The sequence below is a fragment of the Eschrichtius robustus genome, chromosome 7 (assembly GCF_028021215.1).
Source record: "Eschrichtius robustus isolate mEscRob2 chromosome 7, mEscRob2.pri, whole genome shotgun sequence".
In the NCBI taxonomy this organism is placed as follows: domain Eukaryota; kingdom Metazoa; phylum Chordata; class Mammalia; order Artiodactyla; family Eschrichtiidae; genus Eschrichtius; species Eschrichtius robustus.
The window spans coordinates 131,547,961-131,692,139 of NC_090830.1; the positions used below are offsets into that span (position 1 = coordinate 131,547,961).

At 49.5% G+C, this 144,179-nt stretch overlaps 1 protein-coding gene across 5 annotated transcripts; it reads right to left on the reverse strand.

Annotated features, from left to right (window-relative positions):
• Nucleotides 1-1,127: 1,127 nt before the first annotated feature.
• Nucleotides 1,128-84,960, reverse strand: CHST15 (carbohydrate sulfotransferase 15). Of its 5 annotated transcripts, none has more exons than XM_068548718.1 (8): nucleotides 84,854-84,960; nucleotides 33,747-34,795; nucleotides 32,699-33,038; nucleotides 30,644-30,790; nucleotides 27,343-27,499; nucleotides 11,052-11,208; nucleotides 5,285-5,432; nucleotides 1,128-3,553 (listed from the first exon to the last, which is right to left on the reverse strand). In XM_068548718.1, exons 2-8 carry the CDS (start codon nucleotides 34,290-34,292, stop codon nucleotides 3,363-3,365), a joined length of 1,686 nt encoding a protein of 561 aa, XP_068404819.1. In that variant the 5' UTR covers nucleotides 34,293-34,795; nucleotides 84,854-84,960; the 3' UTR covers nucleotides 1,128-3,362. The 5 variants fall into 5 exon arrangements, with proteins under 5 accessions (XP_068404819.1, XP_068404820.1, XP_068404823.1 ...); XM_068548719.1 differs by lacking the exon at nucleotides 84,854-84,960 and adding an exon at nucleotides 84,601-84,682; XM_068548722.1 differs by lacking the exon at nucleotides 84,854-84,960 and adding an exon at nucleotides 84,133-84,192.
• Nucleotides 84,961-144,179: the final 59,219 nt, after the last annotated feature.

Here is a 144,179-nt window from a genome sequence, read left to right on the forward strand (position 1 = left end):
TGCAGCTGCCGCGGGACCCTAACATCGCTCCCCGGGCTGCTCTGCAGGCAGCCCTGCCAGGTGAAGCTCTGGGAAAGTGATGTCTTCCTAGAATCTCAACAGGATCTGCCCACAGGGTGAGGGTTCTGGAGCAACAGAAAAATACCCGCCCCCACATGAGGCCTCTCACTGCTGGACGAGGCCCAAGTTCCTCCCCCCGCCCCATGGCCTTTGCTTCAATTCCCAAACGGAGTCACGTGGGGAGAGGTCATTCCGAGGGGAGGTTTACACGAACACGGAGATGATCGTCAGAATGTTCCCTGAGAGCTGGTTCCCGAGTCGGGGCGGGAAGTGGTCCCGCAGCAGACAGGGTTTTGGACAGGCCCCAGGGGAGGGAGTTGTGCCATCAGCCCTCCAGACTCACCCGTCGGTCCCGACCCCCATCTCCCACCGGCCGCTTCTCCTCACGGGCACAGCATCTTCCTTGCTGAGTGAAGCCGTCCCTGGCTTTGCCATCAAGAGCTGGGGTCCTCCTCCTTTCCAGGCCTGGACTCGCCAGCCCCTCTTCCCCCAGCACACAACCGTTGGGGGGCAGTGCTAGGGAGACGCTCGCCCAGGGTGAGTCTTTCCAGAATTCGGGGACCAATCCAGGCTCCCCGCTGCCCCCAGGATGGCCCAGGCTTCCAGAGCCCCGAACTTGAGAGGACCTCCTCTCTCAGGCTTGCCCTGGCTGCACATGGGGGCCTTGAGTGTCCAGTGACAATGCCACGCACCCAGTGACACCAGGGGTCTCAAACTCGCAGCCCCCAGGGGCCAGGCAGGCCCCGGGAATGAGGGAAGCAGCCTGCTGGGGGCAGCAGGACCTGCGGTCACCCAACCATCAAATCTAAATGTCTGAAGATGATGTTAGGCCCGTCTGTGGGTAGGGCTGGCCCTCGCCGCCCTGACTCACACCCCTGGCTGGCCTCACGTGGGAGTCCCTGGTAACGTCTGACCTGCCTGCTCTTCTCTCTCGCATCGTCACCACGTGCGGCAGGTCCCGTGCATACCGGGTGCACATCACACGCAGGTGAGACACAGAACTACCCCCGTGGTTCATTCACGCACAGTGGACACGGTGGAAAACCTCCCACAAGAGCTCTGACGGCTTATGAGGAAGGGCATGCGCCCCCAGGTCCCAGTCACAGGGGTCCACATTTAATTATGTTCAATATTAATAAAAGTACAGCATAACAGTGGTTCATTAACATACCTTACGCGACTAAGGGAGTACAATTTAATACAACCCGACGCACAGCTTTGGGGACACAAAGGAACTTCCAGACCGGGTCGTGAGAAATCCTCCATTTCGCTTTGGTTTGGGATGACAGGCTCGAGGACCACGGCTCAAAAGGGCAGCTGTGCTGTCACCAAGAGTGGGGCCTCGAGTGAGAGAGAGCAGAGGAAAGCAAAGGAACAGACAGACAGCCCTTTGGAGAAAGGCCCCTGGAGACACCGGGTCTGCACGGCGCTGATCGACACCGAGGGATCACCTATAAAAAGATTTGTATAATAAACCAAATAATATTGGAAATAAGACGTTCAGTAATACTTCTGTAAGAAGCAGAATTACGCTACATGTCGTTCACATGCACAGGGGTGCGTAAGAAAAGTCCTTGTAATTACAGTTGGGGCCGAAGAGCAAAAATACGGGCTGAAAGTGACAAGCGAACTGAAAGAAATCCACGAAGGGGTGTGTCCAGAGCGGAGAAAGCTGATCAGCAACAGAACTGAAGGGAACCCACTCAGAGACGCACACACACACCCCCACGCACACCGCACCTGCACTGCAAATAAATACACACGCACGTGCAAGCGACATCCCCTACGGCACCTTGTGCTCAGGCCAGGTTTGCCTGCTGGCTGCTGCTCCGAGTGCCACCAGGACAGAAACGGGGGCCTGTCCCCGAAAGCGGGTGTTCAGGCCCATGGAGCCTTCACAGCAGAAACCGCCCGGCCGTGCCATTCAGAGCCCTCCACACGCCTTCAAATGGGCCGAGCATCCCATCTCCAATGGCACTAGGGCTGGACAGCTCAGCAAATCCTCACTCCCAAGAGTGGCGGCTGGGTGTGTAGGCATTTGCACTCTCTCACTGGTGTGCATCCGGCACCTCGACTTGGAGAGCTCTGATTCGCAGAAGCTTCCCTTGACAACCACGTGCAAAGCCTGGCTGGGGTCCCGCCTGGGGCTGTGTGCAACGACTATGTTCGATCTTTCCCGTCACCTCCAAGTAACAGCAAGACCTTCAGCCCATCCAACAGTAAACCAGGCTGCCAAGTGGCCCAGAAAGTTCTGTCAAGGACACAGCTCCCAGCATTCTCGTTCCAAATCCCAGCACAGCATGTCCGGCCCAGGCATAGCTCATGTGCTGGGCTTCTGAATCAGAAAAGAGCATCCTGCAGTTCGTTGAGTGAGGAAGGACCTCTGGCCACACATGGCGGAGAATGTGATAACAAGTTCACTTGGGAGGAAGGCAGAGCAACGGAGCCTGTCGCACCCGGTACTAAAAACCTCAAACGGCTGCAGTTCTCTGAGGACCTCAGATGCACGGCGAGGGCCAAGATGCCCAGATTTTCCATCAGTTCCTTCGAGGTGCTCAGTCTGGCATTAACAGCAAAAATTTCCCTTCCGATTTCAAACTGAAGTTATATTCCAATTAGAAACTGAAAAAACCCTTGAGAAAACATCTAAAGGGGCAGAAAAGAAAGCTCCAGCCAGTGAAATGTAGAAAGTGGTTAGTTTTAAATGCGCCCGTTTTCTGTTAAACATAAGTGAAGTCCACAAGGACAGAAGGGGAGGAGGTCCGAGACACGAAAGTGCTACCAAAAATCGACTTGTGTCTTTTTTCTCGTCAACAGTGAAGTTAACAGGGTTTAAGTCTGAAGAGACGGAAGGGCTGACTTTGGGGTAAAAGGGAAAAAAAAAATGAGAGCCTCCATTCTCCGTCAACATGAGGTTAGTGATCTAAACAGAGGGTTTCGAAGCTGAATGTGTAGTGTACGTCTGGCCAGCCCCGGGGCAGGACCTCCACCCAGAACTGTCAAAGCCCAGACTCCACGCTTCCCTCCCGGCACCCAGCCCAGCGCCCGCCGGCCTCATCCCGGACCCCAGCCACTCTCGGAGCAGAAGGGGACCCTTTTCCAAGTGGAATTTCCAACAGCCTCCATCCGAGGCTCGGTGAAGGGTCCATCGCCGGGCTGTTTAACATCACAAAGGAAATTCTGAACTGGCTTCCATAAACGTGGGCCTGGGGAGGGGTTTTCTCCAGGCTCTGAGCGAAAGGGTTCCCCACCAAGAGAGATTTTCAAAGCATGGAAATCATGGCGGCAGCGGGAACCCGGCCTCACGTCTTCTTCCACAGGAAGGCCTCGTCGGCGAGGACCTGCGCCAGCCGGGCGTTGAAAGGCCCGTAGAAGTCCCGCAGGAGCCTCTGTGTGACCGGCCACATGGGCCCCAGGTTCCGGTCCTCGGGACGCCGCGCGTTGGAGGCGGGGCTCTTGGTCATCAAGGCCTCTTGTTTCTCACTTAGGGGCCCTGGAACACAAAGGAAAGAGCCTATGAGGCAGGAGGCAAAAGAAACTTTGAGAAAATCCCAGCCGTGCTTCCTGTTGAGACAGGAGTTTCCCGTAAGAATGTGTTTGGAGGTTCAAATTCTTTGGCTGGATCCATTTCTGAGTTGCTGAGGGTGGAAGGTGGAAATTCCAGTGTGAAAGAGCAGAGATTCTGTGGTCCGGTGTGTCACCCCACCCTTGGAAGCAAGGCTGGGACTCTGGGGCGCAGTTTCATTTCCAACTGCCCGTAAACGGGAGCCAGCCTGCCCTTGGGTAACTGTGTGACCCGCCACACACAGTCCCTGCATGTAGCCTCTCCCGCTCACCAGCCACTGGAAGTCTGCCCCCGCTGCTTCTACTTCAGGCCGATGCAAAGGGCCTCGTGATGGGGCCACATTTCACCCTGTGTGTCGTGCTGTGAAGTGGCCATGGGGGGAGGGTAGAGGCCACCTGTGCCCAAAAAACCCCCACTGGCTGAACCTCCACCTGCAGCAGGCATATCCATGGGGAGAGGCCGGGAACGGGCCAGCTGGTGCTGCCCCCTGAGGCTGCCACCTCCACCCTCAGCCCTCGGGACCGCAAGCCTCTCACTGGCTTAACCCCCAGGACCACTGCTCAGGCCTCTGTGCCCCGGGCTCTCGGGATCAGCCTGAAGTCATGAGCCCATGCAGAGAAAAACTACATCCCAGTGTCCTCGGGTTACGTGACAGGGAAGGAACAGAACTGGCCTTACTGTCCATCTCAGGGATTAAAGACAAGCTCATGAATGTGACAGAGTCTACAGGTGGCCAAATCAAAGAAAAATGGTTCTAGGCCTTAAAAGGAAAAAGTAATCACACTCCATCACATTACAAGCTCTCCAAGAAAAGGAAAAAGAAAATCAAATGACAAAAGGGGCCCGAGTCCCAGTGGCGGGCAAACAGATTTCAGGAAAAGTTCAATTAACAAAATTCCCAGGCAAGCTCATGAGACAGGGCCGCGGGGGGCATCTGGGGAGGAATGTGCCGTATGCTCCAGCCTCTCCAGCGGTCCTGGGTGCCGTCCACGGGGAAGCACTCTGCACCCGTGTACCCGCCTCTACCAGGCGTCACCGTGGCCAGCGACTTGGCCTGCTGCCGCAAAGTGCCACTCGGGACTCTGGGGGACGGTCTCCTCTGGCTGGGGGCAGGCTCCCCTCCCCAGAGGCCCAGGAGCCCAAACCCAGCCACATGGCTCTGCCTCCGGGGGTTCCCAGCAAAGCTGAGACAAGCATGGACCTGTCCATCCCCTCCTCCAGGCCCTGAGGCCTCTGCAAGACGGTCCCAGACGCCCAGAAACCCTGTCCATCCTCAAGGCGCAGCTCACACCCTCCCTTCCAGGATCGCTTCAGCGGCTGGGACCCCAAGTCACGTGTACGGACCCAGCGTGAGATCGCTAACCTCCCCCACGTCACTCTACCAGTGACTCGGTTATTCGAGCCTCGGCTTCCCCCTCTCCCTCCAGTGAGGGAGCTCCCAGACGGGAGCCCACCTCTTCCTCCCCAGAGACGGCTCCCCACGCCACGCGCAAGGCCCCGCGTGCACGTGGTGCTTGACAAACAGGTACTAACTGGCCTCCCGGCTCAGCCCACCCTGCTCGGCTCAGGGGTCTGCGTGGGACGCGGGGAGCGCCTCACAGAGCCGGTGTCCTCGGAGCTCGCGCCCTGCTCCGTGGGCCTCCAGTGCGACATTCATACCGAGGCTGAGAAACTGGAAGACCCTGTGCATGGTGTACTTGACGTTAGAGGCGTGGTCTTCCAGGCGGAGAATGAGGAACTGTTCTTTATTAAAGACCGTGAGCCAGTCCAGAAGGTACACGGCGTACAGCCCGACCTGCAGCCTCACCTAGGACCGAAGAAGGCAGGCGTTAGTTCAGGGGTAATTCCTCCGACGCCGAAGGCGCTTTTCCAAACGCATTACACACGTCATTATAAACCAACAGTGAAGAGTCGTCCCAGCGAACAACCGCCTTCAGAAATTGGATTTTAAACGCCACGGGTTCCTGCTTCTCCATGCTGGGTTTGGTGCTCCCCGCACAAAGGATTCCCACCCTCAGGGTCCCATGTCATCCTCAGGTCAACCCTGTAGGTAGCTCCACACCACTTCATAGTGAGGAGTGGGGAGAAGGGAGAGGCCAAGGTCACACCCACCGATGGCGCGAATGTTCTTTGCACATATCCCGGCTGCCTCAGCTCCTACGCCCAGCGCACCACAGCCGTCAGAAACAGTGGCAAATGCTCCAGCGACAAGCCCCGAGAGGGAACAGCTAAGTACCCGGCGCCACATGGACGCCCACGACCTTGAGTGTGTGAGCACACCCCAGTATAAGCAGAGCCGTACGAAGCCATCCCTTCCCACCTACACGTCGGGGTCCTCGTCCTCCTCCTGTGCCTACTCTCATGCCAAACTGCAAGCATGTGCGGTGAGGCACTAACCTGACCACAGAGAGGTCTGGCCTTTGTCCTCGGCTCCTGGAAGGTGATCTCTAGGCCACCTGGAATGTCCTGCCTGGTAAGAGTATCTTGCTTGCCTGGGGGGGGTCTGGCCACTGGACAGTCTAACAGTGTGGGTTATGATGGGGGCTTTGGGCCACACAGTACCGGCCTGACCTCCAGGAGGGGCTGGACAGCAGTAAAGGTCGGTCAGGCAGGGCGTACGTGAGGGAGCCTCAAGAAGTGCTTGGGACACCAAAGGCTTGGGCGGGCTTCCCTGGTTGGCCACATTCTGCGTGTGTCATCACATGTGCTTCCTCCCTTGGCGGATGTTAGTCTGTGTCGCTTCCCTGTTGTAAACCGCAACCATGAGTGTAACAAACATCAGCGTGTCCTGTGATTCCTTCTAGTGAATTACTGAACCCGACAGTGGTTTGGGGGACTCCACCCAACTTGCACATGGCGTCAGACGGAAGAGCGGTCTTGGGGACTGCCCCCTCTAACTTCAAAGTGGGCTCTAAACTCTTGGCGAGGCTCCAAAAAAGAAGAGGCCCTTCCCCTTGTGCTCTGAGGCCCCCCTTCTCCAGCCCTCCCACCCCTGCCCCTACCCACCGCGTCCTCTGGGACCCCACTCCGTGTCCTGCCTCTGGCTCTGCCTCGCTGTGGTCTTCCCAATTGCTTCTCATTTGCCCCCGTCTCGTCTCTGTTCAGGCCACATCAGCGCCTGCCTGGCACTGTCACAGCCCCCTGACTGGCGCTCCCACCTCTAGCCTCTGAGCGTGAGCTTCCCACGCCACTGCCTGGCCTCGCCTGGCTCTCCGCATGGGGCAAGTCCTTGGTCTGACTGGACTCCCGGCCCACCCCTCCCAGCACCCAGTCTCAGTTCCTGCAGCCAACACTTTCACATCCTACTTCCTCTCCTTCCCAGCTCGACCTTGAGCTCCTCCAGGGCGGGGACCAGGCTCTTCCATCACCCCAGCCGCAAGTGGCCTGCGCCCAGGCACTCACACTGAACGCGGTGGCAACAATAAGACGGTGAAACGCCTGACAAAATAGGTACAGACACTAGTTTCATCTCTCGCTACTCTCTCTCCATTTCATTGTTTTTCTAATTGTGTGGGAGGCGGTGGAGGAAGAAAAGCAATTAGAGGGGAGAAGCTGCCTCCAAAATTCATTAGCTGCCTACAGCCCTCAGGTTGTCACTACCTTAGACTCCAGCTCAGGAAAAGACGTCAAGCTGAACCAGAGCTAAAGAGAAAATGAGCACGTGCCAGCCTCAGAAATAAATACACGAGTCGCCTCCAACACAGACAACCCGCTATGAGAACGTCTCCTTGTTAAGTCATCGAGAGCTTTTCGGTTCTTTGTCAGGCTCCCAGGCCGGCCCCTCCCAGGGAGGACCAGCCTGATGAGCTTTATATCTTCCAGGGAACCCGCCTTTGCTACTCAGAACCTTCTAGAAGGAAAGGAGCTGGCAGTTTGCGGCAGGATGAGGGTGATTTAAGTAGCTGCAGCAGTCCCTGCACCTGTCCACGGGTGACAGTATTTCCCTGAAACGTGTCTGTGTCTTCGTGGGGAGAGCCCCCTCCACTGGCCCAGGCCTCCAGCATCTGAGTCTTCCTTCCCAGGACGGCTGGTCCGGCAGCGGAGGGGCCGTTGGGGGCAGGCAGGGAACAACCCTGGGGGCTCTGCAGGGGAAGAGAGGGGGGGAAGCCTCCCCTGGCCCCCTGAACACTCCATCTTCTGGCTCACTCCAACCCCCAGCCCCCTTACCAGTTAAGGGAAGCGCCGCTCACCTCGAGTGACAGTTTCCTGTGGGCACAGCATCTCTACTAACAAACCTAAGACAGGCCCGCTCAACACCTTTTCCGCACCCTTCCCCAGTATCGGCCAGAGAATCAAAATGGAATGAACATAAAAAGGTTATTTAGGGGAAGTGCCTGATACATTTAAAATTTTAAAACACCAGAGCGGAGAGAAGCCTTTGAGGTTAACCTGCTTCAGCTGGCTCTTGATGGAAAAACCAACCGAGGCCCAGGGAGTGCGGGGTCCTGCCTGCCCAGGGTCAGCGGAGAAGACCCTCCAGAGCCTGGTCCTGAAGCCAGGTACTTGCGCCTGGGGCCTGTCCCCCCCATGCTGGGAAACAGCTGAGGAGCCAGTGCAGGGTCTCCCCTGGCAGGCACATGCCGAACCTCTTTAGTCCCCATTAGGGATTTGGTTGGAACTCTCTACCCAGCCTCTCCACTAGTTTCACAAACTCCCCATTCATTCATTCATTCATTCATTCTGCAAATAATCTAGTGCATCCTGCACGCCAGGTACCCTGCTAAGCAATGGAGAAACATTGCTATATAACAGACGTGGCCCCTGGCCACGTGGCGCTTGTCATCTAGTGGAGACAGAGCTAAAATGGTGAAGAAACAATTATCTATAATCGCCAGTTGTGACACATGCTGTGGGGAAACGAATAGTGTGGAGAGAGAGAGAACAGAAGGTCAGATTAAAGCAAGACCTGAAGGATGAGGAGTCCTGCGAAAACCAGGAGAAGCACGTGCCAGGGAGGGGAGTGTGGAAGGCTCTGGAACCAGGCTTCTCCTAGCCAAGCGCACAACACACCCACCTGGAGGGCTGTTAAACAGACTGCACTGATGGGCCCACCCCCAAAGTTCCTGATTCTGGGGTCTGAGGCTCGACCTGAGAGTTTGCATTTCTGACAAGTTCTCAGGGGGGCTGATTTTCTTGGTCCAGGGAGCACACCTTGCAAAGCCCTGCTCTGAGGCGAGAGGACCTAGCAGGAGACAGCGTGGCCGGAGAGCAGCAGTGGACAGGGAGGTGGGGGAGGGGGCCTGGGGAAGGGGGACAGGGGGGCGGGGCGGGCTCGTGCGCTCGGGGGCCACAGGAAGGCAGGGAAGGTCTCAAGCGGGGTAGCGCCACGCTCCACGTACGTTTGAAAAAGATGGGCCTCCCTGCACTGTGGTTGAGCTGGGATTCACAGCTGGAGGGAAATTCGCTTCTCTCATCCCAGAAATGAAGATTCACCCTGAAGAGGAGGGTTTCCGACCGCTCTTGCCTGCCTGGCCCTTCCCACTGTGCAGGAGCTCTCCAGGGACCAAAGGGTCACGGTGATCCGCATTACATCACGGCCCCACCATCCTGTCACTGATCCTGCCCTGGGGTCTCATTCTGACCAGAGATGACTCGTCATCCTCAGCAAAACATGGAATTGAATTAAAAAGCACATGCCTCCTGCCGGTTGAAACCCTCCTTTTTAGGAGCCAGCTAGGGAAGGTGGAAATGCCATGAGTCTCATCAAAGGCCATGGGACCTGGGATTAAACCCTGAGCCTGCCCATCACAAGTTACGTGACTCTGGGTGGGAGAGTTAACCTCTGTGAGCCTCTGTGTCCTCATCTGTAACATGGGCTTGGATTTCAGGGAAACGGAGAGGATTGAACAAGATGATGCCCTGCAAGGTGCCCCTCGTCCTCTCTCTAGCAGGAAGGACAGAAGTTAATCACTGGGGACAACTCTAGACCCTGATCAGCCTGGAGACAGCACCAAAGGAGTCCACATGACAGACCTTGCTAAAACTAGCCCTTATTGACCACTGGCTCCCACATACATCTGCCTTCCCACAATTTGCCACCCTAGAAAGTCAAAGTCCTTTTCCTTTGTCTTGTCGCTTCTCTACAAATTTATGGTTCTCTTGTTAAGACGCTATATAAGCCCGAGTTCTAACCACCCATCCGAGTTACTCATCACCGGGGCTCCCGTGTATATATGTGCATGTGTGCATACGCACGTGTTAATAAACTTCTGTTTACTTTTCTCTTGTTTATCTTCCGTCAGTCTAATTTACAGGGCCCCGGTCAACGAACCTGAGATGGGTAGAGGGAAAGGATTATCTTCTCGCCCCCTACACGCGAATGAACTACCACTCTCTAACCCTTACCACAGCCTAGTAAAGCAGCGCTATTACCCCATTTTATGATGAAGCAACTGAGTCTCAGAGAAGCTAAGACAACTGCCCAGCGTCAGCTGCCCGAGTGGGAACTGAACCCACGCCACCCTCTGGCTCCAAAGGCCACTCCTTCTACCCGACACCCCCAGCCAGATTCTGTGTTGATCCTTTGTGTGTATCCTACCTGCCAAACTATAAATTCCAGCGGGACAGCCTGGAATCCCACCTACTGCCTCCGTGCATGCTGCCGGATAAGATGGCCTAGATAACGAGGAAGAGGGGGTGAAGCCTCTTGACTTTGAACCCCACCGCACCTGGGGGGTCCCAAGCCTCCACCTCAAGCAGATCTCACCACATGGTACGCTCAGCAGAGCAAGGCTGTGAACCACCCTCCGGGGCAGGTGACATATTAGCTTCACTGAAGAAGGCCTACCCACTGCGGCAAACCTGCTGAAAAGGCACTTAGGACAACCCCGGGTGCTGTGCAGCAGAAAACCATCCCTTAGCTAAACCATACTGAATTCACCATTAACAGCTGCTTTGGCATTTAAAAAAAAAAAAAAAAAAAACAGGCAAGAAACGTACAGCTATATTCCTGAAGGCGAACAAGAACAAAGAGAAAAGGGATCAATGGAAAATATCTTTCCATTAAGACCTTGGAGAAGCACTGAAAGTCACTGGTGGGTAATTTTTTAAACCAACAAAACAATCCAGCATCGGAGAGAACGCTCTTAAGACAATCAGAGAGTTGGTCTGCCAATCCTAATTGCAGGGTGTGCTTTCGGAGCCTCACTAAATAGTAATCTTCCTAAATGCGCCCTCATTCTTTCGCAGAGGGAGGAGAGAGCATTGAAACTGGGAGATCGGCGCGGGAGAAAGCAGGGAGCCAGCTGAAAGGGTCCATCAGCTTTTACAGTTTTTACATCCATGAATATTTGTTTTGCATTAGCCACCGCTCAAAGGCACGGGGAGAGGCATTTGCACATTAAAATGCTTCTCTGTTTATATGCTAAAATCCCGATGCACGATGCCCTCGCATAATAACCGCCGAGCAGCCCCTCCGCGTACGCACAGGCATGGCGTTGTTGAGAGTGTTGTTGTAGACACAGGCGCGCAGTGAATAACCCAGCACGCAAGTTTCAAACAGCTGCAGCGCTTCTGTCACTTTTTCATGGAAGTCATCTGCAGATTTATTCGAACTTGCAAAGTAGAGATAGTCTGAGTACAACCTGTGAATAAAACAAATGGGTATCTTTTACCATCGGGAATGTGAAATCTCGCCATTTGAGTGATAATGGAAATCTACAAGCGATTATATGACCTCATTTGGTTCATTAAAACACAACCATTCCTCTCGCCACCCCCCGACCCCCCCCCCCACCGGCAGAGAGCCACTTCCTACCACCCTGGACACCCTCACTCTTCCCAGAGCCACCCGCTCTCCTGGCCCCAGACAAGGCTACACTGGCCCCAGACAAGCCACCCATAGTTTCTTTTTTTGGTTCTTTCTAGGCGCCTCAGGCCGCGGTTGTTTTCACAGTAACAGTGAGCTTCGAAACACCAGATTACAAAGATCGTACAACAGCAGAGAGAGGCCGTGAAAATTTTACGTCCCCTCCGGTTCCTCTCTCATCTGCCGGCGGCAGTAATAACGGCACAGCTGTCGCTCTCCCTGTATCACAATTCCGCATGAAATTCCCAGCCCTTACCACAGACTCTGAAGGTTAAAACAAAAATTACGAAACGTATCTTTCTAGGTTGATAGGGACCTATTTTTTAACACAGTGTAAAAATACCCCCATGTACGCAGGCAGAGGCCTGTAGGCCTACACGTGTGTCCACACACACGGATCTGTTCACACAAACCCCGCCACACGTATGTAACAGTGCTTTCACGCAGGAGCAGACAGTGTCTCTCTTCGACCAAACTGTTCTCAGGTTCCTTTGAACCTTCTTCCCAACTTGGCCTTGAGTCTTAGACTTCCTTGTGGGTCTCTGTATCGCCCAATTTCAACAAGAATCCTGCTCGGTCGGTTTAGCCAAAACCCCCCTTTACCCCTGCTGTTTCTTCATAGTAACTTCCCATCCACCGACCCACATCCTCCTTGGCTATAAATTCCCACTCTTCCCATCCTCCTTGGCTATAAATTCCCACTCTTCCTTGTATTTGGAGTTGACCACAATCTCGTTCCCCTACTGCAAGACCCGACCACAGTGGTCCCTATACCTATTGCTACAGCCCTGAATAAAGTCTGCCTTACCATTCTTTAACACGAGTCAGAGTAATTTTCTTTCTTTCTTTCTTTTCCACAAATCTTCTGAAAATATATTTTACTGGACTTTCAACATTACAGATAGATACTTTCTTTCACCATGGGATAATTCTTTTCTTATATCAAATAAACAAAAAGTAAAACAAAACAAGTTACAACACTGTAATGAGCACAGCTTTGTTTTAAAGTTTTTGGCCCCAATTTCCCCTGTGGTCTCAACTTTTGATCCCCAGGCCCGCTCTCTCTCCCGTACTCTAAGTCATAGGGGGGAGGCGGTGTCTAGCACTAAATTCGTCTGTAAAACAGGAATACTAATTGTGCTTTCCTCGTGACGTATAAACAAGATAATCCATATAAATCCCAGGGGTGACCCTCGTTATCAGTTTCTTATATATCCTTCCAGAAATTTTCAGTGCACACTCAAATATATATCTGCATATTTTGTATTTTTTAAAAACATAGATGTATCAGGTCATATTGGATGGGATCAGTTAATATATCTATTATTACGGCACTCCCCTAATTATTTAATTTGGGGGAATTTTGAACATCCGTAAAAGTAGATAAGACAGTACATACACAGCAGCCCAATATAAACCTTATTGCATTGTCACCCAGTAATTTTTTCTCTTTTTTTCTTTTTTTTGGGGGGCCACGCCACATGGCCTGCGGGATGTCAGTTCCCTGACCAGGGATTGAACCCGGGCCACGGCAGTGAAAGCACCGAATCCTAACCACTAGACCACCGGGGAACTCCCCAGTCATTTTTTACATTAACAGAACTTCTGAGTTCTGTTGTGAGTTTCCTATGCCTTTTTCTCCTGTTTCTGCAGGCAGAGAGGGTAAGTCTTTATCTTTTTTTGCTTTTCAAAAATCACCCCTTTGTTTCTGTCTTATGCCTTTTTCAATGCATACCCCCTAGGGCCCCCCACTGCTCTGCCTGACACCCTATACTCACACTCAACCCCCAGCTGCCCAGAAACCAGGCTGATTCAGACTGGCTCCCTGCTCTGTGGTGTCACGTTTCTCTCTTTCTCAGCTCCATACTTTCTATTCCCCCAACTTCTCCAACCCAGCTTCCCTCTTTCCAGTGAAGGAAATTCAGCAAATTGTATTAGGTACCCACAGGTCTGGGGATTGTAGATGTGCACCGCTGATTGCACCCAGGGCTTCCGTCCGTGGCACTCAGCCAACCTCACCCTTGAAGAGACGGCAGTGCCTCTGGAGCACAGGTCAGCCGCAAACACTCCTTCTCCAGCACCCCTCACCTCTCGCTACAGCTGTAGGCGTTTCCAAAGATCTCCTAACAAGAGCAGCGCTTCTCAGGGACCAGATTGTCTTCCCCTCTGGCGTTTGGCACAGTGCCTTCTACGCGGCCCTTTAGAAATCATCCACTGCCAGTGTCCACAGAGGACACCTCTGAGAGGTCTTGAGATGTTTGGGATCTGCCCACAGATTGCCTAGAATCCGAACACACACTGGAAAGTGTTCGTACATCTCAGCCTGGTCAGCCAAACCTCCAAAAGGACTTGCTTCAAGACTAGTCGTTAGAGATGCTCAGGTGAGTAGATCCTCCCCCAGATCCATGTTCACCCAAATACAGGACCCAGATGACACTACATTTGTCCCCCCATTACAAGTGTCTCCCCACATTGGCTGTGCTGTTTTCCCCCTTCAAAAACAGGACCTCCATCAAGACTGAAACACGGCACCTGTCACTGCAGGGTCGGTCACAGTATAATCTAAAAGCTGATGGATAAACGCCAAAACCAGATTTGCATGGACCTCAAAGTGCAGTTGAGCTGTACGCAACTGGGCACCTTGTGGCAATGGGTCTGATGGGGGTTTCTTCTGGCTCACACATTTCCTATGAGTGCTGTCGATATTACGACTTTGCCCAAGAAAGACGCCTCTCAAACTGTCATCAAAATCTGTACCTAATAGGAAGTCCAAGTCCAGAGTTCTTACCAAGGACTCCCACACAGCTATCCAAAATCGTTGGTAGAATTGTAATTCTATCACGTAAACTGCCACTTAAAAACCCAACCCTCGGCTCAAGCTTTCCATGCTGAGTTTATTTTGTGGTAATAACATTTCTTGTAGGCGTGTGGCTCATAAATAAAACAAGAGCCTCTAAACCTGGCTGAATTTTAAACACATAGTAACTTCATGAAGAATAGTAACTTCATGAAGAATCTTTCCATACAATTCTTTAGAGATCAAGAAGTAATTCCAGGGGACAAACTGGGACGTGTTCAATGGTCCAACCAGGCCAGCCCAGGCCCACCGGGGTGAGAATACTGATTGTCATCTGTCTAGGGTACAGTGAAATAAACTCAGGACCCCACCTTTTGTGAATCAGGTTCATGGCCAGGCCCACCTCCTCGGGAGGGTGAGGGGAGATTTCCCCTGCCCCTCAGTCCCCCGGGGACCCTGGATCTGCCCAAAGGGTGGGTGGTGGGCTTCCTAGAGCCCACACACATGCTGAGATGCATGTCTGTAACAAGCCCTTCATGCCCTATTTGAGCAGGGACCTCTCCCCTCCCCCTCTCCCATTTGGATTCTATAGATTTCCCAAAAGATATGCCCAAGTCCTAACCTCCAGTACCAGCAAATGGGATCTTACTTGGAAATAGGGTCTTTGCAGACCTAATTATGTTGAAGACCTCCAGATGAGATCATCCTGGATTTACGGTGGGCCCTAAATCCAAGCACTGGTGTCCCTATAAGAAGAGGCTTGGACAGGGACACATGGGGCGAAGGCATGTGAAGACAGAGGCAGAGACTGAAGTGTTACCTACGAGCCAAGGGATGCCAGGATTGCGGAAGCCACAGGAAGCTGGGGACCCATGGAATAGATTCTCCCTCAGAGCTTCCAGGAGGGACTAACCTTGCCAGTACCTTGATTTTGACCTCTGCCCTCCAGAACCGTGAGAGAATAAGTTCCTTTTGTTTTAAGACACTAAATTTGTGATAATTTGTTACAAGATCTCCTAGGAAACTAGTCCAGATTCTAAACCCAGATTCCTGAGGAGTCATTTTTGCCAGCCCTCTCTCCCACCCTGAGACCCTAGAAGAATGACCTGTGTGTACAGGAGGACGATGGCCATGTGGCCAGCTCTTCCACAGGGAAATATGAAGGAGGAAAAGCAGAACAGGACCCTTACTTTCCCGGAGGGCACTATTGGGTCCTCCCGAAGAATCAGGCTGGTGCTTCGTAAGAATGTCTTCAATAAACAACACTATGATTTCCCCACAACTAGAGAAAAAGAGTCCGATAATGACCTTGGATTAGTGCAAGCCACTTGGATGGGTTAAAACCATTCAGAAAACGTTGAGAAGGACAGCAAATATATCATGAATAAGTATCCAAACGGACCTCGAAACGCTAGAGTAGGCGTGAAACGGAGGGGCACCCCATGGTCCTTGCCCCCTGTGCCCTCCGCCTGCCTTTTGTCGGCGGAAAAACTGTAGCCAAAGAATAAGTTTAATCAGAGAAGTGAGAAAATGCAGAAACAAAGGAAAACAGTCCAACAGACTAAATAATACCAGTTTAGTCATAAAGCAAAGTCAAGGACCTTTAGTTCCTCCTCGAGGGCTATAGATCATATTCTGAGCCGTATCCTGCGAGCTGTCTTATAGATACTGAAACCCTCACCAGGTGGAGGAAGTGAACTACATGATGACAAGACTGTAGCCACGACAGAAGCTGCCACAATTCCGAGAACTGGCCTCGGGAAAATGGGAACAAACCGACCCTGGAACTGAAGATTAACTGTACTTAAAACAATCAAGATGACGCTGGTCAGACCACCGATGACCAATTTCAAGATGACTGTCAGAGCTGGCTGTGCTGTTTCTGCATGCAGCCCCCTCCCTCTGTCTATAAAAGCTCTTGTCCCCTGATTGTCGGGGGAGAGGGAGTCGGCCTTTAGACAGGCGTCCGCCCTCCCCCACCCCACTGGTTGCCGGCATCCAAAATAAAGCAAACTTTCCCTTCCACCAACCTGGCCTCTTTATTGGCTTTTGAGCGGCGAGCAGCCAGACCCCCACTTTCGGTTACAGGCACACTCATGTGACAAGTGGAAATGTAAAGAAATAAGCCTAAACGTCCACATTTGAGTCTTTAAAACCAACTGTACAACGATGAAGTAGGGGAAAGAGGACAACCTGGAAAATACACAAGGGGTTTGGTTGACATAAGTATATAATGAATCCTCACAAAACTGCAGGGGCACTGATGCAACTTCGGGATACGTTAATAAAGGTACGGCATTGAGAATGTGGGGGGGGGGGGCTGTTGCTCTCCTCCACCCTGGCAGGTCCCAGCCCCAAAGGACACTTGCCTTCAGTGCTGGCTGACAAACAGTAAGGGGGAAGGGGCCGTTCCATCTGGAGAAGCAGGACTCAGCAAGAAGGGTGCCAGCTTCAACAGCTAAAAGGGTATTCAGAGCTGGGAGAAGACATGTCCCAGACTCCTGAAGGACTGACCCTAGGTAGAAGGGTCAGGAAGAAAGGCTGGTTTGATCCCGTCCAGCATGACGGGAGCGGCCCCGGCGGCAAAAGTCAAGGCTGGAGGGGGTGAGAGCTCCCTGGCTGGGTGAGGGCCAGCTGACCCTGATCCCCGCCCCCAGCCCTGAGCTTTGGTGCTGCCAACCCCCGTCCTGCGGAACCACCTCATTTTCTGACTCTCAAACCCTCCCAAACAGATGGGTGTTATATGTGGCCAGAACTGTTTCCGACAGCAATTCCAAATATAAGTCCAAAGACATTCCAGGCTCTGTGCTGCGGTTATTCTGAAGGCCGCCGGGGTGGCCCTGGGACGGTAGGCCTGCTTGTGGGGGTGAGGCGCCTTTTCTGTACAGGGCAGAGGTCCAGGGACCCCGGCACTGCTGGGAAGGGGAGTGGATGTGGCAGGGGCTCCCTCCACCTGCTGCCTCTGGAAGGAATCGCGTCTCATCCCAAGGGAACAGAGGAGTGGCCATCAGTGAGCTCGCAGGTCTCAACATGTAAAATCTTGGTGGTTACCCCAAGGTCACAGCTGAATTCACCCAACAGCGACAGGGCACTGCTCTGAGCCCAGGTGAGCAGAGACGGGTGTATGGAAAATCCAGAAAACAGGGGCAACCGCTGCTCCGTGGGCCCCTCCTCCAGCCAGGCTCACTCGAGTGCTGTACAGGTTCAGCTCCCAGAATCCTCTTGGTGTCCACCCGCCGCATGCCTGCTCGTGGCTACCGAGGGCTGCCCTCCCCCGGCCCTGTGCTCGGCACTGCGTGTGTATTCTCCTTCCCTGTTCATGACCAGCCTTTGAGATGTGCACTGCCGTTACCAGTCTTACAGAGCTTCCTAAGGTCATGCGGCCCAGGAAGCCTCAGGGCTGGCCCCAAACCAACCCAGGCCTGCCTGACCCCAAAGCCCACTGACCCAACAGGACCTGGCCCAGCCTCATAGTTTAGGGATGTAGCCAAATCAGCAGCTGACTTGAGTGGGGCACTAGCCAGCTGATGCTCTGGGGGTTTTGTTTGTTTTTAAGATTTTATTGTTTTAGGTGCAGAGTGATTTGGAAGCAAGAGTCAGTTCTGTTACGGAACTACTCAGTAAGTTACAGGAGACTGAAAAGCAGTTACACGTGTAATAGAGCAGCAAACGTTCAGGATGAACAGGAGAAGCTGCACTTGCGCGACCGGGAAAAGCAAATGCGTTCACGGAGCACCGCACTGGGCATCTAGAAATCACAGCAACAACGAACAGAGGTTCAGGTACCTGTCACAATTTCCGTCCTCACTTCCTGATCTTTCATCACTTGGATAAGCTACTATTCATTGGTCACTGCAAATAGCTCATTCGATTTTACCCGTTTGGCTCTGAGAGGACAAGGTACATATTTTTTTTTTTTAATTTATTTATTTATTTATTTATGGCTGTGTTGGGTCTTTGTTTCTGTGCGAGGGCTTTCTCTAGTTGTGGCGAGCGGGGGCCACTCTTCATCGCTGTGCGCGGGCCTCTCACTGTCACGGCCTCTCCCGTTGCGGAGCACAGGCTCCAGACACGCAGGCTCAGTAGTTGTGGCTCACGGGCCCAGCTGCTCCTCGGCATGTGGGATCTTCCCAGACCAGGGCTCGAACCCGTGTCCCCTGCATTGGCAGGCGGATTCTCAACCACTGCACCACCAGGGAAGCCCCAAGGTACATATTGATCGGCCTTCCCTCAAGGTGGGGCCCCTGCAGGTTCCAGCTCGTGCGTTACTTGTTCAGTGAGACCACCCCCTGCGGCGGGTTTCTCCTGCTTTTGTGATATTTTTGTTCATACCACGTTTAAATTGAGAGAGAATCCACACACTGTAAAATTCACCCTTTTAAAGTGAACGATGTAGTAGTTTTTAGTAAATGCACAAACTTGTGCAAACACCAGCATCACCTAATTCCAGAACATTTTCATCACCCCAAAGGGACTGATGGCTTTCACCTGTCAGTCCCCAGAGGGTCTGGGTCAGAAGTCGCTCGGATCCCCCAGCCCAAGAGGCCCACAGAAGCTCGAGCCTCAGGGTCAGGTCCGCCCAGCCAAGTGCAGGCCGTCAGAGGCCTGGAGCTTTGCCATCTCTCCTGGCTTCCGCTCACCCCTCGGCCGCCTCAGGGAGCCGTGCTTGGAGGGAAGACCCGGGGCAGATGCTGAAGCTGTGGACGGCTGGGGGCGGCCACGGCTGCTGGATGGGCTCACCCCAGGCCACGCTCGCCCCGGCCTCCCCGTGCTCCCGGAGCACCTGCCGGCCAGCCACATACGTGTGAAAGGTCACATTTCATCACCAGCAGCCCCGCAGCGTGGGCTCACTCACATCTTCTAATCCACCCCCCCGTGAGAGCACAGGATTCCGCGGCTGTGGAGGGTCACATACACGTGGTTACCAAAGTGATAGCCGGAGCAGCCCGACATTACTCTCCATTTGCTGGCATCCATATCCAAATCACTGATTGATCACTTCCCGACCTCCGATACGGTGTCACCAATAATGATTACATTTATTTATCCTACAGGAAAAAGTACCCTTTAATATAGCTGGGAAGGAGGCCCTTTCGTCCAGTGAATCACACACCGTGAACATACCTCATCACGAGGAACAATGAAGCAGGACTGGCCAGAGCAGCTTATTTGGAGGAAATGTCTAGAGTCACCCAGGCTGTGCCTGGGGGTGACACTCATGAAGCTCATTTTCTGCCAGAGAAGAACATACAGGTTTGGGCCTAAAGAGGTCCAAAGGGATGCAAAGCTTCCGGTTCATGGGGGCTGCCTGGGCCAGGTCTTCTGCTCCCCTTGAGCACGACAGGGGTTCTGGGTCCCCCCCCCCATTTCTCCCTGAACATCCAGTCACGGGGCCTTGGTGAACATCCACAGATGGAGGCAATGCCAACATCCTCCCTACCTACGAGCCCGGTATGGCTCACAAAGCACTTTCACTTGATGCGCCCATGACCCCGATACCAGGTGTCTCTACAGGTGAGGAAAGGCAGGCGCACAGAGGATGGGTGGGGTACCCCCGGGGTAAGGCAGCAGCGAAGCCAGACCTAGATCCCCAGGTGGCGGACCTCATTGCAGAGCGATGGCCACCACTCCCCGGGCTGGCCGGGCCGTGACATGGGCCGCCTTCACTCATCAGCCCCGCACTCTGGGTAGCAGAGGTCCCTGAACTCCACCTGGCGGCCCAGAGTCAGCGCTCCGTGCCCGCATCACCTTCCAATCTCTGCAGACTGAGGACAGCGGGCTCTTCTTCCCAGTGCTCCCCAGCACACAGAACCTCCCTCTGCAAACCATCCATGTGGGAATACCCAGGTCTGCCAATGACTTTGTAAACACTTCCCCAAAAAACAAACAGCGTTCCACACACAGGAGTTTTCAGCACAATGGTTTTTCTCCCACCAACAGCAAGATGTGGTCCCTCCCCAGGCGGTCACTCCTGAACGGCTTTCAGAGAACAGGGTGAGTGGCCCCAGCCCGGGCCCGGCCAGCTCCCCCTCCCTGCCCTGGGCGGCTCACAGCGCAGCTCTATCAAAGTGACCTCACACCACTTTTAGGGCCCATACAAAGGTGTGTCAGTGACACCCAGACAGGCAGCTTCTGAGAAGCAAAATGCCTGAATTCACCAGGAAATTAACAAGCAGCTTAGGATGCTCCGCAACAGTCTTCCTCAAGACGGCTACTTAGGATCCCTAATCCTCCAAGGTCTTAAAGCGGGAAAAGGGAAGAGAGCAGGACCTGGGTGGGGTGGGGGGGGGCCCGGAAATTGATCTGTGGCTGTTTTCACGACCTTTATACTCCAACGCCCCTACACCCCGCAACTCCATCTCTTGCCCACAGGGGAGCTCTCCTAATCTCCCTCTGAGATAGTTTACATTAAAAATCAGTCTGTCGGTGCTAAGGAACAGCCTGCCTTTTAATCCTCGTGCAAATCTGTTATAGAGAAAACATCTCACGGCCTTGGAGTGCCAGAGCTCCTCTTCTGCCTGAGAACTTGTCTCTGGCACTAAATCGGTGCTTCCAGAGACCTGGAGAAGTCGGGCTGTTTGGAGAAGGTTTTCGGCACCTGCTGAGTCACAACAGAGATTCTCGTCCGGAGTCAGAGGTCCACAGCAATTCAGAAGCTTCAATCCGGCTCAGCTCCCTCCTACGAGACCTGGTTATTGCCCTGGGTCAGCATCCTGATGTCACTGATATGGAGATAAGTGAATGAGCGGAGTCCAGGCTTAGGTACCTACACAGCCTGGCATCCTTACTGCTCACAGAACTTTGCAAAAGTGGGGAGCCATCCTGCTCATGGCTCGCAGTTCAGTCCCTTCACTGAAAAACCCTGCCCCACCCGAGGTTAAACCTCCCCAGGTCAGACACAGCCAATGGCTGGTGGGTGGGAGATGCCTCACGGAAGGGCCATCTCAGCTGCACAGCTCCCCATGGGGTTGGCTGAGACCTCTGTTGTGACCCCTCCCTCTGCCAGTCCTGCCCTGTCGCCCCTCACAGGGGTTGTCCCGAAAGCACTCATAAACCTCCTGCACACAAAATGCTGTCTCAGAGTCTGCATCCCACTAACTGACCTACGATGGAGGTGGAAAGCTTGGATCCTCGGTCATACTGACATGGGATTGAATCCCAGTCTGGCCACTTATTAACCAGGTGACGGTGGATAGGTGACTTAACCCCACTGAGCCCACACACCTCACCTGCGACGCATCATGACAGCACTCTCACCTGCTTGCAAAGTTCAAAGGAGGCGATGCCCGAAAAGGGCTTAGCACAGAGCCAGGGTGGAGTAAGTGATCAATTAATGCTAGGGTCCCACCCCTCCACTGAAGACTCCAGAAGGGCAGACAGGAAGGCCTTTGCTCTCCAATCTATGCAGTGCATCTAGCATACCAAGGGTGCTCAATAAATGTCTCATGAGTACATAAGTGCTCAATTTGGTTATTGTTATTATTTGCCACTAATGTGGCCTAACAATAATAGCTAATAATTATATAATATTTACCATTTGCCCAGCACTGTTTAAACATGCTACACATATTGTCATTTAATTCTCACAACTCTAGAGGTAGGACTATTTTCCCCCATTTCACCGATGAGGAAATGAGGCACAGAGAGGTTGAGTAACTTGCCCAAGGTCACACAGCCAGTGAGGGGCAGAGCTGGGGTTCAAATACAGACCATCTGGTCCCTGAGGCTGTCTCTCTACCACAATGATCCTTGGTCCTTGTTCACCACCCACACATCCCACTAGCCACTCTGGAGATGGAGTGAAATTCATGAAAGGTTCAAGGTTCTAGTCCAAAGGTGCATCCCCACTCATTACTCTCTGTTTGAATGACCAACGGTACATAAATGGATGCATTTCATTTAGAGCCTCATTCCTTCCATTCCTAGTTTATCACCATAAGTAGAATAATTATTTAACCAGCCCAGTGAGTTGTTAAAAGAAATCAGTTTATAAAAGCAGAGGAAGAAAAAAACTCCTTAGGTTCCAAGGCTCAAAACATTTGGGTCAAAATCAAGTTCTACTCTTAATGGAGCTGAGTTCTCCTTCCCTTCTGACTTACCTTCATTAACCATGAAAACCAAAGGCTCCTGAGGTGGTCATTTCCGTGCATTGTGGTAAGACTACACCCAGAATTAAGACCAAGATACAGAGACGGTGAAGTCCATGACCGATGGTGCAGGACCACTCTCCAAACGCCTTTTGAATGAACTACATTGGAGATAACCACCTCTGCATTAAGAGTCAACCTCTATCAACCGTCTCACAAATGAAGAGACAGGAGGCCAGTGTGAGCACTGTTGAAAAGAAGTCTTTTCCACTTAAGCACTGAACTAAATGAAGGAAAATCCTGCTTGTAATTGGTGGCTTCTTTTCAATTAACTGGGCCGATTTAGCCTAGTTAATTAAAATTAATTAACTTGAATTTTAAAGTGTCGTTATCTCTAACATAGAGAAACTTGCAACAGGAATTCTTGGCTGGCCCTTTTGGCCCTAAGAACCATCCCATCCGCTTTCCACTATTCTCTCTTCCCCTCCAGAAAAATAAATGGACTTGCTGTTTACAACCTCCTCTGGAAACTTTAAAGTGATTGATTTGATTTTGCTTACAATTCCAACATTTTCAAACCCTCTGCCTTTGATCAATTATAGAAATAAAGGCTAAATGTCAATCTAAAACTAGAAGTAAAGGTTTCTCCACACTCCTCTCCGAGCCTATCTGTAGAAGGAAAGAACAATTTGGTCCAATCCCACTGGCAGCAAGCAACTCAGGGAATCTCCCACTTGCAGAAGTGCAAGGTCACAGAATGGCTGAAGTGGCTAACGGCACAGGACCCAGTTAGACTAATAGGAACTTGGGTCCCAAGTATTTGTTTCTTCAAGAGTGACCTAACCACCCAGAATTTATCATCCTTTCTGGTTGGGATGGGAAATAAGCCAGTCACTTCAGACAGGCCATGAGTCACGGGGTTCAAAAAAGAAGAAATTCCTATTGTTACATACTTTTATAAATGTTTAAAAAGCAATAGAACAGCTGCTACTGTCGGTAACCCACACAGAAAATACACACATGCGCACAAACTCCCCTATGTGTGTGCGGGCCCTGCCACTACACATGGTGCTACACTGGTACTTGCTCTTCTTCCGGCTGTAAGGGTGTGCCTTCCTGGAGGAACAGAGAGCAGCATGGGCAAAGGAGGTGTGCGAGGTAACTTCCTTTTTAAAAAAAAAATTCTATTTATTTATTTGGCTGCGCCAGGTCTCAGTTGCGGCATGCAGGATCTTTTAGTTGCGGCATGGGGGATCTTTTAGTTGCGGCACGTGGGATCTAATTCCCTGACCAGGGATCGAATCCGGGCCCCTTGCATTGGGATTGTGGAGTCTTAGCCACTGGACCGCCAGGGAAGTCCCGGGAGGTAACTTCTAAGATGGTCCCCAAGAGCCTCACTTCTTGGTATTCACTTCCTGTAATCTCCTCCCCTTGACTATGGCCTGGACATCGTGACTTGCTTCTCATCAAGAGAACGTGGCAAAGGTGATGGGCTGTCACTCTCGTGCTCAGATTACCAAAGATGAAGGCTTCCAACTTGGTAGCAGCTCTCTCCTTTGCTGGCTCTGATGGAGCAAGCAACCTCTGATGTTGGTGAGGCCCAGTGGCAAGGTACTGAGGGCAGCCTCTAGCCGACAGCCAGTAAAGAACGGTGGCCCTCCTTCCAACAGCTCTTGAGGAAATGAAATCTGCTAACAACCACACGAGCTTGAAAGCAGATCCTTACCCAGTCAAGCCTTCAGATGAGGCCCTGCCCTGGTGACACACTGACTGCAACCTTGGGAGAGACCCTGAAGTAGAGGACCCAGGAAAGCTGTGCCAGGTTCTGACCCACAGAAGATAGTGTGAGATAGTAAGTGTGTCGTTTTAAGCAGCCAGGTTTCTGGGTGATTTGTTACGCAGCAGTAGATGACAAATCCAGTAGGCAACCCCACGACTGGGTCAGCTTCCTGATGAGGCTGTCACCATGGCAACCTGCCCTTCTCCTTGGTACCATCACATGCATCATGAGAGTCAATGTCTCGCTTTCCTGACAAAGTGCAGCTCCTGGAGGACAGGCACCTACACATGTCTGCTCAGCACCAAGCACGGTGCCCAGCATGTGATTGGGAATCGATGAACATTTTAACTGATGAACTCTTTCTGTTAAGTGAGCACCAGGAAGGTAAGAACCTTCAGTTTCTGGTATAAATAGAGTATTTGTTCCTTAAAAAAAAAAAAAAAAAAAAAAAAACGGAAACAAGAGTACGCCATCTTGGGCCCGAGAGCCTTCTAAAAGGGGGACTTTGGTCTGGGGTCTGAGAGGAGAGTCAGGCAGGTCCAGCTCCCCACTCATTGTCTGAACCCAGGCAGCATGACGACCCTACCTATTAAAAGCTTGCCTTTATGGTGCGTGTGTCCTCAGAGGTGGAATCAGGACTCCGGGGAGAAAGGGACACACTCAGGGAAGCTGGCCCCGCTCTCCAAGAGAACACGCGGTCCTTCCCTTTGTGCTCTCCGTTCTCCCTACTCAGAACGCTCCTTCCCCTTGACCGACCACCTTGCTACTCTGTTCACTTGGCAAACTCTTACTCAGCCCTCAAAACCCCGCCTGGCCTCAGCTCCTCCAGAACGGCCTTTCTGGACCCCCGACTAGGAGCTCCTTTCCTCTTCAGTGCCACACTTCGCCCTCCCTCCCCACCCAGGCTGAACCGCAGACGGTAACGACCACAGCCACGCCTGTGAGCGCCCCATCCCCAAGGCTCCCACCTCTGTGCCCAGGGAGTGACAGAGGCTGAAGTTTCACCCTCTTGGCCCTCTGGAGTCAAGGCAGTGTGACCTCCCACAGAAGGAGGAACCGGGAGATGTGACAGGAAGACACTGGGCGAGCAGCAAGCACCCCTGAGAAAGAATGTTCTGGCCTCGTGAACTGCAGCAGGGGCAGCCCGGGGGCGGGGGGGGGGGCATGGCAGAGCAGCTGTGAAAACACCTCAGTGGGCAGCGTGGGGTCACTTAGTCACCAGGCCTTTCAAGGCTGACGGTTATGTAATCATGTCCACACAAGAGCATGGCTGGTTTGTGTCAAGTGTTCTCAAGCCGAGGGGGACCAGCCCACGCCCTGAGCAGAAGGGCCAAATTCCTGCCTCCCGAGGTATGGGAACTAGCAGGTAGGACGTGGCGAGCTGCTCCGAGGTCAGGGCTGCCTCATCAGCAGAGCGGATGGATTCCCCGAGGCTGGAGGAGATGCAGAGGGCAGAGAGGAACCGCGTGCAGCATCGACAGGCCCCACGGTGCGACACGGGAGGGCTGCAGGGGTGGAGACGGAGCAAGGGCCATCCAGCTCTCTGGCCAGATGACTGTGGTGCCCGGGGGCCATTCGGAGACGCCACGAGGGGGACAAGGAGGTAAATCGACAATTCGAAATGAAAGAAGCAAGATGTAAGACTGCATATTCACACTGCACACCACACACTCGCGCGCGCATACACACACACACACACACACACACACACACACACTACACTTATCTACAAAGATAAGTACTTTGGAAGAAACTAAGCAAAATAAAAATAATGACTATCTGGGTGGGAGATTACAGGTGTTTTTAAAATTGTCATCATCAGCAAGGCTACGAGGCCAGGAATGTATGCCATCCAAGGAAGGAACTGGCGGGTATTAGTGTCCTAGGGCTGCTGTAACACTACCACAAACTTGTGGCTTATTACAGCAGGAATTTATTCTCTCACAGTTCTGAAAGCCAGAAGTCTGAAATCCAGGTGTCAGCAGGGCCGGTTCGCTCTGGGGCTTCTGAGGAGAACCTGTTCTGGGCCTGTGTCCCACTGCTGGGGCTGCCGGCCTCCCCGGGCAGCCTCGGCTTCTGGCAGAATCACTCCAACCTCTGCCTGCGTCCTCACACGTGTTCTCCCTGTGTCTGCAGGTCTCGGTGTCCAAATGTTCTCTTCTCATCAGGACACAGCTCTTGGATTAGGGCCCACCCTCATCCAGTGTGACCTCATCTTAACCTGAGTCCGTCAGCAAAGACCCTATTTCCAAACAAGGTCACATTCACATACATCTTTGTGGGCGAGGGTGTAATTAATTAACTAAACCCGTAACAAGAGGCATTTAGCTCAAAGGAAAATAAGACACAGGGCCGTGGCCACCGTCTTCAATATCTGGCAGGCTCTCCCATTTAGAAGGATTAGACATGGTCTGCGTAGGGAAGAAATGGGTCTGAAGTGTCGATGCTCCCAAAAGACAGACTTGGGCTCAAAACAGGAAGGATGCTCTCTCAGAGCTGTCTGAGCGGGACTGGCCATCCTGGGTGGGGAACTCCTGGACCATACTGGAGCCTCTTATCTCTGGTGTAGGGGTACTGGTCGGGGCGGGGGCGGGGGGGGGGAGGGGAGGGGCGGACTAAATGATTTTAAGGTCCTGGCAGCCGTAAGACTCTGCCATCCACACAGGCGTCGTCAGTGACCTCAGCATCACCCAGTGCCGGCCTGGCCACCCTCAGACAGCCCTCGGTTCAATACCGTGCTGGCCTGGCCTCCTTCACACCGGGCAGCTCCTGTTCTCCACAACAAAGCAGCTCTTGTCTGTCGTCTTCTGCCTTTTGGAGTCTCAAGGAAAGGTGGAGCTTGCACATTCAGAGCCAACAGGATAAAGGCATCAATCAGGTCGGGAGACAAGGAATTCTAGGAGTTAAACCCTGCAGAGAACCTCGATATCCCCGAAACTAAGGGCATTTTTCATGGCTGGACATCACCCAAGGGGCATGTCCCGAGGTCAGACCGGCCGAGGCTGAAGGCCCAGAGACCAGGGTCAAAATGGCTAAGAAAAAAATGCTCGGTTTGTTTAGATGCAGTGAAGATTGCCCCAAGAATAATGTTTACATAAGAAATAGCAGTGACATTGCAAGTTAAGCTTGTTTATTTTTAAAAAAAAGAAGCAGCAGCAGCAGCAAAATCTTGTTTGTGATGAGAAGGAAGACTGTTCTTCAGAACTGCCTTTTCTTTTCCCAACACGAAAAATCTACACTGCTCACCTCTCCACGGGGTCCCTGAGCATGACGATCAGCTTTGCGTCTGGCTGAAAGGCGTGGATGAAGTCCTGGGTCAGAAAGGGGGGCTCACCATCCGTGCTGTTGTCGTAGAAGAACGTCCAGGCATTGTTATCCCACATGGTGGAGGCGCTGGCCTCCCCTGGAAACAGAAAACGAGTGAGCAGTGCTGAGTTACGGGCTCCCACAGAGCAGCCTGAATCAGGGGCCAGACCTGGCTGTGATGCCTTCTTAAATAGGTGCGAGCGTGTGAGCTGGTCTGCCACGCTGGCAGACGGGGCTCCGGGAAAAGCAGGCTGATGGCCACCCTCTGCCGCCGTGTCACCCCCTCCCCTCCAGGACCTCCTTCTGGAGACCAAGGTGATCCACCCTCTTCCTCCCAGCTCCTCTCTCCACGATGTGCCAAGAAACCTCTACTAGCATCTGGCCTCCCAATTTCACGATGTTTAACTTTGCTAACGGTGCGTAGCTCTGTGGCCTTCTAAGGGCCCGCTGAGATTGTCCTAGATGGTTCCCTTCAGAAAGTGTCAGGGATGAAAGAGAAGTTCGGGGATCCGAACTTCTGGATTAATAATTTTGCTCCTTGAAATTGCTGTGGTGGCCTTTTTCGCTGATCATTTACCTTTCTCCCTCTCAATGACAGTTATTGCTTCCGGCATTGTTTTTATCCTCATTTTTCATTAGGAAACTGCGTGCAATCTGCATCAATCTTCCCTTGAAATCACAAGGGTCAGTCCCAGTACACACGCTAAGACCAAACGAGAGGAAGGCTTTGCGGGAAGGCTCATGCGACCTCGGTCCTGCGTGCCCACCCACCCCGTCACCCTGCACACAGATGGCATTCACTCAGTGTTGACTGCGTGAACAGGAAGCTGGTTCTAGCCCCTGTTTGATCACAGTCTGTGTGAATGAAGCATGATAACGTTAAACACACATTCTAGGACAGGGGAGAGGCCAAGACACAGACATTTCAACATTTCTATCTCAGATAACTGAACCAATTCCCTGACTTTTTTTTTTTCAGGACAGTCTTCAGAGATTTAGAAAGAAAAACAAATCAATTAATTATACATTCGATTTCCCAACATGGTACATGGGACTATATGATACATCTCCAAGTCACTTATTCAGTGAAAATCTGAGCCAAAAGAGTAAGTCTCTTTGATCACTGGTGAGCACATCACAGTAATGCAGAGTGTTAGCAGGGCCCTATTTATTCTGTTGGATGTGCAATCGTGTCCAGGTAAGCGTTACTATTCTGATCTTTCTTTCTATTTTTTTTAAGAGATAATACCATAGAATACAGAAAAAACAAGTCAATCAGAAGTCCTTTGAAAATTCTACTGACAATGAATAAGGGAATATTAGGACAAGGGAAGTATCTAAAACTAAGTTGGCACAAATTTTGTCAGTCCCATAAATGAACTGGTTCTATGCTTGTCCATCCACCTGTCCATCTATCCATCCTTCCTTCATTCATCCTTCATCCATCCAGGCAGAAAGCTCTGATTTGGTGTCTAATATGTGCCCGGCACTATGCTTGGCATTGGGGATAGATGCCGGAAACAAGACAGACAATCCCCTTCCCTCTCAAACCTTACAATCTAGGGGAAGATCAATAATTCAATAAACAATCAGAGCCCCATGTGAGCACTCTGACAGGGCAGAGCCGGGTGGCCATGAGAGCAGAGGCAGGGGCCTTTCTCTGCGCTGGGGAAAGGTTCTCTGGCCTTTCCCCAGCCCAGAGAACCCAGCCACTTGAGTCCTTCATGACTCCAGCCATTAAGCCCAGACCATTAAGAAAAGGCCCTCTCTGACCCATCAGCCAAGATGAAAAAAGACCAGTATGCTTCTACCAAGGATCTAACGAAAGAAGCTGAAGCAGAGTTAAATCACATTTCAGGGCTGGGAGGAGCCCAGAACTGATCTGGTCCAACAAGCCCATTTTACAGATGAGCAGACTGAGTTCACGAACACAAAGACCGACTTGTCACATGGCACAGAGCTGCCTGGTGGCACGATCAGAGCTGGACGCCAGCTTTCCATCTACCGTAAAACTCAATAAACTCTGCTTCAGGTAAACATCAGAGCAGTAGATATATTCCTTAGTTTTCATTTCTAAATCCAGAAGTAAATAAAATTAGGAAACCAAACTAAAGCCTTCCTTTTTCATTCATTATCTTAGGCTCTATTTCCTGACCCTAGGATGCATATTTTTAGCTCTTTCCTAAGAACATGAGATTTTCCCAGAGGCATATGGTATGGGAGTCACAGTCAAATATTAATTAAGATTTGTAATTTGGGGTGTTAGAATTCAAGGCTGCAAGAAAATAGCTAGTAGCCAGTTCACACTGGGTGAGAGGGTGTGATCTCATCCAGCTCCTTGGACTTGATTTCTTTGAGTTCAAAATAAATAAATAAATTGGGGCTTAGGCATGTAAGCCTGTCCCCCTGGATATGGGAGTTAAGTAAAGATCCATCTTTCAAATGGTTGATTACAATTCCTTTTAGTCACTAATATAGTCACCGAATTTGGAGAATCAAAATATAACAGATTTAGGAGAATAAAAAAATAGATCACTGCCTCAGGTAATCAATTTAAGCAAAATATGTGATCCGATTTCTCCCTTTCGGAGGTGTAAGTGGATAAATGTCTTCTCCTAAGCTGAATCCAATAGAGAGAGTGAATAGATATGTTTTCTATAAAACACTCTTGTAAATTTTTAAAAAATGACTATTAATCAAACCACCTCATTTTGAATGTCTAAAGGCATTAGCTTGACAAGGCCTAAGCTTTTTCAACAGCAATTAGTCACCCACGATGCAATAGGGCGGCGTCTATTTCAGGAGAGGCCACCTCCGTCTTTGCAGGGTCCCAGCGGCCAGGGAGTACAAAAGCCACAAGAATTAAACTGACGACTCACTGGTTCATTTTACGTTCATGATCCCCCAACCAAACTTACTCAGGTGGGCGTATCATGAAAAGAAATCAAGCATGCAAGCTTAATTCAAGTGAAAGCAAAGAAATGGCAACTTTTTCAAAAAGCCAGTTCAGGTATGCTTGAGTCTCCACAGAACTAGACAGTCTACTAAACATTTGTGCTTTATTGAAGTTGCACGAGCACTATGAACATCTTACATGGGGGTGAGAGTGATGGCTAGCGGGGAAGCGCATGCTCAGCAGCTGCCGGCAGGCATCATGCAAATGCTCGCAGGTGCAGTGAAGCCCGGCCTGGCCCAGGGCAGAAGCAGGGGGGCCCTCGCGGGAGTTACACGGAAGCCATACCGATAATGATGCTATTCGTCTTGCTCTGTTCCTTCGCAGAGCTGGCCTGCAGTCCTTGATGAATCTGGTGTGCAGCCAGGTCAAAGAGGTCCAGATAATCTTCCACGGGATAGCGGTCCCGCAGACCATCTCTCAGGCGGACGATTCCTACAAGAACCAGGAAGCAGGAGTTAGGACAAAGCTGCCACGGCTGGGCTGATGGCTGCCGGGGAGTGACCACGGGGGGGTGTGGAAAAGTCCAAGGGCCCAGCTGCAGCAGCCAAGGCTCAGCCCAAGGAGCTGCAAGAGAGGGAGGGGCGTCTGTGAATGGGCCGTGATCTTTTAACCCACGTGCACTTCGAGGGGTGGAATGCACCACCATTAAGCTGCAAGGTAGCCACTGAAAGGCTGGCATGCCTGTTCAAGAACTATAATCGAGTCTACTTGGAGGGACAGAGAGTTTGGGGCTGGTTAACATGTGCACCAGGTGAGGCCCCCCAGGGGCGGGGCAGCAATGGTGTCAGGATCCACACACTGGATCAAAAGAAAAGGCAGCCCATCGGAGGGCCAGCATCCTTGGAAGCTCAGATGAGTCTTCTTCACCAGGTCCGACCAGCACCTTCCTGAGGTTCTATTCCATCAAGCAGTCTGTCCATCTGTCCAAACGATAAGGGGAATCGATGGTCCCCGGACGGACACCTGGGTTATTCTGGCATCAGCCACATGCAGCCTAAATTTTGCCCTTGCCTCAGAAGTGGGTACATTTCACTTGAAAATGTACTGACAACACACTGCCCTAAACCACAGCCACCAAGGTTAATGGAAAGTGGAGAGAGAGCATCCGGGGCAAAACAGCAAGAGGTTCAAGGTGACACTGGAGCTCAGAATCCAGAGGCCCACATGCCCCTGTGCCTCTCTCTCCTCTGCCAGTGGGAACCTGGTTTTCACGGGGGAAAATGGTGAGCTGTGTAGGGGAGGCCGCTCTTCAGACGAGTAGAGAAACCCTGGCTCCCACAGCTGCCCTTGCCAAGCACAAAAGACACATTTACGCTTCTGTTCACTCCAGGAGGAACATCAAAGGGATTAAGTCAAATGTTTGTCGGGAAACACATTAAGAGTTGGTCTCAACTTAGGCTGTACTAAGAAAAACTTTCAAAATTCCCTTCCAAGCAACCTAGGTCCTTTGCACAGAAACCACCCTCGAGGGCTTCCCGAACTTTGGCATTTGTCATCCCTTAGCTCCAGTGACCAAACGTCTCCTGGCAGAAGGGAAAAGGTTAAGGAGAGGAAACAGTGACCCAAGGGCAGACGGGTGGCTCCAGCAGAAAGCAGCCTGCATGCCAACCCCGTGGGAAAGGGGTGGGGTGCTGCGAGCAGGGTCTCCCAGAATTATCTCCCTGGGGCTTTCATTCTGACCCTGCGAAGCCGAAGGGTCAGGTCAGAGAAAAGAAGTCCGAAGCAGCTCAATGACAGGCTCAGGGCCCTGGGATGAACCAGCAGGAAGCGGAAACCCCGCTCATGCAGCCGTCTTTCTTTCTCCTGCCACCTCCGGGGGTGGGCGTGTGGGTGCCGGGCTCTATCAGGAACAGCACGGAGCTGGGAGCTGGATGGACAGCCCCCGACAGACGTCCACCCGGCCAGCACTCACCACTCCCGGGTGCTGCGTGTGCCCTTCCGAACAAGAAGAGCTGCTGATACTGCCCCCTTTCCCTCGCCCTACACACCGCCGGCGCTCCGTACATGCTCACCGGGTGGTCGGGAGCTGGGTGCTCGGTCCTGCTGGATGTCTCCCTGGGGATCCCTAAACCAGAGAATTGTCTGATCTCCGCATCTCGGCGTGTTTTCTCATCTCCCCGCCCTGCATCCCTCCTGCGGCCTCGCACAGCCCTGCTCGGGTCAGTCTCAGGGCTCCCACGCCAACCCTGACCGTGACCCCGAACCTGACGGTGACCCCTGATCCCGACCCCGACGTGCGCGTACGGAGCGACTGGATGAAGGCGGCAGATGCACCGGGCTTGGTGAGAGACCCCCACGTGCACCCTCGCCGCGGGGACCGGGGCCCGCGCTGGCACGCACCGAAGCGCTTCCGGGTCCACCAGTGCGGCTCCTTGATGGCGGAGAACTTCACTTCCGGGTGCAGCCGCAGGCGGTCGTAGAGGTCGGTGGTGCCGCACTTGGGCTGCCCGATGATGTAGAAGCGCGGCAGGCAGCGGAGGCGGAAGTGCTTGCCGTGCGCGTGCGACAGGTGGCCCCAGAAGGCCCTGCGCAGGGCGTCGAAGGTGGCGCGGAAGCGCTTGGAGTAGAGCACGTAGGAGTTGGTCAGGTAGGGGTCGGTGGTGTTCCTCCCCGTGAACTCCTCGTACCAACAGGGGCTCTTACTGTTGGGGAGGAATTTGTGCGGGATGACTGAAAACATCTGCAGTCAAAAAGACAAAAAGGGGGAGAGACGCACCGAGGGGAAAACATTAGCACAAGCACATTCTGTCCACAGTATGATCCTGTCCTGAGACTTATTACAGCGTTCACGTTGGAAGTATTATTGGATGATGACTAAATACTAAAACAAAGCAAAACTTGGTAAACAGCCAATGACATGCTTTTCCTTAACCCCAAATAAAAATAAAATTTGGAGAGAATGAAAATAAAAGTTCAATCAAAATCCATTCTACCATGATTTATCTTGCACACACACACACACACGCACACACACACACAGCAATCTAACTAAATTAAAGAGTTGGAACTTTTGACTATGTAGTTGGATATTTAAATGGCCGTTAGAGGCAAACACCGTGATTAGGACAGACTAGAAACAAGATGACGGTGATCTACAAAAGCAACTTTAACTGCCAGGGCCACATTTCAAGCAAAAAGTCCCGGAAAGGAATTTTTAGGAGGGGCGTCCTTCAACATTGCTTGCTGCGCCATTCAGTACAGAGTTCCCTTCTCTGGGCTAACAGCGTGGACACAGACCTCCCAGTGAACTCTCATCCATGAGGCTGTCAGATTATCATTGCTACACTTGAGAAATTTTTGGTCATCTTCTTCCCAAAGGTGGTGACAGGAAAGGAAGCAGCGATTTTTTTAAGAATCGGTCCACAGAGATAAGCACCAGGCTACTCACGTGCAATTCCTGCTTCTTGAGATCTTCCACGTCTGGGAGCTGTCTGGTTGTGAACTCAATCCTGGCTGCGATGCTGTCGATAATTAACTTAATGCTTGGATAGTCCTTCACGTACGAAATATTATTTACAGAGGGCTGGTGGCGATGCTCTTTTGTGTCACTCGGATTTTCACCGTCCATCAAGCTGGGATTGCTGGGGAGGGCTCCGTAATGGAAAGGCGATGAGATCAGAAGCTCTTGGTGGACCCCAGAAAGGATGTAAGAAGCCATCACCAGCGTCATTATTATCAATCCAAAAACGAGGCTGCATTGCTTCCCCTTCTTGAAGCGCAAAAACCCACTCCAGCTCTCATTCCCTTCAGCCCTCCCTTCGAGAACGGCAAGCAAGTTCATCTGCTTACCGTCCACGCGAAACACAATTTTGTTTTCTCCTTTGCACACGGGGCACTCCTGGCGACTGTGATGGGGGCCTCCTCGGCAGCTGACCTGCTGTGTGTGTGCTTCGTCGGGCAACAGCTGGATGCAGCAATTAATGCAGTGCCTCATCGTAATGCCCTTGGACTGCTGGCCCGCCGAGCCATGGGCGAGCCCCCAAGGAGTCCGGATGCCTGCAAGTCGTGCTGGAAAACTTCAAGGACGTCTCGTGATCACATAAGATGGTGGAAAGGCACGAGCAGCAGAAACAAATATAAAAATGGTCAGGCGCTAAAACACCAGAGAATGAGGAAGCGCGTTCTTTGGTTCGACTCCGAAAGACAACACGAATGATCTCCAATTGTCATGGTCTGTAAGAGCCACTGCAATCCTGGAAAAAGCCACAAGGTCGGGAGCAATTCTTCCTGTCCTTCAGGTTTTTCCCATGGCACCAAATGAAGTGGAGGAGTTCTCACTGGAGAACATGGGAACACCCAAGGGATTAGAAGAGCTCATGGCCTCAGTGACGGATGGATTGGCGCACCATCCACACAGAGTCCATGAAGATTTCTTCTTTTACAGCCTGTGTTCCTTTGAAATGTTTCCTCTTCAAAATCTTTAAGATGTCAGATTACCTAAACAACAAAGAAAAGAGGTTTTATTACATTATGTGATGACAGCAATAACCCTGGGACCATCTTCCAAGGAGAGACGTTCACGCTTCTTTTCCACTTCTCAATTTTAGCCAAGCCAGCTGGGTCACAAGCAAGTTACAGAAAACCATATAGGATAAAGGGAGAGGTTTCGGGTCTTTGGTGCTTGGCTTTGGAGTTCAGTCTCTGCCTCCAAATGTGGCCCCAACACCAGCGCCACCAGCAACATATTAAACACCTCCTACTTTGCACAGCCCACATATTCTGTAATGCCTTTGCCTTGACACATCTAAGTGACTGGATCCCCCTATCCCAGGACTTGCAGTCATTCTCAGATTCATGCATAGTCAGTGACTATGAATTTGAGGGATGAATTGAAATATCAGTGCTGTTAAGTCAACAAAAAATCCAAGAAGGAGGATGTTTAGGGTGGGAGCAGGCAGAGAAAATGGTTTTCACTCTCCCAGTAGCACCAATAGTCTCTTAACCTAGAGCTAACATTTATTACTAGTTTAGGATGCAAAAGGTAATGAAAATTTAGAAACACTGAAATGATTCTCTCCTTCAGTAGAATGTATCCTATTAAAAAAATTTTTTGACTTTAAGCAATTAAATCCAACGTGCAGTATTCCCCTGAGCAACAGAACACTTTAGACCCTAAAACAATTTTTCACTTTCATCATCCTGGGGAAAACATGATTCTTCAAAATCCATTCATAGACTCCTGCAGTTATAAAATGTATTGTTGCCCAAATGACACTTCTTTGTGGATGTTGTAAAAAGAGCAAAAAAGGAGACCTACTTAGTTTCCAGCAGTGGTAGAACAATGCTAACTAGCTAGCTATGTGACTTTGAGCCAGCCATGTAACCTCTCTGAGCTCTGGTTTCCTCACCCGTCAAATTTAGATAAAAAGTACCTCCCTTTCAAGTGTGTAACAAGTACTATATCAGCTAAGGCATGTGAAGACTTTGCATAATGCCTACACATACTTAGCACCCCATAAAAGGTAGATAACATGAATAATAATAGCATCATCAATGACTATTACTCTTATGTTTTTAATTGTCAATGAATGCCAAGAACATCTGAAGTGGAATCAAGGATGGGTGATCCCATCCCATTATTTTTCCTTAGCACCTGAGAATTACCCAAGGGTGGCAGACTCACCTCCAATTCTGCATACACACACCCCTCCAACAATCCTAGAGGAGGTGATATTAACTAACCCTGCGTTAAGCCCCCTCTCATATTGGCTGAAAGGCTGAACAATCAGAACTCACCAGCAGAAATATTCCCTTCCCTTGGACCGAAAGGCCCATGTTTTGTCAAAACACAATGACCAAGAAGTAGCCAAGCAGTTTCCTAAAATGTCTTCCACAAAATGTCCTGCGTGTTGTCCATAGGTCTTCAGTGCTTAAATTACCTGGAGAAAAGGTGAGATGGACCGAACTACACAGACTTCTTTAGAGTAGGACTTTTCACAGGAGAAGAATATAATACACAACGTTTCCAAAACATAATTGGCCAAAGAACTCTCACTACTGTCTCAAGTAAGCAGTTTGAGGAATGCCAGTGAGTAAAGGCTGAGATGCGGGTCAGAGCAGTTCTGAGAAGCGCAGAGAAGCAGGGGCTGTGGGAGGGTTCGGCCCCGGAACCAGGCCAGCACCTCGGGCTCCGCCACCCGCTCATCCCAGAGAGCAGTGGGAGGGACGTGTCGGGAACCTCAAGGCTCAAACCTCTGCCCCCAACTTGTTCAACCACCCCTGACCCATCACTGGGTACAAACAATTCTCCCCAACAGAAGAAACAACAGGGCAAGCTCCCCTGCTTGGAAACCCCCTCACTAGGCCAGGAAAACATTTTCCACATGCCAAAAACAAGGCCAAGTGGGGTTAAAATGAGGCCCCAACCAGCATCGCAGCGGGGAGCCAGTCACACCCTTCTGTCTCTCTGGCTACAGGAGGCCTAATTCAATTTTTTTCCAAACATGGTCTTTGAAGCCCCAAGACAAGAATGTACAAAATCTGGACCCAACAGGATGGGCAAAACATTCCTCGACAAGAACAAAGGTTTCCTTTGACAAGCAAAATAAACAAATAGACCTGAGTAGGCAGGGACGCTGACAGTCTCCACCTAAGAGGCCTGGGACGTGGTGAGCCAGAGGATTTGTCCCCTGGGCAGGCTGCACCCTCCAGCCAGACCTCCCACTCCACGTCTCACTTTTTAAATGTAAAACGGGGAGCAGAGAACTGGGGAGACAATTCCAGATGCCTTAAGGGCCTCAAAGAAACACTCTCCTATAATTCATTCATTCGTCCCTTCTGTGATTCACCAGATCCCTTCTGAAGGCAGATTGTGCACTGGGCACTGCCCGAGATGCAAGTCCAGGTGTGGAGGCCTGAAACCAGGATGTGATGGGGGGGTGTGATGTCATAAAAAATACGTATTTGGTCTTTGTCCCCAGTTCCTGGCGCAGAGCTTCTAAAACCCTTGGAACCCTTGGATAGGGGTGACAGGGACAGCACATTTTGTTATTCATAACAAGCCCCTTTCAGCCACTATTGCTGGGGCCCCCAGACAGCTTCAGGATGGGGCTGGTAGCCAGAAAGACCAAACTTTGATTAGAAGCTTGGAACTTTCAGCCCTGCCTCTCCAACCTCCAGGAAAGGGAGAAGGGCTGGAGATTGAGTTAATCACCAATGGCCAAAGATTTAATCACTCGTGCCTACACAGTGGAACCTCCATAAAACCCCCTAAATGACAGGATTCCGAGAGCTTTCTAGTTGGTGAGCCCATGGGAGTGCTGGGCGGGTGGTGCAGCCAGAGAGGGCATGGAAGGTCCAAGACCCTCCCCGCAGACTGCCCCGTGCATCTCCTCCATCTGGCTGTTCTTGTATCATCTCCTTTGTAATAGTCAGTAAGGCACTTTCCTGAGTTCTGTGCATCATTTTGGCAAATTGTGGAACCTGAGGAGGGGGCTGTGGGAACCTCTGAATTTGCAGCCAATTAGGACAGAAGTGTAGGTAAGCCTGGGGACCCAAGACTTGTGACTGGGGCCTGAAGTGGGGGCACTCTCAGAGGACTGAGCCCTTGACCCGTGAAGTCTGTGCTAATTCCAGGGAGTTACTGTAAGAATTCAACTGAATTGTAGGACACCCAGGTGGTGTCTGAAGAGTTGGAGATTTTATTGGTGGGAAAAAACCCCGGGAGTGCTCTCTTAGAGGAAAAAAATGTAAAACTATCTTACACTTACAAATTCCATCAAAACATATGGCCAGCGTATAGTATGTCAAATACTTGATTAAAAACAACAGCCAGGGCTTCCCTGGTGGCGCAGTGGTTGAGAATCCGCCTGCCAATGCAGGGGATGCGGGTTCGAGCCCTGGTCCGGGAAGATCCCACATTCCGCGGAGCAACTAAGCCCGTGAGCCACAACTACTGAGCCTGTGCTCTAGAGCCCGCGAGCCACAACTACTGAAGCCCACGCGCCTAGAGACCATGCTCCGCAACAAGAGAAGCCACTGCAATGAGAAGCCCGCGCTCCGCAGCAAGGACCCAACACAGCCAAGAATAAAAAATAAAAAAATAAATTTATTAAATAAATAAATAAAAATAAAAATAACAGCCATATAACCAGGTGAATACATTGCTGTGAGCCTTTGTAAGTGCAGGACCTGGAGCTTGGAGGCTTCCAGGCCACCCTTGTCAGCCTCGACGGCAACGGTGCAGGAGTGACCATGACAGGGAGGGCTTTTCTCCACCTGGAGTTTATATTCCACCAGGAGTTAGGGGCTGCAGGGCAACAGACAATAAAAAGTCACAAATGAATAACATCATCTCAGATGCTAATAAAGGGTAGGAAAAAAATACAAAGGGAGAAAACAAGGAAACCCTTGAACAGGAGCTCTCAAAGCCACACCAGGGCCGGATAATCCTTTGTTGTCAGGGGCTGTTCTGTACACTTAGGATGTTTAGCAGCATTCCTGGCCTCCAACCCCTGGGAGAGCTGATGCCTTAGAGGAAGTGGAGATAGAGTAGAGAGGATGGCCAGGGAAGACCTAATTCAGGAGGGGACCTCTGAATGATGAGAAGGAAGCCAGCTACGTGGAGATCAGGGAAGTAAAGACCCCATGAAGAAGAGAAGCTGGAGATCAAAGCCCATGGGGACCACCAGGAGAGCAGACCGCTGGGCTATGGGGCAGGTGTGGGCGGGGGAAACGGATGGGAGAAAAGGCAGGGACCAGACTCTGGAAGGCCTGGAAGGCTGGGTCAGGGCTAGGATTTGTCCAAACACAAAGAGTATTTGTATTTGTCCAAATACATAGATGCACACTATGTATGGTTTCAAAAAGATCTTTAAAATAATTATAACTATGAGCTAACATCACTCGGTGAAGAAAAATCAAATTCATGTGACTGGATTGAAAGGAAAATGGGTTGCTCCTTTTTTCCTGGATTGGCCTTTTCCATATGCCACAAATTATCCCAAGAACAGTCATTCCGAAACCTAACACTCAGGTTATTCTTTCTTAAGAAATAAGCAGTGGATATCACTGCACTTCACCTGTCTGGAATGTCCACATTTTGGTGCCAGTGGACTCAGATGAGACAGGACCCTTGGCGCTCCCATTCAGGTATTAAACCAGAGTTGGCAGGTATACATTTCAGTGAGATTGCTCCCCAGCCTGGGCTCAGTACGGTGCCCTGTGGATGCAGGCTGTAATTGTGGGAACCTAGTACCACTGTAAGAGATCACATAACTGGTCCCAAAATAGAAAGCATTCAATTACCCAGCCCTGGCTAGGATGGCCCCTATTAACCTATGCACCCCGAACATCATTAGCAAGCCGTTTATAACAAAACTGTAATCGAGAGACCCAGATATACCACTTCAGATTAAGTAATTGAACGCCCTCTCAGTGTAAGATCGATAAAGGGCATCCAATTTCACCCTAGGAAAAACTTATTAAATTATTGTAGCTCTAAGCTGATATGGCAGAAGAAAGATGTACAAAACTTCCAAAGAAATCTGGGTGAATTTAAATAAATAGCTTCATTTAGGTAGAACATTTACATCTGCCCTCTGGGAGTAGAGAGGAAAAAAATAGCTAATTACATTATTTTACTTTAATGTTTTAAAGAAAAAAAAATTGATGGGTCTCAATTAACCTTTACTAAAACACAAAGCCTTCTTCTGATTAGTATGTCTAACCACTGACATTTCTTTTTGGGCTATGCATATGGAAATAAGTTTTTTTCAAGGAATATTAATCAACAAGTGGCAAAAGGAACATCTTTCACATTTAGCTCAAAGATATTCTAAGTTTGTCACTGGGACTGAGACGAAAGCTAACAAGACTGGAGGGTTCTGGGACAAACAACAGATGATCAGCTTCAATCTCATACCTGGATTTTATGCCTTTGACCACATCACAGTCAGTGAACAAAATAAAGCTACATTCCTCAATTAACACTCATTGGCCGATAGCACAGTGGGAAGAATACAGTCAGCAGTCACGTGGGCCAGGATGCTCAAGTTGTGTCCACCCAGTGACTGCAGACAAGTCCCTTAAGTGATCTAGGCCTCTGTATTCTCAAAAGTCCTTGACGATAGTAACAGATCACATACAGCGCTGGAGCCTGGGTGCTCAAGCAGGGTTACCCGGCTTTGACGTTGAGCAAGTCACTAAACCTCTCTCCTCCCGTTTCCTTGGATGGAAACTGGGAATAATCTTAGGGTCTGTATCATAGCACTGCTGTGAGCATTACACGAAACAATTCATGTCAAGTGCGTAGAAGTGTCTGGTTCACAGTAAGTGCTAAATAAATGTTAGTTATTATTATATATAAGTAGTCCTGGCCCACAATAAGTATTGGATAAGTAGCAGTTTATTACTATTTATGGCAGATTGCATTTTGGTTCTAGTTTCTTATCCCTCCCTATATTCACCACCTTCACCACATAAATGACTTTGCAGTTCCTCCGATCAAAGGAGCGGAATACATTTCTCCAGCCTTTGGCTTGGCTTTGGAAACTGCTTTGGCCAGAAGAACGAGGCAGCAGTGATAGCAGGCCAGTCCCAAGCCCAGGCCGTAAGACGGGTCGAGTGTGTCCACCTACCCTCTGCACCTTTACCATCGCTGTGGGAAGAACATGGCGGCTTGGCCAGGAGGAGGATGAGAGACACGTGGACCAGAGCCGCCTGGCTGAGCCCAACCTGGAACAGCCACTACCCTACTGACCCCCAGCCAATCTCTACAGACATATGAGAAATAATAAATGGTTTATGTTTTAAGTCACCGAGTCTTGTTTTGTTATGTGATAAAAGTTAACCGAAGTCAGATCCCAGGGAGAGGACTGGGGTTGGCTGCATGAACACAGCCTGAAGGGGGCTAGTGCACCACAGCTAGCCGGGAGGGAGTCCAGGAAAAATTCTGGACCTGCCTAAGAGTCAAGAGACCATTGTTTTGGGTTGCACGAGGAGAGGGGATTCAGAGCACCGCCTAAATGAGCTCCAGAGACGGGCGTGAGCTGCGGCTATCAGTGTGGACCCCAGAGACGGGCATGAGACGCTAAGGCGGCTGCTGCCGCCACCAAGAAGCCTGTGTGTGAGCACAGGTCACTCTCCACACCTCCCTTCCCGGGAGCCTGTGCAGCCCGCCACCGCCAGGGTCCCGTGATCCAGGGACAACTTCCCCGGGAGAACGCACTGCGCGCCTTGGGCTGGTGCAACGTCACGACGCCTCTGCCGCCGCGGGCTCGCCCCGCCTCTTCCGTACCCCTCCCTCCCCCCGGCCTGAGTGAGCCAGAGCCCCCGAATCAGCTGCTCCTTTAACCCTGTCCTGTCTGAGCGGGAACAGACGCCCTCAGGCGACCTACATGCAGAGATGGGGCCAAATCCAAAGCTGAACCCCAGGAGCTGTGTGAACAAAGAAGAGAAAGGGAAATCTCTCCCAGCAGCCTCAGGAGCAGCGATTAAATCTCCACAATCAACTTGATGTACCCTGCATCTGTGGAATACCTGAATAGACAAAGAATCATCCCAAAATTGAGGCGGTGGACATTGGGAGCAACTGTAGACTTGGGGTTTACTTTCTGCGTCTAATTTGTTTCTGGTTTTATGTTTATCTTAGTTTAGTATTTAGAGTGTATTATCATTGGTAGATTTGTTTATCGATTTGGTTGCTCTCTTCCTTTTATATATATATATATATTTTTTTTCCTTTTCTCTTTTTGTGAGTGTGTATGTGTATGCTTCTTTGTGTGATTTTGTCTGTATAGCTTTGCTATAACCATTTGTCCTAGGGTTCTGTCTGTCCTTTTTTTAAAAAAAAAAATATAGTTTTTAGCACTTGTTATCATTGGTGGATTTGTTTTTTGGTTTGGTTGCTGTCTTCTTTCTTTCTTTTTCTTCTTTTATTACTTTCTAATTTTTTTATTTTTAATAATTTTTAAAATTTTTTATTTTAATAACTTTATTTTCTCTTCCTTCCTTCCTTCCCTTCTTTCTTTTTCTTCTCCCTTTTCTTCTGAGCCATGTGGCTGACAGGGTCTTGGTGCTCCAGCCAGGTGTCAGGCCTCTGCCTCTGACATGGGAGAGCCAAGTTCAGGACATTGGTCGACCAGAGACCTCCTGGCTCCACATAATATCAAATGGCGAAACCTCTCCCAGAGATCTCCATCTCAACGATAAGACCCAGCTCCACTCAATGACCAGCAAGCTACAGTGCTGGGCACCCCATGCCAAACAACTAGCAAGACAGGAACACAACCCCACCCATTAGCAGAGAGGCTGCCTAAAATCATAATGAGGTCACAGACACCCCAAAACACACCACCGGACGTAGTCCTGCCCACCAAAAAGACAAGATCCAGCCTCATCCACAGAACACAGGCACCAGTCCCCTCCACCAGGAAGCCTACATAACCCACTGAACCAACCTTACTCACTGGGGGCAGACACCAAAAACAATGGGAACTATGAACCTGCAGACTGCGAAAAGGAGACCCCAAACATAGTACGTTAAGCAAAATGAGAAGACAGAGAAACACACAGCAGATGAAGGAGCAAGATAAAAACCCACCAGACCAAGTAGATGAAGAGGAAATAGGCAGTCTACCTGAAAAAGAACTCAGAGTAATGATAGTAAAGATGATCCAAAATCTTGGAAATAGAATGGAGAATATACAAGAAACGTTTAACACGGACCTAGAAGAACTAAAGAGCAAACAAACAATGAACAACACAATAAATGAAATTAAAAATTCTCTAGGAGGAATCAATAGCAGAATAACTGAGGCAGAAGAAAGGATAAGTGACCTGGAAGATAAAACAGTGGAAATAACAACCTCAGAGCAGAATAAAGAAAAAAGAATGAAAAGAATTGAGGACAGTCTCAGAGACCACTGGGACAACATTAAACACACCAACATTCGAATTATACGGGTCCCAGAAGAAGAAGAGAAAAAAAAAAGGGACTGAGAAAATATTTGAAGAGCTTATAGTTGAAAACTTCCCTAATCCCTAATATGGGAAAGGAAATAGTCAATAAAGTCCAGGAAGTGCAGAGTCCCATACAGGATAAATCCAAGGAGAAACAAGCCAAGACACATATTAATCAAATGATTAAAAATTAAATACAAAGAAAAAATATTAAAAGCAGCAAGGGAACAACAACAAATAACATACAAGGGAATCCCCATAAGGTTAACAGCTGATCTTTCAACAGAAACTCTGCAAGCCAGAAGGGAGTGGCAGGACATATTTAAAGTGATGAAAGGGAAAAACCTATAACCAAGATTACTCTACCCAGCAAGGATCTCATGCAGATTCGATGGAGAAATTAAAACCTTTACAGACAAGCAAAAGCTAAGAGAATTCAGCACCACCAAACCAGCTTTACAACAAATGCTAAAGGAACTTCTCTAGGCAGGAAACACAAGAGAAGGAAAAGACCTACAATAACAAACACAAAACAATTCAGAAAATGGTAATAGGAAATACATATCGATAACTACCTTAAATGTAAATGGATTAAATGCTCCAACCAAAAGACATACACTGGCTGAATGGATACAAAAACAAGACCCATATATATGCTGTCTACAAGAGACCCACTTCAGACCTAGGGACACATACAGACTGAAAGCGAGGGGATGGAAAAAGATATTCCATGCAAATGGAAATCAAAAGAAAGCTGGAGTAGCAATTCTCATATAAGACAAAATAGACTTTAAAATAAAGACTATTAAAAGAGACAAAGAAGGACACTACATAATGATCAAGGGATCGATCCAAGAAGAAGATATAACAATTGTAAATATTTATGCACCCAACATAGGAGCACCTCAATACATAAGGCAAATACTAACAGCCATAAAAGGGGAAATCGACAGTAACACAATCATAGTAGGGGATTTTAACACCCCGCTTTCACCAATGGACAGGTCATCCAAAATGAAAATAAATAAGGAAACACAGACTTTAAATGATACATCAAACAAGATGGACTTAATTGATATTTATAGGACATTCCATCCAAAAACAACAGAATACATTTTCTTCTCAAGTACTCATGGAACATTCTCCAGGATAGACCATATCTTGGGTCACAAATCAAGCCTTGGTAAATTTAAGAAAATTGAAGTCATATCAAGTATCTTTTCCAACCACAGTGCTATGAGACTAGATATCAATTACTGGAAAAAATGTAGAAAATACAAACACATGGAGGCTAAACAATATGCTACTAAATAACCGAGAGATCACTGAAGAAATCAAAGAGGAAATCAAAAAATAACTAAAAACAAATGACTATGAAAAAGCAATGACCCAAAACCTATGGGATGCAGCAAAAGCAGTTCTAAGAGGGAAGTTTATAGCAATACAATCCTACCTCAAGAAACAAGACATATGCCAAATAAACAACCTAACCTTACACCTAAAGCAATTAGAGAAAGAAGAACAAAAAAACCCCAAAGTTAGCAGAAGGAAAGAAATCATAAAGATCAGATCAGAAATAAATGAAAAAGAAATGAAGGCAACAGTAGCAAAGATCAATAAAACTAAAAGCTGGTTCTTTGAGAACATAAACAAAATTGATAAACCATTAGCCAGACTCATCAAGAAAAAAAGGGAGAAGACTCAAATCAACAGAATTAGAAATGAAACAGGAGAAGTAACAGCTGACACTGAAAAAATTTAAAGGATCATGAGAGATTACTACAAGCAACTATATACCAATAAAATAGAAAAGCACAACTTTCCAAGAATGGACCAGGAAGAAATAGAAAATATAAACAGACCAATCACAAGCACTGAAATTAAAACTGTGATTTAAAATCTTCCAACAAACAAAAGCCCAGGATGGCTTCACAGGTGAATTCTATCAAACATTTAGTGAAGAGCTAACACCTATCCTTCTCAAACTCTTCCCAAATATAGCAGAGGGAGGAATACTCCCAAACTCATTCTACGAGGCCATCATCACCCTGATACCAAAACCAGACAAAGATGTCACAAAGAAAGAAAACTACAGGCCAGTATCACTGATGAATGCAGATGCAAAAATCCTCAACAAAATACTAGCAAACAGAATCCAACAGCACATTAAAAGGATCATACACCATGATCAAGTGGGGTTTATCCCAGGAATGCAAGGATTCTTCAATATATGCAAATCAATCAATGTGATACACCATATTAACAAATAGAAGGAGAAAAACCATATAGTCATCTCAATAGATGCAGAAAAAGCTTTCAACAAAATTCAACACCCATTTATGATTAAAAAAACTCTCCAGAAAGCAGACACAGAGGGAACTTACCTCAACATAATAAAGGCCATATATGACAAACCCACAGCCAACATCGTTCTCAATGGTGAAAAACTGAAACCATTTCCTCTAAGATCAGGAACAAGACAAGGTTGCCCACTCTCGCCACTATTATTCAACATAGCTTGGGAAGTTTTAGCCACAGCAATCAGAGAAGAAAAAGAAATAAAAGGAATCCAAATTGGAAAAGAAGAAGTAAAGCTGTCACTCTTTGCAGATGACATGATACTATACATAGAGAATCCTAAAGATGCCACCAGAAAACTACTAGAGGTAATCAATGAATTTGGTAAAGTAGCATACAAAATTAATGCACAGAAATCTCTTGCATTCCTATACACAACAACGAAAAATCTGAAAGAGAAATTAAGGAAACACTCCCATTTACCATTGCAACAAAAAGAATAAAATACCTAGGAATAAACCTACCTAAGGAGACAAAAGACCTGTACACAGAAAACTATAAGACACTGATGAAAGAAATTAAAGTTGATACAAACAGATGGAGAGATATACCATGTTCTTGGAATTGAAGAATCAACACTGTGAGAATGACTCTACTACCCAAAGCAATCTACAGATTCAGTGCAATCCCTATCAAACTACCAATGGCATTTTTCACAGAACTAGAACAAAAAATTTCACAGTTTGTATGGAAAAACAAAAGACCCCGAATAGCCAAAGCAATCTTGAGAAAAAAAAACAAACAGAGCTAGAGGAATTAGGCTCCCTGACTTCAGACTATACTACAAAGCTACAGTAATCAAGACAGCATGGTACTGGCACAAAAACAGAAATATGGGTCAATGGAACAGGATAGAAAGTCCAAGATAAGCCCACGCACATATGGTCACCTCATCTTTGATAAAGGAGGTGAGAATATACAATGGAGAAAAGATAGCCTCTTCAATAAGTGGTGCTGGGAAAACCGGACAGCTACATGTAAAAGAATGAAATTAGAACACTCCCTAACACCATACACAAAAATAAACTCAAAATGGATTCGAGACCTAAATGTAAGGCCAGACACTATAAAACTCTTAGAGGAAAACATAGGCAGAACACTCTATGACATAAATCACAGCAAGATCCTTTTTGGCCCACCTCCTAGAGAAATGGAAATAAAAACGAAAATAAACAAATGGGACCTAATGAAACTTAAAAGCTTTTGCACAGCAAAGGAAACCATAAACAAGACGAAAAGACAACCCTCAGAATGGGAGAAAATATTTGCAAATGAAGCAACTGACAAAGGATTAATCTCTAAAATATACAAGCAGCTCATGCAGCTCAATATCAAAAAAACAAACAACCCAATCCAAAAATGGGCAGAAGACCTAAATAGACATTTCTCCAAAGAAGATATACAGATTGCCAACAAACACATGAAAGGATGCTCAACATCACTAATCATTAGAGAAATGCAAATCTAAACTACAATGAGGTATCACCTCACACCAGTCAGAATGGCCATCATCAAAAAATCTACAAACAACAAATGCTGGAGAGGGTGTGGAGAAAAGGGAACCCTCTTGCACTGTTGGTGGGAATGTAAATTGATACAGCCACTATGGAGAACAGTATGGACGTTCCTTAAAAAACTAAAAATAAAACTACCATACGACCCAGCAATCCCACTACTGGGTATATACCCTGAGAAAACCATAATTCAAAAAGAGTCATGTACCACAATGTTCACTGCAGCTCTAATTACAATAGCCAGGACATGGAAGCAACCTAAGTGTCCATCGACAGATGAATGGGTAAAGAAGATGTGGCACATATATGCAATGGAAAATTACTCCGCCATAAAAAGAAATGAAATTGAGTTATTTGTAGTGAGGTGGATGGACCCAGAGTCTGTCATACGGCGTGAGGTAAGTCAGAAAGAGAAAAACAAATACCATATGCTAACGCATATATATATGGAATCTAAAAAAAAAAAAGGTTCTAACGGACCTAGGGGCAGGACAGAAATAAAGACACAGATGTAGAGAATGGACTTGAGGACATGGGGAGGAGGAAAGATAAGCTGGGACAAAGTGAGAGAGTGGCATGGACTTATATATACTACCAAATGTAAACTAGATAGCTAGTGGGAAGCAGCCGCATAGCACAGGGAGATCAGCTCGGTGCTTTGTGACCACCTAGAGGGGAGGGATAGGGAGGGTGGGAGGGAGACGCAAGAGGGAGGAGATATGGGGACATATGTATACGTATAGCTGATTCACTTTGTTATAAAGCAGAAAGTAACACACCATTGTAAAGCAATTATACTCCAATAAAGATGTTTAAAAAAAAAACCTCATTAAAAAAAAAGAAAAATGTGTAGGGAGATTTGGTTAATCTTTAAGATGTTACTGGATAATGTAGGACTCATAGTGGGTGGTTATTTTCTGTTCCTATTAAGGGAAGAACAAGTGTAAATAAGCTTTATTATCAACCAAAACGATTAAATTTAAAAGAATCTCTTAACTCAAAAAAAAAAAAAAAAGTTAACTGATACACTCTTCTACAGGTTACAAACAATAGATGTTACTAAATTAAGCTGGTATAATTATAAGTTTAAGAGTTCCAAAAGTGTCTTTATCTGAGTAAAGTGAGCAATTCAGGTCAAAGCAATTCATCCAAAGACCCAGTGAATCAACTGAATCAATGCTGTGGCCTTGAAGAATGCTTTGGCTTACACCAGAAGCAGATATGCCAAAATAATCCTGGAAACGCAGATGGCAGCTGTTCCCAAATCAAGACAAAACTACCCAAATGTCACACATCAGGTTATTTTCTGGCAAAATGTGTACTTACAAGAACCACAGCTGTCATGTTTTAGTTATCAGATGACTGAGCACATTTTCCCCAGTCCCTGATGAAGAACCTTCCTCCCTGCCTATTTTTAGACTCACTATAATTTCCTCCTTGCTCCTCTCCTTGAGCAAGCCCTTCCTGCATCCTGTACTCATGGTTTCCTTGCCAGATTTCGTCTTTCCTGATGACTAAGACACCTTCTCCGTGCTTTGTCTAAGAGAGGGATTCTCAAACTGTGGCCTGCGGGATCTTCCTGGCTCACTCAAAATGTGTGTCACACAAAACACAGGCAGTTTTTTAAAGTTATTTTTAAAGCATACTTGACTCGACATTAAGTTCATCATCAACATTTTATTTGTTAGTAATGACCACTTCACATGCTTTACAGTCTAGAAAACACATTCTAAACTATTATTTCGTTACATAAAATATATCTTTAAGAAACAGGCATTTTCTCTGAGACCAAATCTCCACAAATATGCAGCCAGCTCCTCCTCTGCATCTGGCCTAGGGAACCAAATGATTTGCAACTTGGTAGAAAGTTGGGATGTAGCAAAAAATATTCTCTGAGCAGTCAAAACAAAGCCTTACAGGAGTCAGACTGCCAAAGGACGCAGGCAGACTTGCATTTCAATCCGACTCAAGTCTGTGCCAGCTTTATGATCTCAGGTAACTAACTTCACCATTCCGTGACTTTACTTCCTCATCTGTAAAATGGGAATAAAACTATCTCCTCCCAGCATGGATGTGAAGAGGAAATGAGATAATATACAGAAAATGCTTAACCTGGCATCTAGCACACACCAAGCCACAATAAATGATATGTATTCTTTGTATTATTATAGGAGAGGCCCTCAGACCTTCATTCCAGGCTACCTGCTTTCACTGTATATATAGTTCTAGCATAGATGTCTGATTTTCCTGTCTGCAACTAATCTGAAGTAATGAGTGAGAAGAGGCAGGTGGCAGCTACAGGCAGGCACACAGATGCAGGAATAACAGCCCAGTTTTATAGTAGAAACAAGATGTTGAAAAGCAGAGCTGACTGGGATCATTCAGGTGCCTCAATAACCAGGGTGCAGAGCCCTGGAGAGCCTGGGACAGCTGTGGGTGTACCCTGGGAAAAGCTTACCCCCCTCACAGTGATCACCTGTCTCCTACAAGGCAGCGAGCCACGGGGTGTGGCCCCTGAGCTGAGACTCCCAAGCGTGGTCCCCATCCAGACCTGACATTCACCTGGCTGGTAACCCTGGACAAGTCACTGCATCTCTGAGCCTGTACCTTGTATGTAAAATATGGAGTCAGGACTACCTCTTTCAGCCCTAACACTCCTGAGTGGATGATTTGCAATTAACTCCTCCCTAATAAAAACCCAGTATCATCATCTGTTATGTCTTCGGGCTGCTAAGAAGCCAACAATTTTGCAGCAAGCCCTGAAAAGCTGCTGCAGTACTTGCCTTACGCTAGGCAAAAAAGCTGGACAATTAACTCCCAAACACACAGTGTTCTCTCCTTATTAGTAGCCCACACCGGTGAGCACACGTTTATCGAGCACCCACGGTGTGCAGGGCACTGTGTTTGTTGAGGCTACAAATATGAAAAATGCACAGCCCAGGTCCTCTGTAACATCCCATCTAACTCCAGAACAAAGGCTCCAGAAAAAAGCCCACACTCAGAATCAGAGATCCCCTTTCAAGGGCAGCCCCAAAGCCCACCAGCCCCTGAGCACCTGCAGAGCTGGGAAACCAGCGCTGGTTCAAAATGTACCCTCACAATGGGGCCGCCTCATTGACCCACGGGATATCCGACAGCTGAAGGCGGGAGGGCAAATGGGATCTTTTTAATATCCTCTGGGATGGCTCACTCTCCCATAGGGTAACCTGCTCCGGCACCCTCGTGCAACTGTCAGAGGTACGGACGACACCCAGCCAGTGCCCCAGTCTCTCTAAAATGCACAGAACCACCAGCGGCAGGGTGAACAAGAGGCTGCCGCTATGTTCACTTTGCACGGTCACCCAGCAATTTCAATGGGCACGAGATTCTAAAGGTCTTTGTGACACAACTGACAATTTTCTTTTTCTGAAAGCAAATGGGAGGAGGAACTATTTCTAACCACTCATTTTATTATTTCCAGTAGTAACTGTAATGTAAATTGGTGCTGGATTTAGGTACTTGATTTTCCACTCAAGCCTGTATACCTACGGCGGTGGTTTTCCATTAGAGTAGAACCTACTTGAGACAAGCTTACCAGGTTGCTGTGAAACCCGCCCACCTACATGGCTCTCGGCAAGAAAGCAAGGACAGTCCTATAACGTAAAGCATGTCAAGGAAGCAATGTGCAGTCTGTTTGAAGACATTTGAAATTAGAAATGAAATATCACTCTCTGTGCAGATGAGGATGTATACTTCGAAACATGGGCCCAGTTTAGGGTTTTAAGTGACTCCAGGGATGGTGAAAAGAGTAGGTGACAAATGTTGATCCAGCCCCTGCCACGCACAGAGCACCACGCGAGGTCCTTTCTTTATGGCAACCCTCTGAGGTCAGCACTGCGACCCCCAAGTTAAATGCAGGAAACTGAGGCACCACAGGGTTAAACACATCCCCGGAACCCCATGGCCAGCCAGTGGCAGAACCAAAATCCAACCACAGGTCTGTTTGGCTGCAAAGCCTATGATCTTTCCCCATACCACACCATTATGTAAGATGGCAGCTCCGGGAGAAACCTGCTCAGAACTCGAGGCTCAAAGAGCAGCAAGGTCAGCTTTCACCCAGCCCACCGGCCACCCCGTCTCCCAGGCAAGGAGGTGTGGCTGGAGTTGGGGACTGTCCAATGGGACTGTCAGCTCTACAAGGACAGGGTCAGTGGTGCTCAACCTGAAATCAAATCAGTGCAGGTACTAGATTTCCTTGTACATCAACCATGCCTAGCCCGGGGGCGGGTGCTCCCTGAATAGTTCTTAAATTAATGAGTGAAGGAGCAAACTCTCGGCAGAAATCCAGGACAGGGCTCTTGCCACTTAGTGACAACAATAAAAGTGACAGGAGCTACATTTATTGAAGGCCTTCTGGTGTCCAGACACCAGGCTGGGATTTATATGGATAATCCTGTCTGTACTTCATGATAACCTAAAGGAAAGCACAATGAGTACTCCCATTTTACGGATGAATTTAATGCTATACATCTCCTCCCCGCCCCCCCCACCATGACTCAGAGTATAGGACAGAGAGCGGGCCTGGGAATCAAAAGGCCTGGGTGGACCACCTGCCACACCTACTAACCAGCCACGTGACCATAAGCAAACCCCAGCACCACTTAGACCCTCATCCTCTTTTTCTCAAAGTACGACACATCATCACAGAGCCCAGTGATCTCAGGAGCCCAGGTATCTGATAAATTCTCTTATTATTCTTTTTGCACGCTTTCAAGGATTCAAACGTCTGCAACAAAAAACCTTAACTACTGGGGGGGAAAAGTCACACATTTTCAGACTAGTGTGTCCTTTTGGCTCTTGTGCAACTAGACCACAAAGATGAGAGGTAGATTCTAGCTGCCTTCCAACAATTCTTCCTTAACAAATAGGAAAATGAATGAAAGGAGAAGTGGATCCAAGTATAATGCAGAGACTAAGTATTAGGGCCAAAAGGAGCAAGGGGCTCTGTCCTGCCTCACTTGGGTGCCCAGAACCCTCTCACCTGCTTTGATGTGACTTCAGGAAGAGTGAAAAGGCTGCCAAACATCAGAAGGTGACCAATCCAAATGTCCTTCAGGACAGGCAGAGGAGAGAGGTCTTGCCCAGACACAGAGCTCATTGTTCAAAACCAACTGCGAATGATGATTTTGCAGCTGTACGGCGGACCGACAACGAATACATTAGAGGCGGCACAATTGAATGCGGAGCAGCTGCATACTCCCCACCAGATGGCCTTGCTGATCGGAATAGTTTTAAACATTGTTTTATTTCCAAAGATAAGCAAAGTAAGAATCTGGTTAACCCTTGAACAAGAAGAACCGCCTGAAAACACTTCTTTGGAATTTATGTCTTTTGGATGGAAAAAGTGAGCCATCTGACTGAATTGCAGTGTCCCCTGGAGGGTTTTAGAACAAGGTGAGGGTAAAATGGGATTTCTCCAGCACATCCACTGTCTACCCACAGACAGGTCTAGCTCTTACGAGGTGTGGCAAAAGGCAAGGACAGCAACTCCAGCACCGACACCAGCTTGGGTGTGTAGACCCCAGGGTTGTGGGGAGGTGTGTGCCAGTCCCCCAGGGCTGTGCAGAGGTACTCCAGGAGCTGCAGGAAGCTACAAGACAGTTTGAAGCTTCCACATTTAAAATATTTAAGCATTTGAAACATTGTTTTTAAATTAAGTTATACTCAGATACATAACTAAGTGATACAAAATCTGCACAATGTTGCAGTTTGCTTCCGTGTCTGCAAGCTGCTTGCGGGCAGCCTAGGGCACTCCAGTGAGAACTTATTATCTTCTGCCTTCAGGGTCTCCTGGAGGTGAGTTTGAGAAGCACTGATATAGGGCCGGGGTGGGGGGCGGGGGGCAGAGAACTAACAAGACCGGAACACTTGGTTCCACGGCAGGCACTATGCTGCCTCTCATCTATCCCGACTTTGAGGCGATGCTAAAAGTAGATACAATTGCTCCATTTTGCAGGTAAGAAAACCGAGGCTCTGGGCAGCGAAGTGGCTTGTCCTAAATCACACAGCAAGTAAGTGGCAGATCTGGATTTAAACACAAGCTGAGGGACTTCCCTGGTGGCACAGTGGTTGAGAATCTGCCTGCCAATGCAGGGGACACGGGTTCGAGCCCTGGTCTGGGAAGATCCCACATGCCGCAGAGCAACTAAGCCTGTGCGCCACAACTACTGAGCCTGCGCGCCTAGAGCCCGTGCTCCGCAACAAGAGAAGCTACCACAATGAGAAGCCCACGCACTGCAAGGAAGAGTAGCCCCCGCTGCCGCAACTAGAGAAAGCCGACGCGCAGCAACAAAGACCCAACACAGCCATAAATAAATAAATAAATAAATAAATTTAGAAAAAAAACACAAGCTGAAGCCCAAACTGCCCCTCCCCACAGGAAGGGTGGGACCCACATGCACATTACAGTTTCCAATCACCTTGCTTCCAACTTTACTTACATAGTGTATTACTTTTATAACCACGAAAATGAGAAAGATGAAACAATGATAATAAATGCTGACAAACAGGAGTGGCAAATAGAAAATGGGCTGGTCGGTGCTTTGTGACCAACTAGAGGGGTGGGATAGGGAGGGTGGGAGGGAGACGCAGGAGGAAGGGGATATGGGGATATATGTATATGTATAGCTGATTCACTTTGTTATACCGCAGAAACTAACACAACAATGTAAAGCAATTATACTCCAATAACGATGTTAAAAAAAAAAAAAAAAGAAAGCTTAAGAAAAGCAAATGGGCTGGGCCAAGCTCTCCAGGACACAAGTTCCCATCTCCTAACCTCAGTTTCCTCGTCTGTTGACAATGGGTGCACTCTTGCCTCTCTCTGCAGATCAGGTGGCACAAGGGATGGCAATGAGGCTGCAGGGCTATACGAGGCAAGGTGTCGTGGCACGGAAGGGGTCTACGCAAACTGCCAAATGGGAAGTTACATCCAAGCCCCACTTTATCCCCTCACTTCTCCAGTTATCTCTGCATTAATATCCGCCCCCCCCACCAGATATACTATAATGCTCGACTGTTGTAAAAAGAAATCCAGTTCCCATTGAGCTAAGAATGACATGCCTGGGAGTGAGTCCAGGAGGGACATCTCCCTTGCCCTCTCTGCCACAGCCATGGAGATCCCGGAGCCGACCACAGAATTCCCCAGAGTGGGCATCCATGTTTATAAACATGCACATAGCACCAAGGGACAACACGCAAAAAGGACAGTGGGAGCCTAGACGACAATTTCTCATGACTGACTGTTTGCTGAGGCCAAATGAGCCTCTAACTCTTTTGACACAGGATCCTGCTTCACACGGCTACACAGGGTGGGAATGGGCACGTTGCCCCCGTGGAAAGAGAAGCGTGGTGGTGGGGACCAAAGATGAAAGTCCATACCCCAGAAGTATGTGAACACACACACACACACACACACACACAAACACACACCCGCCCATCTGGTTGCTGTGTGCCCTTGTGCAGACCGCGTTACACTTCTGTGCCTCAGTTTGCTCATCTGTCGAATGGAGACAATGGTGCTACCTACCGCCAGGGAGCTGCGTGCAAAATGCCTCTACGGTGCTGCCAACACCGACCCCCAACCCTAAACTCCATAAACAGCAACCAAACCACCACCACCTCCCCCATTTCTCTTCCTTCTATCCCTCCCATCTCTGCAGACAGGATCTCAGCCCCGCAGTACGGACTCTCACCCGGGGTACAAAGACCCAGCCAAGCCTGGATGCAAAATAGGAAGAAGGAAAGTTGCAAAGGCTGTGTGTCAGCAACGTCTGAACGAGACTGACTGAAATACGCCCTGTCCTGCAGTGACACGGCGACAAACGCGCTGGTCCCACCAGGACACCCAGAGCCAAGAACTAGATTTTGGATGCAAGGAAAGACCCAGAGAAAAAAATAATTTAAAAAAATGGTAGTTTTAGCCAATATTTTATAACTATAAATGGAACATAACCTTTTTTAAAAAGTAAATGGCAACCAAAATATACGTAGTCGTACCAGTTAAAATAATTGCAAAATAAAACTCCTTAGTATTCAATAAATAAATCATTTAAAATGGTAGTTTCAAACTCTCCTTCTAATAACTTCCTTGACACTTTTAGAAAAGAGACCCAGTTTCTAATAACCCCACTCAAATCTGAAATCCAGATTCCCAACCTCTGTAAAATAAATAGATCAAGTAAGTATTTATTTACAGACATACCACCCAAGACGCTAAACACAGATCAGTCTATCGAAAAGGAGTTCTTTTCTCTTCTCCATTAAGTAGGGGCGCTCAGAGTGTTTGGTGGGGAATGATTTCTTTCAAAAAATATCTCTCCGAGTTTTGATACTTGAAGCTGGAGAGGTGGACATTCAATAAACATTGTAACAAAGGCATGCTCTCCAAGAATAACCACGTTTCCCTGGAGTCCGCTAAGATACTGCTTCAGCGGAGCCCTCCACAGCTGCCCTGCTGATGGAGAGGACCAGCCTCCTTCTGCAACGAGGTAAAGCAGAGTGGCGACAGGAGAGCAAGCAATACATGGTATAAAAGCAGACAGCTGGGCTGCACGAGCTGCCCTGCGAACTCAGTGCTACTCAGTAACCTCTTGGAATTAACCACGGAAGAGCAGAATCTTTTCCATAAAGATCTGGAAAGCGTTCAGGCCTCATTCCGAAGGCTGGGATTTGTTTGCAGAGAGCCGACTTCTTCCTGGGCTAAAAAAAGTCTCAAATTTTTAAAAACGGCCAAAAAAAAATCCCCGTAGCTGACTTTCTGTCAAGAACTGCTCTGGTCGGTTCAGATAAATATTTGGCCAAAGCACATAGATGTTCAGACTTAGAGTCAGCTCAGAGTCAGTAAGAACTTCTCCCGACACAATCCGAGTGCCTACGTGATGACATGCCCATCCTTCCCAGGCCCAGCAGAGGCCATGGAGCCACCAAACGAGCACTGGACGTTGAGTCCATGGGGACACATGGCGAGCAGAGCAGGAACACGCCTGACTCGATGGCTCTTACACCACAAGGTCCTGAAACAACTGCCCGACTAGGTGACCTTGTGCCGGCCGCCTAACCTGCAGGCCACCTAAACTCCGAGCCCTGGTCAGCTGCCTCGCTGTGAATGGGTACATTCACCACCCAAGGAAAGAAGCGGGACTGTGCCCCACATGGGTGCTGCCCCTGTTCCTCTGGCTATTCGTTATCCCACCGCCTCTGTTTCTGTCTGTCTCCATCTGCATCTCCCAGCCTCCCTGGATGGCCACCATCACCACCAACACTGGTCTGCTTGACCCATGAACTCCCACTCCCCCTTCCGATGTCAGCCAAGCTCCCCCCCCCCACCAGCCCCCAGACCAAGTCAGCCCCTGCCCTCAGCCGCCAAACCCCTTCTACTTCTCATCTTCATGTGTGCTTATTGGGCTGACATCTGCCTCGACCACTGGACTATAAGCTCCATGAAGGCAAGAGTGTCTCTTCTGTTGACTTTTATAAATATTTCCTAAAAAAGGAAATTAGAAAGGCAGGCAGGAAGCAGGCAACACTTACACAAATATAGCACAGTCATAAACAGAGAATTCCCAATGATGGGAAGGGGGGGCAGGGTTCATGTTTAAAATAGGACTTTAAATTCTGCAGGTTTTTGAAGTCTGCCTCTCTAGGATTAGTCCCTATGGCATTGAAAACCCATTTCCTGGTATCTCTCGGGCCTGCAGCTGGCACTGGTTTCCATGGTGGGACTGTCTGGTGGGCTGGCCCCGGGCTCTGACACCCACAGAGCTGCCTCCACCCGCCCCCGGTTCTGCTAGAGCAGAAACAAGGGCCTCCAAGGGCCCAGGACTGGATCTCACTCCCCCCAACCACAAGTGTACCTCCCTGCCTTTCTAAATTAGCTTTCATCCTCAAGAAAACATCAAAATGATATGTCTTAGCAAATTACATGATTCTTATCTGCGGCCAGATGTTTTGTGTTTTTTCCTTTCTGTTTTTTCCATTTTGTTTTGTTTTTACTCATTTTCAGTTCTTACAACCCCTTCGGGCAAATTTCTGAACGCGCTCTGTCTACCCAGTTTCTCAGCACATGCCACAAAACCCCAGGACTGAGTTCAGGACAAAAGAAAAAAAAAAAAAATTCCCTCCTCCTTTTGGATCATTTTCATTCCTTTCCTGTAAAGGAAATCTGGAAATGTTTCAAAAACATCAAGTATTCAGAATCGACTAAAAATCCAAATTACCTTTCTCCCTTCTTTCCTTCTCTCTTTTTTTTTTTTTTGTCTCCTCAGCTACTTTCCCCCCATCTATATTTAAAAGAGATAAAAATACCAATTACTATGTAATTAAATGAGTTCCTCCATTTAATTAACTTGAAGGATTTACTGGTTTTTATGGGTGGGAGAAAGCAGATTTTTAGGTTAAAATAATTATTCATGGCATCACAGAGTGCCAGGGCTGGAAAAGTTTAAGTGTCAACCAGCTCTGTTCCAGCAGGTTAGGGTGGGCAGGGGGAAACTGATGCTTCTGGAGCCTCTTGAGTGAACCCTCAATAGGTCTGTCACTGCTTCTGTCTGTTTCCAGCCCTCACCCACTCCTCCTCCTATGAAATTGGCTGCAAGAAACAAGTTTACCGTTCTCACAAAGCAATTTGGGCTGACTTTTTTTTTTCTGAATGTTCTTACCCTGGGATTATTTTCACTTTCTGATGACAAAACAGTTTATGACATTGCTGGACCGTCTTTGGTTAACTCAGTTCTTCTGAGGTTTTCACACCCTTTTTTGCAGTTGTGGAACCTTGAGCAGAAATGAATGATTGTGAACAGATTCCAAAGATGCTTTTCCCTATAAATGGCCAGCAGCATTCCCTTTACAATGGAAAGGAGATGGAGGCATTTCAACTTGGGGAGGAGGGGGCACCCCTACCCGGACTGCCAATCACCTCCCTCCCAGAGGGGTGGGTCCACACAGCGGCAGCTCCTTCTCAGGGCTGCCTCTCCCGGGTCCCCTTCTGGTCCCCTCCCACCTTTTTGGGACCAGGCAGGGCCTTTTGGTGACAGCAGGCTTGTGTGAGCATGTAGTAGGGGTTCGACCTCCTCTTGCCCCATTCACCCCCACTCCCACTGAGATCTGACCCAAAAGGTGCCTTGTAGCCAGAGCAGAGGAGCGGTCTGCACATCCCAGAGCAACTGGCTGGGCTTCTCAAAGCATCAGTGGGTATGCAGACCCCAGTCCCTAGTGATGGGACAATAGCACCCCACACGTCACATTTTGTACTTATTCCGGGGATACGATCATGTGCCAGGACTCTTGCAAGCAGCATACTTGAAGTCTCTTTAAAATTCTCTTTGGGGATCTCAAAGAAGAAATTAGGAAAAAAATGTCAAAGGTAGCGTGAAGCTCTTAGATATTTATCTTCTTTGGATATTTTCTGGCCGGTAATTTACATTCACATCATTCAGTGAAACCACTGGCATCTTCACACTTGTCCTGACCCATCTGTTCAGTCATCAGTGCTGGGCCTTGAGGAGGGACGAAGGAAAGGGCAGACTTCCATCCTGCCCTCCTAAGACCTGCAATCCAGTTAGGCATAGAAGCCACCAGAACAGAACCTCAGAACCAAAGCCAGGCACCTGAGAGATCATCTTTTTAAAAGTCTTCATTCCCCGGGGTAAGGAAAGGTCAGTGAACCTGCCCCAAATCAAGCTGACTTTCAACAAACAGGGCATTTGGAGGAGGTTATGTGTTGGGCAATTAAACTTATAACTGGAAGCCTAATCCATCAACTAGTTTGGGCAAACAAAGTTAGAAATATAAGGTAATATCGTTTCCCCAAGTAGAGCTGGGTTTTCAAATCTCATTAAAGGTTGTGTCCAAACATGTAAAATGAAAATGACGTATTGAGGCAATTATCCAGTTACTTAACGTCAAAACTCCCAGAACCTTTGCCTCAATTAGTGAAATAACTGAGGCAAAAAAATGCGCATATGGCTAATTCCAGGAATAGCCGCCTCCATTCCTCACCTTCTCTGGGGGTCAGAGGCAGAGCCAAGGGGGTGGTGGAGACTGGTCGCCACTCGTGAGCAGTTCCTGGGGAGCAGGGTGGTGGCTACCAGCACAGGGGGCATCCAGGTGGCCAGGCTCCTCATCCTGGCTCCACGGCCCGACCCCAAGCCCACTCCAGTTCCCCATCTGATGAAACAGGATGATGATGGTAACGTCTAGTCTCACAGAATTGCGGGAAGGACTGCGATGATCCCTGGAAAGCGCTGAGCAAGAAGCCTGGTACCCCGTAGGTGCTCACTATTACTCCTATTACCACCTGCTTTTAGGGTTTGTGTTTAGTGAACATGTCGGCATGTCTTCGGTCTGGTCTGTGTCACGCAGTTCCATGTTTCATGCTGGCCTCTTCTAGAATGCCAGCTCGCCGAAAGGTATCAGAAACGAGTTACTCTGCTGTCTGTTGCAACAACTGATTCTTCATATTCTAATCCAGAAAAAGAAGATCAAAGCACATACATTTATTTTAATGTCTTCTAAGCCTGTTGAAAAAGAATTGCTACGCTCTTATTAAAAATTCTGCTTTCATATCACCTGCCTTGATAGCCCTACTCTTAAACACACAAAAAAAAAAAAATCAGAAAGAGGAAACAGTTATTCTTTTAAAAAGACCTTATCTTGTGAATAACTGCATTCGCATGAAACATAAATTCCATTTAATAAGAAACATAAATTCAATTCCATTTTAATAAGAAACATAAATTCAAACAATAAAAACAGGATCATTTTTATTTTAAATGTTAGGTCTGATGGTATTTGGGGCCCCAAGCCCACAACGATGGCAGAGCAAGGAGATAATGCAAGCTAGGAAGAAAGTGTCTGAACAGGTCTGAACACGTCCCTCTCTGGGCTAAGCCGCGGGCAGATGTGAGTGGGACACGACCAGTCAGGGTGGGGACTCTGCCACTCAGTGGTGAGAAGATGTCCCTTGTCCCTGCATCCAGCTCAGCATCATGCCCCACAGGCCCCTCCCATGGGGGCAGTGAGTTTGAAATTCGGTATCTCCGGGGCAAAGGTGCAAACTCCCCAAACCAACGTATCACTTGCTTTCCCACATCCCATAGTACCCCTAAATACAGGGAGAACTGGGTTCAACCGAATTCTGCAAGTTTAGCTCTAGCACAAATCAAGTCCACACAAACCATAATACAGCCAAGAAACGCAAGTCTTGTGAAGTTCAAGTTCATCCCTGCAGTTTTCAGACACCATCTGTGGTGCAGAGGGTGTGACGTTGCAGGAGTCACGAGGGCTGGTCCTCGGCAGTTGGGCGGGGGAGCCCAGGGTCTCTGGCAAGTTGAAGGGTGCCCCACCTCACACTGTGATGGAAGGAGAAACCCAAACAAGCAGAGTGCAGGACCTGTGGCCGGGGGAAGGCTGAGAGGGCGGGGGAGCCGGGTATTTCCCCAGAGACCAACAGGACCGCAGGACTCATGAGTTTACGGCTTCACGTTGTAGAAATTTGAGTCACTGACTTTGAACACGTGAGGCAGAGCAGAGGACCAATACACCAAGACCAGCGTCCTGCCACGAGCTCCCGCCAAGGGACACCTGAGCACAGAGGCCAGCCTGAGGCCCTCCCCAGCCCACCAGCTCGTCCCTGCCTAACCAGACCCCATCCTCCCCTCTGAGGGGCACAGATTTCTCTCTCTCGGTCTTGACTTTGACATTTCCTGTTTCCCTAGGGTCTGATCAACCAGGATTTATGCATTAGGTCGCATTAAGTGTGGGCTATAACAATCGTGAAGAAGTCACCCCAAGATGGGCGTTCCCCCGCATCTAAGCTCCGGCTGTACCCCCGTCAGACGTTCGACTCTGGCCACGTGGCCCACCTGTGTCCGGGGACCACATGAAGATACTGATGTCACCCAGGGTGCTGTCAGAGCAAATGGCAGATCACGGTGGAGGGAGGGCTTGGTGGAAAGAAGAGGTCTGTACAGACAGGGAGAATTCTCTTTTCTCTGCATAAAAGTTATGGTGTCATCCAATAAACAGTTTTTAAAAGAAAAGAAGACCCTGCACTTGGAGTTTTAGACTAAACACAAGGTAGATCCAAAGTTCCTAACCACCTCCACATCCCGCGCACATCCACTGAGGTATACTCTAATCCCCTGACCCCTAAAGACCATATTTGACCCTCAGATGAAGACAGTACACTCCAAGTTAACCCAGTCAACAAAGTTCATTCAACCCCTACTATGTGCCGGCCCCCAGTGTAGAGCCAGGGACACAGCGGTGACCTGAACAAGGTCATGCCCAGCGGAGCCTGCAGGCCAGTGGCAGAAGCATCCAGAATCCCACAGAGAAGACAAATGTGAGCTGGGCCGAGTGCCATGGGTGAATACGAGCTGCTGACAGAATAATGCACTCACCTCCGCGTCACCACCCGCCACACTTCCATGGGACTCCCTCCGGGGACTCCCACTGTCCCCCAGAAATGGGGGTGGGGCGAGGAGGGAAGAAGAAATGAAATCCGCTTCACTTTCTGGACCACATTTCTGTAGCTTAGAGTTTGGAGGGGCTCTCCATCCCGTTGGGGTAGAGATTTAGGTTAAATCTAATTTAAAAGTCAAGGCAAAATTCTCAACTTGGCTGGTGGCTGGTCATGGCCCATCCACGCGTGACTGCATTGCAGATGGGCTCATTCATGTGCTAAGGCTTCCTTCCTAGTGAGGAGCGTCAGAGCAGATGCTCATTTCTAAAGGCGCCACCAGAGAGAAGCGGCAGGAAGGACAGAGCCCCAGGACAGTTCCTCCTCTTGTGGACAAGGCACCCTTGAGGCCAGGTGCGTAATCAACCCAAAACCCCGCACCCAGATGAGCGAAACCGTGGGCAGACAGGAGGGGCGTCGCTCATCTCCCCGTTCCCTGGCCCTCTGGCTCAAATCCCAGGAAGGGAGGGGAGAATCCCCGGAGCAGCGGTGCCCAAGAAAGAGAACATGAGCCTCACACCCAAGAGTAAATGTTCCATACGAAGTTCATTTCCATATATTTTATTCAACCCAATATATCCAAAATATTATCATTTCAGCGTGTATACAGTATAACAGTTATTAATGATGTAGTTTACATTATTTTTTTAACATCTTTATTGGAGTATAATTGCTTTACAATGGTGTGTTAGTTTCTGCTGTATAACAAAGTGAATCAGCTATACATATACATATATCCCCGTATCTCCTCCCTCTTGCGTCTCCCTCCCACCCTCGCTATCCCAACCCCTCTAGGTGGTCACAAAGCACCGAGTTGATCTCCCTGTGCTATGCGGCTTATATTATCTTTTTTCATGCTAAGTCTTCAAAATCCAGTGTGTACTTTCTTTTTTTATTTATCTATTTATCTATCTATCTGTTTATTTATTTATTTTTGGCTGCGTTGGGTCTTCGTTGCTGCACACGGGCTTTCTCTAGTTGCAGCGAGCGAGGGCTACTCTTCGTCACGGTGCGCGGGCTTCTCATTGCGGTGGCTTCTCTTGTTGCGGAGCACGGGCTCTAGGCACGCGGGCTTCAGTAGTTGTGGCATGCCGGCTCAGTAGTTGGGGCTTGTGGGCTCTAGAGCGCAGGCTCGGTAGTTGTGGCACACGGGCTTAGTTGCTCTGCGGCATGTGGGATCTTCCCGGACCAGGGCTTGAACCCGTGTCCCCTGCATTGGCAGGTGGATTCTTAACCACTGTGCCACCAGGGAAGTCCTGTACTTTCTACTTATAGCACATCTCAACTTGGATGCTAAATTTTCATTGCAAGTACTTGATCTGTATATAGATTTTATAAAATTTACAGTTGAAAATGGAGAGGTACATGCCCAAGATGCTCCAAACATTCTTAAAAGTTTTCCAATAACTGAACTGCGTATATGTTTTTAAATTTAAATTAACTAAAAGTAAATGCAATTCAAAATTTCGGTTCCTCGGTGGAACCGAAACTAGTCACATTTCAAGTGCTCATTGGCCATGTGTGGCTCATGTTACCAGCCCAGGCAGCACGGATACAGAGCATCTCCACTGTCCCAGAAATTTCTACTGCTCAGGACAGAGGGCTTCTTGAGGGTGAGGCCTGTTTCTTACTTCCTTCACTCCTCTCCTTACCTGGCCTCCCAAAAAAAAGGCACTGGGAAATCGCTGTTTCCCAGAATTGATGTAAGACTCCTAGGGTACTAGATAAAACACAGCTTCTGCAAGAAGGAGGAGATATGGGGATATATGTATATGTATAGCTGATTCACTTTGTTATAAAGCAGAAACTAACACACCATTGTAAAGCAATTATACTCCAATAAAGATGTTAAAAAAAAACCCAAAAAACACAGCTTCCACGCCTGCCCCAGATCTGCAGAATCTACTGCAGGCAGGGGGAGGCAGGTGGGCAATCACCCCAGGTGACTTTTAAGCCTCAAGCCAATGGCCACAGATTTTCCTTCTTTCCAATACTCCCTTATCCAGCCACGGTCATCGTGTGAGTCAGGAATCTGACGGAGCCAGGACAGCCCATACACCTTGGAACTCAGCCAGGGCTGGCCCTGCACTCAGGGACAGAGCCTTTTCTCCTTGAGTTTCCTGTGCGTATCAGGGACACCAACATGCCTATGCCCATAGCTCTTGTCAACACACAGGGACGCTCAGGAAATGCCAGCTGCCTCTCCTCACTGCTCTGGACCCCCAGTCACCCTGAACATCAGCCTTGGGGGAAGGAAAAGCTCTTTCCCCACCTTGAACATGGGGTGGAAAAATCTGGCCGGTCAGGCTACACAAAAGGAGGGAGTGTGAAGAACCAGTTGGTTCTGGGACTGGACTGATTTGCAAATAAAATCTTTCTGAGTGGTGGCAGCCCCCTCCCCTGCCCCCCGCTCCAGGAGGGAGGAACCCCAGGCCAGCCACTTTCATCTCAAGGATCAGCCTGGAGGCTCTACTTCAATGCAAGTAGACACCCCGAAGTGCAGTGACTAAATGCTGGATTCTGGGCTCTTCCCAGACGCCAACAAATCCTCATTCCCAAGTTCAGGCACACAGACTGGCTCCAAGTGAAACGTGACCATGGGGTGCAGAATCCCAGTAGGGATGGACATCTCTCTGGGGCATCATACGGACTCTCTACTCAGTTCCCAGTTTATCCATTCAATGCAAACCTGAGGAATAGTCAGCAGTTATCCCCCGGGGTTTTTTGGAGGCGGGAGCAGGGGGTAAACGGGAGTCAGTCTCACGGCATGTTTTTTCCAGGCTCTTATTTCATCTTTCAGGAGACTCGCACACTGCTGGTGGGAATTGTATTTGATACAGTAGCTTGGAAAACTAGCCACATCTACTGACACTGAGCACACTGATTCCCAAAGACCAGCAATTCTACTCCTAGGTCTGCGCCCAGCAGAAACGATCCCAATGCTGATCAAAGGCATGTACTAGAATTAGGATGCTCAGAGCCCCTGCTGTAAGGCCAACCTAAAGCCACAAGCAATACCAGGAAAGAATCTCACAAACGTAGTATTGAGTGCAAGAAACTAGACACAAAAGACAACATGCCACATAGTTCCGTTTATATAAAGTACAAAGAACAGGCGAAACCAGCAGAGGCCGTGGAGATCAGGATGGTGATCTCCCCTGACTGGGGGCTCGGGGGGTGGTCAGCGAGCAGAATGGAACTGGGGGCTTCTGGGGTGCTGTTGACACACTTGACCAAGGTGCCGGTTGCACAGGTGAGTTCTGTTTATGCAAATGCATCGAGCTGTAAGCATCTGGTAGGTGCTCTCTAATTAGGTCTGTTACACACCATGGGGGAAAAAAGTTCATAAAGAAAAGAAAGTTAGAATGGGCAGTGGTAGGTTTCTGCCCCATAAGAACCCAAGAAAGAAGCAAAGGGCACGCCGGCAATTTGACGCGGGCGTGAAAGGGCGCATGCAATCCAGCTCTCTGGCCTTGCAAAGGGCAATGTCCTCCCATCAGATCGACCCCCATTTCCTCTCAGAGGCACCAAACCAAAGTCACCTCCGCTCACAACCACTCAGGGCTGATTTTACGACCCAGCACAGAGTCCAGAGGATAATGACCTCCAGTTCCCAGGTTCCAAGGGTTTCCAGGGTCTTAAAGGGCTCCCTCCAGGGTGGACTTGGCAAGGAGGCCGACAAGCCCCGGTCCTTCCGGGCCACGTCATGCGGCCAGCTCAGCTTGGCAGCCACCTGCAGGCCGGGCACACCGCGGCAGGCGTGAGGTCTAAAGTGCGGGCTTAAAAGATCTGTCCCTCATGTATTCTTTTTGCCACTTTCCATAGAAGACTTTCTGGGGCAGAAGCTGCTAGATCAACAGCAAACCCCAGGGAAGGTAACTCGCTCTTCGATCCTGGGGAGAGTTGGAATCAATCTAGTGCCCAGGAACCAGAAGAGCCTACCACATTCTGAATTTTTTTTTTTTTTTTAGCTGCACTGCGCGGCTGTGGGATCTTAGTTCCCTGACCAGGGATCGAACCCATGCCCCGTGCAGTGGAAGCATGGAGCCCTAACCACTGGACCGCCAGGGAAGTCCCCACACTCTGAACCTTGAAGAGAGAGAACCCCACGTCCTGGCACCTCCCTGGGATGCATGTGCCTCGAGCTCACCACGACCACCCCTGTCACTCGCCCAACATCACAGACTCTGCCCCTCCAGGAGGCCTTCTAGGACCTTCCCTCCCTCCCCTCTGGGCTCAGAGCCTCCTTGGTGCCCCACTCTCCTCCAAGTTTCCTCCATCATTCCCTGGAACTCGTTCTGACGCCTCCCTGGTCACGCTGGCTCAATGCACCAACAGGCACGCTCACATATCACCCCTGCCCCCCACGTCTCCCCCTGGCACTCATCACGGTTGAAATTAAATAATCATTTGACTCAGTTTTTGTACCTCGTCCACCCAACAGAACCCAAGCTCCATAAGGGCAGAGGCTGGGCATGTCTTAGCCACCACCGGCTCCCAGCAGCCGATGTTTATTTCCTTGTCTGTGTCCATCTGTGGGTTAAGGCTCAGAGTGGGGACACCAAGGCATTCCCAACACTTGGCTGTCCATCAATCTTATTTCTCCCTCTCCTTGACATCTCCTGTAGAAAGAGTGGTGTGCAGCCGTGAGGCAAGTCCTAGAATCAAATCTCAGCCCAGCCACTGCCAGCTGGTTGACCCTGGGCAAGTTACCAAACCTCTCTGAGCTTTATCTACCCCTCAGGGCTGGAGGGGAGACTGACTTAGGCTAATCACTGACCACAGTGTCTCAAACATGATAGCATTATTTTCTTGTATCTTTACAGCTTCCTTCCATTTGAGGCCATTGTCCAAGAAGGCCAACTCGCAGGCCAGAACAGGGATCCAGCACCTGATTCATTCATTCATTAACAGGTTCCACTCAGTGCAGCTGGCCCAGGCACGGGACACAGTGGGTGGACCCCACAGACAAGATCCCAGCCGCTTCGGTGTTTGTGAGGTTTTGCAGCGGGGAGAGGTTGTTTGCACATTCATCTTTTCATGTTTCTCTCTCTCTCTCTCTCTCTTTTGGTTTATGCATCAAGATTTTTTCCCCAATAGCTTTAAACCCAACATATTATTTATCTAAGACTCCCGCACCAGGTAATAAAAATATTATAGGTTTTTTTCCTATTATTTTTCTTTTCAAAATAAAAACAATGATTGCAGATGTCTTCACAGGGAAAATAAATAAAACCAGCTTTTGTTTGCACACCAAGGTGCTCTATAACTTGTCATTTCCTGAGTAAGTTAAGTGCTGGCTGAGTGTAGCCTTGAAAGGGAGGACCTGATTCCGGCCACCCAGGTACCACAGACAGTCTTGGGCTCAGCAAGGGCAGCTATGGCCTCCAGAACCACCTGATTCCTGACCAGCAATCTCTCCCCAGCCAGGAGATGTATAAAAGACGGTTTCTTTCTTTCTTCGAGCATCACAGCCCCATTCAGACCCATCAGCTTGCGACAATGAAAGGAGAGCACAGCGTCCCGGCTCCCTTTGAGCTCACACACACCCCCAGTGACCTCTGTACAAACTGAGAACAAAAGGCGGGGAATCCAGTGGCGGTCGCAGTAACTCCCCCGAGACGTGCCTCTGAAGAGCTTTCCTTAGGGATTCTGAGCAGAGCAACCCCCAAGCTCCTCCCCCAATAAAAAATAACTTTAATCCTCATTCAAGATCACCGGTTCCAATTTAAAACCTGCAAGTCCCGGCTCTCCTCTGCTGGAACCTCCCCTCTCTTTGGCAGGCAGCCCTGGATGCTACTTTCCGCTTCTCCACCGGCTTCTAAGAGGAAACAGGCACCCGCTGAGCCTGTACAAGTCCCAGCTCAACACGCGGGAGAGAACAAAGACTTAACACAAAGAAGAACCGGGCCTTCCAAGCCCTGCAGCCACTTGCTGCAGAGGAGGGATGCTTCAGGCGCTGGAGTCTGTTTCCTCGCCAAGATGCGCTGTCCGCCCCCTCCCACCCCCGACTTTGCACACTGGCTCTCTCCAGGGTTGGGAAAGGACGAGGGTGACCTACAGTGGTCCTGAGATCCCAAGCAGTGGACACCAGAGATGAAAGCCAAGATAGGATGGAGCTGGCCCTCTAGGGACCGAGGCACAGGGTTACAAACAGAAACACACATTAACCATTGCGAGGTGCTGGATTTTGTCAGCTTTTTTATATTCTGCAGTGAAAAATCACTGGCTTTATACACACACATACACACACGCACACACCCAAAATCTAGAAGGGTTTTGTATCCTCCTCCAAGCTGAGCTGTCACACAGTAGGAATTCTGGTCCTTGTACCTGTCCATTCTGAAGAGTCCAAAGGTGGATTTTTCCAGATCCCTGATGCATGGAACCTCAGAAAGCCACATAAAATCCCACCAGCAGACCAGGACAATCTCTCCATGAACCGATTCAGCTCAGCAAATCTCTCCTAAGCATGTACCGGGGTCAGGAGCCCTGCCAGAGCCCGCAGAGCACACCTAGGTGACGTGGCCACAGCCCTGTCCTCCTCATGCTTACCATCTACTGTTCCCACAAGTTGCCACAGGTCAAGGTGGTCTAGGATGAGCATGATACAAGATGCCCAGGGACAGCTCCGAGGGCTGCAACCCATGCAGTCACACAGGGCCCGGTGCCCAGAAGGGCCCCGCACTTGGTTTAATGCTCTACTGTCCCCGCTTTGAAGTTCTTAATAATTTTTTCATAAGGGGCTTGCATTTTCAGGTTGTACTAAGGCCTGCAAATTACAGAGCCAGGTCTGGAGATACCGAAAGAGTAATACAGTCAGGATTAAACGGAGAGAGAAATCACATCCAGAGAGCTTCTCTTATTCCTGGTACATGTAACAGCTAAAGTACAAATGAATACTTGGAAATGGCATTACACCCTGGGTTTAATCCCGTCATTGGTTTAAGTAGAGACCTTTCCAGGGTCATTGCAGAACCAGAATCTTCCATACTATATACCAGGAGTGAAGTTAGCAAAATCAGTTTCCATGAGCCTGTTTATCATAACTCTGGTCTATAACAGCATCTTTTCTAATGCAGCTCGGCCTGACGATTTTAAAAATACGGGGACCTTTAATTAATCAAGCTAATGTGATTACAAAGCCATCCCAGAGTCTAGCCATCTCAGAGGCACTCAAGTGGAGGCCCTGCCTGTGAAATTTATGACCTGAAGCTTACTCTCTTCCAGCCCCTTTAAATGGGAAAATCTTTACCTTAGTTGAGGGATGAACTCATTCCACAGTCTGAAAAAAAAAAATTAAGCCCTTCCACAAGTGCTCTGCTCTGTTAGTTTTTACAACTCATCCGCAGACAACGAGGTTTAAATACCATTTACCAACAAGCTTCATTTTAACCTTCCTTTGCGGAGGATGCAAAATCAATTACGTATCTGCTGATAACGTCCTCGCATCACGTTCTGGTGGCATCTCACAATTAACGCGGTCCATGAGGCTGACCGTGAGCGGCTTCACACAACACCTTCTGGCTATTACAAGCATCACTCTGACCCATTCTGACCCCACAGGGGGTTCAGACACAGCACAATGCATGGGGATTTTGCGTCTTTAAGAAATCAGTTTGTAGATGGTTTAATTAAAATACACCAGAGCATAATTCAATCGGAATTGAGGTTCCCATCAAACCAAATTAGGCAGCAGAAATCTTCCCAACCTTAAAAGTCCCTACAAGGGACAGGGTAGAAATTTCACTCAGCTCTTTGGAGTGTTTCTTCCTCTACTGATATAGCTGTTTTCACCAGTAAAACCAACTGCACTCAAAGACAGAAGGGACATGACATCTTCTCAGCCAAGCCCCTCGTGTTGCAGGTGAGGAAAGAGGCTCAGAGAAGTCAAGTAAGCAGCCCCAGGACACAGAGCAGTCAGTGAGAACTGGGACCAGAGATGCAATGGCCTGAAAAAATGAGGGCAGCCCTACAAGGTAAGAGCCAGCAACCTCTAAAGTCAGACTGCCTGGGTTCAAGTCTCAATTCTATCATTCATAAGCTACCAAAACCTGGGCAGGGTGACCCTCTCTAGCCTCAGTTTTCACATCTGTAAAATGGAGGTGTTAATCGTGTCTGTTTCAAAGGTTGCTGAGAGTAAATGGAATAATGTAAAGTCTAGGACATACTAAGTACCCAAATGTGGGTTACTATTATCAGAACTCAAGTTTCTCAATTCCCTGCGCTGTGTTTTATTTCACCAAACTGTTCTTTATATTATAGGTTCTTTACCTCTGAGAATCTCCCAGATCTAGGGAAGAAGGCTATGTGTGTGCACAACCCAGGGATGAGGCACCTACAGAGCACCAGGTGGGCACACGGAGACATGAAATGCATAAATTGTGGGTCTTCCAGAGTTTGTTTTGATCTGATCAAAACTAATTTTAACTGATGGCCAATTGGAAGGAATCCAAAAACAATCTAAAAGATAAATGACAACATTGAAGTTCATGAAATTCTAAAATGCTTCCAAAGTGCTGTGGGTCCCTAAGTTTAATAAAATTAGATGGCACCAGAATAAGGTCTGTAGCTTAGTGATGGCATGGTATCCATGTCAATTTCCTGGTTGTAATAATGTTCTATGGTTATGTAAGATGTTATCATTGGGGGAAGCTGGCTGAAGAGTACATAGGAACTCTGTATTATTTTTGCAACTTCGTGTGACTCTAAAATTATTTCAAAATAAAAAGCAAAAATAAAATTATGAGGCAGAATCTAGGAGCGCCAAAAGATTAAGGGGACTCTTGGCAAGTCTTCAACATGTCAAAACATCTGGGGGTAGCCATGGGAGGGAGGAAGAACCTCCACGTGAGAGCACAGGAGGAAGTCAAGTCCTGAGGGACGGATGGGACTCGGTCAAGGCCAGGGGAAGAAAGCAATGCTCAAGGCAGGGGCCGCACCAGCACGGGAGTTTGCTATGCCCTGGTCCGCCCTCCAAAGGGCCCCCTCTCCCCGAAGTGGGCTGCCTGGAGCTGTCACCGAATTCAAGTGAACGGCCACATGCGCACCTTTGGGACTTCACAGACTATTTCAGTCTTGTTTTTATGAGTGTGGTTTCAGCTGCCCACCCAAGACTTCCCCCGTCAAGCATGTGCTTACATAAAAATAACTTCTGCTCTCAAACCCTAAGTGAGAGGACAAGGAGGATGGGGGTTTTCTTTGCTTCTCACTAGCCCTGCTTTTTGGAACTGCAGCAGCTGTGGGCCAGCCAGCACGGGACAAGGGTTCTTCACCCAGAGATGAGACAGTGAGAAAGCGAAGCTGTAAAGGAAAATTCGGGGGATGTAGAACAGAAAACAACGGGCATCAACCCAAGGGTGCTCTAAACCAAGTCCTCTGACCAGCTCTCCCAAGCCTACCTGATCCCATCCCATCAACTGATCCCCTCCTGGGATCTTGGCATTGGCTGTTCCCTCTGCCTGGGATGCTCTTCCCGAGCTGCAGACAGTGTTGCCTTCTTGTCATTCAAGAATCAGCTTAGATGTCACCTTTTTGGAAAGGCCTTCTCCGATCACCCAGACAGTCACTTCCCATCCCATAGCACTTATTAGAGTCTGTTCTCTGATATTCGTGAACTCATCCATGAGAATATACACTCTGTGAGTGCAGGGACCCTGTCCGCCTAATTACTGCTGGATTCCCAGCTCCTAGGACAGCACTGGGCACACAGTAGGTCCTCAATCACTGGAGGGCGGCTCTTAAAGGGGGTGCAGAGCCTGAGTCAGAAGAGTTGAAGATGAAGGGTCAGGCTCTCAAATGGTCTTCGTTAGTGAAGTTGAAGGATCAGGGGCAAGTCATTTCACCCCCGCAGGTCTCGGTTTCTCCAGCTGGAAAAGCGGGGTGAGCAGGACAGGAAAACAACCCAGACAACCGGTAAGACCCTTGCCGTTTCCGCACTGTGGATCGAGGTTTTCAATCAATCAATGTATTCTTGCCTTTCCTCCTTTCATCCATTTGTCCATCCATCCAATCACTCTTTCCCATGGGCTGGGTCCTGGGGATATAACCTTGAGTGAGACACACCTCCTATCCTAAAGGGACAAATAACCTTCTAGTGGCAGAGAGGGAAAGGAGGTAATTCCTGCACTGACCAGCTAAGGGCCAAGGAGACTCCTGGGTCTCTGGCTGGGCCATTCATGCAGAGAAGGAAACCAGAGCTAAAATCCCACAGATGCTGCAGTGATGGAACATGGATGTTAGTTACATCCAGGGAATCTGATCAAGAAACCCAAAGAGAGTCACAGTCAAGGACAGAAGAGGCTCGCTCCTGAGATTTCTGCAGATTATCTGTCCCCCATCTTTGCCATGGAAGGACTGGAAATCCTCCTCAGGAGAACAATTACAATCACTGCTACATTCCATCTTAACTAAAAAGCTTAACACACGCACCCACGTATGAACATGAGCACATGTGAGCACACATGAGCACACACACACACACACAGATGCCCTGGGCCAACCCCTGAAGAACTCATGTAGGACTGGAGTATGCATATTTCTTTCAAAACGCCCCATAGGAGTTCTGATGTGGCACCCTGGATTTAGAGTCAACGAGCCTCCTGCAAAGTTTCCTTCTGATTACAGGTGTAGAGGTCAATGATAACAGCGTGAAATGTATCCAGGAGGATCTTAGCAGGTGAACTTTCCTAAGCATCAAGAACATTCCAGTCACAAAACAAAAGCTAGTCTCGGGGGGTGGGGGGGCGCGGGGTGTGATGAACTGGGCAATTGGGATTGACATGTATACACTGATGTGTATAAAATTGATGACTAATAAGGACCTGCTGTATAAAAAAATAAATAATATAAAATTCAAAAAAAAAAAAAAAAGAGACAACCAAGAGCTAGAGCTAGGCTGAATGATAAGGTTCAGACACAGACTGGTGATTGTTGGGGGGCAGGGAAGGCTGAGGGGAGGGGAAATGAGTGAAGGTGGTCAAAAGGTACAAACTTCCAGTTATAAGATAAATAAGTTCTGGGGAATCGAATGTACAGCACGGTGACTATAGTTAACAATACTGTATTGTGTTTTTGAAAGTTGCTGAGAGTAAATCTTAAAAGTTCTCATCACAAGAAAAAAAATTGCAACTACGTGAGGTGATGGATGGCAGCTAAGCCTATTGTGGTGATCATTATGCAACATAAACATATATCAAATCATGATGTTGTACACCTTAAACTAATACAAGTTATATGTCAATTATATCTCAATAAAACTAGAAAAAAAAAAAGGAAAGAACAAAAAAACAAAAGCTAGTCTGGGGATTCAGCTCAACACCCCCGGGACGCACCCCCAGCCCTTGCAACACACCCACCCGGGAGAGCTGCCCGCAGGTCCCGCACATTTCCTTCCTGGCTGTGGCCCAGCCTAACTCTTTAAAAAAACAACTTCATAATGTACCCTGGAGTCACAGTCACAGCCCCTTGTTTATGGGCTCGGCCAGATCAGATAAAATTTCATTCTCTGAATTGGTTCCTAATTTAATTACTCTCCGGATAAGCGCTGGCCTCCCGTGGCTGCAGGGGACGGACTCAGAAGGCACTGGCGCCACGAGCCACGAGCTGCACTTCTCGTTTGGCAGCTGGTGGAGGGTGAGTTGCTCTGGGGCCTTTGCAGATCAAAGGGGATTAGAACGGTGGGCTTGGGCCAGGCGGGCACCGTCCGTCCACCCGACCAGCCTGTGTTTACTGTCGCCAGCCAATCAAGAGGGTGACCTGCGGTTTTACTAAGCGCTCAGGGAAAACGTTCAGGGTAACTGGACTGACTCTGAAAACCCCGATTCAGTCCTGACTCTGTGTGGCCTCTCTGGGCTTCGGTTTCCCCATCTACAAAATGGGGCTGCACTATGTTCCCCTGAAGCCCTTTCCAAGCCCTAGAATTCAGACAATTCAGGTGGGGATCAGAACCTCATCTGAGAATCAAGCCTTCTCTAGGGCCAGGGAAAAAGCACATAAAAAAGTAAATGAATCTTATTATTAAAAGCAAGTAAAAATATCTCATAAATTTTAATTCTAGAAATGGAAACGTGTCCACACAAAAACTCATAAATGAACGTTTATAGCAGCACTATTCATAAGGGCCAACAGGTGGAGAACACCCAAATGTCTATCAACAGAGGAATGGATAAATAAAATGTGGTCTATTCATACAATGGAATATTATTTGGCCATAAAAAGGAATGAAGTACTGATATAAGCTACCATATGGGTGAACCATAAAACATTATGTTAAGTGAAAGAAACCAGACCCACACAAAAAACATATTACATGATTTCATTCATCTGAAGTCCAGAATAGAGAAATCAATAGAGATAGGAAATAGATTCCTGGTTGCTTAAGGCTGGAGGGTGGGGGGTGAATGGAGAGATAGAGGGCTGATAGCTAATAGGTACATGGTTTCTTTTTGATACAATGAAGTGTTGTAAAATTACATGTGGTGCTGGTTGCACATGTCTGTGAACATACTAAAAACTACAGAATTGTGTACTTTAAATGGGTGAATTTTATGTTATGTGAATTACATCTCGTCAAAGCTGTTTTATAAAAAGGACAGGTTGAATGGGCAAAAAAGTCTGTTGCATGACTTGGGAGATTGGGATTGACATATATACACTAATACGTATAAAATAGACAACTAATAAGAATCTGCTGTATAAAAAAATAAAAGAAATAAAATTCAAATTAAAAAAATCGGATGAGAACTTCGTAAAATAAATATATATACACATAAATACACACACACACACACACACACACACACACACACATCTCCCTAAACAATCCTGTACCTTCATAACTGATCCAAAGGTACATAAACCCACACACACACAGAAAAAAAGAAACTGCTGACTTAAAAGTGGGCAGGCCTGCATTTTTCTATTGATTTGTTTCAGCTTTAACAGCCAAAAGCAAATTTATTTTCTACCATCTAAATGGCAACTGAGGTTTCATCTGCTTTCCAATACATCATTTTTATTCTCTGAGCCAAACTGTGAACAATGCAAAAGATCCGTGGATTTTCAGCTGTCGACCCATGGGCAAAAGATTTTTTTTTTTTCCTGGAAGCTATTTGCAATAAAGAGGCCACATTTGTTAAGCTCACTCTTCCCTTTTGTACATCTTTCCATACCTAATTTCTCACAGAAACTGCTACAGAGCAGGTATAAATAGCTTTTCAAAGTTAGGGCAACACAGATATCAGGCTGATCCCACTTTCATTAATCGGAGCCTTCTTTCATCCTCTCATTTAGTGCTGCTGATAACTTTCTTAGCCAAGTTCAACATGTCCTAAAAGCAGCTATTTCCTCTGACTTTCAAAATAGTGCGCTTGGATTACTGGCCTGAAGTGGGGTTGGATGGGGCCTTCCTGGAACTATTATCTTTATAGAGAGTCGTGACAGAATAAGGGAAGGTCCCATCACTGAAGGTCAGGCTACAGATGACCAGAGAAAAGGCAATCGTGAGCTTCCCACGGTTCAAGAACACCCAGGTACACAGGAAGATGGTCCTCCCTAAGGACTCACCATTTCTAAGCCCACACGGTGTTTCTTTCAGACAAGAAATACTGATGGGTCAAAGAGGCAAACAGGGGAAGTTTAGTGCTTAATGCTGGATGGTACACAGGCAGCGTGGGCCTACAACTCAGCTCTCCACGCCCCTCCCCTCAGACCACCACCCTGCTTTACTTCCTCCCCTGGGTGGGGCTCAGCATCCTGGGACCCCAAGCAGAAAGATGCTTGAAACTCCTATAGCCAGGACACCATGCCCTTTGCAAGACAGGGAAGGAGTCCTGCTACCTCAAAACTGAGATCCAGTCCTAAGGCAACAGTGCCCAGTGGGAGAGGAGGTGTTGGTCCCACCAGAGAGAAGGGCCCTGGGCTGGCTGGGATGCCAGACAAAGGAGGTCCTGGTAGCAGCCAAACAGAGGCCAGAGCTGGGGGGCCCCGGCCCTGCCAAGACCCCCCTGGGTCCCCACTCATTTGTTCTTCACCCTGTGATGATAGGGAGGTTTCCAGGCGGGGGACGAGCCTGGATTCAGCGCTGGCTTATGGACTATGTTGGCCCTCTCCAACAGACCAGACATCCCCCACTCTGTATTTGTTGAGAATCTGGAGAGAGGCTTTCCATCGAGGGCTGCCAACAGAGAGTTTGGAGAATAAACCCACCCAACACACACACACACGCACGCACGCACACACACACACACACACACACAGTGCCAGGAGCAGAGGCCCTGGCCCAGCCCGACTGCAGCCCCCAATCTCTCACTCCAAAGAAGAGGGCAGAGACCAAGTAAGTGGTGATATCCTGCCTCCAGCAAATGTCTGACAAATCTGCACTTTTCTTCATGGAAAATTAAAAAGCTAAACTGCCCCAAGAATCTGATGGAGGAGGACATCCTCCAGGGGCCCTCAGACTTCATCCTTGAACCAGAAACGAGATGGCGGAAAGAACACCAATCCCCGCATTCGTCTCACATCTTCCTACAGCAGCAGCAATTCTGAAATCAGGTGTCTGGTTACATGACCCAGAGATGAGCCAGCTGCGGCCAACTCCCACCTGGATGTCTAGGAAACTGAGGACAGAGAAGCCGGCCGGTCCCACGGGACCTGGGCCAAAACTTCGCCCTGCCCGGGGCGGTTGCAACTTAACAGACAGCGTGATCATAAGTGTCTGTCGGGAAACCCAACTACTTGACCCAATTCCCCGGGGCAACTCTGCTTTCTTGTAATCCTGGAGATCCCTTACGTGCACAAAGCAAATACGGTTCTCTGTGTGTACATTTGGAAGACTTTATATAAACAGGTTCATGAATCAGAGGCAGTAATCCTCTGTAGACCAATAGTCTGATTTTTGGTTTGGAAATTATGGTCCCTATAAATACGTGCCAGGACATACTTTATATTTTTTTTTTTATACTTTATATTTTTAATGCAAATATTTACATTCCAAACAAAGGAGCATGGAACTTAAAGACAAGCTATTTATACTGGCCATAAGAAACACTAACGGCCGCCACATTTCTTTCCTGAGTAAATGGCTCCTGCTTCTATTCCTGAAATACCAACCAAAATTCCATAACGTTTATCCCCAAGACTCTCAAGACACAAAAGAACTGTGGTCACTACCTTTTAATAGCCCACAAATCTAGTGTCAGGAAATCCAAGGTTATTACATTAGGCTCTTGACTCCTTCAGAAATTTAGTGACAAGCATTAACTCTCCTACACCATGCTGCCAAATTGGGGATACTTTTCTGTCTTCTGGCTGCACACCCACAGGCCCACAAGAAATCCATCACAGCCCTTTCTCCAGGACTAGCTGGCTTTTGATGCATTAATTCAACAAATGACAGTCTCTCATGACTGAGTGGGCCCCCAGACAGCCTCCTCACCCTTGAGAGGCTTGCTGGGCCTGGGTGAGTGGACCACACCCAGGAAAACTAGAAAGAACGTGGTATAAAGTAGGTTGAGTTCAATAGCGTAGAATTGCAGACGCTCAGAGGAGGATGGTAACACCTGGATGGGAGGATATGGAGAGATGGTAAGAATTACTGGCAAAGCTTCCCGAAGGTGGTGATGGGAGGGGGGGCAGGGGGCTGATGAAGGTTCAGGCCATGCAAAGAGGGGGCTGGATCCACAGTTCCCCTCTGGGGTGAACCAGGAGGGAGAACCAAGAGGAGGCAGAAAAGGCTCTCCCACTCAGGCTGCCAGGCTGTCAGTCAGCCCGTGGCTCCGCCGGGCGCACACACACCCCCCTTGTAAATTACATGTGTGTTACAAAGGCTAATCATTATCTCAATCTGGCTAATCACTGCCATGCTCTGCAGATAACAAGGCCCGGTTAACAGGCTCACTTCCTAATCTCAATGTCCCCCCCAATATCCTTATCAACTGCATATCTAATGCTGCCCTTATCAACTTATGCCTAATAGGTGCCACGTGCCAGGCCCAAACCCCTGCCCCCCGCCCCCGTGGGTCAGGCCCTGGGCTAAGTACTTATTATTTGCTGTGTGTGGAGGTGGGGTGGGGGATGGGGGGGGGTATCTTCTTGCGCACTCCTGATGATTCCTTCCTCGTGGAGAGAGCGCCACCTGTGTACCACCACTTGTGTCTACACCTGGTGGTGTCCATCCACCCCCATCCCAGGAGTGTGCAAGGAGGACCTAGACAGACATAGGAAGCCTGGCTTTGCCTCTTCCCACACAGAGTAGGCACTGCCCCCTGCTGGCTGCCCTGTGGAGGAAGGGGGCCGCCCCAGGGAGAGGCTGCCGCTTTCCCACTCGACCTGTGACTCAGGGGAGGTCAGCCGGCCTAACTGCCCACTTCTCACTTGAGGATTGCGATGCCCACGTGCCCACCGGTTCAATCACATTCTACCTTGTCTACTTCAGTCGGGAACAAACATTGCATTTTTACCTCCACCCATCTTTCTCCTCCCCTCTCTCTCAGTAGGTTCAGAACTTGGCCAGGAAAGAAGGGTTCAGTTTGGGGAGCTCCCTTGAACCCTAACTTGTACTACTGGTACTCAAACTACACTACAAGGACAAGGTAGAGATTATTAACCCCACTTTACAGATGAGGAAACCAAGGCACAAGGAGATTAAACCACTTGCCCAGGGTCATGATCAAACACAGGTCAACGTGGTGCCCAGGCTCACCCCACCACCTCCAAGGGTCTATACAGGATTCAACACCCAGGCTAAAAGAACATCCGCATGATGGGCACCAAACATTTGGTTGATTGGAAAATGAAGGTGCTGGCCGAACTTACTTCATCCAGCCCGAGTCAGTTAACTAACGGGTGTCACAAAGGGCAGACAGAGCTGCCCAGACCCCTTTCAACAAGGGGTGAGAAAATAACACACCTTCACAGACCTCTCAGACTCTGAAATGCACCTTCTAACATCACAGCAAATGTGCCACAGGCCCCGGCCCTTGGGGCAGCACCCTACAAGGGCACAGCAGAGGGGGACAGAACTTCCCCCAAGATCCAGGGCTGCCCCGAGAGGGATAGAATTGCCAACTCTCAGGCCCTTTCCCCCTCAGAGGCCACTCCACTATGTTTTCGACCACAGGGAGCAAAAAGGGCCAGCAAACACATACCCCATTTCAAGAGAAGACGTGAAACCACCAGGTTCCCTCATATCACTGGAAAAAACAATTGTGCCTACCCTGTAATCCAATTATTTGCCCATGTTGGGGTATTTTGCAGGCACCTGAGTAACTAGGCTGCCTGTTTCAATATTTTTATCACAAACACAATTCTGGAAAGTGTCCAGGTTTCCATTATAATGATACTCTCTGCTTTTGAGGATCTGCCAGCCTCACTTTCTTCAGAGACCTGAAAGGCCTGGACCACGACAAACTCTAGAAATGTAGCATAGGTGTCAGGGAGAGCCTGCCCCAGCAAAAAGCCCCCCCCCCCACACCTGCTCAGGACTCTTTGAAGCTTGCAGTGGTGCTCAAGATGTGACATTCAAAAGCCAGCCACCCCAGCACATTTCCGGGTCTGCCCTGGGCTTAAGCGCATCTCATAGGAGCGCAGCCAAACGGACCTACAGCCTGTCCACAGCGTTCCGCTGGAAGCATCCCAGAGGGCAACTGTGGATCCAGCCCCCTCTTTGCACAGATGAAGAAATAGCCCAGAGAGGTGAAGCAACCAGCCTGACTAGAATCCAATGTGTCCTGGGGCTCCTGGCCTTACGGGGTGTCAGAGAAGCCCTCTGAGGTAGAATATGCTAGAATTCCACCCCCCACACACACCAAGAAATATACACATCTACATAAAAAACTGTACGTGCAACTTCAGAGAGATCAGAGACGTCCCCCGTCCCTGGTTATGAGCTCTAGAGCTAAAGAACACCACAAAAGCCGATGTTTCTTAAGCACTTACTGTATGCCAGGCACCACTGCAAGTGTCTGGCAGGTATTGTCATGTATAGGCCCCCAGCCCTCAGGCCAGGGGTGAAGTCGCCCCAGACCACTCCAATGTCAGAGTCGCTAACCCAGGCTCCTGCCGCGCTCTGGGCAGCACTGTGTAACTCTGACTTGCACAAGTTCTGCCTCGCCCACTACTCTGAGTGCTGCCTCTCAGCTCCCACGCACCTGGCCCTGGGCCTGCACCTGGAAGAAGGCGTAAATGCTGCATGTAGCTGCTGCTGATGAAAGAGGCTGCTCGCGTTTCCTGTACATCCTTTTCGAAATCAGCAGAGACTGAGAACCTGCTTTCTTCTGCCACCTCCCCGCCCCTTACCACTTGCTGATTCACGCCCGCCTTCCCCTTCTAGAGCCAGGATTGTTTTTCTCCACCTCCAGCCCCATTTCCCTCCTTCCTCCACTGCCATTCTGTGCTCCTAGCTCCTGCACATCCGGATGGCTGAAAGCTTCTTCCCTGTGATCTCCAACAGCCTCCCTGCCCTCTGATTGAGACAAAGGGGGACACCTGTCTGACCTGGCTGGCACAGGGCCAGCTGGGAATCAGTAGGGGCCCAGCAAATGACAGCTGTTATGACCAAATGTCTTCCTCCCCAACCCCCGTACTTAAAAAATATATATATTCTGTATTGGCCCAAATCCACACAAAACCTTTACTTTTCTTCCTAGATATGGAGACTGGATACTCAGTAGATAACTGCCACCTCTATGCTTCATTTCATGCCGTGAAGACACGGGTCTACACATAAATCATCTCGTCCCAGTGCTTCATTTTAAAGGATGAGCGCCTCAGGAAGGAAATCAGACCCCAGCACTTGAGAACAATAACGAAAGACCCTGTGCAAGTCAAAACAGTCTCCCAGTACGTCGTTAGCTAAGTGAGAAGACAGGCTCTGGATTCACAGCAAAGCAACGCAGTCACGGCGGAACTCAGTCAACATCACCTGAGCATCCTGACTTCCAGGTGGATGTACCGTTCTCACCAGTGGCTGAAAGCGTCGCTTCTAAGTCACGTGCTGCTAAAGAGATGCCCAGTGACAGAGGGCTCACACAGTGACACTCCCAGGCCAGCTACGTTTCAAAATAGTTTGTTTTTAGAATTTAAGGAAATCCTCTCTCATACAAATGCCTCCCAAATGACACCTGGCAATCCAGGGCCTGCTGAGACCTGGGGACCAGGACAGGGTCTGGATACAGGGACAGGAAGCAAGAGCTCCCCACCACAGCGAATGTCCATTCATCTAGGACTTTCCAAGAGGCTCCAGCCCAGCAGGGTGGGATGAAAGAGCCGGCCCAGGGGCTGGAGAATCAGAGACCTGGGCTGACTCTCCACTTCTGGGCTGTGTGACTTCAGACCCACTGCCCCGAGCCTCAATTTCCACATCAGTAAGAGGAGAACCCTCCTCCACAACCCACCTCTCACTTTCCTTGCCTTACTGTCCTGCCCACCTCTGAACGCAGCTCGCTGTTCTTCTGTCCATCAGGTACAGGCATTTTTGCCTGCTCCTTTCCTACGAGGGCTGGGACTCTGTCTTATCATGGTATACTATTTGATAATGAAATTATATGAAAAGTTTTAGGCAGCGTGTCTCTTTCCACATGACAAGAATTCATCGCTTTGCAGGGCAGAAATAGAGACACAGATGTAGAGAACAAATGTATGCACACCAAGGGGGGAAGGGGGGTGGTGGTGGTGTGATAAACTGGGAGATTGCGATTGACATATATACACTAATATGTATAAAATAGATAACTAATAAGAACCTGCTGTATAAATAAATAAATAAATAAAATTCAAAAAGAATTCATCAAATAGCTATTGAATGGATGCATGACACACAGCACATGAAGGAGCCGGGCACATGGCCACAGGCACATTGGGCACCCCTCAATTCTCAGTCCCTCGGCCTCGGGGAGATGCGATCCCCATGCCCTGTCAGGTGTCACATGTCTCTGACAGTGGGACGCCCTCCCCAGTACACAGACACAGGGCCAGATGTCAAGCTTCAGACCTCCTGGCAGAGCACTCACCCCACCCCCTACCTGTAGAACTGGAGCCCACACTTAAATGTCCAGGCTCGAGAATTCTCTTGAAAAGTAACAAGACCTGTCAAGTCGATTTTTTTTTCCCCCAACTGGCTGGAGCTGAGTCAAAGCTGCCCTCTTTAGGTAGGGCATGTGCTCACCTGCCCAGGGCAGCCCCGAAGTGTCTCCCCTCTCCCCATCCCCTGGAGCTAGCCCGGATGCGGATGCTAGCCATGCCATCGGCAGATGCTAGGCGGATGCTAGCCGGCCACCTCCAGCCAGGCCCTAGGTGGCCTCGGACAGCCACAATCTAATCACAACCCAGCCCTAACCTAAAGCTTCTGCTAGTGCAGGTTCCAAGAGCCTGGGGCTCCCGTGGCCCAGCTGGTTGACTTGGAGTTTCTTTTCTGCTCTTTCTCCAGACACCAAATCAGCAGAGTCCACTTCCCAACCTCTCCCAAACTTTCCTGTAAACATAGCCCCTTCCAGATGCAGGGATTAATCTTCTCTCCTTCAGGCCAGCGGAAAATCAAATTCCTCACCTCTTCTGGCCAGGCGCAGCAGCAACAGAGGAGAAGAAAGGTGCAGACACAGAGCCCTCACGGCATCCACAGTGACAGTGCTGGGATGCCTGGCCATCTAACCATCAAAGAAAAGCAAGGCTCACGTGGGATCCACTATGGACAAACCTGCCTCTCCACCTCCCACACACAATATCCTGGATGAATTAACCCTGCTCACTGCAGTCATGCAATACCCAGAGAGAAAAAACACAGAAACATTATTGAATTTCCTTCAGAGGGCCCTAGAAATGGTTCTCCCAGGGAGCTGGACCTGGGAGGGAAGAAGAGCCCTGCAGCTCCACTTCTGGCTCAACCACGCACCTATGCACTGAGAGAGAGAGACCACGGCAAGCTGCTTCACCTTGCTGGCTCAGTTTCCCCATGCAGCAGGAGGCAAGGAAAACATTTTCCTGCCAATCTTTCAGGAGTATTAGAGAGAAAAACGTATTTGATTAAAAACTACCTAATAAAAAGGCATTTTTATTCCCATGCTATTTTAAACAAAATCGTATATGATTTGCACCTCAAGACAGCCTGATTCAACATACAGTTGGTAAAATTAATAAGTGCCACGTTCTGGAAGGGAGAGTTCCTGATTTTGCACCATTTGGGAGGGGGGCGGGAGTAGGAAAGCTGGGCATGGAAAATGGTGTGCGAGGTTCTAGAGGAACTTGGGGCAAATCTCCAGTCCTCAGTTTCCACCTGGGCGCCTCAGCGGGTGCACGTGCTCCTGGGCTGCTTTCTGCTCCAACACCGGCTGGCTGCCCTCCTAGGAACCGCAGCTGATAAAGAGGAGCTGGGGCCCTGCGAACCCCTCGGCTCAGCCTCACAGAACAGCGCGCCACATCCCTTCCCGGGGCGTCCTGCGGCTTCCTGGACATACAACTTCATTCCCCAAAACTCCGTGCCATCAACTCACCCAACGTGAATGCAGCGAAGGGCCTCGGGGAACCGGAAAACGGGGGCCGGAGGAGCGAATCTCAGCCCCAGCCTTTGCCGCCTCCTTCTCGAACCTCCCTGCTCGAGGCGCGGACGTCCAGCTGCCTACAGCCGGCACCCGAGCCCCAGCCTTCAGTCCACACCCGCCGCGCCAGCCCCGCGGGCCAACCCCGGGCGCAGGGCGGACGGGCAACCTGGGCACCAGGACCGCGACGGGGCGGTCAAGCAGCCGCGCCCTGGACCCCGGCGGCTCCAAACCCTAAACACACGCGCACACACAAGCGCGCGCGCCGGCCAATCCGTTCGCCCGGAGGAGTCGGAAGGCGCTTCCACAGCTCTTCATTCATTCCCCCAAAGGCGAGGTTCCCTTCTCCCGGGCGCCTCCATCCCAAGACCCTAGGGGGCTCCAAGGGGGCCAACTGCGCCACGAGCCGCCCGCCATCCGCCCACGGCCGCCGAGTCCTCTCCACCAGCACACACAACCCAAAAGACTCGCGCTCCATCACGATCGGCAGCGTCGCCCCCGCGCAGGGGCCGTTGCCACCCCGGCTCCCCACAGCTTCGTCACCCCGCAGCCCCACCGCCCGGCCGCCCCGCCGCGCCACTCGGCTCAGACCTGCAGCGCTCGGCTCGCCGCGCCCAGGCCGGCCGGGGACGCCGCCACCGCCACCGCAGCCGGGAAGCGCCGGCTACTCCGGAGTCACGCCGCCTCCTGAGCTGCGGCGGGGCGCTGGGAGGGGGCAGAGGGCAGGGGGCGGGGAGGAAGGAAGAGGGAGCGGGGGGCAAAAGTTCAAGCCGCCCCGGGCCTCGCCGCGCCCCCGTCTCCTCCCAGGCCCGCCCCCGCGGTCCCCCTCCCGGAACCCGGTCCCACAGGCTTCGGCGCCTGGGACACCCCACCCCCCAGGCCTCCCCTCCCTGTGCGGCCGCGGGACTGGAGCCGGGGCGAGGAGGCAGTTCTGAACCGGAGTCCGGGAGAGAGTGGCAGATGCACACCTACCTGCCCCGGGCCGCGCCTGGAAACTTCCCAGAAGTGCGCCGGGAAGCGGAGCGCATGGCTGGAGAATCCCCACCCCCCACCCCCACCCCCATCCCCACCCAAAGCGCGCTCTTAAGGAGAAAGCACGGATCTGTCGGTCCGTCGGTCCTCCGCCTGCAGCGCGCCGCCCCGATTCCGACTCCTGGGGTCGTTCTCCTGGACAGCCGGCCCGTGCGTGCCCTGTGGCGTGCGCCCCCCGCCGGCCTCCGGCAGTCCGCAGCGCCACCACCCTGCCGCCGAGTGCCCCGTCCCCGAGCTCCGACCGCATTTTCCCGAGCCGGGGAGGGGGGCGTGCGACCCTTCCCGCGGGGTCCCCAGCGCGCGGGGCGCCCAGAGCGCGGCCAGAACCGGCGGCGGGGGGACGCCCTCCGCTGGGGGCCGCGGTTGCCTCGGGGAGACTGGGCCGAGGGTCGCGGGGCCCAAACCTGCCTCGGCTCCGCGCGCTCGCAAGTTCATTGTCTGCCTGGGCCGTCGTCGCCGCCGCCGCCGCTGCCGCCGCGCCGGGAGCGCCGCGGGGAGTGAGGCTGCGCGCAGCCTCCGCCAGCCCGGACTCCCTACGCCCAGCCCGGGCCGCCCCCGGCGCTGCCCGGCCAGAACGCGGAGGGGCGCCGGAGCCCGGAGCCAGACACCCACCCGCCGCTCGTCGCCGCCCCCGCCGCCGCGCCTGGCACCCAACTTGTACCTGAGAAGCCCGAGTCCAGCCCGGGAGCCTCTTCGGCTCGGGCTCCGCGGGAGCGCGCCCAGCCCCGCGCCTCGAGCCCCTCAACCAGGGCGCGTCAACCTGACTCCCCGAGCGCAGGGAGGAAAAGTTTGGGAGTGACGTGCGGATGGCGAATGAAACATCCGAAAAGAACCCTCCCCCCGCCCCGTGTCGCGCTGACACACATCAGCTCGAGTCTGGAATGTGAGAAAAAGGCGTGTGCGCGGAGCGGTGGGTTTGGTTCCCGCCCCCTCCCCTTCCGAGTAAACACAGCTTGTGCGATGCGGTGATTCCAAATAGAAAGAAAACCGAAACCCCTAAAGTCTGCCAATGACACCCCTGCGAGAGACATTTTTAACGAACTTGGCGGTCTAGAGCCAGCCCATACGTTGATATTCAAGGCCACGGCGCTGGTGGGTTCCGCGCCCTCTGTTGTTATTTTTGCATCCCGAGAAGGCTCTCCCGGGCTCTTCGGCCCAGCCTGTTTGCTTCCACGGTGAGGGAAGGCTCAGCGGGACCCCGAGCCCGGCCGGCCGCAGTGGCCCAGGGGGGCGGCAGCTCCAGGAAACCACCTGGGCTGCCCGAGGTCAAGGAAGCAGCACCAGTGGTCGACTCCCGGGCTCTTGACTGAAGATACCGTCAGTTAAAGAAAAGACACTTTGAATTCTGGAAGACTCGACTCAAGCCCAGCCTCTCAGGAAACAGGTCCAAGGGACAGAAAAAAAAAAAATCCTTGTTCTCAGTCACATAGCCTTTTGCCTGCCCGTGTCCCCATGGCTACAGTCCAGCATCTTGTCCTCAAAGCAACAAAGCAACCAAGAGTGGAGCTAAAATGCTCCATAAATGTCAAGCGCTGGCACACCGCTGAGGGATGCGTCCTGAGGGTGCCTTTTCCCCCTTTCCTCTCTTTCTGGAAACACGTGACTTTTATTGCTTGAGGCTTCATTTCACCACCACCCACCCCGAAACTATAACCCATCCTGAGGTCATAAACTTCTGCTCAACTGATGCAGAGGTCACAATCAGAGGATTATAACTGCAGATGGAAAGCTGGGATGAGACGGGAATTCTTCAAAACGGTATCTTGTTTTCCTGCAAATAATGCCTCTTACATAAAGTCTACGAAGAAAGATAAATGCAGCAAAGAGACCAGCCTTAGAATCTCAGACTAGATTGCTTTTTCCATATAGACTCCACTTGGTGGGTTTTGTTCATTATTATTTTTTTAAACAAAAAGCTTTTTCTGAAAATACAATGAGCTGCTTTTTGCAGGGTTCACAATTCCCAATAGATGATGATGCCATTTTTCAAGGTCTTACCCACGTTGTGGCTTTGGGGCTTATTTATTAGTTCCCAAGAAAAGCCTGCCTTTCAGTAAGGTTTATATACTCAAGTAATTGCCTCGGGGGACACAGTGCAGGGTGCTGTTAAAGAAGGTTGGTTGTGCATGCTTCTGCAAGGAAGGCCCTGGGCCAGGCAGCTGTCAGACCAGAGTGTGCAATGGGTTTAAACAAACACAGGGAAGGTTCTATGGAAACACGGAGGAGGAAATCCCCTCCTGTAAGCGTGTGTGGAACCGTATTCCACAGCCACACACACCTCGTCTTTCCTCTCCTCCCTCCAAGTAAACACACCACTCCGTTGTGGAGACAGCGCAGGGCCCACCCAGATCACTTTCAGATTCAGGTGTCAGAAATCTCAGTTGACTCAGAACAAACTGTTTTTAAGTAAAATCACGGTGCGGCTTTGATATGAATTCCACCAGGGACTTTCTAAAGGTATTTATATACGTGCCTGAGATTAACTGGATGGCAATTTTTCCCCTCAACATTAATTTCAAAAAATCACCCAAGAATTGCCCTTGAGTCTTTTATTCTGGAGAGTTGAGAGAATACCCAAAGGCCAGACATGTGAGTGAGTGGGTGGGTGAGTAGATGGATGGGTAACTGTGAGAGAGGCTGGTGCCAACATGACATTGGCAACTAATGGGTAAAAAAAATACAAGTAATTTAAGAAAACAAATATCCCCTCACCATATGCACACGTAGGCCTCCATAATTCTGGAATTAAATTGTCTGGCTTCAACCCCTACTGCTGACACCAACGAGCTGAGTGACCTTGGGCAAGTCACTTCTTTCGTTGCCTCAGTCTGGGGCCTATAATAGCCCCTACAAGCAGTAAATTGAATTATTGACCCCATGGGGGTATTACGCTTCTACATCTTGTCACAGCCTCATAGCACATGGAATGTGCTTCCCCATCCCTTGACTTTGGACTTGGTCATATGACTTGCTTTAGACAATGAGATTTTGAAGAATGTGACTGAATCAGAGGCTTGACATGTGTTGCAGGGCTGGGCTTGCTCTCCTGTGCTTTGGATCCATAATGAGAAGAACACATCCTGAGAAGCTGCTGCCTCTTCCAGCAAGGCTCCAGAATAAACACACGTGGAGCAGACCTGAACTCAACTTGCAGCCTGGAGCCAAGTGACCCAGCCTGGATTCAGAACTGCCTCAGCTGACCTACAAACACATGAACAAGGGGGAAATGCTTGTTGCAAGCTATTGAATGTTGGAAATTTTGTTACATAGCATTATTGTGGAACTGGCTGACTGATACATTCCCTCAGTGGGCTGGTGTGAAGACTAATGATACAGTGTTTGAAAAACATTAAGCATAATTCTTAGGACCTAGTAAGAGCTCAGAAATATTAGCTATTATTAGTAATCAATATTACTGAAAGTGGTTTTGCATATAATAGTCACATAAGAACTGTTATTGAACTGGTTAATTGAATTAATGAACAAGTATTACTTGAGTAAAGATTCTATGAGAATGCAAGCACATCAGAAAATTGGAAGACCAGGGACCTGCCATGATCCCCAAGTTACAGTCATTCATTCATTCATTCATTCAACAGACACTCCCTGAACCTCTGCTCTGTGCCACACACTGGAGTGAATGTTGGAGCCACTAAGATGATTAAGTCTCCAAACCCTCCTAAGGATGGAGACCTACAGATCCCCACCATGTGACAAACACTGCTAAGTACTTCCCCGTGCTACATCATTTGACCTTCACAACAGCCTTGTGAGCCAATATTATTTAATCCCCATTTTTCAGGTGAGGAGACTGAGGCTCAGGAAACAAAACAACATAGGAAAAGACCAAAGCCCACTCCTATACCTTTAGTGTGCACTCGTGCCAGTGAATTCAAGTTCATGGTGGGCACACCCATCAGATAAGCACAGTGAGAATAAAGCAGTAAACACCGCTGTGTCAATCTCCAGGCGTCTTATGTGCAATTTGCTTAAGAAATACTGAAGCTTGGGGGACCCAAGTTCTGCTTCTGCCATCAGCTGTCTGTAAGCCCTTGAGCCCCTCTCTGACCCTCAGTTTCCCCACCTGGAGGGGAGAAGGACCTTGAAAGCTGCGGCTCTGGCATCTTCTAAAGCTGTTGATTCAAGAGGCATTGCTGTTGGAAGTTCATGTTAAAGGGATTAAGGGATGGGAATCACAGTGCAAGGAACTGGCCCAGTAATTTGAAAGTGGGGACAACAGACCACTTAAGGGGAAAGGAGATAAGGTCGGGCCATGGGCACTGCTCATTACAAGCCCCAACTCAACAGCCGCAACCTTGCCTTTGGTCATTCCACCATGTGAGCATTAAAACCAGAGCATTCGGGGTCTTCCAAGAAACTTCTGTTAGAATGGAATGACCCTTTTACATGTCAGAGGACTTAGTTTTCAGCTAACGCCTTAATTTTCAGTTAACACTTTAGCAGAGACTGGGATGAAGTTCAATTCACATTCAGCTTATTCCCCAACTCCAGGTTGTTTCCAAGGGGACGGCATTGGGGGGTGGGGACTGCCAGAGTCAGAGTTCCTGTGCTGGAAAGGGCTGCACGTGAGGGCCATGGGGCCCCTGGGGATCAGTGCACAGGCTCTCCAATTTGTTTCGTTGGACCTGGCTTCAGATCTCTGCCACCAGCAGCGACCTGCTTCCAGCCCTGTGACTTTGACGAATTTAGACTGCTCAGTAACCTGAAGTGCATTTCAATTTCATAAATTTAAAAATACTGTGGTTAGACAGATCCCTTCTGCAGTAATGCATCCATTAAGTGCACTTGAAGCCAATTTTGGTATGCTAATCCATCACAAATCAACGTGAAATTTAGGTTCTTGTGAAAATTTCCTACACTCGGTCCAAAACCTCAACCAGATTTAGGATAATAACAAATTCCTTAAAGCTGCAGACTTCAACTCTGTATTGAAACTTCAGTGAAGAAAGCAATGGGGCCAGTTTTAAACAAACGTCGGAATGGGTGTGTTTACACGAGCGTTGCCTGTTCTAACGGGGTCCCCCGCGGGGGTCAGTCCACTTACTCTAAAGACGCTGCCACAGCTGGAAGGTTTTAGAACTCTATTTTGAGTTCCCTCCAGGGAAATCTGTAAGCCCTTTGAGGGCAACAACAGGGTCGGGTAAGTCTCTGTATTCCCAGCCCCTAGCTCAGAGCCTGGCACAACGGACACATCCAGTGAATGACCCAGTTGGAATTTCCTGGCTTGATTAGCGACTTGTCCACCAAATTATTTTCTAAAATCAAATGCCTTCCCCACCAATGAAGACTGGGGATCCGAAAAGCACAGGCAGAAACCTCTGAAGGAAAATCAGATGAAGACTCTTAAGTGGTTTTAGTGATGACAGCTTCTTCACCTCTTTATCCTGCACGAGTGAGCGTATGGCCAGTAATTGGTGATAAAAAGAACCTACAGGTGATGAAAGAGACGTAATGTCATTGTTATCACCACCTCAGACCGTTGCTGCCAACTGTTGGCGGGCATGGCCTATTAACTGGATGTTTTTAGCTGCATAATAGACATTTCGCCAATAAGATAAAGTTTACAGCTGGTAGCATTTTCACTTACTCGCTTCTGTCATAAAATCTCCAACCCACCCAACAGCAAAAATGAGCTGTTGACTTTTAGTAAATTTAGAGCAGCATTGCCTGCCCTAGCTGTGAAATACCTGAGCCTTCTAAACACGTTTCATTTTCCTGGTTGAGCATTTAATGCAGTCACATGTTACAAAGCCCTGCTTGGGAGGATGAGGGGAATGACACACCCACACTCAGAGGCTCCAAGCAGCTGTTGGCGATTTGCACCCCTTTCCTGCCCAGCTTTGCTGCTGGGTTCAACCCAGACCTGCTTCACTCCTCACAACCCCTGGCTCTCTGAATGTCCCCACCACACACCTGCCCAGGTGCCTGAGGCAGAGGCCCCAGGGTCATCCTTAGCTCTTGGCTCTTTTACCCCTAGCTCCCATTAGCCACCGTCATCTTCTCAACCCTGCCGATCTTAGAAGCCTGGGATGTTTTTAAAATGCAGATTCCTGGGCTTCAGTACCAGAGGCTCCATTTCAGTGGGTCTGGGGTGAGGCCCCAGGATCTGAAACTCTGGGGATTGTATCTGGGGATCTGTATGTTTAACAACCCTCCCCCACTCCATACCCACTGAAGTCTGAGAACCACTAGTTTGGACACATCTCTCCTCTCCCTTGGGCCTGTTGTAGTAGCCTTTAGCTACACTCTCTGCTTCCTTTCCTTGACCTCCACTAACTGGTTCTTTCTACACGCATAGCCAGCATCTTTCCAACACACAAATCAGAGCATGTCAGCCCCCATAATAAAACACCTGTAATACCTCCACTGCACCCAAAGGTAAGTCCAGTCCACATTGCCAGGCAGGGTCCAAGGCCCCGCAGCTGTGCCTCTGTCTCCCTTCCCAGTTCTCACACACCCATCAGCGCCTTTCCCACTGCTTCCCAGAGTGGCTCAGTGACAACAGATATGGTCGTTCTGAGATGAGTCTGGGACAATGGCATCATGAAACATTCCCAGGGACTATCTGCTCTTGGATGGAGGGTTAACTAGAGAGAAGTTGCTTCCTTAGAAGTTTCTTTGATGGCATTAAAACCCAGTGTGAGTGTGGCCCCTTCTCCTCCCCAGGCCTTACATCCCTGCCCATGACATGGGGGTGGAACTGGATTATCTCTTGGGACCAAGCCCTCTCCAAAGTGTCATTAGAATCTTGATTACCCATCATGAGAAGTGACAGAAGGTAATCTGTTCACTATCTGCATCAGTCTCCTATAGCTGTGTAACAAATTACCCCAAACCCAGTGTCTTAAAACAACACCTACTAACTACATCACGGTTCTGTGGGTCAGATGTCTGTTGGGTTCTCTGCTTCAGGTCTCACCAGAATAAAATCAAGGGGACAGCAAGCCTGGGTTCTTATCTGCAGGTCCTGCGGAGAAAGTACTTCCAAGCCCATTCAGGTTGTTAGCAGGATTCATTTCTTTGTGGTTACTGAGACCCTCGCTTCCTTGCTCGGTGTTGGCTTGGGTTTGGTCTCTACTCTCAGAGGCCACCCTCATTTCTCCTCATGTGGCCTCCTCCACCTGTGAAACAGCAACAGCATTTCAAGTCCTTCTTGCTCTTGGGACCCCTTTGCCTTCTCTTCTGCCTCTTCAGGGCTTCTGTGATTACACTGAGCCCACCAAGGAGAATCCAAGATATTCATAATGCAGGATAATCTCCTTATCTTAAGGTCAACTGATTAGTAGCCTTAACTACATCTGCAAGGTCCCTTTTGCCATGTAACCTACACATTCATAGGCATAACACTGGGAGCAAAGGTGATGGGGGTCATTTAAAATTCAGCCTACCACACATCAGTGTCAGGAAATCCAAAAGGCTAGCTGCTCTTGCCCGCATCACTTCTTCAGGGAACATTTCCCGAGTGGGTCCAGGGACACCACTCATGAGCTCCCAGAACAGCAGCCCTGCCCTCTAGAGGCTCACAGTCTAAAAGGACACAGACAGGGAAAACCAAGTGTCAAGCCTGTGCCAGTGCTGGGGCAGGGGCCCGGTGGGGGGGGGCAGCTTTCTCATGCACTCAATAAGAAGCTGGCCTGCATAAGCGTCCCCAACCCCCAGTCATCCAGGGTGCTCTCAGATTTTGCTTTATCTGGAACGGTGATCCACTTACCACGTTCTTTCAATATGCTCACATAGAAGCAATTTACATACTGAAATATATACAGATGAAGCTGTAAGGTGGCTGGGAGTTGCTTCAATAATGGGGTGTGGGAAGAGTGTGGGGCACAGAGAAATGGCACTGGCCACAGGCTGATGACGGTTGGAGCTGGAAGGTGGGGTGTTGGGCACCCATCTCTATTTCTGGTCTGTGTTTGGAAAGCCCCACAGTAAAAAGAGTTTAAAAACTATTCTTATAAAAGATGAGTTATTTCCTTATGAATGGAAAAACCACTATCATTCACCATAAAAATTTGTCAAAAATTAAATATAATTTAAAAAAAAACAACAACAAAGTGGTTAAATTCCAGCCAGGTACTGAGAGGTGTTTTCTCCCTGTTAATACTCCCTGTTAGGAAAATTAGCAAGTGTCAGAGTTTAAGGACTAGGACCCAGTGAGCTTTCTCACTGGGATAGTTTTTAAGAGGACTTAACAATTTTCTTTAAATCCTTCTGATATAACTTTCCCAGTAAGCATCTCCACTGTATTTAATGCCTGGTCCATGTATCCCTAAAAGTCCCCTGTGGTCTGGACAAGCTCTTGAGGCCCCTCTGGACCCTGCAGTGTCCCAGACTGTGACTGTGTGTGTGCAGAGAGGGGGTGTGGATGGGGAGGGGTCAGAGGGTGGAGAGGAACAGCCCAGGCCACCAGGGAGAGTCCCTTAGGTGAAGAAAGCTTGAGCTCCGAGTTTGCCCTCCTCTGACCTTGGCACCTGAACCTCTTCTCCAAATCTCACTCCCCTCCCCACTCAAGACTCAAGACCCAAAGCATTGCTCATACCCCAACCGCAAGCTGACCCTGGGAAAGAGCCTGGGGGCCTCCACACCTTGAATGAATGTCTAATGAAGGCCATTCTCCCATCCCCAGGTCTCAGAGGAGACTGCAGGTAGCTTTTTTATCTCCTAAGTCTCAGGTATCCTGAGCATTTGAGGAGGTTGAGACGGGAGGTACTCAGCCAAGGCACGACTTGAAGGCCTAACCCATGGGCCACATCAGTGGAACTAAGAAGAGGCTGGCATCACGGCAAGTCCATCCATCTAGAATTGAGCTGTGGGCCCTTCTGGTCAACCGTGAGGTAGGCCTGATGACTTCCTGGCACTTTGCAGTGACCTGGTCTCCAACCCACCCCAGTTTCCCAAGGACACGGGCAGAGCAAGGAGATGTGCCAACTGCCTGGCTATACCGTGGCCACAGGGGAGGGAAGGGGAGAGAGTAGGACCAGTCCCTCCCCGGGAATACAGGGTGCTCTCTCGGCCTCACGGCTGCACAGAGACAGGGGAAGAGGATGTTCCTTGCACACCTGCCTGTTGCCAGGCACTCTGCTGGGGGCCGTGCACATTCCTTCCAGCCGAGACACTGTTGAGGGGACGAGAGGTGGGCAATGGGGAAGGGTGGGGTCTGGGGCACTGTGGAGCACACACACCCATCCAAGGAGATAGCTGGATCTCAGCTCCTGCTAAATGGGGAATGGGAGCCAGAAATCTGAGTTTTATTGTGAAATAGCTCAATTTTAAAAGTAATCTTGGATTGGCAACTAAATCAGAGAAAAAAATTATATGGCACAGTGGGAACCAACCCATTCAGATTGCAGGAGAGATGTCCACAGGCTACCACTTCCGTAGCTCTGTACCAATGGCTCCTGACACTTCAGCAAGCTGTTTCTGTGAAGGTCTGGGAGGCGCTAAGAGGTTATCATCCCATTTTACAGGTCAGAAAACTGAGGCTCAGATAGTTGCCCAAAGGCACACAGCTTTGCAAATAGAGCAGGAGATGGGGTGGGGCCCATTGCCCCTTGAATCAGTGCTCTGTTTGGGGTACCCCCCCAACCCAGAAATGGACCAGATGTCACCTAAGAGTCCCATCCAGAAGGTTAGCTCTGAAAAGGCTGGAGCACTCAGTCAGGGGTCTCCTCCAGGAGCTTCAGGGGCCACCAGTCACCTCACTCCCGATTTGCTTACTTACACACCAGCGGCACACGCCAAAGACTGTGAGCATTCTCAGATGACAATGTTACGATTACAATCCTCAGAGCAGTTTGTCATTTCTCGTGTATTCCCTTTTTTGCCTGGCCAAGCCAGCCTGTATCATGGTAGTTGTGATGTATCTGGCCTCTGGTTGGCCTGCAGGAGGGAGAATTCTGGGAGGAAGGAGTCAAGAAGTGAGAAGGGTCTGGACCCAGAGACCCGTGTGCGCTGCAGTATATGCAGGCCTGCTGTCCCTCTTTCCTGAGCTGGGAGGACCCACTGTCTTTGCGCCCAGTTGAGGGAGGAACTATTTTTCCACAGGTGCCCACTGGGGGCTGCATCGGAGATAAGCCGCCTTCTCCATCCACTGCCACTGATCTCCCCGCAAGGCTGGGTCTCTGTGAGTCCTGGGTGTCCTGTCATGGGGCTCCCCTGAAACCAGCCTCTTGCCGGGCTTCCCTCCTGCTTCACAGGGGCCCAGGACCCCCGAAGTCCACCCCTTCGATGCTCACCTCAAAAGGAGCCAAGTGTGCTTCTCCCCCTTCAGGAACCAGGATGCAGACATTTGTACAATGTATCTTGTCAACCAAACTAAGTCATCCCTCCTCTGGCCGTGATCAGGGCCTACAGCTGCTGGTCTGTCCGGGTCGGTGTAAAAACAATTATTTCTTCTTTCAAATCAGCCAGAGAGCTAAGCTGATATTTGAGGAGTCAAGGAATCAAATATTCATAGAAACGACTGCATGATTCTTATTTGGAATATTAATTATGTGAAGGGAACAACAGAACCAGTTTTTGTCTTTTTTTTTCTGTTAAGCCCCAGTGAAGGAGCTGTCCCCAGACTCTGCTAAAAGCCTAACACAAATAAGCAAGGTCCCACAAGCCGCTGCCTGACCTCAGTCGGGACCTGCCCCCGGTAGAGGCCACGGTAACAACAGCACCAAAAAAAAAAAAAAAAAAATCATACCTGGAGTACTTCTAGGGCTTTACAATTTACAGACACTTTTGCATTCGTCCAGTCCTTTGGGCCCCTGTACCTAACTCTTAAAGATCCATATGCGACATATTAATGCACCATTTTATAAAGAAGCAGTAGTCTCAGAAAGAGAAAGGTTCTTGCCCAAGGACTCAGCTAAGAAGTCCAAACTGTAAAGGAAGGATTCAATCCAAGGCCAGTGCTTTCCCTACTAAACCCTCTTCACTCAGCAGAAAAATCTCAGCCTCATCGCGGCCCTGAGGAAAGTACATTATTCCACCCATTTTATACATAAGGAAACTGTAACTGAGAGAGCTTCACCTTGGGCCACTTCCCAAACCCCCTGTAACATTCACCCACCCATCCTTTCACCCTAAGGAGGCTCCTGGCACCCTAGGACCCTGACCCATTTTTCCCGGGATAAGGGACCCACAAGGGTGATGGCATTCAAGGGTGTTTTTTAGTTCTGTTGCTTTCCAGCTCAGTATTTTAAAAATATCAACACACCAGAACCATAGAACACAAGGTTTTCTGCACCTTAGCTAATTTCCTGCTGACTCAACCAGGCTGGGAAACAGGCAACAGTGGTAACTTCTCTGGCCGTGTGTGAAAAATATTTATAGTTGAATAGTCCTCTGTTTAATAAAAGGCGGTCAGGCCTCTCTACAGGGCAGAGAGGCTCCCACAAGTGTGGCTGTCCTTCCCAAGCCTGTCACTTTCGTGCGGGAGGATTCAGGTGGAGCTGCTTTCTCTTTTGTTCTAGCAGGGTTTTCATCTTCTCTCTGCAGAGGCCGGGTGCAGCCACAATTTACGGAAGCCAGAGCAGAACTTCCAGTTCCTATTTTCACCCCAATATGCTTTTCCTCGGTGAGCCTGGCAAATAAATGACCTGACCCCTCTGCACCTCCGTTTACCCATCTGCGAAATGGCTAGAATAAAATGCAGGTATTGATTGATTTGTAAAGATCCTGCCTCTGATTCATCTTCAAATAACCTCCATGTTCAGGGCCAGGGGGCTCCTCCCTGGAGGCGGAACGTGGCTCTATGTTGACTTGAAAAGAGCCTTTGTAATGCCAGAGGAAACGGCAAAAGACATCAGGGCACAGGAAAGCTACCTCTCCTAGTCAATAATGCGCGAGGCTTTTGATGATGCTTATGTGAGTAGCTCCTGTCCGCGGAGGACCGGGTGAGAGAGCCAGTTTCAGAAGGGAGCCCTTTACAGTATATTGGATTCCAAATCCCAAAGACCAAAGACAGGGGGTTAATCATGTTTCAATTACCTCAGCGGTTGCAAAGACTGATATCGATGTGATGTGTCCCGGCCATCCTCTGTGTTAAAGGTATACTTCCATATGCCATAATTAGCATCTCGATTTTTGTCCCCCAACCCCTCCCAGCCCGCCCCGGGATCGGATGTGTTCAGCCTGGGAATTGATCACCAGCTTCAGAACTTCAGCAGCTGAGATGACGCATGGTGCTTTTTAATCTCCCCCCACCCCCCCGCCCTTTGTTCTTCCAGGGCTGGCTGGTTTCCCTGTCTCCTCCAAGCATGCCCAGCAGGGGTCTGTGGACGGAGGGCAGGTGACAGGCGGTGCTTGGTGTGGGACCCGGGAGATGGGACGGGCAGGACGGCTGTGCTCTGTGGATTGGCTGCTCTTTAGCCCAGGCCTCTCTCCCAAGCTCTGTATATCCCGTGGCCGGGGCAGAGGCACCAGACTTCATCTTCTGGTGCCCAGCTGCCCCAGCCTCCCTGATCCCGTCTCAGGGAATGGCCGTCCCCCAGGCGAGGAGGCTGGGAATTGCCCTTCATCCCTTCTTCCCCACTTCCCACGGGTCTCTTGATTCTGCTTGTTGATGGCTCAAGGCGCTGTCTCCTCCTCCTGCCTCATTGCCATGGGCCCGCCTCAGGCCTCCACTCCCCTTGCCCAGATCCCTGCCTCCCAGTGGGTCTCCTTGCCTCCACCCCGCCCCAAGCCCCCACCTTCCTTGCTCTCCTAACCGCAGGAGCCCTGATGGACTCTCAGTTTCGAGCACTGTTCTTCTGTCCCTGGGCCCTCCCTCCACCTGGGGCACTCTCCCCGCCCACACCCTCTGCATGGCTTCCCCCATTTCCCAGCCCTCCCTGCGGTTCGATGGGATCACATGAGTTCTGGCCAGGGGACTGCCTGTAGGATGACGCGTGTCATTTCCAGCTGAAGCACAGAAGAGCAGGTGGGAACTCTCCCTGTGCTGTCTGGGGAGGGGGTGGACCCTGCAGGCCAAAGCAGCCTCCATCACTGAGTCACCGTAAGGTGGACACCTGATGTCCAGTCTCTCAACATACATGGCCTGTGTGTGAACAAGAAGCAAATTGTATGTGTCAACCCCCTGAGACGTCAGTGTTGCAGTGACTGTAGCAGAGGCCTCGCCCACCCAGATTCATGGCCTGGGGAGCTCCCTTCCCTCTTCCACACACTCAAGAGCCACCCCCTCTAGAAGCCAGTGAAACTCAGGTTCCCAACCTATGCTTCTACAGTGTCCTGCGATTTACCCCAAGGGAGGAACTTTGTCATCACCATCATTGTGGTCCCTGTCACCATCACCACCATCACCACCATCATCACCATCGTTCATCATTTCATGATGACTGTCTGAATGCTGTACTCATATACCACATCTCATCTAATCCTCATGATCAAGTGTATACTATTTCTTCTTCCCATTTTGCAGACCAGGAAACTGAGGCTCAGAGAGGTTACGTGGCTTGTTTAGTTGCCCAGGTGCCAAGGGACGGTCTGTCCAAGCCCACAGCTGGACCCCTTCCTTATCCGCTTCTCTATGCCCGGCACTCAGCACAGATTCTAGCACACAGTGGGTGCTTGCTGAAGTTTGTCGAATGAATTCATGAATGATGCTTGCTTTCTGGCCTTCCTTTTATGTAGTAGACCTCAGGGGAGAGGTGGGGCTTCCCCCTGGTGCTGGGACAAGTGGCAAGTTATGCCCAGAAAGATCCCCACCACGCCCTCTCCCTCCAGGGCAGCTCACACCAAACATTATCTCTCAGCTCAGTTTGCAGAAGACTTTCCTGTGTGATGGAGCCTGGTTTTTTGCTTTGTTCTGTTTTGTTTTTGAAAGGAAACTGTGAAAGGATGGGATGGACACAGTCCTTATCACTTGCTTCTACACTGACACTGGGATTCAGAGGCCTTGGCCCCTCCAGTCCTAGAATAGCCCCCTGGCCACCACCCCCAAATTTGCACAGCCCTCCCCGTGTGTAAAGCACTTTTCAAGCATCTTATGTCATTTGATTCTGAGATACAGACTTATTATCCCCATTCCCTAGATGAGAACACTGAGACCCAGAGATGTTGGGCAATTACCCCTACCCAGCCAGCTCCTGAGAAGCCCACCTGCAGTTTGAGCTCAGGTCCCTCTGACATCAGAGGCCACATGATCTCCCAGCCCCACGTTGCCTCTGCTCTGGGGGGCAGAGGAGGATTGCTGGGCTGGGCCCTGAGGCCAGTCGTCATGACCACTGGGAAGAGGGGAGAGAGAGGAGCTTGCAGGCAGCCATGGTAGCCTGTCTCTGGTGTCACATTCAGCACAAGGGAGCCATTATGCTGATTGTCTTCCTTCCTGGGCATAAAGAAAATCGAACCCAAGGTAACAAGTGAGAAGACTGTCTGAAAGACCCCAGGGAGGCCAGTTCCTGGAGGGGGCTTGGAGGCTGGGAGAAGAGCTGCCAGGTGAATAGACAGTTTGGATTTTGTGCTTTAATGGCTGGCTGTGTGGTGCCAGGCTCTGGGAGAAGAGAGAGGCTCAGTGCTGCCCAGCGGGCAGGGGCGTCTTACAACGACTGTGCTCAGCTGCCCAGTCGCTTGGCCTCCAGGAATCAGCTGAAAGTCGTTGTTTGTCTCTTTCCACCAGCCTGGCCTGATCTGAGACCCACTGAGACAGCCAATTGGATTTGAATTCACTCCCCATGATTGGCTCGTTGTCTCTCCGGGGGATGAGACAATCTACAACCAAAGGCCATCGAAAGAGACAGAAGAAGAAAGGGTGCCTCTTCTTCCTTGGGACAGTGGGATGCCCAGAGCAGCTGTGACTGTCTCGCTTCCAGCCTGAGGACAAATCCATCATGCAGGATTGGGTAGAGCTGATGGGATAGGGGGAAGTGAGGTCAGAGCATTGACATCCCATCTAGAGCATGCCCTGCTCTGGACTTCTGGGTTATGAGATGACAAATGTCCTTACAGTTGAAACCAGTTTGAATTGAGGCCTCTTATTCCTTAGAGCAAAATCATCCTAAATGGATGCACCAGGAGTCTGGGTCTTATCCTGGAGGCAGTGGAGAACAGGTGGAAAATCTGGTGGTGGATGGATGGGTGGGGGACTGATGTGTTAACACAGGGGTCCCCAACCCCCGGGCCACGGACCGGTACCGGTCCGCGGCCTGTTAGGAACCGGGCCACACAGCAGGAGGTGAGCGGTGGGTGAGCAAGTGAACCCATCACTGGCATTACCGCCTGAACCATCCCCCTGCCCCACCCCGTCCGTGGAAAAATTGTCTTCCACGAAACCCGTCCCTGGTGCCAAAAAGGTTGGGGACCGCTGTGTTAACAGATGGACAGACAGCCACTGCCTGGTCAAAAAGCAAGAGGCTGCCATAAAGGATACAGGGTCTTGCAAAAGGGGCTTCGGGAGTTAGGAGCAGGAAGGACTGGCATCTGGTAGGAGCTAGAAGCCACCAGCCCACGCCACCCCCCACCTGGGAAAGAACCTTCACCAGGCATGGGAAGTTCACCCATCCTGCCACTGGGAAGGTGCCACAGCCTAGAAGGTCATCAGACATCCAACGTGATAGGGCACCCACCAGAGGCACAATGCCCATCACCTCTCCGCCCACAGACAGCGCTGTGCCTGCCGTGTCAACACGCGGTCATTGGAGAGCATCTTTAATTGAAAACACAACCACGTAATCACAGCCATCACCTCCTAATTCCCTTTACCATTAAACAACGGGAGAATCTCATATCAGAAGCCCAGGAAGCGCCAGTGTGGGGTCTTCAGAGAAGAGAATGGATCAAATTAGGACATTTGATCTTGTGTGTGCTACTCTGATGAGTCACTCAGCCTGAGACTGTCGCCTGCTGTACCCTAAATGTTCATTAAATGTTTGGTGAATTGACCACAGGATGCTCAGGGCATTCACCAGATGTTTGTGTGGAGTTAACCCCAAATCTCTTGGAAGTCTTTGCTGGGGAGTCACGTGGAATCACACACCCCTGGGTTTACATCATGGCTCTGCCATTTCCTGACTGGGTGACCACGAGGCCATCACTTTACTTCTCTGCACCTCGGTTTCCCCAAACACTTTTTTGCAAGGGTTAGATCCTCTTCAGGTAGAGGGGAGGGTCATGGCTTTTTGGAGGAATTGAAGGCAGAGGATTAAAGTGGGGTGGAGGGAGGGGGGACGTGAGGGGAAGAACAAAGCTGGAGGAGGGGACTCTCTGGCTTATAATTAGAAATGAACATTTTTCTATTCTCAGCCTCCTAAAATTTTACCCTCTTCCATAGATTCACTATTACACCTTTGAGTTCAGCTTACATAGATTGTTTTGAAAATGCGTTCCATGTTGGCCCAGCTGAGCTGCAGCCCTCCTGAATCCACGTCGTCACAACCTGGAAAAGGTGGTGCTCCAATGGACCCCCACGGCTTCAGCACACTTGTGCTCAGCTGGCCATGGAGAGAGCCTGCCCATTTACCTCTGACTTCAAACCTTTAAGGCTCATAGGTCCCTATCTCCTTTCTGAAAAGGGTTCGTGGGTTCATTTCTCCATCAGCTTTCAAATCTACCACAGCATCTCCAGGACCGCAGCCTATGCAGCCAGCATTATAGATTACAGATGAACCCAAGGTGTGGGACTTTCACACACTTGTGGATGGGAAAACCTGGGAGTGCAGAAATTACATTGGTTCCGGTGGAAACAGAATCTTCCTATCCAAGAAGTCCATGCAAAAGATGCCTTTGTTCTAGAACATTGTCTACATTTCTCCCTCTGACCTGATTGCCCTATAGTTTCCCTTACCCTGTTGTATGTCAATGGTGGTCTGAGATCACTGCCCCTACTAACATATGAAAAATCTTCCCCTTCCACCATAATTCCTGCAGACTTAAGAACAGAACATGATGTGAACACAGAAAAATGAGGGGGCAGAGGGATAGAGAGAGCAGAATCCAACAATAAACCTTTGTTCCACCCCTCCCCCGCACACACACACAGCCTCCACCCTGGGGAGGGCCTGGCCAGAGCTGGACAAGATGTCGGGGACCTCACCAAGCAGGCAGGACACCAACCCTTGTGACAGCAGGGAAACTGAGAGAGAGGTCAGCCCTGGGACTGGGCCTGCACCGCAGAGGGGAGGGAAGATACCACCAACCCCTCCGGAGGTGATCCTGGGAGGATGCCAGGTCCGTGGGCTCTGGGGGGCTTCTAGGACGTACCAGCTAGTGGATGGTTAAGAGTCTCATATCCCATCTCAGGCCCTGGAAAGTCTGGTTGGAAGGCTCAGGACAAAGCAGTGACTCGTGTTCCTAATAACATGAACATGAATAACATGAACATAAAGTGCCACTGGGTAGGATTTTCTAGGACTAACTACCTGCACCCTGGAAGGTGACATGGAGATGGATGGTCAGAAAAAGCCATATAGATTTCAGTGTCTTTTTAAAGACTGTATGTAAAGAATGCAGGCAGGGGCTGCTGATGAAGATGGAAGTAGAACGTTTCCCTCTGGTTTTGAAAGTACCAGAAATGAATCGCCTCCTGAAGCTCGAAGAATGCTCTGCTGGGTCATATTGATCATCTTTGGGGCCAGAAATTGTTTTGCCGTTGTTCCTGATTGAAAGGTTTTCTATTAATTCCTACTGGCAGGCAGAATAAGAAATATCAAGTACCTAATTGCCTTTGAAGTAATTACACCCCCAAATGTAATATCTTAACCAACGCATCATGCAATTGATGTTGTGCTGAACTAGAGAGGTTTGGGAGGCAATGGAAGGTCAGCCCTGGATGGGGGGAGGGGAGCACTAAGGCACTGGGTGATGGAGTTAATGCAGGTCACCTGCAGCTTGAGTCCTGGGTTCCATCTGCAAAGCTGGTGGCTCCCATCTGCAAAGCTGGTTGCTCCCACCAGGGCATTAGAGACACAGAAGCAGGGGCCCTTTGCTGGAGGCAGCTGTGGGGTAAAGGAGAAAGCATTAAACTAGGAGTCAGAGACATGAGCTGGACCAGCCACCATCCTGACCCAGTAACCTTGGGGAAGCTAGTCAACCCCTATGTTTCTGTCTCCTCTTCTGCAAAATGAGGTCGACCGAGACCAACCTCAGGGCGGGTTGTGAAAATCCCTTGCAATAACTCACCAATGTAGGTGGAAATGTTTTGTCATCTACAATTCATCCATCCATTTATTTTAAAAATATTTATCTAGCCCCTTCTCTAGACCAGCACTGTTCTAGGTAGTAAGGTGACAGCCATGAATAAAGTAGACCAAATCCCTGCCTTCAGGGAGATTAACTCTAGGGAGGTGACTAAGATTCGGTAGCACGCTAGTGACGTGTAAGGAGAAAAAACAAGTCAGGGAGGGAAGAAGTAACGGGTTGGGCAGAGAGAAATTGGCAACGGCGAGTATAGACGATATTCTCCAGCAGCATAGCTGTGAAAGGAAGGAGCGGAATGGAGTGGCAGACGGAGGGGAAGTGGGGTACAAGAGGAGTTTTGGTTTACAGGGAGAAGCACAGCATGGTACGATATTGATGAGGGTGAACCCATAGAGAAAGGAAGCCTTGATGTGGGAGGAGGGGAAATTGCTAGAGCAGTGTCTTTAGAGCAAGAGAGATAAGATGAGATCTGGTGCCTGATGGCTGGACACAGACGTGGTCCATCCACATTGCATGGAGAGAAGACAAAGATTGTGAAGGCAAAGAAGCAGGTGGGTGGGGAGCTTGTGGACAGTCTCCTAGGTTGCTCTAATTTTTTCTTTGAAGCAAGTGCATGGCCATCAGCAGAGAGAGGCGATGGGGCTACAATCTGCCCCTCAGTCCATGCACTGAGCACTTCCAGGGTTTCCTAAGGATGGAGAGGGCTTGCTTCTCAGACAGCGATCCTGACTCCCTTCCCAGTACACCTAGGGATGTAAAAGATGCCACGTGTTTTGCAACATCTCAACTGAGTCGCAGGGGTGAGAACACCTTCCTGCCAACATTATTTCCTCCATCCCAGGTCGCAGACTGGAGCACAGCGCAGCATAGCTGCACCCTTCTTTCTCCTTCTGGCGGGAACCCTGCTCGCACTGCTAATTCGATCCCCTTTAGCACATCACTTTCAGAGCATTGGCGTGGACTATTTTAAGTGACTGTTCTAATTGCCCCTAGCTCAGCCCCCTGAATACTAAACAAAAAAAGCCCTAACGCTCATACGTTCCACAGAGAATTTGAAAAAAGAATAGAAAATGAAATAGCACTTTTTAAAAACCACTCGATGTTATCCTAAAGACACCTTCCATTTGAAATTTCCCTTCAGCCTGAAGACTAGGAGGTGGAGGCTCCGGGAGGGGGTTGGGCCAGGCCTGGAGGGGGAGGAGCCTGAGGGAGGGGCCTTTGGCTTCTGAGAGCCCAGCTCAGGCTTGTCTTCAGATACCGGACTTGGCTCCGATCCACGCTTGATAAAATCGACACCCTTTTGTAAAGATGCTTCAGGGCTGAGAGCTGGAGGACCGCAGAGGAAGATCCGTTTCCCACTATGCTCAGCACTGACAGCTTCAGAAGCAGCCCCTGGAACGGACAGCAGCCCAGGGCACCGGCTGGAGAGGCCCAGGCTCGGGGAGGAGGCCTCGCCCTCCCCTGTCTCAGACCCCAGGCCCAGCCGAGAAAGAGGCTTGGGGGGACACACCTCTTCCCATAACTAGCACCGCTGGGGGACCGAGGGTCCTGTGCCGGCATCTGTGAACATGGGCCCAGGGCAAGGGCATGGAAGTCCTTTGGGACGCGCCTGGCAGGACAGGATGCGGCCAGGTGCTGACCAAGGTCTGAGCGAACACGGCCCCCCAAACGCAGCCAGCCTCGATACCAGCAAGTGTCCCCCGATGTCTCCCTACCCTTCGTCCCGATTTTGGTCCTTTGGCAGCTTTAGGCACCAGTGGTCACCCTCCTCCTGGAAGTCTCCTCTCTCCCTCTCTGCCTGGTCCTGCTCCAACAGCTCTGGCCCTTCCCTGTCTTACGGCTCCTCCTCAACCTGCTTTTTAAAAGATTTCTCCTGCAGCCCCTTCTCTGCTCTCCGTGCGATTCCAGCCACCCTCCTGCTCCTCGTTTATTCAGTCAACAAATATTTGGGCACCCAGTGTGTGCCAGGCTGACAGAGGCGACCAGACACCAGCATGACATCTTTCTCACTATCGGAGGCCGACAGTGAGAAAGAAAACATGTGGACCACGAGAGCTCCCGTCTCAAAAGTCTAAACTCTTTCCCCAGTTCTCCTCAAGTGGAGAATCTGGGACAGAATGTAAGGATCCCAGGGCCCCAGCCTCACTCAGCTCTGAGACCCTGAGCGAGACACGTAGCCTCTGTGGGCCTCAGTTTCCCCATCTGTAGGATGGCAAAGCTGGAATCTAGTCTCTAGATCAGCCCTGTCCAGCAGACTTTTCTGTGATGACAGGCACACCCTATCCAGCTCTGCCGTCCTATCCAGCTGTCACTAGTCACGTGGGAGTATGGAACACTGAGGAACTGAAATTTTAATTTTATTTAACTTTTATCCATTTAAATCAGCACGTGTGGCTAGCGGCTGCTGTAAGGAACAGCACAACCCTCGCTGCCCTTGACCCTCATCAATAATTTTATGAAAGCTTTAGCCAAAATCTCAATAAAGTTATCTACAAATTCTCTGAGTTGATGGACAAAATAAAGAAACAGGACCTTCAGAGGTGAAAATAATTCTGACTTTCAAATACCTTGTTTCTCCTTCCCAAGGCAAAGCCCCCGCCCCCAGGTGAGACCCGGAGTAGAACCCTCGCCCTCATCTAGGCCCACGCTTCTCCACGCCGGCTGTGCGTTCGGATCCGCTGGCGGAGATATTTTAAAAGTGTGAATAACCGGGTCCCACATCAAACAAATTACGTCAGAATCTCTGGGCCTGGGGCTGGGCGTTGGTCATGTTTTTAAAGCTCCCTGGTGGGGAATTCCCTGGCAGTCCAGTGGTTAGGATTCGACGCTTTCACTGCCGAGGGCGCGGGTTCAATCCCTGGTCAGGGGTGATGTGTGGCCACCGTCTGGTCCCACAGCCCCGCTGAACGGATGGGGACACTGAGGTCGAGAGGAGAGAGCACTTTGTCCAGGTCACACTGCGAGTTCATCTCAAGCCTGAGCTGGACCCCAGCTCCCCAAGCTGCCCGGGCCAGGCAGGCCTTGATGCAGGGCTGGTGGCACCAGACACGGGGACCAGCATGCAGGACCCACAAAGAGGGCCGACCTCCCGAATCCTCCCAGTGGCTGAGCTGTGGCTCCAGGTGGGACCCTGTCCTCCCGTGTCCTCTTAATTTCCCATCAGCGGGGTGAGTCCACCAGAGCACACTGACACCCTAAAGGCACCTGCCTTCCCTACTGGAGTACCTCATTAAGACTGGGCCCACGAAGTTGAGAAAGATGACTCCCCCGTTGTCACGTTGTAAGATAAGCAATTTTCTGCTCCTGAGGAAACAGGTTCACATCTAAGCTCATTCCAGACACAGAGGGACCCAGTATCACACTGCTCCCCCCGCCCAGCTTTGCCTGAAGGGAGGGAGGAGGGCGAGGCTAGGGTGGGGAGGTGGGGAAGAGGGGAAGCAGTGTTTGCCAGAGCAAGGACCCCTTCAAGCCGCAGGATGGTCCCCAGCGCAGGGCTGGTTCTGCCCAGCCTCCTGGACCCCTGGGCAGGGCCCGCTCCCTCCGAGCCCCTTGGTCGGGATGAGGAGTTTTAGCCAACTTGGGCGCCCAGGTTCCCTTCTGGAGCAGAGAACCAGCCACGTCTCCACCTGACTCAGGGCTTCCTCGGCCTGGGAACCTTGCCCTCACTCTTGGCTCCTCCCCGAACCCTTCTGCACACCTGCTGGCACAGCAGTGGGCTCGCACCCAGCTCCTGGTCTGTGCGTGTTTCTTTTGCTAGTTTTGTTTATTTCCAAAGTCGGCCCGGCCTGGTGACCCAGCCACGGCAGACCTGGGCTCAAATCTTGGCTTCCCCACTTAATAGCTGTGTCACATCCTATCTGAGCTTCGACTTCCTCATCTATAAAATGGAACCTGCCTCCCGGGTGGCAGGGGAGGAAAGGGCTAGGTAGGCACAGTCCTAGGCACACGGGAGAGCTGCACAAGTGTCGGTGGCATCCCCTGCTCCCCCACCCCACCTGCCACCTGCCAACCGTCAGCTTCCCCAGGGCGTGGGTCCAGGTGTTATTTTTCTTTGTTTTTCCCCCAAGCATTGCTCAGTGGCTGGTGAAGGGCTGGGGGCGTGGGCATTCTGCAAACACGTGTTCAGTGCATTAAAAACACCCAGAAGGCGAGAACATAGGATGGCCTCCCCTCCTAGCTTCTCCCCCAGGAATCAGAATTTACAACCGTGGTCCTCTCACTAATAAAGCTGACAAACAGAGCACCTTGCAGCCATTTCCTCGGTTACACACACACACACACACACACACACACACACAGCATCAAGCACATCCTCTTCAAACAATAGGAGGAAATGAGGCGGGACTGGAACACTGCCGGAATAGTGCGGAATCATTCAGAAGCCTTGCGTTTAAGATGCTGCTGGTGTGAAGAGGCGGTAGCCCTGGAGCGGGCTGGCTTGACAGCGAAGAAAAACAGGATATGGTGTGTGTGTGTGTGTGTGTGTGTGTGCCACCTGTGGGATGATCTCCATTCATGGATGCAGATGGAACAAAGGCCATGGCAGCCTGGGGTGCTTTCTGACCCCCAGGAGTTCTCCAGGCAGAAGGGGCACCCCCAAAGGACAGGAAGACAGAGTCCAGCTGAGATAGAAGACGTTAGGAATTCTGTAGAAGACACCGGACGCCCAGGACTTGAGAATAATCTCTCGGAAAAGCTGGTTTCCATTTCTCTCACAGAGGAGGCTGGGATTTTGATATGGTCTCTGATGGGAAAAAAGATACAAGGTTTGGGAACTGTTGATTAGTAGAGAAAATCCTGGGATCCTGAATCCTAATCCTTGCCCTGCTATTGCCTTGGTTAAGAGCAAAACCTGCACAGAGAGCTTGGAAAGGGAGTTTATTTTAAGGGTCTGCAGAATTCAGGAATTCAAAGTCTCTGTGTCTCTCTCTGTGTCTGTCTGCATCTCTCTCTCTCTGCCCTTTCTAACTCTATCTGTCTCTGTCTCTCTTCCCTGGACCCCATGGTCTCCCTCCTCTCCAGGCCTCTCTATTCTCTCTTTTTCCATCTGCCACAGTACATGTGATCTTGCAGTTTTAATGGCCACGACGCTCTGACTAACTTCTGAGTTGCTTGATCTAGTCCTTCAGTTAGTAAATATCTACAAGGTGCCTACCGTTTGCCAGGTGCTGTGAAGCGCCAGGACACAGGACGAGCAGGGCAGATTGACCCTCATGAGCTGACATTGTCAATCCATTTCTCTAGGGAAATAATTTGATTGGTCAGCGGCCTTAGGTCACTGTCATCCCTGTCCGATCAGCTACAGCAAGAAGTCACGTGACACCAAAACGACTCAGCTCTTATAGACTACATTTCCCAGGCTGCTCTGCAGTGCGTGTGCCCGTGTGTCCCCATTACTGCCTTCCTATCAGAGGGATGTGAGAAGAGGGACGTGCACCCTCCCAAGGCTGGCCTTCAAAGGTTTCCATGCTCCATGTGTCCCCCACACTCTTTCCTCTTCCAGCCCACTGGAATGGAGACGACCCCCAATTAGACCACAGATGTGGCTGAAGATGATATTGAAGGTGACCGAGGCACAGGATAGAAGGAGTCAGGATGGAGTCATCACTGGGAAGATTGCTGCTGGGATATTTGCATAGATTGTTACAGGACAAGGAACAAACTGTAATTGTGTTGAACCGGTGAACTTTGGGGGTTGTTTGTTATAGGAGTAGCATAATCTAACACAATGGGTTCTCAACTTTGTCTTGAGACTAAAATCACATATGGAGCTTATTTGACATCCAGGTGCTTGAACTCTACCTGTATGTGCTGGTTCAGTAGATCAGGTGTGTGACCTGGGTGCGCGTATTGTGAAAAAGCATCCGAGGTGATTCTGATACAAACTCTGCTTACAATCCACTAGCATCTAGACAGAATTTACAGATTTTTATGGAAAATGAGACCAGAAAGGTCATAGAGCTAGTCAGACTTTGGTCTCCTAATGCCTAATTCAGTCTGTGACAGATCTCCCCGCATCCACAGGTTCCTTGTAACGTTCGTAAACCTCCGATGCCACTATTGGGACATTGGCAGAGGAGATGTCTCTTTGTTGATCGGGACTGAATGCAACTGAATTGTGTAAATATATTTTGAGAAAACTGTTACCTTACTTGGGGTCAAAACAGTCTGTTTATTTGCTTATGTCTTTTCCACTTCCAATGCCCTAGCCCACCTTTGAGACAGCCAAGCTCCCCTTCTCTTTAGAGCAGTGCCTGCGTGTTTACCTGCCTGGTTGGCACCTCTTTTTCACTTATTCGGTGCTCAGGAACCACACACACACAGACCACACACAATACACAGCCCCCCACACCACATACACACCACACAGGTACACAAAAACCACATACACATCACATCACACACACCACACCACACATACACCACACACACACACACACACACACACACACACACACATACACATACCACATACACGCAGACCACACCACACACACACACACACATTCTCACACCCGTCCAGCCTAGTTGGAGAATGTGCATCAACTAAATCAAATATCCAAGTCAGTGAGATTCACCCTCAGATGTGAAGTTTTAAAATTTCAATCACTTTGGTCAAAAACCTCGATTAAAATTTTTATGTGCTTCTTGGATTCTGACGTCAGTAGATGGCTACAGTTTTCTTGGTGATTTAAGATTATCATATGAGCATGAGTTCATACAGAGAGGCCTGCTTCATCTGTTGTGCCTCTGCGGGGGTCTTTTCTCTGGTCCTCCGGCTGCCGTCTGACGGCCCCGCTCAGGCTGGCAGATGCACTTGTGCTCCAACCTGGGCCTCCCTGGAAGCCCAGGGGCAGAGGGGAGAGACTCAGAGTGAAGAGCCTGGCTCCTCAGAGCCTCCCTCCCTCCCATCTGCACGCCCAGCTCAGACCTCAAGTTTGTTCCAGACCCGGGTTTGCTCAAAGTCTGATTTCCGGGTTGGTGGAGTATTAGAACACTTACGTGCAGTCCATTAACTTACCCTGGTGGTAGGCTAACTAGTCTTGGTTATACACTAACTTGACCTTGGAGTATACTAACTAGTCCTACCGACACTAACTTAACCTGGTTATACATTAACTAGAACTGATTGTACACTAACTTCCCTGGTTGAAAACTAACTAGTCCTAGTTGATCTCTAACTTGCCCTGGTTGACATGCACCTTTGTGCATTGTTTCTCTCATGTCCGTCTCCCAAACCAACCCTGAGCTGTGGCATCTGAGCAGACCTCAACCACCTGGGAGTCGGCCCTCCCGCCGCCACACTGGCTCAGCACCCAGTGGGTCCTGCCACCTAGTAGGTGTCTCCTAACACTCATGAACACAGCTCCAGGTCCAGCCCAGGGCAAATACTGCCAGACTCTATGCTAACATTTCTGAAAATACAATCCTAGCTGCAAGCCAGTGAATGCTTAAGAAGCAAACGCCACCTCTGGGAACATTATCTTAGTGAGGGGATTTGAATTCATTAGATTTCAGCATTTACTAAGGGAAAGAGACTTACTTTCAAGGGCTCTGAAGAAAATTCCATTCCATGTTTTAAGTCACAGCCTAGATTTTTAATTTCCTAATGGATTTATAACAGAAGAAAAATTACCTCTTAATATGGTATTCTTTCCAGATGCCAAATCTATTCCCACTTTGAGTTTGGTTGTATGGCCTCTTAGCTACCGAGCCCTGGTCTTCCTTTGGCCTCTGAGCTGTGTGCTTTCACAGAAAGCTTCTTCCCCAGAGTGAGCTAATCAGGCAGTGCATGTTCCCTAGACCTCCTGCCAAGGTCCCCGAGGGTGCCTCTCCATCACTCACACACACAGCCAGCAAGTGCCCTGGATGGCAGTAGATGCCAGCCATCAGGGGTTTAGATCCTCCAGAAGGAGACTGAGACCTCCTTATCCCCGCTCTGGTGAAGGATAAAGAACCAGAGGGAGGCCCATAGGCAGCCTTGGAGGGTGAATTGGATGCAAAGCCCACAACAGACTTCAAAGCTCTTCTCCTCCACCACTTTTCATCACCCAACGTTTGCTGGGCATCGTGGCCTGGTCTTACTGGGCACAGGGTCTAGCCCTGCCTCCCAGCCCCAGGCCCCTTGTGGTGGTGGATGGGGAAGGAGCTGTGGAGAGAGGGTGTTTACCCATTGCCTTCTCTACAGCCAACACTGTGCCAAGTGCTTTCAGATGCCATCGTTTCTTGTAAGAATGGAATTTGTTCAGCTGTACCCCCAGAGCCACACAACTGGAGAGAAGATTCCCCCAAAGAAAAGAGTATAGCATTCTGAGCAGACCCAAACAAACATAAACACACACTGTATCTTCCTCTCTAAAATATGTTGTGTACAATTCAGAGAGGTGCAAAGGTCACCATGTGGCTTGTGTATTAGTCTGCTCAGGCTGCCATAACAAAATACCATACCCTGGGGAGCTTAAACATCTGCTGACAGGGTTGGTTTCTGGTGAGAACTCTTCCTAACTGCAGATGGTCACCATCTCTCTACATCCTCACATGGCAGAGAGGGAGCAATCTCTTTGGTGTCCCTTCTTATAAGGGCACTAATCCCATCATGGGGGCTCCACCCTCATGAACTCATCTGACCCTAATTACCTCCCAAAGGCTCTATCTCCAAATATCACCACAGGGAATAGGCTTCAGCATAGGAATTGAGAGGGACACAAACATTCAGTCCATAATAACTGGCAAGTGGCGGAACCCAGACCAAGATCTACATTTCACACTGTGACAGCTCAGTAGTCCCGGGAGAGGCCAAAGTTGGCCCCCCTCCCAGAGAATTCCCTAACCCTCACTCTTGCCCCTATCCAGGCAAGCACAAAACCCCTCTGCTGCTGCTTTCCACAGGTCCTAGTTTTAGAAATTTTCATTTTGCTCTCATTCTAAAACATTTGAGCCTTCCTATGCCGGAGCTGGTCACCTGGCCGTCGAGCCCTTGGACTTGGGACCCCAACAAAGGCGAACCACAAGCACCCCAGCAACCACCCACCTGGAGGCTGAGAGTATTCTTGCCCTACTGTTCTGCCAGGTGGCACCTCTTGATTGCCAGGGAGCACACACACTGCCCTGTCCCCAGCCTACCAGCCTTCCCTGGGGCCCTGACGATGAAGCCTGAGGCACCCTGGCCCCAGGGACTCTGTGTCCTCAGCCAGGCTATCAGAGCTTTCTCTCAGGTAAGTGACCAAGCTGGTAGTGAGCAAGTGAGTCAGGGCCAGGCTGCCTCACCTGCCCCTGAGCCTCACCCCAGGAGACCTGTACAGCCGCAGAGCTGCCTGCAGAGATAAACATTAAGCCTTTGAATGATGTATCCAATCTGCACAGTGTATATTAGCAGACCACAGAGGGCACCTCCCTGGGGGCAAACATCACCCCACCCTACCCCGCTGCCCCAGCCCTGGAATGATGGTCTACCCCAAGGCCCTCAGCCCCTGTGTGACCCTCGAGAGATCCCAGCCCCCCGGCCCCCAGCCTCTCCTCCCCTAGCACTGACCAGCTGTCAGCCCTCCCAGGACATTCTGTCCTCTTCTCTGCTTGGCTGTAGCCACCATTCTGTCCCCTCGCCTGGCAGGGCTCTGGGGTCTGTGGATTTAGCAGCAGCTTTGGCCAGAAGTAGTTTGGGGCACTCCTGGGTTCCCTGACACCTGGATGCCAGGCTGGACACTGGCCCCCGCAAGGACCGGGAGGAAAGGCACTGCAGGGCCCGCCTCAGCACCACGGCCACGGGGTGGGAACAGTAGGCAAGGCCTGGGGTCCTGGCTGCCCTGAAAGGTCTGGCTGGGAGGGAGCAGCGGGCCTTCAGCTCCCAGGTTTGTGAAGGCACAAAATCTAGAGGGGCACTTCTCTCACCCCACTTTTCCCAAGCAGCTCCTTGGGGCACCCCCTGTGTTTCACCACATCTCACACACCCCCTCCCACCACTGTGTGACCCCGGATCAGTCACATCCCCTTCTGTGCACCCTCATCGGTAAATTGAGGGCATGGATTAGACTCTCTCCAAGGGTTTTCCAGCACGAACCTTCCAAACATCCAACCCGTGGGGCCCAGCACGTGTGAGAACACAGGCACTTCCTCCTCTGCTTCCACACGTTAATATTTTGCATAGATTTCCCAACAATTATTTTCCCTTTTAACCCGCGGCACTTGAGTGATTTTTCTCTTCACTCCCAAGTCACTCCCGAGGGGAGGCACAGCCGGGATGGCCTCCTGGAGAAGAGCCACATTCCATTCCCTCTCGTGGTCCATCCCCACCACTCCCAGCAGAGCCGACTCCGGCCAACACGGCCCATGTATAATTGATGAGCCCCATTCTTTCCGCGTGGAGCCCTGAGACGCCCACGGCCATAATGCAGGATGTTAAAAGCTTCCTGGGAAGCCTTGCTCTCGTTTCCAAGAGGGGTAATTAATGTAATAAAGGGGTTTCCAATTATGATTCTTGCTGCAACTTTGATTTCCCCTGCAAATCCTCTTGAGATGTTTCCAGAAGCACCCAGGCCTTTAGTATCTGTTTCCTCGAAGGCGTTCTGTCCACTCACATCTGTTCCTTTCATCACTAAAAAAAGAGGCCGGCACCGCTGGGGTCCAGGCCTTTGTGCCAGGGCACGAGAAGTTAAGGGGACAGCCGTCACCGAGGAGCAGACTGCACTCGAGGGCCCTGCCTTCGTTCTCTCGGGCGCCAGGCCACCATTTCTCAGCCTCTACTCTCTGCTTTTAAACAGTCGTTCTTGCTCTCCAAAGGAGGACCCGTTTGTAACTAGATTTCCTGATTCCGAGGGTTCTAGAGGGGCAGCGGGGCTGAGCGTCACCGTCCGGGAGCTTGGCCCGGAACACAGACCTTAACCCAGTGCCGGCAGCATGCTGGGCCTCCCAGCAGCCTTGAGAAGCAGGCTGTCAGCCCCACTGCAGTTTACAGGTGTGCCCTCTGAACCCAAAGAGGTTAGGGACCCTGCCTGGTGTCACAGGCATGCGCAGGAATGGCAGGACCTGGACTCAAGCTCTCCTGATGCTGTCCCCTTCCCCTGCCCCAAAGCCGCCAAGCTCTGCGAGCAGACCCATGCCGTGCTGAGCTCCTCCTTTCCCTGCAGGACACTTGAGAGAGGGGGCTGCTCTCTCCTCACTTCCGGGGCAGAAGCTGGGGGCTCTGGAGGGCTTCCTCCCTGGAAATAGAAGGATGGAGAAAAGGAGGACTTGACAGCTTCACGCACGCACGCCTGCGCACGCACGCACACACACAATAGCCCTGGGTTTGAGATGCACAGGGACCTCAGAATCCTAGACTAGCCTGCTGGGGTCGGAGAGACGTTTAAGGGACTTTGGAAAACAGCTCAGCTGTGAGGGAGGCCAGGCCGGGGCGGGGCTGGCCACGGGCAGTGGGGAAGACCTAAGGGGTGCCAAGACATTCATCAGGCTCCAGCCAAGAAGGTGGCAACCCAGGGAAGGGTCCAGGATAGGGCTAAAACCAGGAGCGCTGAGCAGGGAAACTGAGGCAGCCACCCCGGAATGCGGAGCATACTGTCACCTTAGGGTGGGGAAAGGCTGTGTGACTCTGTGTGCAGTTTCCCAGGGCCCGTGGCCAGCACATCAGAAGCCAGGCCAGTAATGCTCTCCCAGCTGCTGCCCCGCTGTCTGGGGGGGGTACTGACGCTGCTTCAGGGAGAGGCCCCAGGGGACCAGCATCAGGAGCGCAGGGAACCAGCAGGGAGAAAGCACCTCTTCCTCTTCGCCTTCCCCTCTTTGGCTTCCCAGTTTCCCTTTCACGCCTCTTCACGCCTCTCCCAGCCTCCCTGTGCTCCCCGGGTTTCAAGCAGAAATTCTCTGTGCCGTTTAGTCCCTGGAGGACTGAAATGAACCCTTAAAATAGGAAATAAGGAGAAGAGATGGGAGCCTGGAAGTCATGAGCAAAGGAAGGAGAAGATAAGGATGGAAACATAATAGCTCAAAAAATTAAATAAGGAAAAACTCTTTTGAAATAACACCATTGGTAGCATTTTACTCAGCATCTTGGGACTTCCCTGCAGACCCTCGGGCGGAAGCCATTCCTTTCTTTTTTCTGCTGTTACTTTGCCAAATCTCTCTGGAGTCACTGATATTTTTAGTTAGCCTCGAGCTCAAACTTGGAAGTTCCTAGATATTAAACATTAACATGAGCACATGCATTTTTCTTAAAGCAAGAACAAGCTAAAATCGATAATGTGAAATTCAGCTGCCGTGTGATCATTTTTCCTGCCCCATGTGGTTCAAGGGGTTGACGTTTCCATTCATTCACTGCACAAATGTTGATGGCACGCCCACTACATCCTTGGCTTGGTCTTGAAGGTAATGGCACCATTTAAACTTGCTGGAATATTTTTACATATTTTTAACATTAGTAAACTTCCCAAACCACCAGTCAGGTTAATCCCTCCGTTTGTCATCTCAGAAGAAAGAGCAAAAGCATTGTTCCAGTAAGAATTACCTGGACGGGGCTCCCCTGGTGGCGCAGTGGTTAAGAAGCTGCCTGCCACTGCAGGGACACGGGTTCGAGCCCTGGGCCGGGAAGATCCCACATGCCACAGAGCAACTAAGCCCGTGCACCGCAACTACTGAGCCTGCGCTCTAGAGCCCGCTAACCACAACTACTGAAGCTCGTACTCCACAACAAGAGAAGCCACTGCAAGCCTGCGCACGGCAACAAAGAGTAGCCCCCACTCGCCACAACTAGAGAAAACCAGCGCGCAGCAACGAAGACCCAACACAGCCAAAAATAAATAAATTTATGAAAAAAAAAAGAATTACCTGGACGGAGCCAGGCTGGGAAGAAAGAGGACGGGGCAGTGGTACCTGCAGTTATCTGGGCAGGGGCAGGGGTGGTGGGAGGACAAAGTGGTGACCCCCCCACCACCAGCCAGCAGCCCAGCAGTCCTGCCGAGACTGTCGGAATCGTGAGGGCCCAGGCACAGGGCACCAGGTGTCCCAGGGTGGATCTGGCTGCTGGGCAGGTGGGCACTGAGTGCCTTACCCTCCAGGTAACCAAGTGGGGAGCTTTTCTGTGAGTGGAGAGACTGCCTCCCCCAACACCTGGGCATTTCCTAGGCCCAATCACAGGGCAAGTCAAGTTCTAAGGCGGGCACTTACGCTTCAACCAGAACTTCATAATCTCAGCAGTACAGGCAGACCTCGACATTGCCTGTTCGGTTCCAGACCACCACAATAAAGCAAATATTGCAAAAAAGATATCACGTAAATTTTTTTGGTTTCCTACTGCATACAGAAGTTATGTTTACACTATACTGTAGTGTACTAAGTGTGCAATAGCAATATGTCTAAAAAAACCAACGTATGCATCTTAATTTAAAAATACCTTATTGCTAAAAAATGCCAACCGTCATCTGAGCCTTCAGAAATTCTTCATCTTTTTGCTGGTGGAGGGTCTGAAATATTGCGAGAATTACAAAAATGTGACACAGAGACACAAAGTGAGCAAATGCCATTGGAAAAATGGCACCAATAGACTTGCCTGACGCAGGGTTGCCGCAAACCTTCAGTTTATAAAAAGCACGATATCTGCGGAGCACAATAAAACGAGGTCTGCCTGCGATCACTTTTTAACGCCCTTTTGTAAATTGATGACTGCAAAAAAACATTTTTATTCTACTCCTGGGCTTTAAAAGCAAATTAAAGAAAGCACATATTTGACAAATACTGTTTCGTGAAAAGTAAAGCAAGATGGCAGAACTTGAAGAAGAATCACAAGGAGGCAGGAAGTGTCCTGGACCAGGAATCGGGGCCTGGCCTCTGCCCTCAGCTCTGCTTCCAACCAGCCAGGGAACCTTAAGAACCTCATTCCATTTTTAGATTTTTCTTTTGCATTTGCTTACATGTAAGTCATACAATTCACTGAGCCCCTTACTCGACGTGTAGCCAGTTCTGACAACTGAGGCTCCAGCTGTGACTGAGACCCAGTCCCTGCCTCCTGTCTTCACCACCCACCCCCCGCACCCCCGTGCTGGTTATAGCGCTGAGTTCTATCTGCTACTGTGGAGGGCACGTGTGCTGGGGCGGCAGCCTTGAGGACAGCACCCACAGCTGTCCCGGACCACAGAGAGACTGGGACAGATAAAGCTGGACTCAATGAGGCCAGAGATGGGATCCCTGTGGATTCCAAATACAAAATGACAAGAAGGTGATGTCTGATCTCAGGGCAGTGAGGATGGAGAAGAGGGAGCAGGGCTAGACATGTAACCGAATTCTCCGGGCCTTGGTTTCCCCCTCAGCGCTGTGGGGTAACTCTGTCTGCCAAGCCCTGACCAGGACACCCAGCTGAAGGACAGTGAAGATCAAAGACGAGAACTGATTTGATACTGTTTGATTCCACTTATACAAGGTACCTAGAACAGTCAAATTCATAGAGTCAGAAAGTACGTTGGTAGATGCCAGGGGGCCGGGGGATGGGGGTGGGTGGGGAAGGGGAATGGGGAGCTAGTGTTTAATGGGAGCAGAGTTTCAGTTTAAGAAGGTGAAAAATTCGGGAGATGGGTGATGGTGAGGGTTGCACAACAATGTGAATGTACTTAGTGCCACTGAACCGTACAGTTAAATATGGTTAAAATAGGATGTTTTATATTATGTGACTTTTACCACAATAAAAAAGCATTAAAAAAAAAAAAGAAGAACTGATTTGAAAGCTATCAAGTAGCTTGATAGCTCGACACTTGATACTCGACATTGGCCCAGCAATGTCGAGCCCCATGAGGGAGTGAAGATAAAACCCTGACTCTGCGTAGAAGAACAGAATTTTGTTTGTTTGACTTTCGCTTCTAAAGCCTATTTTATAAAGCTCTTTAAGGAGTCAAAAGCTCTGACTAAATTTAGGCAGAAGAGAAAGGCAGGTTGCAAGCCTCCTAAAGAGATCAGTTGTTTGTGATTGCAAGGTAAAAGGGAGAAAACGTAGAAAAAGTAAGAAAAGGGGCAGTCATAGGCTCTCTTTCGTAATTTTTCAGGAAAACTGCCTCTTGTTATGACCCTGTTGTTCACTTGCTGATTTACCAGTCATGCCCAGGGAGGCCAGAGCCCCGGGGGGCACCCCAGAGCCGGCGTGGAGGGCTAAAGTGACCCCCACAAAAGGTGGGCAGTGAAGGTCCCTCCTGCCAGAGGATCCAAACAGATGGGTGCTGCTGACCACGGCTTTTATCCCAGCATCCCAGGGCATTCCTGTGGCCCCGAATGGTTCCTGTAGCCGTCAGGAGACAGTCTGTGCCCAAAGGTGGGTTTTGACTGAGCACCGACAGTTGATAACTAGAGTATTTGAGAAAGTACCTGCTTGATCCTATACATTTGTAATAATTTAACTTCAGTCCTAAATTGTCAGTTACTTGCTTTGCTTACAGTAGCTGGAGATTCCTTTTTAATTTTTGTTTTAGCAGAGGAGTGTTCTGTTATTTTCAATATATCATACTTACTGAATCTTATCTGGAAGAAATTAACAGGTTTTTAAGTCTTAGAAACACATACTCACAAGGTGTAGGTAAATATTGGAACAAGACGTTGTCATTGCATATTTTAAAAGCTTGTTTTGCAGACTCCTCCAAAGCATCAGACGCCCAAGCACATCAACACATTCTGACCCATCTGAAGAGGGCTGCATGGAGCAAACTGGCAGCAAATGTCACTTGGACACTGCTAGGAAATGAAGAAACATGGACCTGCCCACTTAATTCCAAATGCTGTCACTGTTTTGATGACATATCTCAGGGGAGGACATTTTTCTCCCTCTCATTGTGCAAATCATCCCATTAGTCCTATCAAACTCCCTGAGACAAGGTAGCAAGGGCTCCTGCAATTTAAACAGCTGGATGGCTGGGGAACATCCCCAGAGACTTTGAGTCAGTTGGAAGCAGGGTTTGGATGCTGGGTGACGTCTGCAGGGGCTGTCTCCTCAACAGGCTTGGCTTGTGTCCTGCCGTCCGCAAGGAACCCAGCAGATGGGCCCATGGGCTCACCCGCCAGTGGAGTCTGGTCACTGCTCAAATCCATATCCAAGGCCCTGGACTAAGGAGGACCCAGGCCACTCACACCGCGCCCACCTTTGCATCCCAGGGGATGCGGCACACCCCGGCTGTGCACCACTGACTGGAGGCACAACCCCTGGTCTGCTTCCACTCCACACACCAGCCTCTCTGTGCTGAGGCTGCTGGGAGCCTGGACTCTGTTTTGAAAGAGAAAAAAACCCCAGTCTGTCTCCCCTTCTAGATCATGACCCCTCAAGGGGAGGTCTCCCTCACAACCTGAAGCCCATCAACTTGAATAGAGGTCAGCTATTTGCTTTATAAACTTTGGTCCGTCCAGCCAGCTAATAATGTAAGTTTCCAAAGGTCTTTCAACTCTTACACTTGATTTCCTGTACCTAACAGTTAAACACATGTGTGTTGGGCATCTGCAATGTGCCAGGCCCAACGCTCAGTCAGGGATACCCAAATGAATGATTCATGGTCTCTTCCCTCAGGGAGCTCAGAGTCTAGAGGAAAAGACAGGAGGTGAACAGACTATTTCAAAGTGATGCTCTGCTCAACCGTCTCCTTCTCACTTTTCAAGCCCCAACTTCAAGGCCACCCCTTCAAAAGGTCTTTCTTCCCTTAGCACCTGATTCAATGCAGGCTTCCCTACTCTATCAAAGCACCTATCATCAACAGCTATAATTTTTACTTATTTGACTTTCACTTATTTATTATTTGTCTCCCCACTAAAATATAAACACGAAAGCAAGAACATTGTCTATTCAGTTGTCCATTTTAATCCTAGTATCCAGCACCTAGTATTTACTCAATAAATACTTCTTAAATGAAGGAACGTATAGTGATACCTCTGACCACTGTGTCACAGCTTGTGGCCCCTCCTGCCTTGGCACTCCTGGGACTGTTTCTGTGCTGTTTTGGTTTTTCCCTCCAGTATATCTTATAATTTCATTCATTTATTTTGTTTATTGCCTGCCTCCTCCTATGAGAATATATATTCTGTAAGAATGGTGATTTTGCCTGTTTTGTTTACTATTGTTTCCTTGCATCTAGAACAGTACCTATAGTACACGCTCAATAAACGTTTTTTCAGTGAATAAATGTCACTGCTATGTGGGAGTTAACGGAGGGTAGTTTAGTCCATATGGGCAGGGGGTGGTCACAGAAGGCTTCCTGCAGGATATGACATCTGAGATCAGTCTTAAGTCCTAATGAATTAACTCACCAAAATGGACTCCAGAGGAAATAGAAAACCTGAGCAGTTCTACGACCACTAAGTAAATTGTATTCACTGAAAAACTGCTAGGCCCCAATGGTTTTATAGGAGAATTCTACCAAACTTCTAATCTTATTTAAACTCTTACAGAGACTAGAAAAGGAGAAACCATTTTGTGAAGCTAGAATAACCTTGATAATAAAACCAGGGAAGGACAGTATGAGAAGGCAAATCACTGGCTAACGTTTCTCACAAGTTTACATGCAGAAGTCCTAACAGGATATTAACAATCCAAATCTATCGAAGTCTGTAAAATAATAATGCACAATCATCAAGTTGGGTGTAAAGATAGTTTATTAGCAAATTATTGCAATATAGCGAATTTCACTATATTAAGGGATTAAAGAAAAATTATATCATAATCTCGTTGAGAACAGAAAAAGGCATTAGATAAAATTTAACACTCATTCATGACAAAAATTCTTAGCAATCTAGAAAAAGACAATAATTTACTTTAACCTGATAGAATAAATTTAAAAATCTATATAAACATCACATTTGACAGTAAAGCATTTAAAAACATTCCTTTTAAAATGATGAATGAGACAAGTCTATGATCACTGCTTTTATTCAACAGAAAAATTTGACTATAAGAGTAAAGGACTGACTTGGATAAAAGGTGCTGGGAAAATTGATTATGGGAAAAAATGGATCCCTGCCTCAGATTATACGGAAACAAACATAAATAATAGAAGGAAAATAGAAGAAGTTGACTAAATTAAAAAAAAAACTTCTGTTAAACTTCTATTAACTTCTGTTAAGTTTCTGTTAAAACTTCTGTTAAGATACCATAAACAGAAAAATGCAAACCACAAACAGGGAAAAGATATTTGCTATCTATACCCAAAACGATTATTATCCAGAATGTATTTTTTAAATTCCTCAAAACATTAAAAAAAACTATTAGAGGGAAAAAATGAAAGATGAACAGAAGTTACCAACGGGAATTTCACAGAAGGGGGAATGTAGCAATCCGCTTACAATCAGGGAATGCCAAATCAAAACCACAATGGGATTTCATTTCATACCCATTTGTTGTCAAAATCTTTAAAATGTGTCATTAGAAAGTTCAGGCAACCTTGTAGACTGCAGGGAATTTTCTTTATATACCACTGGTGAGCGTATAAACTGCCCCAATAATTTAGCAAATTATTTGGCAATACCTAATAAAACTGAAAATAGGCTTGCCCTGTGATTTGTAATTCCACATCTGTAGGATGCCCTTGAAGAACTCTTGCCCATGTGCCCAAGCAGATGTGTTTATAGTGTTCATAGCAATAAGGTTTGTAATAACAAACAAAAAAAAAGAAAGAAACCTAAATGTCCTTCAACAAAAGAATGGATGTGAACACACGTATGTGCACACACATGCTAGAATATTGTACAGTACTGAAAATGAATGAACTAAGGCTACATGCATCAGCATGTAACATCTCAAAAACATGATATTGGGCACAAATTGCAAGCTATAGGAGAATACAGAGAGAATGACATTTACATGAAGTTTTTAAACATTCTAAGCAACAATGCATATTACTTAGGGATGCGTACATACATTCATGGTAAACATATAAAGATCTTTATAGAAATGATGAAACAGTGAATTCGGAATGGTGGTTACCTGGAGAAGAGAGGAAGAGAGCTAGGATTAGGAAGGGGTACAGAGGCCCTTGACTGTGTTGATTTACTTCATTTCTTAAGCTTGGTAGGATATTCTTTATAACCCTTGGACACAGATGTTTTATTTTATTTATTTATTTATTTATTTATTTATTATTTATGGCTGTGTTGGGTCTTCGTTTCTGTGCGAGGGCTTTCTCTAGTTGTGGCAAGCGGGGGCCACTCTTCATCGCGGTGCGCAGGCCTCTCGCTATCGCGGCCTCTCTTGTTGCGGAGCACAGGCTCCAGACGCGCAGGCTCAGTAGTTGTGGCTCACGGGCCCAGTTGCTCCGTGGCATGTGGGATCTTCCCAGACCAGGGCTCGAACCTGTGTCCCCTGCATTGGCAGGCAGATTCTCAACCACTGCGCCACCAGGGAAGCCCAGATGTTTTATTTTAAAATTGAGGGGAAAAGGTATGAGCATCAGATGAAGAAGGAAGGAAGGGTATTCTAGGAGGAAGGAAGAGCATGAGAAAAGACGCTGAGGGGTAGTGGGGCAGATAGAGTGGGGAAACCACAAGAAACGTGGTGTTTAAAGCACACGTGGAGAGGGGGTGTTTAAAGTCAAGGCTGCAGATGCTGCAGGAAGGACAGACCATGCGGTAATCATGAGTGCCAGGCTAAGGGAGGCAGGAAATTATGCTGAAAGCTACAGGGAATTATTTAAGGGTATTAAGCAGGTGAGTGATTCAGTCCTCTGAGCATTTTGGAAAGGCCATTCCCATGGCAGCGCGGAGGATGGATTGGAAGGGGTTGCAGTAGAGGAGGGGGACATTCTGGCAGCAAGGGACCTGGTCGGAAGCTGGTGAATGGTCTAGACCAGAAGCGAGGGGGACTCTGGGCTAGAGGCAGTGGTAATGGGGAGAGAGAAGCTGTCTAAATTCTAAGTTTCCAATGCACATTTCAAAAGATTTCTAATGCTCCTGGTGCGCCCACGTGGAAATGACTGCTCAGTATGCGGCTGTGTTAAAGTTCAAAACACAAAGGCTCCAGCCTTCCCATGTGTTACTGGAGACAGCTTAGAGTGGCAGGTTGCAATGAGCTTGGCTGAGCCCTGCTGGCCTCCGACGCCGTAATTACATGTTGATTGGTATTTGGAATGGTCGGTGTGAGCTGCCCACGTTGTCAGGTCATTGCTGATTCTGAGTGATGGTCTCTCTGTTCCATTTCTTCCTAATGAGTGCTCACACTTGAGCACTTAACAGAGAGCAGTGGCTTCCCAACACAAATGGCCTTCCAGCAGAACAAAGCACTCTAAGGAATTAGTGATTTCTGGCTTTTATTAACTGGGCTGACAACTCTGGACAAGGAAATTTGAAATTTTGAGTTATTTGCAGATTGGCTCAATTATAATATTATAGTAATTGCAAAGCAAAGTCACAGAATCCCAGATATTTAACATCAAGCCCATGGAGAAAGCAGATCCCACACCCTGTAGTTCAATAGAAGGATTTTAATATAGAGAACTAGTTACAAAGGTGCAGAAAGAACAAAGAGGATGGTGGGCCTCCCCGGAGGTTAGCAGCACCAGGCAGCTGCTACCAACCCTAGAGGAGAGACAAAGGGGAAGGAGGGTGTCCCAGAGCCCAGGAAGGGGCACCATAGAGGGAAGGGCTGTCCAGTAGAATCGAGACTACAGGGAGATGGAGGAGCTGCGGGAAAGGAGATGGCCCCTGAAGCAGAGGGAGAGCGGGGACTAGAAATACCCTGGCTTCTCCTTTCCTCCTGCCCTCCAATCTGCTGCCAGCACCTGCCAATGGCTGGACGTAACCAGAAGCCAATGGCAAGCAAGCCTAGAAAATGTATTTTCCCCCAGGGGCCTGTGATATATAGCCGGGCAGGGAAAAAAGGAGGTGGATGTTAGGGCAAACAGGCCAATGGCTGGAACAGGAGGCAATATTGAGTCAAGACCCATATGCTGAAAGGAGGGAGCCATGCAAAGACCAGGGGAGGAGAATTCCTACCAATGGAATACGGAGTGGGCAGGGCAGGGATGGCTGCGTTGGCTTCCTCGTCATTGTCCGGGCTTGTCACCGGCACTGGTCATCTGGTTGACCCCCCTCGTAATTCCCTTTTGCCCAATTGCCCCTTTCCACTCAAGCCTGCCTCTTTGATGCTTTCCAGCAGAGCCAAGTGCTGCCCTTCAGAGAGCTGGGGGGACGCGATGGAGGTGGGGTCTGCTGGGTAGGCTGGTTATACTTCTACGTCTGAGCAAATTCCATGACTCTAGTTATACTTCTCTCCATATATTGACTTTTCACTCTGTGCCAGGAACTGTGCAAAAACTTCAAGTACATTACATCATTTGTTTCTTACATCAGCCCCGTGAGGGGGCTTTGTTCCCCCATTTAATAGATGAGGAAGGAGAGGAAGTCACTTGCTCAAAGGTACGCCATCAGTGGCAGAGCTGGGATTCCATTCACTCATTCAATTTGCAAATATTTAATGAATGTCTATCAAGAGCCAGATGGTGGGATTTAAAATGGTGAACAAAACAAGCATAGAATATATAGTGTAATAGGGAAAACAGATATTAAACAAATAACTGCACAATCCCTAGGTAGTTGTGCTTGTGACACATTTGCTGATGAAATTATTTATGCCAATAAAAAAGCATAATATAGTCCAGAACCCTGCTCATGTATTTCTCATATATAATAATTGATTCTTTTGTTTTCTGCTTTTTGAATTTCTGCTCTTATATTTATCATTTTCTTCTTCTTTTATATTTTTAGGTCTACTTTTTCTAGATGCTTGACTTGAACACTGAACTCATTTATAGCTAAGGCTATAAATTTCCCTCCGAGTGCTGTTTCTGCTACACCCCGCAAACTGTGGTATATTGTTCTTTTATTCTTGTTCAGTTCTACATATTTTGTCACTTCATGGTGACTTCCTCTGTAATGCATGTGTTATTCAGCAGACCATTTTAAAATTTCCAAACATACTTCTATCTTTTTACTGTTGATTTTACTGTTGATGGTTAGCATTTTTTGACAATGAAGTATTTTTTAATTAAAATATGTACTTTTTTTTAGATATAATACTATTGCACACTTAACAGACTACAGTATAGTATAAACATAACTTTTATATGCACTGGGAAACCAAAAAATTCATGTGACTCGCTTTGTTGTCTATTGGGGTGGTCTGGAACCAAACCCTCAGTATCTCTGAGGTCTGCTTATGGTAGCTTCCAAATCTCAATTTCTTACCCTAGAGCTTTTTTCTTTTTTTAATTTTTGATGACCCTATTTTTTTTATTTCTACAGTTTCTAATAGTTGCTTTTACGTATTCACTAGCCTTTTATTTTTGCTTATGTTTTGCATATTACTTTTAAAGTTTTTCTCAGACTCATCTGTAAAATTTATTTCATTTGTAATGATTTAATATTCTGCCTACTGAAATCGCTGACTGCAATTCTTAACATCAGATATCTTCATGACTTCTAGATTTCATTTATTTACTTTTTAAATTTTATTTTGCACACTCATTTTGACTCAGTGGTTTCTCATTTTCTCTTTTATTTGTCTGTGGTTTTCTGTCTCCACTTCTTTCCTCTGTCCAGGGTTCCAAGTTGCTCCCACCAGCCTTCCCCGTTCCCAGTGTAGGATCACATTTTCTGATGGACGTCAAGAGTCCCCACCCCATATGACATCATCACAGATCCAGTCACAGCACCGCGGGGGCCTTGGTTCAGGTCCTGGTCATAGACTGACCCCTCGCGCTCTCTCTGGCTTGCTCCCCCAGCTTTCCACACACCTTGGCCCCAGGTGGAGGTCGCCACGTGCTGGTATCAGCTTCCTTCACAGGTGCCCGGAGGCCTATCTCCACCTGGGTGTGATCAGTCCCCCTTCTCACATGGATCCCTTTCCACCTAAACTCCAAACTTCCAGACCCAGCAAGCCTGCGCAGCCACTGATTTGTATTTCTGTTCTCCTTTGGTCTTTGGAGAGATGTACCTTAGTTTTGAGCCTGGATATGTTTTTTGATTTCTTACAATAGTCTGCTGTTGCGGCAGAAGTAAAGCCTTCAGGGTATTTGAAACAAAATATTACTGTGCCATCTTGACCTGAAGTCCTTTTCTTTTGTTAAGCATGTTAAATAAAACAATAATAATAATAATAAACTCTTATAAGTGGGGGAGGGTGACTTCACAGTATGAAAACATTTACCAGAAAAGTGAGGCTCCCTCTCACCCCAGATCCCCAGTTCCCCTCTGCAGAGGTAACACCCATCAGGAGAGTCTTATGTCCCTTTAGAAACGTCACTCACACATAGATACACCACCAGCCTCTTTTGTGAATCGTCCCCTTTTCAGACTCCAACCTAGATTTTCTCTGAGTGTAGAGAGATGTCTGGAGCCACTCAAAACCAACAATGAGAACCCAACTCTTGCAAAGGCAGTTCTAGAAATGCAGTTTTAAGGTTACTTCTGTTTTGAAGTTTAAAAACAGAAAGAAAGACCAACAGAGAGTTGTTCAACAGGAGAGCTTTGAGAATTTAGCTTCTATAACCTTGAAATGCAGCAAAAGGCAGAGGCCCCAGGTCCAACTTGGACAGAGATTCATTATCCTGCTTTGCTCAACTCAGAGGTCTCCAGTAGTTCTTGGACCTTGTGAAGGACACGCTGGGCCCGCCTTAGGTGGGCCATCAGGTTGCCAGGCCCTGTCCTGGGTATTTTCAGATGCCATCCCAGTTAATCACCAGGGCATACATCATCTTAGAGAAAAGGGGGAAAATCTCGGGGCAGTTACACTCTAGGGTTCAGGGCCATGCAGGCAGTAAGTGATGGGGCAGGAATGCAAGCTGGAGGCGTGGGCAACAAAATCGGTGCATTTCCATCCCACTGCATTGTTCTGACAGCGTAGGGCCAAATTCACCACGGAGCCTGGTGAGGGAGCTTTACGTTTCCACCACCCGCACAGAGTGACAGACCACTCTGGCCACTTCGTGAAAGGGTCCTCTGCGTCATCCATGTGTGCAGAGCTGGAGAGCATTTGTCCACAGGTCCAGATCCAAGATGAGCCGTCGCACAGCTCTAGTTAAGAAGCTGCAGAGAGGCAAGGATGCTCAGGGGAACGGCTGCATTATGCCACATAGTTCCTCTTTGGCTTAGAAATGCCAAAGAGAGCAAACACAGGAGCTGAATTTGCCCATTTTCCATAGATGCTGCTTTTGGTTCATTTTCCCCCATTGTAAACAATGCTGCAGTGAACATCCTCACACATGCTTCCTTTCTTTGAAAGTTTTTCTAGGGCTTATGTATCCAGAAGAGGATTGCTGGGTGCATAGGATAGGAGCAGAGTTTTCTAGACACTGCCAGATAGCTTTCCAAACCAGTTGTAGCAATTTATTCTTCCACCAGTACAGTGTATGCTCACTATTTTCTCACATCCTTGCTTATGTGAAACTATCTGACTTTAACATTTTTGCCCATCTGATGGATGAAAAACAGCATCTTATTTAGTTGGCATATTCCCAATTATTAAATGAGGGTGTCTTTTAATATACTTTTGGCCGTTTGTATTTCTTCTGTGAATTTTCTGTACCTACCCTTTGCCTGCTGTTTTTCTACTTTTCTTGGATTTTCAGGATTTCTTCATATAATTTGAATTGCATTCTGTTTAGTATTTTGAAAACATTTTCTCCCATACAGCTGCTTCTCTTAACCTTGTTATTGGTGGCTTTTGCCATGCAGAAGTTTTTATTTTAATGTAATCATAATTTGTAAATAAATCTTTTTCACTTATGGTTTATATCTAAGTAATCATTCCCTATCCCAAGGGTACAACATTATTCTTAAGAGCTATGTTTTCAGAGGTTCACTAGTGTATTCTAGAAATTTAGAAATTCTAATAGCTAGACCAGGGTTGGCAAACTTTTTCTGTAAAGGGCCAGATGGTAAATACTGTAGGCTTTATTGGTCCTCCAGTCTCTTGTAACTACTCAACTCTGCCACTGTAGCCTGAAAGCAGCACTAGACAATAGGTAAATGAATGGGGCGGCTGTGTTTCAATAAAACACTATTTACAAAAGCAGGTGGCAAGCCAGATTTGGCCCAGGGACATAGTTAGCTCACCCCTGATCTAGACCATCTAATTCAAGGGTTGGAAAGTTAGCAATTCCTTATGGTCTCTGTAGGTACCCTACCAAATTTATGTAAGTTTAGGCAATTGTATTTGGAATTACATATGAGAACAGTTATATATGAGACAGACCTGGTTTTATTTCTGAGCCAAAAAAACCCATCTTTTGTGCTTGATACTGATTCTGGCCAGGTGAGTAGGCTAAGTCATGTGCTAATAAAACCGAAGTTGAACGCTTAGTTCTTCTGAAAGTTAAATGGCTTTAGACCAGACACTAGCACACTGCCATCAGTTCAGTGATTGTCTAGGAAAAGTGTGCTTGGGTTCAGACAGGCTGCATAGTTTACAGGGCCCAGTGCAAAATGAAAACACAGAGCTCCTTGTTCAAAAATTAAGACTTTTAAGATCGTGACAGCTGGACATGAAACCAAGCATGAGACCCTTGTAAGCAAAAGATGCTGTGCCCACCCATGAAGCCAGCCCTGCTTGGATCATCTGGGGTAGGGGTGGGGGGCTGGTTGAGGCATTGGGTGTCAACCTTTACCACAGACTTTGTAGAAATGGTTCAAAGTTCATGCCGACTGCCTGGCGTATTATTACCAGCATCGACTTAGTCTAAGGATTGGGAGGGTTGGGGACCACTTAGTACCACTGAGTAGTCTCATAAAGCATGCTGCATGCTTGTTTTAAGTTTTAATATATAAGTTTCTGAAACTTTTAATTTTCCCATTTGGCTTTTGGCTGTTTGCGGATTTTGCCTCCGCTGAAATCTGAGGCCCTGAGGTTATCTATTTAAAGCTACCGTCCAAGTTTTGCAGGAAAGGGAGTGTCCAGTGTGGAGGTTTACAGAGGAGAGTTTAAAGAAAAATCTCAGCTCTGATGCAGCCGTCTTTGGAAAGAAAGACACGTACCATCCTTGGAAAGAAACCTCTGGGGGCTGGAAAGTAAGTGGTTTCTGCTTCTGAGGTTTTGTTCTGAAACCCAGAAGGAAATAAATAGCATCACTCCAAAAACACTTCTGCTTGGATGTTTGATCTCAGCCCGGCAGCCACAGCGAGGCAGGCCAGCCCACCCACCCACCCACCCACCCTTTGTGGGGACCTGTCATGGGCTCAGGGTTATTTGTAGCCCTTTGGGGCTGGAGTGACTGCAAAACCAACCAGTGCAACTCCCTCAAATTACAGTAGAGGCCCAGAGAGGGTAAGTGACTTGCCTAAAGGTACACAGCAAATAAGCTGCAGAGAAGAGGGCTGGACCCAGGCCCCCTGCCTCCCCGTCCTCACTCTGCTCTTTCTGCTGCCCCGCTCTGCCCCCTTGGGCCTCTCAACTTGAAATGATCATCTGCTGAAGCAGGTTGTCTTTTTGCGGGGAGCCAAGGCAATGGTCACTGGGCTGCTGGACCACTCTTTTTTTTCTAATATTTATTTATTTATTATATCTTTATTTATTTTGGCTGCACCAGGTCTTAGTTGGGAGATCTTCATTGTGGCATGTGGGATCTTTAGTTGCAGCATACATACGGGGTCTAGCTCCCCGACCAGGGATGCAACCCAGGCCTCCTGCTCTGGGAGCATGGAGTCTTATCCACTGGACCGCCAGGGAAGTCCCTGGGCCACTCTTTACCCCTGCCATTGATGTGTTCTAATAAGGCCACCTGAAGAACACGGAGGGCAGGGGGTGGAGGGGTTGAAGAAACCCTTGTTACTTCCTCACCCTGCTCGCTTTTCTGTGAGAACCGCCAAGCGTGAAACCTAAACCTGCAGCTCTGGGGTCATAGGTGAGCAGGATCCTGCAGAGCGCCTCATCCAGTCGCCCCGCCCAGGTCTGGAAGCCCCGGTCAGCCACCCTGTCACCTGGCTGCTGACAGTCTGTGACAGGAGCTGACTCCTGCCCGCGGCCCCGCACACCCCTTCAGCCACAGATACCCCAGCTCGTTATTGTCTCAGACCCCTCCCTGGAAGGACACGACCTCCAGGTCTGTCCTTCACCGCATCACCCCAGCGTCTGGCCCAGCAGAGGAGCTCCATCCGTATTTGACCAAAAAATCATTCTCCACCTGCCCACCCGCTTCCGAGTGGGCCTCAGCCTGTGTCTGTCCTTCACGTGTGATGGCCAGGAGCCAGCCCCCCACTCGGGGTCGTGCCTGATGCCACCGTGTGGGTGCGTGTGTGTGAGGGTGTGTCTGTGTAGTATGTGTATGTGTGTGTCCACCTGTGTGAGAGTGTGTGTGTGTGTGTGTCTGTGTGTGTATGTGTGTGAGTGTGTGGTGTATGCGTCTGTGTGAGTGCGTATACATGTGTGTTGTGAGTGTTGTGTATGTGCATGTCTGTGTGTCTGAGTGTGTATGTATATGTGTGCGTTTTGAGTGTTGTGTGTGTGTGTCTGTGAGTGTGTCTGTGTGTCTGTGTGTGTTGTGTATGTTGTGTATGCGTGTGTCTGTGTCTGTGTGCGTGTGCGTATGTGTGTGCGTGTCTGTGTGTGTGTTGTCTATGTTGTGTATGCGTGTGTCTGTGTGTGTGTGAGAGTGTGTATATATGTGTGTGAGTGTGTCTGTGTCTGCGTGAGTGTGTGTGTGTATATGTTGGCGAGCATGTGTGTGTGTGTGTGCCTGTACACTCGTGTCTCTGTGTGGGTCTCTGAGTCCTGGTCCGGACACCCTTCAGAGGGAGAGCTGGGTGTGGCCTCTCTGGTGACAGTCACATACGTGTAGAGACTTTGCCTCTGAAGTGCTGAGCACAGAGCTTGGCACACAGAGGGTGCCCAGCATTATTCAGCCATTACTGTTATCACAAGGCCATGGTTACTTGTAACAAAGTCCCCCTCCCACCCCCCCACACTGGATTAGCCCTTTCCTGTAGGAAGGGAGATTGCAAAGTGGGGATTTGGAAGGTCCTTGCTATGGGCTGAATGTTTGTGTGCCCCCAAATTCATATGTAGAAATTCTAACCCCCAAAGGTGATGATCTTAGCAGGTGGACTTGGGGGAGGTTGGCACCCTCATGATGGGATTAGGGCCCTAATAAAAGAGACCCCACTGTTCCCTTGCTCCTTCCACCGTGTGAGGGAGAACACAGTGAAAAGGCACAGCTATGAACTAGGAAGAGGGCCCTCACCTGAACATGCTGGCACCCTGATCTTGGACTTCCAGCCTCCAGAACCGTGAGCAACAAATTTCTGTTGTTTATAAGCCCCCCAGTCGGTGTTACTGTGTTACAGCAGCCTGAAAGGACAAGGCAGTCGCTTTCCTGCCACTTTGCAGCCAGCAGGGATTCTTGCAAAGCATGTGACACAGAATTCTGTTGGGAGAGAACCCAAACAGCCCAGGGGACGTGGTGCCACCGTCCATACAACCCTGTGAGAAACAATTCTATTTTATAAATGGGGAGAGGAAATTGAATCACTGCCCACAGAGTAAAGGCATAAATAAATATTTTTCATACTGCATTTCATAACTCTGAGGGGTTAAAGGAAAGTTCTTTCAAAGCTTCAGATCACCACCCACAAGCAGGACCATTTTCACACTGGCCAATCATTGAATTGTCCCAACAACACTGCAGGCTAAGTGTTAGAGCCTGTCTTTTAGGTACAGAAAATCCAGAGGAGATCAATGACCCCTCACAGTCACACAGAGCTAAGCCAGGTCTGTCCCACTCCAAGACCAGGGCTTTCGACACTGGGCCCCAGAGGCCACTGTGGGACCGTGGGACTTCCTGACACACCACCCAACAAAATGAAAACAAACTCAGCTGCCCTTGTGTGTGAAGCAATGCACATCCTGCTGTCAAGAGTTACCACCAAATCACTCCGAATTGGGCAATTAGCAGCATGATTTGTGAAATGAGGAACAGGATATGCTCTGACCCCTTGAACTTCTTCCCCACTGACCTCTATGGTTCCAGCCGAGCTTTCGTTTTTTTTAAGATGAGTGGGAGACAATCTCTTACCCCAAAAGTTCAATAGTCGCTACTTCCTGGGGAACCATCTCTACCTGGAGGGTCAAGGTTTCAAAGTGGGATTCCCACAGAAAGAAAACAAGGCAAACAACAAACTGGGAAAAGTAGGTATGACCTTCATCACAAAGGGCTGAGATCCTTAATACACAGAAGTGCTCACGAGATGGACGGCCAGGAGAATAGAGGGCACAGTTATGAGTTGGCAGTTTACAGAAGAAGAGGTACAAGTGGTCAAAAAGCAGGGGGAAAAGTTCAGCCTCAACAGTAAACCATAAAAGCAAATTAAAACACTGGGATGTGATTTTTTTTTAGTAGATTGGCCAACATGCTGTCTAGCTCAGGTGAGGAGACAGAGAAATGGACCCTCCATACACTGACATGGGGTGTATGAATTTGCACAGTCTTTCTGAAGGGCAATCTGGCAGCCTTTAAGATGTATGTAAACTTGAGCCAATAATTATTTTAAGACTTTATCCCAAGGGATTTAGTCGAGATGTAGGCAGAGCTGAATATACAAAGATATTCATTGTGTTGATACTTAAAATACTGAAAATTCTGGAAAAAAAACACCCCATATGTCCAGCAGTAAATGACTGCTCATGAAAATTACAGTAAATCCATATGAAGGGATATAATGCCGCTGTTGGAAATTCCATGGCAGCAGAGGCTTTGACTCCAAGTCCAGTGTCCTCCCACGAGGGGAGCCTGCCTCTCAGTCTGACCCTGAAGAGCCTTCTCCTTCCTGCGGCTGCGAATCTGCTGGGACGGCAGCAGCCGCCGCTAACACCCATGAAATGATACAAGATGGTACGGGTTCAGATCTTGGAAGAACAGGGAATGTGGGCCAGAATGTTCCACTGGCCTCCAGTTTGAAGCCACATGTTTTCAAATATGAGGCTAATTAAGTAATTGCGTCTTGCATATTTCACCCTTGTTTAATCCATCAGCAGCCCCACCCCTGCCACTTCGAAGAAGGCATGTGGTCCACATGCGGAAGAGCGCAGAGAGAAAGCCGAGACAGCCCCAAGTCCTGATTCCTGGCAGCTGGCAGCTGTGTGAGCTTGGACCTCTCAGAACCCTAGATTCCTCCTCTGAAACCACCCCTCCCTTGGGGCCTGGCCTATGCAGGGGCTCATCAAGTGGCTGATTGGCCGGTGGCTGGTTTTCCTCACCAGCCATTTTACTCCCCTGGGCTCCCACGGTTTACAGCTGCAATAGGATCCCAGAAAGCTGGGGAAGAATAAAAGTTAAAGCCCAAATATTTGCTGAAATAAGAGGGAAAAACACCATTGCACACACTCGTCATCACTTTGAGTGAGATTCGAAGGGGGATTTTGACCCAGTGACATGGCAACGAGGTTAACCCCCGAATCCCTCCCCAATTCCAACAGTCAGTCAATCGCGGACCACGCTTTTCCTCCAGGCTGTACGGTCTCTGCGTTGAGAGTCTTGAGCACTCATGCTCTGCGACATGGTAGTGGGTGTTATTGGTGCCTCCTTCCAGTCCCCTCTATCTGCCCGTGCAGTCAGCGCCCGGAAGGGTCTGTGATAACAGCTCACAGCCACCTCGTTCTCCAGAGAACCGATCTTTGCCTGGGAGGCTATGCCCTCCCCTAGACCAAGGCCAATGTTGAATGGACTCCTCGGACTGAACGACAGACTGACCTCTTACCTCAAGGTCAGTCCCAACACTGAGATACAATTCCTGCCTCAAAGCTCCCCACTGCAGGATCAGGCAGAAGCAAGTCTCCAGCAGAGACCACATCCTTGCTTAGCTCTGTGCCCTGTCCCAGCCGCTTCCCTCACTCTTCTCCCGAGAGCTCTTTTCCAATAAAGCACTCGAACAAGCATCTCTATGTCAGGCTCTGCTTCAGAGAAGATACACTAAGGCCAGCTTTTTTGATTCAACTCTCCTGGCAATTCCTGAACACTTCGTCTGGCTGATGTACCGCACTTCTTACCGGTAGTAAGAAGTAGCATTCTGAGAAGGTCTGTTCATTGGGTATAGCGTCCAAGCTGGTCAGAGTGGAAGGAAACCTTAGTTAACATTTAGCTCTGTGTTTCCCAGAGTGAGTTCTAAGGTACATTAATCCTATTGCTAGGTAGGAAGACAAAAGAGATTCTGTCTGCATGTACGTGTATGGAATTCTGGCTTAAAAGTTTAAAAGATCTCTTTATTGCACATAGAGTTTCATATTCAAGTAGGTTCTGGGATCCTAGGGCGGCATTTCTCAACCTCAGCACTACTGACATTTAGGGCATTAAAAAAAGAAACAACAGGCCCAAAATGGAGTCACTTGTGCTAAGCTCACATCACCAAACCAAGACTTAATGTCAAACTTAATTACAGTTTCAACCTCTCCCAGGAGTGGAATTTTAGACCAATCAGTCTGGAATTAGCTGGTTGGCATAGTGAGGTAATCTGCTTGATAGACCTCTGTCATCCCATAAAGGAAGGTGACTTTGCCATGAACAAACCTCTCTTTGCTAGTAACTTCCTTGTCCTGCCCCTTTCTGTCTATAAGGATCTTTCATTTTTTTGGTTTTTTTTAAAATTTATTTATTTATTTATATTTATTTTTGTCTGTGTTGGGTCTTCGTTTCTGTGCGAGGGCTTTCTCCAGTTGTGGTGAGCGGGGGCCACTCTTCATCGCGGTGCACGGGCCTCTCACCGTCACGGCCTCTCCCGTTGCGGAGCACAGGCTCCAGACGCGCAGGCTCAGTAGTTGTGGCTCACGGGCTTAGTCGCTCCGCGGCATGTGGGATTTTCCCAGACCAGGGCTCGAACCCGTGTCCCCTGCATTGGCAGGCAGATTCTTAACCACTGCGCCACCAGGGAAGCCCTAAGGATCTTTTGTTTTATACAACTCTTCGGAGCTCCTTTCTGTTTACTTGATGGGACCCTGCCTGATTCATGAACTGTTGAATAAAGCCAATAAAATCTTGAAAATGTACTCAGTTGCATTTTGTTTTTTAAGAAGGACTGGATAAATCTTTGTTGAGGGGACTGACCTGGGCATGTAGGATGTTAGCAGCACCCCTGGCCTCCACCTACTAGATGCCAGCAGCAAACCCCACCACCTCCCATTTAGGACAAACCAAAAAACGTCTCCAGACATTGCCAAATGTCCCCTGGGGAACAAAATCAGCCAGACTGAGAACCATTGCCCAGGGGAAAGGTGTCGTCCACTAGGCCCTTTTGTTTTTTCCTTTTGTTTTGTTTTATTATTTAACATCTCTTAGAACTACAGTTCTGCAGAACACAATTTGGGAAAACATCAGTGGAAACCAACTTCCATTTTGTAGTTGAGGGAACCAAGGTCCTGAGGACGACAGGGTTTACCTACAAAAACCAAGTGAGTCAGTAGCAGATTTCAAATTCAAATCCAAGTCCCTGACCCAAGGCCAGTGCATGCTTGTGTTTCCTCAGACAAATGAAATTTCCTGGGGGCCCTCCCAGGTGGCACAGGATGGGGCCCACAGAAAGGACCCAGTGCACCAGGGGCCCTGCTCGGCCATGCCTTTTCCATTTTCCCAGTGACGTGATCCTTTTGATTCATTTCCAGAAACAAAGTTGGCTGGTTTGTTTCTCTGAGGACCTTCCCACAGTTATGGAAGAATCATGGTGAGCAAATGGGAGAGACCCCCATGGGAAAGTTCTGGAATCCAGAGAAAGCAGAGCTGCCTGGAGGTATCGATTCCTTTGTCCAGACCCATTTCACGGCACAGCCAGGCCAATCCACAAACACACACCTGTAGTTCTGTATTTCAGCAGAGGAGCATCTCACAAGTTTTCAATTATGAGAAAGCTTTAACTCAAATCCCAGGAGGAAAAACCCCCATTAATTTATTCAATCCAGCCTCTCTTGCTTCTTGCTAGATTTTGAAAATTGTCGTGCGTTGTATGAGTTCCCCGCACCCTAGCCGCCCCCCCAACCAAGTCTGTTCTTTTCAAAACCAGCAGGGTTTTCCTTAACCTACCCTTCGAATGAAGTCCCAGGAAAAGCCAGCATCTAATTCATTTCACATGCTAAATTATTACAGTTGAAAGGAAAACTCTCCACTGTGCAACTTTAAAAAACATCTGTGTTTTTCTTTTGACTTTTGGGGATAATTATCCAGCTCATATTGTGACTGCTAATTACTAAGCTAAACTAACCTGCTGAAGGGCTGGGTTCTTTTCAAAGCTTTTCCCCCAGAGCATTCAATCATCTGAAGATGGAAACAGAAAATGTAGCGGTACAGGCAGCTAGCCCCAGGCTCTCCTGGGCTGGGCTGATGTCAGGCCCTGCAGGAACCTCACGCTGGGATCCCCAGATCTGGGGCCGGGGGGCGGGGACAGGGGATGCGGTGGCGGGGATTTAATGTAACCAAACCGCAGGGTGTGGATTTTTTTTTTCACGAACAAATAATCGCTTTGACTAAGAAGTTTTACTTTTTACAGCAATTAGACCCAACCAGGATTCCAGAAATTTACCAAACTATATTTTATGTTGAACCCAAACCCCAAAACAACGTGTTTATTATTTTCAAAGTTTTATTTAAGGCCAGTGATAACGTCATTTAAAGATGAATATCTAGCGAATCCTTCTGAAACGAAACCAAGACTTTCTTTGCTAAAAGTGTGGCATTTGGGCTTCCCTGGTGGCGCAGTGGTTGAGAATCTGCCTGCCAATGCAGGGCACACGGGTTCGCGCCCTGGTCTGGGAGGATCCCATATGCCACGGACCAACTGGGCCCGTTACCCACAATTACTGAGCCTGCGCGTCTGGAGCCTGTGCTCCGCAACAAGAGAGGCCGCGATAGTGAAAGGCCCGCGCACCTCAATGAAGAGTGGCCCCCTCTTGCCGCAACTGGAGAAAGCCCTCGCACAGAGACGAAGACCCAACACAGCCATAAATAAAAGTAAATAAATAAATAAATAAAGTGTGGCATCTGATCAAAACAAGAGCCTTCATTCACCCACTCTGTTGCGCCTTGTATGGGTCCCCATCACATAGGAGGTACTGGGGACACAATGGTGACAACACAGGTGCAGTCCCTGCCCTCACAGAGCTCGGAGCCTGGTGGGGGACCTCAGAGAAGAGAGCCGGAGGTGACTGGGAGCCAGGCCGAGAGGTGTTCTGATGGGGTAGGAGGCATCCATGATGCTGGGAGGGGCCTCCTGAGCAGAGTGACATGAGGCTGAGGATGAATAAACTGGATTGTGGGGGCGGATCATAACAACAGGAGAGAGAGAGAGAGAGCCATGGTGAGAGAGCGCAGCACACAAAGGGCCTTTGCGGAGCATCCAGGGGCAGCTGAGAGGGAGAACGGCCCAGACCACCAGGGCCCTGGATGCTGTCCTAATGAGCCAGCCTTTGCCCTGACAGTCTAGGGGAGCCAGTGAAGGCTCCGGGCAGAGGCGGGACCAGACAGCTGTTCCACTTGACATCAACACGCTCTCCTAAATGAACTTGACTGGAAACCTCGGATTCAAGCGTGGTGAACCCTGATTCCCACCAGGCTATTTAGGCCCAAGGAAGAGCTAGCCCCACAATGAACCTCTGGGATGCAAAACCGACTCCAGACCCAGAGGGGAGCCCCACACACAGAGGACCCCTGGGCTCTGAAAGCCAGTACCTTCTGGGCATCCCCGCACACCTGTGCCCCTGGAGGTTCCCCTCTCCTCGGGGCTGGAAGGGGCCACTTGGCCTGGGAACCAGGAAGCACTACTGATTGAAAAGCTGCAAGGAACCACGCACTGTTTAGGAACTTCGCATACGTGATAGCAAAGAAATAAAATAAAATTATGAATGCTCCCAAGCACCCTTTCCTTGTCCAACAAAGAAAACGAATTCTTTGTTTGTGTGGCTCAGAAATCAAACTTTTGCAGGAAATGCAAATGGGAAAGGCTAAGATTGCTAACTCACTAGGCAGATAGGTGGCTGGAGAGGGAAGGTGGGGGAGTGGAGCCAGTCCCAGGCTGGGGGCTTGCAGGGAGCTAGATGTGAGAGCACCAGGAAGGGGACGGGGGTGGGAGCGGTTTGCAAAGAGAACTGCTCACATGGGAGTTGGGGGGAGTATGGCTGTGTCCTGTTGGTTTAACTCCCTCTTGTGTGACCCCAAGAAGCCCTTGTAAATGTCTCCTTGACACTCCCGGGGTCTACCTTGTGTTCTTGTGTGCTTTCCATGGGATGCAGGCCCTGGGCTTGCGGGGGGGCTGGGCGGGGGGCCCAGGCATTGGAGTTACATGGACGCTTCTCATTTAATCCTTACAACAAGCCTGTAAAATAAGTATCCTCAATCCCACAGCTCAGAGAGGGTGGGAAATTGGCCGCCATTACCCAGCCAGACCTCCAAACAACTGGGGATGAGGCAGGCAAAGCTGTTGACCAGGTAGGGAAATGCAGCAATAAAGGAGCCCCGTGCAAGTGGCTGTGGAGTGAGGAAAGCACAGGCAGGGGACGGGCGCTGCTGTCTTCCCAGCAGGAGGGAGAACACGTGGAAAGGCCGGTCCAGGATGGGCAGCCCAGGCCCCAAGGCCCAGAGAAGATGAGGGCGAGACAGAGGGAGAAAGAGAGATGGTTTCTGGTCGCCCCCCCTACACCAAGCCTGAGCTCAGGTCCCCGGGGGGCTGCACAGACCCCCTCAGAGCTGCCCCTTACTCCCCAGAGCTTCCATCTCCTGATGGGTCGGTGCCCCCAGGGGACAACGCAGCTGTGTTGCGAAACCAAAGCCAGCTCTGAGTCTGCAGGCTAGCAGGTACCCTTCCAGCACTTTCCAGAAAAGCCAGTCGGAGTTTCTGTTGCTTGCAGTTGAGGCGCCCTGAGGCCTCGGCAGTGGAACCACCACCCACCCCCTTGTCAGGCTGCTGCTTTCACTCTTGAAGGATCCCTCACAAGGCCTCTCAGTCCAAACTGGCAAGAGAGAGAAGGGGAAGGCAGAAAACGAGGGGTGGGTGGGAGTCCCTTCAGAGTCTGCCTTGACGGGGCCAGGCGCAGTGGGGTGCTGTCACTGTGTGGGCGGCCTCGCTATCCCCAGAGAGGGGCGTCAGTCCCCTGCTGGTCAGAGGTGGAGCTGCATTCACACCCTGTCCAGCCCCTGCTCTGCCTGCTGCCTTGCACCACTGACACCCGGAGAGGCCCCGGACCATGAGTTAATTCAGCTCAGGGCTGTTCAGAGGGCTGGTTGTCTGGCTGCAGTCGGGCATCACAGCTCCACCCCCAGGTCAGAAGGACCTGGGAGCCAACATTCAGCAGCCTCCCGCCTTGTGTTGTGGGAATTCTCTCATCTGTCCTCCCAACAGCCTGTGAGGGCAGATTACTGTTTGCGCTGGATGCTCAGAGCCTCAGTGTAATCTGCATGAGGTCACCCAGCTGGGGGTTGGCAGCACCAGGATTCGGCTCCAAAGGTGCCCTCTTGCCACCACCTCCTTCCCAGTACAGAACAGGTGCCCCAGGTGCACCCAGCACAGGAGGAGTGTGCTAAGTGCAGTGGTAGTTCAGAGGAGACATGATTCAGCCCATCAGGGAAGGCTTCCTGGAGGAGGTGACATTGATGGATGGGGGAGAATCACAACAGCTGCACACAAGCAGGGCGTAGGAATCCCAGAGAGAGGGAAGAAACAGGGTAAAGCAGCTGGCCAGCCCCCGAGCATGGTGGGAACAAGAAGTTGGGCCCCGAGCACATGCCCTGGGGGGGCCATGGGAAATTGGGGAGAAAGGAGGGGTGGGGCCTGTAGGGGAGCAAAACTTGACACCCCAAAATATCTCTTTGGCATGCAGATTATTTCTAGTTGAAAGCAATCAAGGCCCAAAAGACTCAGGAACTAACTTTGACCTTCCCCCTAACTGCCTAAAAAAATTTGGATAGGAGGCCTGTTTCCAGAATAATCACCAGAGATGTCTGTAGAGAACACGGGCTGGGTGTGGTGGGAGAACAGGGCCTAGAGATCAGCGTCCACTCTGTGTCCGTTGCCTCTGCGGGGCCGGCAAACATTTACCGGACGTGAGCTTTTCCATCCCCAGGTGAATTGCCTTTCTCCCCTTTGAAGTCCCAAACCACTACCCCCAACATCCTATATTGTCTTTAACTGAAGATGGTATTTAAGGAGATGTTTTCAGCCATTTTGGTGACTTACTCAGTTTTCCTGGGTCTCTCCCATGTATACACGTTATTAAACTTTGGTGTGATTTTCTCCTGTTAATTTTTCTCATGTCGTCAATTTAGTTCTTAGACCTGCCAGGAGGACCTGGTCGGGCAGAGGAAAATTTCTTCCTCCCCGACAGGAGCACACAGAGGGCCTGAAGCAGCTCGGGAGCCACTGAAGGGCGTTGATGGAGAGGGCTGGACCTGCGCAGTGGGAAATCTTCACACACACACACACACACACACACACACACACACACACACACACATGCACTCACCCACGCATGCTTACACCCCCCGACAGTGGCAGGGGCCCTTCTCCCAGAGCAACAGAGGGGGGCCCCCTCTTGAGGACTTGTGCCAACATCACGGCTGCAGCCAGGGACACCCACGGGGCCAGCCCACTGCCCGGAAGGCGACCGCAGCGCAGCCGTGCCTGTGGACCAAGCGGTCACTCAGCTCCCACCAGCCTCTGCTCCTTCCCTCTCTCTTTCCTCTTCCTAAGGTTTAATTTTCCGGAGGGATCCCCAGTGAGCCACTCCTGCCCCTGCTCCCAGGAGGGCCGGATGCGGATCAGAAGGGAGAAGGGGTGAGGGGGTCCCTCTCTCCCCTAGTGGGGGCACCTCTGGAAGCCCCGCAGCCCCAGCGGCCCTGGCCTGGCTTCCTCACCCCCAGCCCCGTCACCTTTGCGCCAGTTTCCTCACCTCAGACGTTTGCTTTGCAAGCAGAGCGTTTTGCCGACAACCTCCTCCCTTGGCTCGTCTGTTTCCTGTGGGATTTCCGATTCAGGTTAAACTGGAACGTCCAACTCAGTAGCCTGAAAACCTTGACAGCTGGAAGAGTCGTCTGGTCGACACTTTTACTTCTGTCTGGGGGAAAAAAACCCCAAGCCTACATTCAAATCCCTTTGTCCTCAGGCGTCTGCTCCGTAGGACTGATTTACAGACGCCCGGAGGCTTTAACGAACCGCTCCAGTGTGTGGGGCGCTTTGATTTGAGTCCCCTGTGCTGCAAAGCACAGCCCCTGGGGGATGCCCATCTACATTCGATCTCTGGGAAGTATGACTCACCCATTTTACAGCAGAGGAGACTGAGGCTAAGAGGGATGACGCAGCAGCTGGAATAACACAAGGCTCAAAGCCTGCCGGTCTGGGTCCTCCCTCTTCCCCACCCTGACCGCCACCCAATGCCCCGGCCCCCCCCCCCCCCCCGCCGCCCGGTGCCGGGTTCCCTTTCTGGGCAGGAGCAGTGGCCTCTTCGCCCAGGGTTTTTGGCCATGGAGGACGTGTCCTCTGTCCCTGAGGGCCAAAGGCTCATGTTCCACCCAGCCCTGTGGGACCAGCCATGCTTACTTGGGGCCAGGCTGCAATGAGAGCCCAAGCGTGGCATCCACCCTGTGGGTTGACCCATAAGAGGGACAGTGACAACCACGGTCACTCCCAGTCGGGGGGCGGGGACCGAATGGGGCGGGGCTCAAGTCTCCCCATCACAGTAGGAGCGTCCCCCTGGGACAACACTGCCCCAGTGGGTGCATCTACTCCTGCCCACCAGCGCGCGAGGAGGGTCCTCACCCTGACCCCCCGGAGGAGCCATCCCGGTTGTGTCCATGACTCTGCCAAGGCACAGACCACCCAGGCTAAGTGTCAGGGGCCAACAGTGTCCATTTCTCTGATATAGGTGACCCGGGGCCCTGCTACCCGGGAGGGTGAGCTGCAGAATGAACGGAGGAGCTGGGCACCCGTGCCACCTCCAACTCTCCTTTTCAGAAGCACTTTCCGCCACTTCTGCTCGTGCCCTCTCTTCACATCCGGGGGGGAATTACAGACCTTCCGCCACATGGCACAGTTGTGAATGCTGTTTCTAAAAATAGAGCCGGGCTCCCGTTTATAGCTCCCCTATTATTATATATGTCCCATATTACATGCTGTTTTACATGCGAGTCAGGAGGGGGCCGTGTCAGAGTGAAGAGACAGCCTGGAGTCCAGGGGCCCAGGAACACAAACTTCTGGAAACCCGTGGGACGTGAGGCTGGAGCCGTCCACGCTCCCACGGGGTCCAGCAGGGCTGACTCTATTCTGTGGGGAGGGACCTGCGTGGTCCTGATGGACATGGTTGGGGGTCACGTGGATAAAGTCCTTCTTAATAGTGCCCAGAGGAGCTCTTTAACCAGACCCTTATAAAGCATTATTATAAGTAGCACACGTCATTTAATTTAGTACTTACAGCATCTAGTAGGCACACCCATCATTCCCATTTCTCAGGTGAGGCTCAGAGGGTGTGACGTGACTTGCTATGTGGCTTGTCTGAAGTGCAGCTGCACCTAAACGCAAGTCCAGTGGCTCCCAATCCCACCAGGTGACCGCCACGTTCGACTTGTGTTGACTGAAAAAAGACACAAGGTGAGAGCTGTGAGTTCAGTTTTATTTAGGGCTTACTGAGGACTATAGCCCGGAGACAGCCTCTCAGATAGCTTGGAGGAATTCCTCCGAAGAGGTGGAGGGGAGGTCAGTAAATATATGATTTTTTAAAAAAATTTTTATTGAGGTACAGTTGATTTACAATGTTCTGTTCATTTCTGCTGTGCAGCAGAGTGACTCAGTTACACATACATGTATTCTTTTACAAAATATATGGTTTTGATGAAGGGGATACGTGCAGTCAAGCACACGTCTCGGTAGAAGTTTGCTGCTAGTCACGAGGAGCAGATGTCTATGCTTTTCTAGGTATGCGAAGATGCAAGAAACTGGACTCATAAAATTTTCTCTTGAAAATATCTCACCATCTGAAGGCCTGTTCTGCCAGTTTCTCCCAGAGGACAGAGTGCCTCATCCCTGTTCTCCACCCTGAAGTCCTTTTGGGGTGTGTTGAGGGTTAGCGACTGCAGTAGCTAATGACCCGATCCTCGTAGAACCAGATGGTGAGTGACATTCTTTAGCTGGCACTTGGAACATGATGCAGTGTCTCCCAAGGGGTCCCAGGGCACAGAAATGTGCAGTGACCGTCGGATACGGGCACCCAGCTTCGGTCACCGCAGGCCTGGCCCAAGTAACCTCCCAGGCTTAAGCTGGTGCAGATACTTCTTTTTTGTCATTTTATGGATCCTTTTCTGCACTCCATACTTCTGTGTCCCACACTCCTCATGTCAGAGTGTTGCAGGAAGGGAGACCCGAGACTGGGGTCTTGTCTAACACTCGGAAATGGATAGTCCGAGGAGACACACGTGCTGACAAAGCAGGAGACTTGATTGGGAAGGGGCGCCCGGGCGGAGAGCGGCAGGGTAAGGGAACCCAGGAGAACTGCTCTGCCACGTGGCTCGCAGTCTCAGGGTTTATGGTGATGGGGTTAGTTTCTGGGTGGTCTCTGGCCATTTTGCTTGGCCCATATCTGGTCTGACTCAGGGTCCTTCCTGGTGGCACATCTCTCAGCCAAGACGGATTATAGTGAGGAGGATTCTGGGAGGTCGGTAGGACATAAGGACTGGCGTCTCCTCTCTCCTTTTGACCTTTCCTGAATTTTTCCAGTTGGTGGTAGCTTGTTAGTTCCACGTTCCTTACCAGGACCTCCTGTTGTAAGAGAACTCATGCAGGTGGTTGCTATCATGTCTGGCCAGGGCAGATGGTTTTGGTCAGTGGTTCCCCTAACAACTGCAGTAATTTCCTGGCATCCAGTTTGCACACAAAGTTTGAAGACTTCTCAAACGGTGTGTGACGTCCTCCAGGGCCGTGGTTCTCGGTGTCTCTGGCACTCTGGTTCTCCTGGTCTGGTTCCTGCTGCCGCCCAGAACCGTGCGAGGCTGAGCGTAGGTCCCCATTCCTGGATTCATTGGAAGTCTTCTCTACACCTCATCTCTACGGTTCTGTTGCCCCTCTTGACTTTCTGACAGTTTGTGAACAATGTCCTTACGTGTCTCCCCTGCACTGACTCCAGGACTTTGAGATGTTTGTTCTGGATCCACAGACCCGACCCCTGGTCACTGGGACCCCCGCATGCTTCTCTCCCTCTGGGTGGGTTCTATGTCCGTGTGGGAGAGGGAACCACCTTGTCTCTCCAGGATCTCACCTTCTGCTGGGGGAGGAGCCCTGAAACGCTTTAACCTTCTAAAAACCACCTCTGGACACTCGGTGAAATATATTTTCAGTCAACCCGATGACATTTAAGCCGGCAAATTCTTGGCAAGCTGAGATGCCCCTCGTGGAAGAAGAGTTCTGACAATGTCTCAATCACCGCCTCTCAGCCAGGGAAACCCTGGTGGGGACACATTATGGAAATGAAGCCCACCTTTACGGGTGGCTGGGAGCTAACTCAATAGCCTTGAAATCCTCCTTTTTTCCAGGAGAAAATGCAGTTAGGCAGATTTTGATTACAGATGAAATTCTAAAGTGGTCCTGCAGGCTTTCTCTCCCCTTTTTTAATATATAAGCAAATGAGGGCTCCTCACACCCGGCAGCAGAATAGGGAGAAAGAAGCCCCAGAATTTTAACACGGTCCAGGCTCACGAAGGTCAACGCTGACGGGGGAGAGATGGGAGAATTGGAATTCTTCTGGTGTCTGCCAGTTGGTATCCAAATTTCAATCTAGAAACAGCTGACCTTGAGGTGCTTTCAGGAATAAGGAAGCACCAGAACAGAGAAAAGTCTATGTTACCATCACCCAGGCTGCTCTTTGCATCAGGGTGGCGATTTATACACCAAAACCTGCAAACGGGCCCAGT

Excerpts from the sequence above, each read along its gene's own strand:
- CHST15 (XM_068548718.1), bottom strand. The coding sequence starts at position 34,292 with ATGAGGCACTGCATTAATTGCTGCATCCAGCTGTTGCCCGACGAAGCA. Across the intron at positions 30,791-32,698 it reads GTGGACCCGGAAGCGCTTCG|GAATCGTCCGCCTGAGAGAT; the intron begins GTGCGTGCCAGC and ends TGGTTCTTGTAG. Across the intron at positions 3,554-5,284 it reads CTTCCAGTTTCTCAGCCTCG|GGCCCCTAAGTGAGAAACAA; the intron begins GTATGAATGTCG and ends TTTGTGTTCCAG.